This window comes from Capricornis sumatraensis, chromosome 5 (genome assembly GCF_032405125.1).
Source record: "Capricornis sumatraensis isolate serow.1 chromosome 5, serow.2, whole genome shotgun sequence".
Lineage (NCBI taxonomy): Eukaryota > Metazoa > Chordata > Mammalia > Artiodactyla > Bovidae > Capricornis > Capricornis sumatraensis.
The window spans coordinates 52,172,532-52,316,710 of NC_091073.1; the positions used below are offsets into that span (position 1 = coordinate 52,172,532).

The 144,179-nt window shown below is 39.3% G+C and overlaps 1 protein-coding gene across 1 annotated transcript; it reads right to left on the bottom strand.

The window, feature by feature from the left end:
- Window positions 1–46,356: 46,356 nt before the first annotated feature.
- Window positions 46,357–89,010, bottom strand: NAMPT (nicotinamide phosphoribosyltransferase). Its single transcript, XM_068972590.1, has 11 exons — window positions 88,870–89,010; window positions 78,163–78,319; window positions 76,663–76,766; window positions 74,552–74,680; window positions 69,418–69,576; window positions 68,789–68,925; window positions 64,591–64,816; window positions 62,781–62,900; window positions 59,077–59,217; window positions 53,320–53,454; window positions 46,357–49,206 (listed from the first exon to the last, which is right to left on the bottom strand). Exons 1-11 carry the CDS (start codon window positions 88,924–88,926, stop codon window positions 49,096–49,098), a joined length of 1,476 nt encoding a protein of 491 aa, XP_068828691.1. The 5' UTR covers window positions 88,927–89,010; the 3' UTR covers window positions 46,357–49,095.
- Between the last annotated feature and the right edge of the window lie 55,169 nt (window positions 89,011–144,179).

A 144,179-nucleotide genomic window follows, 5' to 3' on the forward strand; every position in this document is an offset into this window, starting at 1 on the left:
TCAAATGCAGAGACATTACTTTGCCGACAAAGGTCCGTCTAGTCAAGGCTATGGTTTTTCCAGTGGTCATGTATGGATGTGAGAGTTGGACTGTGAAGAAAGCTGAGTGCCGAAGAATCGATGCTTTTGAACTGTGGTGTTGGAGAAGACTCTTAAGAGTCCCTTGGACTGTAAGGAGATTTAACCAGTCCATTCTGAAGGAGATCAACCCTGGGATTTCTTTGGAAGGAATGATTCTAAAGCTGAAACTCCAGTACTTTGGCCACCTCATGCGAAGAGTTGATTCATTGGAAAAGACTCTGATGCTGGGAGGGATCGGGGGCAGGAGGAGAAGGGGACGACAGAGGATGAGATGGCTGGATGGTATCACTGACTCGATGGACGTGAGTCTGAGTGAACTCTGGGAGTTGGTGATGGACAGGGAGGCCTGGCGTGCTGCAATTCATGGGGTCGCAAAGAGTCGGACACAACTGAGCAACTGAACTGAACTGAAGTGCCTTACAGAATTTTGTGGTTTTCTGTCATACATCAATAAGAATCAGCCATAGGTACACCCATGTCCCCCACCCCCATCTCCCTCCCTATCCCACTGTTACAGAGCCCCTCTCTGAGTTCCCTGAGTCACACAGCAAATTCCCATTGGCTATCTATTTTACATATCAACCTCATTTTGTTTATTTTTTATCACAAATATTGTGAGTTTCATCTCTGGAAGTTGCCTATTTTAAGAATGACTCCCATGTCACTACTTAACATGTTCAATATTTTCTCCAGCTTTGTGGATAAAAATATAGTTACAATAACTATTTTAATGTCATTTTATGATTATTCTAGCATCTGTGTCCATTATGTTTTGAGTTCAATTGGTTTTTTTTTCTCCTTGTAGTAGATTGTAGTTTTCTGCTTCTTTGCATGTCTAGTTATTTTTGATTGGATGCTAGATATTATAAATTTTACCTTTTCAGGTACTGGATATTTTTATATTTTTATAAAGATTCTTAAGCTTTGTTCTGGGATTCAGTTAATGCATTTATAACAGTAAAAAAATAAATTTTAAAATTAAAAAAGAAAAGTTTAAGCCTTTCAGGGCTTATTTTCAAGATTTGTTAGGCAGAACCAGAATTGTCTTTATTTTAGGATTAATTATTCCTTATTACTGATGCATGATGCTTTTGAGTACCACATATTTGAATTAATAGTGTTTTCCAGTCCAGTTAGCAGGAACAGACACTAATCCTAGGTCTGCATATAATCTAGGTACTGTTTCCTTTAACCCTTTCAGGTAGTTCTCACACACAGTCTCTAATCAGTACTCTGTTAATTATGCAAGGGAATGCTGTACGGATCTCTGGAGTGTGTGCTCTCTCTCACTCTCTCACTCCCTTCCCCAACTCCTCCCATCCCCCAGCAACGTGTGCAGTTCTCGCCTTTGCAGTACTCTGCCCTGCACGGGAAATGTAGCAGGAAGGTCATGAAGACCATGGAAGTTAGACACGATGTAGGTAGTATTATCATGTCCATTACATAGCTGAGGAGCAGGTGGACGGTGTCCTCCAGGCTAAGTCATTGTCTAGAAGGACAGGCATATTTATAAATAATTATAATGCTATAAATGTAATTGGAAGATAAGAATAGTGACACTGTTTATTTCTAATGAATGGAGACCCCTGATTCCAGATGGAAGACCAAATGAGCATGGAAACCCCAACATGGAAATTTTGTTTTCTGTCCTGATAATTATCATAGAACCACAGAATCTTGAACCTGCTGCAGGCATAGCTTGTTTTATTGTGCTTTGCTTCATTGCATTTTTCAGATATTGTGTTTTTTACAAGTTGAAGATTTGTGGCAGGCCTGCATTGAACAAGTTTATCAATACTGTTTTTCCAATAGCATCTGCTCACTTTGTGTTTCTCTGTCACATTTTGGTAATTTTTGCAATGTTTCAAATTTTATCGGTATTATATCTGTTACCATGATGTGTGATCAGAGATGTTTGACGTAACAGTTGTAAAAAGATGATGACTCACTGATGGTTCAGATGATGGTTAGCATTTTTTACCAGTAAAGTATTTTAAAATTAAAGTATGTACATTTTTTTTAGACATAATGCTACTGAACACTTAGTAGACTACAGTATAGTGTGGGCATCCCTTTTATATGCACCAAGAAACCAACAACTCGTGTGACTCACTTTACTGCAATATTTGCCTTATTTGTTTTCCTAGTGGCTCAGACAGTAAAGAATCTGCCTGCAACATAGACATTATATGGGGAAATAAGAGCAGTGTACACAATGTTACTGCTGCTAAGTTGCTTCAGTCATGTCCAACTCTGCGACCCCATAGACGGCAGCCTACCACGCTCCCCCGTCCCTGGGATTCTCCAGGCAAGAACACTGGAGTGGGTTGCCATTTCCTTCTCCAATGTATGAAAGTGAAGAGTGAAGGTGAAGACAATAGATATGGTAAATAAATTCTAACACAGGTTTCTTTCTTAGAGGATTTTCTCAGAATGTTATGTATGCTAATGTGCTCTGTGAATCTCAGAGGGGGATTGCCTTTGGGGCATTTGCCAAATTTATTCACCCACCCAGCTCTTTTTTTGATAGGCATATATCCACATCCCATTGAAACAGCTGGGGCAGCAAGGCTCTGGGGTCCCTCAGTTAGAATTAGCATGTTCCTCCTCTCCCAGGCCAGCTTTTCAAATATTTGGCATGTGCTCTGAGTACAGTCTTCTCTATACTAAACACCTTTCAGCCTTCTTCATGGTTAGGTTTTCAGATCTTTCTCCTTCTGGTCACTCTTCTCTAGTTTGCCAAGGTCCCTCCTACAGTGTGCGGTTCACAATACGCAAAATAGCCCTGTGGCAGACTTTGGGTTGGTTCCATTGGACACAATTAGAACCCTGGGAGCACTGTCATTCTGTCCTTTTATTTCCGACCTGACCAGGGAGAGGGTGGTTAACTGAGTCTCACCACAGAAATGATGGATGTCAGAGCAAGAGGAGCTTGTGGAATTGGAAGCTGTTCAAGCAACAACTAAAATGATTTTTATTTTTGAAAGTTTGAAATGTCTTAAAGATTTGAAAGTCTATTATGTGCAACACACTATGGAAGGTAGAAGAGATGTAAACCATTAGTCTTTCATGCAAAGAGCTGATTGATAAGCTAGGGAGATGGTTAACAGAAAAGGCCCAGAATACATGATAACATCAGCAAACGCCCCATTATGCAGATTAAGTAGGGTGGTAAGGATTCGAGCAAGGTTCACTGTTAGCTCTTTTTATGTTTCCTCCACGATACCCTGTGTATCCATGAGGATGAGTAAACATTGCTGAGTGCTGCGCTTAGTCACTTAGTCGCGTTTGGCTTCTTGTGACCCTATGAACTGTAGCCCGCCAGGCTGCTCTGTCCATGGGATTCTCCAGGCAAGAATGCTGGAGTGGGTTGCCATTTCCTTTTCCAGGGGATCTTCCCAACCCAGGGATTGAACCCAGGTCTTCTTCATTGCAGGCTGGGCTGAAAGAGGTGGGCCTTGTTTTGAAAAGCCTATAGCTTGATGGTGAAGTGAAACTTTGATCCCTGAATACTTTTTCCCAGTGATGTTTTATAGTATTAGAAATGTGTTTTTTGGAAGAAAGTAATGTTTACTCCAAGTCAAAAATCACGTCTTGAACTGCAGTCAGTTTCTAAAAAAAGTACTATGCGTAAATGCCAAAACAGAGAAGAGGTATTTTAGAGTACAAAGTATTACTCAGAATAAGCTAAGAAGCACAAATATTTTCTTTTCAAGGCAACTCCCACACCCAAGGCAGGACAGTGTGGTGGCTAAGAACACAAACTTTGGAGCCAGACTGCCTGGTTTCCACCCCTGTTCTACTTCCTGAGTGAGTAGCCTTGGCTAAGAACTTCACTTCTCAATGCTTGTTTTCTTTTCCTTCCTCCTTCTTTATTTCTTTCTTTTAATATGAGGGCTTACTAAAAAGTGCTTACCTCACTGCATTCATAGGAGTTTTAATGAGCTTCTTTATGGAAAGCTGTGAGAACACTTAGGGTATCCCTTTTTATTTACTTATTGCTATAAAACATATCACCCCAACACTTAGCTTAAAACGAGAATCATCATTTCCTTCCTTTCATAGTATCTGTGGATCTGGAATTCAGGAGCAGCTTCGTTGGGTGATCCTGGCTCGAGATTTCTCATGAAGTTGCAGCAGAAGTCTGCTGGGGCTAAGGGCATCTAAAGGCCTAACTGGGGCTTGAGAATCCACTTGAACTCATGTGGCTGGCAAATTGGTGCTGGCTTTTGGTAGGAGGTCTCTCTCTGCCTTCATTGGGCCTCTCCAAAGGGTCGCTTGAGCGTCCTCACAGCATGGCTGCCAGCTTCCCCCAGGGTAAGAGCTCTAGGAGACCAGGATGGAGCCGCAAGCCTTTTGTGACTTTATGGTCTAACTTTGGAAGTCACCTACTGTCACTTGTTTATTCTACTCTTATTCAATGGGGAGGGGTCTACAAAACGGCATGATCACTAGGAGGTGAGCATCCGTGGGGACCATCTTGGAGGCTGGCTGCTGCACCCTTCAAGGAAGCATTGTGTCCTATTGTGTGACTGATATTAGGTATAGGATACTTGGGCTTCCCCGGTGGCTCTAGCAGTGAAGAACCTGCCTGCCAGTGCAGGAGACACAAGAGACACGGGTTTGATCCCTGGGTTGGGAAGATCCCCTGGAGGAGGGCATGGCAACCCATTCTAGCTTTCTTGCCTGGAGAATCCCCATGAACAGAGGAGCCTGGGGGGGCTACAGTCCATAGGGTCACCCAGAGTCCAACACAGCTGAAGTGATTTAGCACACATGTGTAGGATACATCACTGACTCAATGGACGTGAGTTAGAACAAGCTCTGGAAGACAGTGAAAGACAGGGAGGCCTGAAGTGCTGCAGTCCATGGGGGTCACAAAGAGTTGGATAGGACTGAGTGACTGAACAACAGCATAGGACACTTAAACACGGAAAATGTTCAGGTCATGTAGTCCATGTAGATACTCAGCATTGTTTTCTCAGAGGAGAGTTTTGTTAACATGACTCCGTTGCTATAACTGTGGCATGCGGGATTAGGGTGAACAGCAGTTAAGGTGGAACAAGCATGAAGGATCGGAGACCATCCTGGGTCCACTTTCCAACTGAACTCATGGCTCAGCTCTGCTGGGTTGGAACTGACCAAACCAAACTTCAGACTGTCTATAATGAAGCAGCAGGTGAGATGTGCTTTAAACAAGTGTCATCACTTTTCATCCAGCACCGTTGTCCCCCACCTCCTTAATATTTTGAAGGAGGGCATATTTTTATGAGTCATTGGAGAAATTAAGAAATATTGTCCAGATAGTTGGAATATCTGATTTGGGAAGAAGGGAAGAGACCTTGAGATTTTTTTCAGAGGTTGGTCTGTGAGTCAACTCCTTCTGAATCCCTTGAGCTCAGCAATATACATTCCTTGCTCTCCCTCCCCACCCTTATCCCTGGATCCCGGAACCAATTGAATTAGACTCTCTGGGGATGGGGCCCAAGAATCAGTATTTTATAAGCATTCCTGGTGATTTTTGTGAACTCTAGACTTTGAGAACCGCAGGTTCAAGACTAATTATGGTGTGACATAACACTCAAGGCCATAGTTAAGCGGACTGTAATTTCTAACACATCATCTCAGCTGACCCATATCTTCTCTCCCAAATTCAGATACCAGCTGCCTCTGACTTTCAACTGTGTCCTTCACATCTTTTCTGGGATGTGTACAGGGCTTCTCAGACCCAACATGTCCACAGCCAAATGCCCGATCACCTATCTGGCCCTCCTAAGAGCCTTCCCCACCGCAGTGAATGGCAACTCCATCCTTTCAGTTTGCTCACACCAGATGCTTCCTGCCTCCTCTCTCTCACGTTTTATATCCATCCAACTAGCTCAGCTTCAATGTATAGTTGACCCTTGAACAGTGTGGAGGTTAGGGGTGCAGGCCCTCTGTGCAGTCAGAAATCCACATTATAACTTTATAGTCAGCTCTCTGTATCTGTGGTTCCATATCCTGGGACCCAACCAGCCGTGAATCCTGTAGGACTGCAGTGTTTACCATTGCATATAATGGACCCAAGCAGTTCAAACACATGTTGTTCAAAGGTCAGCGGTGTAGCCAGGACTGTTGCACTTTTCATCTCTGCTGCTACAGCTCCGTTCTGGTTGCCATAATCACTCAGTTGACTTTATATAAAAGCATTCTAGTGGTTCTTCCTGCTTCTGTCTTTACAGTTGGTCCCTCCTTTTTATCTCTAGGCTGATGCAGTCAGAGTGACTCCATATTCAAAACCACACCATGGATCTCTGTCTCTCAAATCAGAACCAAAGTCTTTGTAGTGGCCTATTCCCCCTGACCTTCTCTTCTACGGCTTTCCTTGTTTCCCCTGCTCCAGCCACTCTTGACACCCCTGTGAAGCTGGAACACATTGAGGATGACTCTGCCCCAGGACCTTTGCACTAGTTATTTTTCCTGCCTGGACCACTCTTCCCTCAGGTATCTGAAGAGCTCCCTCCCTCACCCTCTTTGCTTAAACATTACCTTCTCAGGCAGGTCTACCGGGGCCACTCCATTCAAAGTGGCAACCTTTTATATTCTGGATCTTCTTTACCCATCTCCTCACCCCCTCCCCAGTTTTGTTGAGATATAATTGGCATATATCACTGTAGAAGTTTAAGGTATACAGCTTAATGGTTTGACTTACATATATAGTGAAATGATTACCTCAGTAAGTTTGGATGGCATCATCATCTGATATAGAAAAAGGAGAAAATATCAAAAGAGAAAGCAAAAAAAAAAAGAAAAAAAAATTTTTTTTTCCTTGTGATGAGAGCTCTTAGGGTTTACTCCCGACACCTTTGCTGTATGTCATGCAGCTGTGTTAACTATAGTCATGCTGCACACCCCTGCCCACCCAGAGCTTATCTGTCTTGTAAACTGGAAGCTTGTGCTTTGACCACCTGCTTCCAATTCTCCCTTCCCCTGCCTCCAGAGTCTGGTGGTGACAGACTCTGTATTTTTCTATGAGTCTGAGTTTTTGCTTTTGTTTTTTTATTTTTTAGATTCCACATATAAACGAGATCATATGGTATTTGTCTTTCTCTGCCTGATTTACTTCATTTAGTATAATGCCCTCAAGATCCATCCATATTGTAGCAGAGAGTAGGGTCCCCTCATTTTTAATGGCTGAATAATATTCCATTAAGTGTGTGTATATATCATGTTTTCTTGATCCATTCATATGTCAGTAGGTGTTTCCATGCCTTGACTCTTAAATATTGCTGCTGTGAACATGGTGATGCAGATATCTTTTGAGTTAGTGTTTTCATTTCCTTTGGAAACGGTCCCAGAGGTGGAATTGCTGCATCGTATGGCACTTCTGTGTTTAACTATTTTTGAGGAACCTCTTCATTGTTTCCCATAATGGCTGTAGCAGTTTACATTCCCATCAACAGTGTACAAGAATTTCCAGCATTTATCTCATGTCTTTTTGATGATAGCCACTGTAAACAGCTACCAAATGGCAGAACCAAGATTTGAACTAAAGCTGTGAGTTCAAAGGTCTTGTGTTTCGCCAGTGCATGTTGCTTCATAGTGGAGGTATTCCTGCTGGTTCTTAACCTCTGTCCTATGCCCCTTTAAAAGTCAGTTTACAAGCTTAAAGCTGTGGCTCACGCACTATTTGTTTTTAAAAAGGTTTATTTTGATTTTTACTAATATTACATCACTGTTTATTTAGCTAAAGGTTTCTGTTGGCACTTGCAGCAGTGTGTGCCCTTTATCCTTGTGCATTTCTGAGATTTGAGAATCTATTGATTTCTTGACACTGCAGGTTTTATTTAAGGCTGCTGGAAAGAATCCTTTCTGTAACTTCCTCTTCCTCTCTTCTTCCATTGGACTTTCACGACTCTCTAGGGGTCCCTCTGAAGACAGTCAGCATGGACTGCTTTATAGTATTCTATTTAATTCAAGACCACAGATTTCTTAAGTTTTTCTGCCCTTGGCTCCTAGGGCAGAGAGGATAAAGACATGGTTCTTGCCTCCTCAGGTTCATGGTGGAGCTGGGGAGGATGATGGAAAATGACACAACGATAGAGACAGCATCTCCAGGGCTGGTGGGCAGGGGATACGAGGGGCTGCAGGGGGAGGCAGGTGGGAGTAGGGACAGCTTCCTGGGTGGGAGTGGGGTAGGGTGGGGGATGAAGTGCCGGGTGCAGGTGGGAAGCGAAAAGCAGCAGCAGTTCTGGAAGCAAAGAGGAGAGCTGGAGCTAGGGTGGGCACAGTCACATGGTTTATTTGGGGGGTGCTAGAGAACTCTGTGTGGGCTGGGCATGCTGGGCTTGGATTCCAGCTGTGATGAGCCCAGGAGGAATGAAGAGGGAGGACTCTAACCCTTATGGAAGATTGTGAAGGAGGGGATTCACAACCTGCTTCAGATTATGGTCTGCTGGTTGAAGCGATGGTGGGGGTGTGTGGGGGGCAGTAGGCAGAGTGGGAGGGGGTAGGGGTTGGGGGGAGAGTGGGAGTGGGGGGGTAGGGAGAGGGGTGGGTATAAGGCCCCATGGTTCTGTCTAATCCACCTTTCTGGAAGGAAACCTTTGCAACAGAGCAGACCATGTCTCATTTAGCCTTGTGTGCCTGGCAATGCTCTGCTTAGGGTAGACAATCAGTAAGTACAGAGTGAAAAAAGATCTGTTCACACACACACATAAACCCCAATTTATATTTCTCCCACTTTTTTTCCCTTTTAAGTAGGGCAATTAGGAATAGATGCTGACACCAGGAGGAAGTTCTCTGATCTCACACTGAACTGCAGTTTGGCATGTGACAGGGGCTGCAGGCTTCAGTTTCTTTGTACATTGATACGCTCATTGTGAGATGAAAGCGTTTCCTCTTCTTCCTTTTTCATGGGTTTTATCAACATTTTGACTGCTCTGAGCGTCTTCCTCATCAGAACAAAATGCATTTGGTATGGAACTAATAGTAGGATATTTTGGGGTGGATTAACACTGAGATCTTAATGGTTAGCTATTTGGGTTACCAGTGCTACTGCCTGTGTGGAGGTAAAAGGGAAAAGGTAACAAAGATTCCCTTTCTTGCATCTCAAATCTTCTTTTAATTTTCTTAGGCATATACCAATTCATAAATTCAAATAGAAAAAATGTATTTGCTTTAAAGAAAAATAGAGGGAAAAAAGAAAGATACCTACCATTTTGAGGATTGGAAATAAGGATTTTTTTTCTTGAATTAATTAATATTCATTTTCTAGTAGAAGTGTGAACGCTTACCTACCACGTTCTGTTGGTGTTTGTGGATTTATTTTTAGAGAGTGGGAGAAAAAGAGAGGAAGAGAGACTGAGAGATCGTCAAAGTTTAGCTCATTGTCTACATTAGAGACTGTTGAGACGTAGAATAAAAATTAACATGAAGCAAACATATCCACAAAATGCCTGAAGACTTGGCCTGGCTCTTGGAAGTAAAGCTTAGCTTCTTGATCCATGTGAAAAAAGTACATCTATTTCCTATTCTTTTGGCCCCATTTCCTATAGCACACACATTGATTAACTGATGGTTGTGGTGGAATTCTGTCCTATTCAGCTTCTCCCAAGAGATTCTTAACCATTTAAAGCAGATTAAAACTTAAATCTGCTCTAGTCAATGGAGAAACTGCTTTATAGATCTATATTATGCTCTATTTATTCTAGTAGGTCCTCATTCATCCTGGGAAAATGATGAGGTCTTACATTGCTGCATTGTTTACAAAGCATGTTTCATTCATTACCCTCTGGAGATTTTTCTACTTTAAAAGAGAGACATTTTTATCTGGTTTTACAGTTAAGAAACCTAAGATTGTGATATTTCTTGAGATCACTTGGCTAGCACTTCATGGAGTCATGCCAATACCATTATAATCTGACTCATGTGTCAGGGTTTGCTCAAAAAAAAAAAAAAAAAAAGAAGGAATATAAAGACAAAAAGGACGAACTAGAAAACTATTACCTGTGAATCTTAGTAGGGAAAGCAGTTGTGTTCTGATTTCTAAATTCTTGATTCAAGTGGAAATTGAAATGAAAAGTATAAAGTTTAAAATAATCCACTAACATTTATTGACTACAGTGCTAGGCATTGACAAGTCCATGCGTTATCTCATTTAATTCTCCTGACAACCCTAAGAAGTGGAGAAATATAATCACTTCTGATTTTCTAGGTGAAGAAAGGGTTGAGAGAAAAATAACTAAAATGAATGTTTACTGAGTGTTTTCTCTGTGCAGTCATATTGCTATATGTTTTACATGTAACTTCTCATTTGTTCCTTAAACCTGTGAAGGAGAAACCCATTTCACAGATGGCATGACCAAGGCACAGGGAAGTGTGAAGTATCTTGTCCAGGTTCACATAGCTGTTAAGAGGCAGAGCTGGGATCTGAACCCAAGCAGTACTCTGTCCAGAGTATGGGCACTTCCTACCTAGCTGATGTTGCAGGCCAGTCTTCTCTCCTTGGGTTTTGGTCAAAGCTCGGGAAGATATGTGATCATTTGTGGTCTTCAGGGCTCTTGAGCATGTGGGAACAGCATCATACCTTCTGGTAACGAGCCACCTTTTCCTACAAGAAAAGGAAGAACTTAACAGGAGCGTTTACAAGGACTTTGATGTGAGGAGAGTCTATCTGAAAATACTGCATTATTGGGGCTTGAGCAGTAAATATGCTTACGAGTGTTTTACTGTAAGGCAGGGGTTTGGACAAGTTAGAAGTGTGTTTACTGAGTCTGAAAAGAGAACAAGGTTAGGTTAAGTAGCTATTAATAACAGTTGACGATAAGCAAAAAACAACTCCAGGACTGTGATTGTCACAGTCTGTTAATTAGATCACCAGGCTAATATCTACTACTTGCTTATTTTATATTGCTTGTTACTGGTTTCAAGTGTACAGAATTGTATCAATCATAATCCTGTTTTATAACATATGACGTTGGTCCTTGCAACTTGTTTACACTAATCACTATTTTAGAAGGATAGTTAAGTGAGAACGTATTCTAATATATGCTTCTGTGTACTCTGGACCCAGAGCTACAGCTCTGGCATGTGGTTTATCTATGGAATCTTTTCCCACAATCTGGACATAAAACCTGGGAGGAAATGGCTTAGGAGAATCTGCTCTGAAACCCAGAGCTTGGGGGCAATGACCTTGCTATGGATAAGACGCTTCTCTCCTTCCCACCAGGGGTTAAGTTTTCAGGGTAGGGTCAGCCAGGGGCTTGGTGAGGAAAGAGTATTCATGACATTCTCTCCAAATTCCAAGGAGATAAAACAAACAAGTGGTCATTTTCCAGGAAATTTGAGGCCATGTTTCCTGTGCCCTGAGAATCCTCATACTCACTATTCCTCTGCCAATGAAAAAAGTTGCTGACACCCTCAATCCTTTTCCTTGGGAGAGTCAGTTGGGGTGAGGCCAACACAGCTGCTTCTAGAGGGAAAGTGGGGAAATTGCACCTTGCCTGGGGCCCGGTTGGAAGTCCTTGAACCAGGCATTTACAAGGAACAGTTGAGGTTGCCTGGGAGAGAAAACTCTTCGCATCTAAGAAGACTTTCATTCTTGTCTGTCTTCCTCATCACAACTTCTTTCTGTCTCTATGGAAAATGTATTTGTTCCAACTTTCCTACCCCCAAATGAATTTTAATTGTGATACCAGAGTGGGGCATTTTGTGTTTCTAGGGGTTGGGCTCATTGTAAAGACTCTTCCTCTACCCAGGGCATTGGAGTTTGTTTTCTGTTTTGGTTATTTCTATCTAGTTCAGCAACATGTTGCAGTGACCGAGAGCATGAACTCTGTAGTTGTGTTGACCAGTTCGAAGTTCTAACTCCAACATTTACTGGCACATAAAAAAAAAAAAAAAACCTTTGGAGAAATATTTAAAATTTCTAAATATTGGTCTTTTCCCCCCTGAGATAATGGAAACTGCCTCATAAAGTTGTCATGTGGATTAATTATAGCATCCTTTGTAATTCACTTTGCACAGCTGTCAGAACATAGTAGGTCCTTAGTAAATGCTAGTTGCAAGGGCTTTCCATGAAATACAGGTCTTAATAGACTTAATGCTGTAAAGAGCAATATTGCATAGGAACCTGGAATGTCAGGTCCATGGATCAAGGCAAGTTGGAAGTGGTCAAAAAAGAGATGACAAGAGTGAACGACATTATAGGAATCAGCGAACTAAAATGGACTGGAATGGGTGAATTTAACTCAGATGACCATTATATCTACTACTGCAGGCAGGAATCCCTCAGAAGAAATGCAGTAGCCATCATGGTCAACAAGAGAGTCTGAAATGCAGTACTTGGATGCAATCTCAAAAACGACAGAATGATCTCTGTTTGTTTCTAAGGCAAACCATTCAATATCACAGTAATCCAAATCTATGCCCCAACCAGTAACGCTGAAGAAGCTGAAGTTGAACGGTTTTATGAAGACCTACAAGACTTTTTTGAACTAACACCCAAAAACGATGTCCTTTTCATTATAGGGGACTGGAATGCAAAAGTAGGAAGTCAAGAAACACCTGGAGTACCAGGCAAATTTGGCCTTGGAATGCGGAATGAAGCAGGGCAAAGACTAATAGAGTTTTGCCAAGAAAATGCACTGGTCATAGCAAACACCCTCTTCCAACAACACAAGAGAAGACTCTACACATGGACATCACCAGATGGTCAACACCGAAATCAGACTGATTATATTCTTTGCAGCCAAAGGTGGAGAAGCTCTATACAGTCAACAAAAACAAGACCAGGGGCTGACTGTGGCTCAGATCATGAACTCCTTATTACCAAATTCAGACTCAAATTGAAGAAAGTAGGGAAGACCGCTAGACCATTCAGGTATGACCTAAATCAAATCCCTTATGATTATACAGTGGAATTGAGAAATAGATTTAAGGGCCTAGATCTGATGGATAGAGTGCCTGATGAACTATGGAATGAGGTTCGTGACATTGTCCAGGAGACTGGGATCAAGACCATCCCCATGGAAAAGAAATGCAAAAAAGCAAAATGGCTGTCTGGGGAGGCCTTACAAATAGCTGTGAAAAGAAGAGAAGCAAAAAGCAAAGGAGAAAAGGAAAGATATAAGCATCTGAATGTAGAGTTCCAGAGAATAGCAAGAAGAGATAAGAAAGGCTTCTTCAGCAATCAATGCAAAGAAATAGAGGAAAAGAACAGAATGGGAAAGACTAGAGATCTCTTCAAGAAAATTAGAGATACCAAGGGAACATTTCATGCAAAGATGGGCTCGATAAAGGACAGAAATGGTATGGAACTAATAGAAGCGGAAGATATTAAGAAAAGGTGGCAAGAATACACAGAAGAACTGTACAAAAAAGATCTTCATGACCCGGATAATCATGATAGTGTGATCACTCATCTAGAGCCAGACATCTTGGAATGTGAAGTCAAGTGGGCCTTAGAAAGCATCACTACGAACAAAGCTAGTGGAGGTGATGGAATTTCAGTTGAGCTGTTTCAAATCCTGAAAGATGATGCTGTGAAAGTGCTGGACTCAATATGCCAGCAAATTTGGAAAACTCAGCAGTGGCCACAGGACTGGAAAAGGTCAGTTTTCATTCCAATCCCAAAGAAAGGCAATGCCAAAGAATGCTCAAACTACCTCACAATTGCACTCATCTCACATGCTAGTAAAGTAATGCTCAAAATTCTCCAAGCCAGGCTTCAGCAATATGTGAACTGTGAATGTCCTGATGTTCAAGCTGGTTTTAGAAAAGGCAGAGGAAGCAGAAACATCCGCTGGATCATGGAAAAAGCAAGAGAGTTCCAGAAAAACATCTATTTCTGCTTTATCGACTATGCCAAAGCCTTTGACTCTGTGGATCACAGTAAACTGAGGAAAATTCTGAAAGAGATGGGAATACCAGACCACCTGCCCTACCTCTTGCGAAATCTGTATGCAGGTCAGGAAGCGACAGTTAGAACTGGACATGGAACAACAGATTGGTTCCAAATAGGAAAAGGAGTACGTCAAGGCTGTATCTTGTCACCCTGCTTATTTAACTTATATGCAGAGTACATCATGAGAAACGCTGGACTGGAAGAAACACAAGCTGGAATCAAGATTGCCGGGAGAAATATCAATAACCTCAGATATGCTGATGACATCACCCTTATGGCAGAAAGTGAAGAGGAACTAAAAAGCCTCTTGATGAGAGTGAAAGAGGAGAGTGAAAAAAATTGGCTTAAAGCTCAACATTCAGAAAACTAAGATCATGGCATCCGGTCCCATCACTTCATGGGAAATAGATGGGGAAACAGTGTCAGACTTTATTTTTTGGGCTCCCAAATCACTGAAGATGGTGACTGCAGCCATGAAATTAAAAGACGCTTACTCCTTGGAAGAAAAGTTATGACCAACCTAGACAGCATATTCAAAAGCAGAGACATTACTTTGTCAACTAAGGTCTGTCTAGTCAAGGCTATGGTTTTTCCAGTGGTCATGTATGGATGTGAGAGTTGGACTGTGAAGAAAGCTGAGCGCCGAAGAATCGATGCTTTTGAACTGTGGTGTTGGAGAAGACTCTTGAGGGTCCCTTGGACTGCAAGGAGATCCAACCAGTCCATTCTGAAGGAGATCAGCCCTGGGATTTCTTTGGAAGGAATGATGCTAAGGCTGAAACTCCAGTACTTTGGCCACCTCATGTGAAGAGTTGACTCATTGGAAAAGACTTTGATGCTGGGAGGGATTAGGGGCAGGAGGAGAAGGGGATGACAGAGGATGAGATGGCTGGATGGTATCACTGACTCGATGGATGTGAGTCTGAGTGAACTCCGGGAGTTGGTGATGGACAGGGTGACCTGGCGTGCTGTGATTCACGGGGTCGCAGAGAGTCGGACACGACTGAGCGACTGAACTGAACTGAACTGATTTCTCCTGGCTGGATGCCTCTAAATATCCATTTCAAGAGTATGTGCATTATACATTCTAAATCACAGTGCCTGATTACTATCTAAAAAGTTTGCAGCAATTTATAGTCCTATTATAAGTGAACAGAAATGGCTCTCTTCCCCAAACCTTACCAACATTGGGAAAAGAGGAATCCTCTCAATTTTGGCTAATCTGATGGTTGGAAACAATTTCTGATTATTTGCATTTTCCTGATCTGTAAAGAGACAGTGAATCTATATATAGATTTATTGGCCATTTTCAGATCTCAGTCTGAACAGTCTATGTCTCTTCAGAGACTTTATCTATGAGATTTTACAAATATTTGCTATTTTGAACAAATATTACTAATCTATAAAAAGTCTCCATGAAATAAGGATATTACATATGTTGAAAATATTTCTCTCATCCTTTTGTCTTTGTGATCTTTTGCTACCCTGCTATTTACATATTTTATTGGGAGCGATGTAACTATTTTCCTTTTATGTCTTCTGGGTCTTCTCTTATTTATCAAAGATTTTGAATGTCCTGTATATCGTAGAATCATACTCCTGTTCTCATTTCACTACAGCAATGGCTTTCAATTTTCTTTGGGCATCAGAATTACTTATGAAGTGCTATAAAACTGTGTTTTTTTTGGGGTCGATGATAAGATTTCTAGAGGTGGAGCTTAGATGCATGTTTATGAAAAAGGAGAGTCTTATTTTGAAAAATGAATCCTGCTGAAATAGGTTCTTTTTCCTCCCATCCCCACCCCAAAGGTAGGTACTTAAATTGGCAAAATGTTGATATAGTTTTGAAATTGAATGCTATTATTGGGATCCAGTAGGTGGCCCCCAGGATGTGCCTCAGTGGCATACTAATAGTTTTGAATTAAAGTTATGTAAGAAATGGCCAATGTGAAAGGGATAGTCTGACCTTTTGTCTCCTCCAAAGCAGAAAATCAATCTCTCATGTGAAAGGTGTACTCTCCACACTTGGAAGTAGAAGGACGCCCTTATTGCCAGAGGTGGGGAATTTGGGCCCAGAACTTGTATAAATAAACCTTGTTACTTCTTTTATTTACTACCCCCGCTCAAACTGTTTAGATTCTTCACTAATTGATCACTCCAAACCTGAGTTTCTTTGTGGTGTCAATTCCTCATGAATTTATTGTTTCTTTGTGGTGTCAATTCCTCATGAATTTATTGTTTCTTTGTCTAAAAAGTATAAAAGTTGCCTGCTTTCCCCTTAGGCCCCATTTCTATGAGACCTCTGTGCACATAATTAAAATTAGTTTCTTTTCCCTTAATCTGTCTTGTGCCAATTTTATTAGTCCAGCCACAGGAACTCAAGTGGTGGGAGTAAGTTTCCTTCTCCTAACACTGCAGATGGAATGTTTGTATCTACCCCAAATTCATGCGTTGAAATCTTAACACTGTAAAGGATATTGGGCCTTTGTAAGGTGATTAAGTGATGAGGGTGGAGTCCTCCTGAATGGGCTTAGTGCCCTTAAAAGAAACTACACAGAGCTCTCCAGTCCCTTCCCTTCCCCTGTGTGTGGTTACAGTGAGAAGAATGTCTGTGCACCAGGAAGAGGACTTTCACCTGAACTCAACCATTCCTGCACCTTGACCTTGACCTGTAGCTGTGAGAAATACATCTCTGTTGTTAGTAAGCCACCCAGTCCATGCTCTTCTGTTACAGGAGCACAGGCAGACTAAGACATTAGGTGACAGGCACGTTCGTTATCTGTTCTTATCTTTGAATATGTTTGAAAATTTCTATAAGTGGTAGCTTTAAAAGTTTTGATAGGTGATCCTATTAGAAGATATCACCTGAATATCTAGAGTTCATAGGGCAAAGATTTAAAGGAATAGTAGTGTTATGTGTAGATTTCTATTAATTATAGACTACCAGGGTATCATATTCAAGGTTGAGCAAATATCTAATGCTTTGAATGTACAGTATAACTCAGGAAAAGCACAAAAAAGGCAGTGAATTACTTTTTCCCTTTGATTTTTTAAAAATCAACTTTTTAAAGATATAATTTATATACACAATAAAGTCCACTAATTATAAGTTCATGATTAGATGGGTGAAAAATGCATACACTGGTGCTACCACCAGCAAAATCAGCCTAGAGAACATTTACATCACCTCATTCTTTCATGAACATTTTCAGTTATAATTCTGCTTTCAGCTCTAGTCAACCACTATAACTAATTACTATAGATTAAATTTACCTTTTGTAGAATTCTCTTTAGATGGGACCAGAGAATCCACACTCTTTTGTGTCCAGCTTCTTTTTCTTGGCCTATTTTTGAGAATCATCCATGTGTGAATCAATAGCTTCTTCCTGTTTATTGTTGGGTGGTATTCAATTTTATGGCTATACTGAAATTTGTTAACCTATTCACTAATCAATATTGATGCATATTTGGGTTACTTCAAGTTTACCATTGCAAATAAACCTCCTCTATAATATGCCTATATTAAAAAAAAAGTTTTGATAGCATGTGAAGCTCATCAAGGTTGCTGTCCTAATCAGTTGGCTGAGCAGCAGAGATGGTAAGTTGACTTGCAAGTTCAGCTAGGAAGGGATGTGGACTCATCATGGTGGTCGTGTGCAATAGGGCAGTCTCCCGCGGGGGAGCTGAGCCGGAGCCTGAGCAGCCGGTCAGGGCTGTGCTGGGTCCTTGGACCCTGAACAACATGGCCTCCTCTTCCCAATTGCTTCATGGCTTTGCCCTCAATTCTGTAGGACTCTGTGAAGAGGCAGGAGTAGATATTTCTGTTGGGGAGGCAAGTGAAAAATGGAAATCAGTCTTTAAATCTCTCTCTGGGAAAACAGCAGTAGGTGGCAGGAGTAGAAGTATTCCTATTTCCCATTAGATTTTTAAAAAAGATTTATTTATTTGACTGCACTGGGTCTTAGTGGAGGCGCGTGGAATCTAGTTCCCTGACCAGGGAACCTAGGTCCTTTGCTTTGGGAGTGCAGAGTCTTAACCCCTGGACCACCAGGGAAGTCCCTTCCTATCAGATTGGCCTCTCTCTCCCCCCTTCCATTAAAAATCTTTTGTTAGTCTTCTTACACTCAATCTAAATCTTCCAGTTTCACCTCTCTCTTTTGTATCCCCAGCATGACACTCTTTTCCTAGTAACTTCTTGGTCTTGACTATGATTTGCTTACTTCTGCAAATCTGCAATCAAGTATTAGGAATGGTATTAAAATAGAGGTCCTAGTCCAGTGACCCTCAGAGCCCCATATAGTATCTGTTATTAACAGGATGCACAGTTGAAGGTGGATAAGCATAAAACACTGCAGTCAACCTGAGATGACCTCACCCAAACTTTCCCAGTCACTAGCCCTCACCTCTTTCAATATACTACCACTCAAAACACAGCTCAAGGGAAGCCCAGGGCAAACTGGCTCTCCATCTGTCAACATGTAGGCCTAAAGATAACCAGGTAATTAAAGAGGAACTGTTGGTGCAAAGGAGGAGCTGAACTGTGAACAAGCAGAACAACTTTCCTCTAGGGGAAAAGGAGGTAGTACTGGGGAGGAGAACTTTTGAGATGGTCTCAGTAGAGATTGGAGAGATCCAAGAGGACATTATATCCATACATTGAAAACAAGTTGCCATTTAAAGGAATAATCAGAAAACTAGAATTGTTGACATTGAAATCTTGACAATATGATTCTCAAAATTAATTTCAGGGATTTCCCTGGAGGTCCACTGGTTAAGACTGTGTGCTTCCACCGCAGGGGGTGTGGGTTCCATCTAAGACCCCACAGGGTTTCATGGTGTGGCCAAAAAAAAAAAATAATAATAATTTCAAAATTCCACAGAAGTCTGAAAAAAATAGATGCAGCCAAGGACTGAATTAGAAATTTGGAAAATCAATTTGAAGAAAGAAATCTTTTGAAACTTAGAGACATGATGTCAAAAGAGAGGGGAAAAGTGGTTGCTGCTGCTGCTGCTGCTGCTAAGTCGCTTCAGTCGTGTCTGACTTTGTGTGACCCCATAGACGGTAGCCCACCAGGCTCAGGAAAAGATCTCAGCAGTTCACTTTCAAGGGAAAGAGAATATGGAGACAGAATGTGACTTTTCTCAAAAGAGAGAAATGACTTGGTCTTCAGATTGAAAAGGTACCATCTCAGTACATATTGGTGACATTTTTGCCCTGTAAGAATAAAAGAAATATTCTTAAAGTTTTCAGAAAGAAAACATAAAATTGCCTGACTAAAGTCACACTGGATCAGATAACTCCAAACAGCAAGAGTGGATATTAAAAGATGAAGCACCAAGTTCCAGGTTCTGAGGGAAATGATTTGAACACATAAATATACACCAGCTAGGCTAAGCCTAAAAATACCTGCAGACACAGATAAGGACTCGGCAAGATCATCTTCTCTGTACTTTTTCTGGAAGAGTTACTCAGAGCTGTGCTAGAGCCAAGCAGAAAAAGAACCCAGGAAAGAGAAAAACATGGGCTCCAAGAAACCAGTCTAGGACAGTGACAGTATGTCCTAGGATGAAGACAGTTGCTCTGCAGCCTAGAGTAGTGAGTTCAAATTAGAACAGGAAGTCAGAGGGCTCCATGGAAAACATTTCCAGGAAGAAAGTGGATAACATCTTGCAGATCTTGTGATTAGGATCTAGACATGTCACCACAGCCTGCTATCAGTGAGATGGTGGCATGAGTCTTCCCCCCCTACCCCGCGCAACAAGATAAAGAATGGCCCCTAGATATTCTGGAAAATACAAGAAAACACTCTGCAGGGAAGTCATGGTCTGAATGTGAAACAAGTCAGCTTTGAGCTGTTAGTGGTATATGAGAACTAGTGACAGACCCTCTGAACTAAATACAACCTTTTTGGACTTGTAATGGGTACTTGGTGTATGCATCTGCCTCTGTTGAGTGTGCTTTTTTATTCCTGAAAGTGACTTGTCATTTTTATAGCATATTTTCTTTGCACATTAGCTTTTCTCTAATATTTTTTGGAAGAATCACCTAGAGAGTAAACTTAGGTATAAAATTTTGTTATTCTTTCTCTCTTGCCCTTGTCAAAAAAAAAAAAAAAAAACAACAAAGAAATAGATTTTGTAGTTTTTAACATAGTAATGGTGTCTTTGAATTTTACTTTTTTCCATTCTCATGTCAAACATATTTATTGTCTATCTTTAAAATTTTTACTTTAAATAAATTTTTATTGGTGTATGGTTGATTTATAATGTTGTGTTAGTTTCTGCTGTACATCATGTGTACATATATGTATACACACTCTTTTTTAGATTCTATTACCATATAGGTCGTTACACAGTATTGAATAGAGTTCCCTGCACTATATAGTAGGTAATTATTAGTTATCTATGTTATATATAGTAGTGTGTGTATGTCAGTCCCAATCTCCCAGTTTATCTTCTTCCCATATTCCCCATTGGTAACTATAACTTTGTTTTCCATATCTGTGACTCTATTTCTTTTTTGTAAATAGGTCTATTAATACCATTTAAAAAATTTTTATTTTTACTTTATTTTGCTTTACAATACTATATTGGTTTTGCCATACATTGACATGAATCCGCCACAGTGTACCATTTTTTTAGACTCCCACATATAAGGGATACATTTGTCTTTCTCTGTCTGACTTACTTCACTTAGTATGGCAATCTCTAGATCCATCCATGGCATGGAAAATGGCAGTATTACATTCTTTTTTATGACTAATATTCCATTTTTTTGGTGTGTGTGTCCCACATCTTTTTATCCATCCCTCCATCAGTGGACTTTTAGGTTGCTTCCATGTCCTGGCTGTTGTAAGGAGTGCTGCAGTGAATACTGGGATAAATGTATCTTTTCAAATTATGGTTTTCTCTGGATATATGCCCAGGAGTGGGACTGCTGGATCATATGGTAACTCTATTTTTATTTATTTATTAATTTTTAAAGGAATCTCCATCCTCTTCTCCATAGTGGCTGTAGTCAATTTACATTTTCACCAACAGCTTAGGCGTGCCCCCTCAGTCGTGTCGTCTTTGCGACCCTGTGGACTGTAGCCGGCCAGGCTCCTCTGCCATGGGATTTTTCCAGCAAGAACACTGGAGTGGGTTGCCATTTCCCTCAGGGGAAATTCCTGACCCAGGGATCAAACCTGTGTCTCCTGCATTGGCAGGTGGATTCTTTACCACTGCGCTATCGAGGAGGCCCAACAGGAGGGCTCCCTTTTCTCTACATCCTCTCTAGAATCTTTGGTTTATAGATTTTTTGATGATAACCATTCTGAATGGTGTGAGGTGATACCTCACTATAGATTTGAATTGCATTCCTCTAATAATTAGTGATGTTAGGCATCTTTTCATGTGCCTCTTGGCAATCTTTATGCTTTCTTTAGAGAAGTGGCTGTTTAGATCTTGTACGCATTTCTTGATTGAGTTTATTTTTTGATATTGAACTGAGTGAGCCATTTGTATATTTTGGAGACTAAAATATAACCTTGTCGGTTGCTTGGTTTGCAAATAATTGCTCCCATTCTGAGGGGTGCCTTTTTGTTTTGTTTATGGTTTACTTTGTTGTGCAAAAACTTTTAAGTTTAATTAAACCACATTGTTTATTTTTGTTTTTATTACTCTAGGAGGTGGGTCAAAAAAGATCTTGCTGTGATTTATGCCAGAGAGTGTTCTGCCTATGTTTTCCTCTAAGAGTTTTATAGTATCTGGTCTTACAGTTAAGTCTTTAATCCATTTTGAGTTTATTTTTGTGTATAATGTTAGAGAATGTTCTGATTTCATTCCTTTACTTGTAGCTGTCCAGTTTTCCCAGGACCACTTATTGAAGAAACTGTCTTCACTGTATATTCGTGCCTCCTTTGTCATATATTAGGTGACCATCGGTGTGTGGGTTTATTTCTGGATGTTCTGTCCTGTTACATTGATTTATATTTCTGTTTTTGTGCCAGTGCCATACTGTTTTGATGACTGTAGCTTGACTTTTGATGACTTGTAGTATAGCCTGAAGTCAGGGAGCCTGAAGACTTTGAATTATGATTAGACAGTCATTTAAGCTCAGCATCTGGAAACTTAAACTTATGGCCATTAAGAAGCATAAGCTTAAAAAAAATACCCATTAACTTTAATACCAAAGCCTCATATTTTGTAATCATTCTGAAGAGTTCCTTAGTAACTGATAGGTCTTGTTTTGAGGAAATATATAGATGTGTATAAAGGTCAATCACTCCTCTAGTTTCACTTCACTTTTTTCTTGCTAAATCCAAGTAAAATGAAATGAGATAATTTTTTAGACATTTTGTTTTTTTAATTGCAGTATAATTGACATACAGCATTTCATTAGTTTCAGATATACAACAAAATGATTCCACATCAAAGAAAATTTAAAGCAGTTATCTCTCGGTTGTGGGTTTAGAATGATGTGTGTGTTATGTATGTAGTTTCTTGATGCTCCACTTTCCACTAATCATTGCTTTCCTACTTATAAACTCATCTTTTGAAGGAACTCCCCTATTTACCGATAGCAGGAAGTTTTCACATTGAATGCTCCTGACTACAAGATTTTAGTTTCTCAAGGACCAGGCTTGGCCTCTGCCCTGCTCCTGTTTCTCTGGCCTGGCTCACTCAGCCTCAGTTTGCCCCCAGTAGGTCCTGGAGGGCGCCCTGGGCAGATGAGAGCTCTTGGCCCTGTGCCCCTCGCTCTCTGTACTCTCACAGGCATCCTACATGGGGTGAGGGAAAAGAGAGCGAGGCAGCCAGTCCAGGTAAGCATGGTGACCAGAGCCCATGTTGCAAGAGCTTGGAGCTCTCTGTACCAATCATTAGACTTTCAAAGTGGCATAAAGTATATATCAGAAGCCCAAATACTAATGTCAAATCAGCACAAAACACAAAGTAATCAATAAATAAAATAGTCTGGGCGGAACAGACTAAACTCAGAGGTTCTTCTCATGATTAAGTATTTGTGGGGACAAGACATTTTTGGAGAAGTGAATCAGCTCATGTATTTGTGGAAATTTGAGGAATTGTCACAAGGGCCTGAAAGGATAATGAACTTAGGAAACTCTCAAATGTTGGTATCACCATGGAAAAGCCTTTCATGGAAAGGAGAGAGAAAAGCACAAAATTTGTTTCCTCCCTTTAAACTATAGACTCTTCTCCTTGCCATGCTTTCCTGCAGACAAGGAAGGTCTCTAGGAGAGAGGGTGAGCATAGAAAGAGGAAAAAATGCAGAGAGGATATGGGAGCTTGTCATGAGGATGAAACCCCAAGAGGCAACGAGTACGTCACACTGGACCATGAGTCGCAGAGTGACGCCTAGGTCTGTGGGTCAGTTTCTTCTCTTTGCCCCTAGATCTTGGCATTATCTTGACTTTCATCTCTATGTTTTGCTTGTTGCATTTATACTTCAAAGAGGGAAGGCCATGTTTAACATCTTCATAGCATCTACATGCTTCTTGTTGGAAGGCAAAGTCATTAGGATGCATCTACATCCCAAACCGGGCTTCTCTGGTGGCTCAGATGGTAAAGAATCTGCCTGCAATGCAGGAGACCCTAGTTCCATCCTTGGATTGGAAAGATCCTCTGGAGAAAGGAATGGCTACCCACTCCAGTATTCTTGCCTGGGGAATTCCATGGTCAGAGGAGCCTGGCGAGCTATGGCCCATGGAGTTGCAGAGTCGGACATGGCTAAGCGACTAACACTTTCACCTTTTCACCTTTTTAGTAAATATTTTTGAGAGAATACTGTTGAATCATATGAAATTGCCATTTTTAAAGTCTGCCCCCCCCCCCAACCAAAGTCATACATTAGCAGTTTTATACTGTTCAATCTAATAATTTTGCCTTAGAAATTATTTGGCTGTAAGTGCTGCATTTAATTTACCATTAATTGGAATTCCTTGGTGGTCCAGGGGCTAGGACTTGGAGCTTTCACTGCAGGAGCCTGGGTTCAATCCCTGGTTGGGGAACTAGGATCCTCCAAGCCAAAAAAATGAAAAACACCATAATTTATCATTATCGACATGTTCTCTACAACGACTACGTATAGGCTGGGGATTTACATAAAGTGAGAACTTTTTACCTATGGATTATTACTAGAGGTACTGACACTTGAGGTGCTCATGAATATGAAAGGGAATAATTAATGGAGTTGACTTAATGTGGCATGGGTAAACCATTCTTTAAACATTTATTAACCAAAACCTCCTCGTTGTTGTTTTTATTTTGGTGGGCTCTTGCAGGTAGGCTCATGGGCAGTTTGTGTGCAGGAGGTTTATTAGAGGGGCTATTGGGGAAGGAACCACACTGGGCAGAGGGAGGGTTGGGCTGCAGGGAGTCACAACTGGCCTCAGCAGCCGCGCAGAGAGCTTGGAGCAAGGATGCCTTCATGCTAGTCAGTTTGGGTCTCTGGATGCAGGCTGCCATCTGCCCTAGGAAGGGACTATCCAGAGGGCTGGTAGCTGAGGGCTGTCAGCCAGCACGCCCTGCTGTCCTAACATGGGGATCTGGGAAGAAAAGTCTAGCATTTATGAGACTGCCAATATTTTTAAGGTTTTCTTGTAGCACCCTAGCACTGGGCCTGGGGTGGGCCTGTGTAAGGAGCTGATAGGATTGAGGCTTTTAAACAGACTTTTGGCTTTTAGGCAGAGAAAGGCTTAAACAGACTTCAGAGGGAAAGGAAAGGCATTGGGCAAGACTTGCCAGCAGATGTCAAGGTGGAGAGAGCTCCAGGCAGGGTTAGGAGTCCTGCCTGTCAGAGCCTCAGTGGTCTCACCAGTGAATCAAGGGGGCCAGACTTAACACACATCTGTGAATAGGACAGTTCATTACTAGCAGATCATACAGCAGGTCACAGAAAGAAAAAAGAAAGAAAAGCAGGAAAGGAACCAACAACTAGAAAACCGGTGACTTAGTCACATGCCTGCTGTGTTCACTCGGGCAGCACGTGAAACAAAGCAGAGATGATTTATGTAGTCCCTGTGAGCACACAAACTTGTGAAACATCCCATATATTTTCAGGGGTGATGAAAAAGTTTTGGAGGTGGATATTGGTGAATGGTTGTATAACAATATAAATTCACTTAAAGCCACAGAACTGTGCACTTAAAATGGGGTAAATGGTAAGTTTTAGGTTCTGAGTATTCCTCACAATTTATAAAAAATAAAACAGACATGGCCCTAAGGGATTGCAGGTTGCATAGAGATGTCACAGAGTAAACACTGATGAAATCAATTATAGCCAGAAGAAAAGCAAACTCACAACCTGAATGCCGCCTGTGATGTGCTCACCGCAGTGTAAATATAGAGTAGTGGAAGGAACCAACCTGGACTTCAGCTGGCTTCAAAGCCAAACCCTGCCACTTCCTAGCTGTGTCACCTTGGACAAGACCCCTAACTGCTCTGAGCCTGTTTCTTTTTTATAAAATAAAAATGATGATATTGGACTCACACATCTGTTAAATTGAACAAGACATTGCAGGTCAGGCACTTAGCATAGTAACTGGCTCCTAGCAGGCCTTCTCTAAAGTGTTTCCTTTCTGCAAGTGGAGGGTTGCAAACACAGTATGTAGTGGGACACAGAAATTAACTTGAAAAACAGTAAGGATAAAATAAAAAACCAAAAAATATGGAGAAGTTATTTGGGTAGTAGTCCCAGGTAGAGGCAGACCAAGTGCAGAGCAAGAATGTTCTAAATTGCTAAAAAAGACTTTAAAACTTGTTATTAGTCAGAGTAATAGCCTAGCTGTTGAAACCAAGACCCTCCCCCAATTATAATAGTTTAAACAAGATAGAAGCTTATTTTTCTCAGTGTAATAGTCTGGAGGTGAGCTGTCCATGCTGGCAAGGCAGTTCTGTTTCTCAACACAAGATTTCCATCTCTGAGTCTAAGTGTTTGCTTTAGCTTGTGACATCATCTAGGTAGCAGGAAGGGGGAAGGCCAGGGGCAGAATGCATGTTTCTTTTAGGGGCATAACTCAGAAAGGACACACCTCATTTTTCTGCCCACACCCTATTGACCAAACGCAAGCTCTGAAGGATGCTGGGAGAGTAAACTCCAGCTGGAGTTGCGTTAAGAGGGAAGCTTGGATGTTCCTGACACCTGGCCATCTCAGCCACAGAAGTCACATTATATTTTCTCTAGTTTATAACCACAGACTTTAACACACACACACACACACACACACACACACACACACACACACACACACATATAAAAGAAAGAAACAAAGCTAACACATTTCCCAAGATGGAGGCACAGTTTCTTGCTCATTAATTCATTGATGAATGAATGCAAGAAAGATAAAGATCTGAGGCTGTTGGCAGCCAGCCTCTAATTCACAGCTCTCCTCTGATCATTGTACACACTCTCAGGGTCCTGTCTCCAATCTCAGAGCCTCTTTCTCCCTGCAGTTGCTTCCAGTGTCTTTGGTAGCCCGATGTCCTCTTATGAAAAATGGAATTGGGGAAGGAATTCGGGAGGGAGACAGGTAGCTGAGGAAAATGGACACATCTCCTCTTTGGCTTTCGCTGCCCTTTGCTCTCATTCTCCTAATTGTTCTCCATGTGGTTTCCAGGTCTGGGACCAGCCTGACTCCCTCGTGCAGTGTCCAGTTGGAGAAACAGTGTAACAGTGGGGCGTCAGGATGTAGGGGGAGTTAAGGCTGTAGGCTTTGGAGCCAGACAGCTTCGCTTTGAATTCCCATTTGGTCTACTATTATCTGGATCACCCTAAGTAAAGTATCAATACTCTCCCTCTCTGGTCATCAGTTTTTTATCTGTTAATATTAAATAGGGGTTAGCAATAGTCTGTGACCACAATATAGAAAGCTCTGAAAATAAGGTTTTTAGTAACTCACTAGAGGGCAAAACCTGGCCTGATCTGATCTGCTTGGCAGGAAACTAACATTGATATAAACTATTATTTTGATTTAACCCACTTAAAAAAATCATTGTGCATTTTGCTACAGAAATGTTCATGTGTTTGATTAGGGGTCATGCTTTTTATAACCTTAAAAATTCTGAATTTGTAAAACTCTGGGCCCCAAGAATTTCCAATAAGGGGACTGTGCCCCAAGGGCTTTCCTAGAGGCTCAGATGGTAAAGAATCCACCTGCAGTGCAGGAGACCTGGGTTCCATCCCTGGGTCAGAAAGATCCCCTGGAAAGGAAATGGCAACCCACTCCAGTATTCTTGCCTGGAGAAGTCCATGAACAGAGGAGCCTGGTGAGCTACAGTCCCTGGGGTTGCAAACAGTTGGACCTGACTGAGCAACTAACACACAGTGTGACCCATTACTCTCCTTCTTAGAGTGTGTCATCTAGAAGGAACGCAAGACTTTGGCTGTGGTTAGTTTGCCAGCTCAAAGTATAATATGGGGTGAGGGGAGTATCTGGATAATATCAGGTCAATGTCAACTCAAATTCATCTTCATCCATGAGGTGGCAAAATATGGCTTCAAAGGTATTGCTAGGTGGATTTGCAAGGCCCCTGGGAGGTGCTCAGGAGAGTCCCACAGTGCTCTGGCCTCAGCCATTCCCCAGCCAGTGGTTTCGTAGATGATTTCTGATAAATGAGTTCTTGAGGCTGTAAGCAACAGAAGGCTACATGAGCTAGCTTAAAGGAAAATATTCTCAGGGAACACGAGGTCATGAGGCAGCTGGACCTTAGGGATGTTCTGGAACTAGGGGTCAAAGCCCCATGGAAACTTAGGGATTTCCTTTCTGTCTCTTTTTCCTGCTTGTCTGCAAGTCTGCTCTATCTATCTCTCTCTTTGCAGGGGAGTTTTCTCTACTTTCTAATCCTCTTGGTAGAAATGGCCATTACCAACAGCTTCTGCATCATATTTCCTCCATTTATGAACACAACCTGATTGGGGTTGAATTTGAGTCCAGATTCCCCAGGAGGGAGACACTGGCTGGTCCAATGGCGAAGGAGGTGTGGTGGTAAAGAGGGACAGGGGTACCTCCTCAGGCCCCGAGTGCCCAAGCTGGGCCTGGTTTCCTTCCACAGGCCTGCATCTGAGCGTCTGAACACAGGACTTCCCTGGTGCCCTACAATGGTCCATGACCGTTTCTTGGCCATCCACTCCTTGGAGCTCCAAGCCACTTTCATCATAGCTCTTCCTCATTCCTTCTGCTGAGAGAGAAAATCTAGAGAAGCCCAGTCCCAGAAAGTCAATAGCAGCAGGAATCCCTCACCTTCTCTTGACTTGGGAGACAAAGCCATGCCTTACCAGGGTTTCATTAATTGCCGCCCCTTTAAACTTGTCATTACCTAGTACTTGGCATGTTTACTGAGTGGGGCAGAAACCAAAGGTCTACTCTAGCCCATTCCATGAAGTATTTTCTTCTTGCACTTTTGGGGGACTTTTGGGGAGGGGACCAAGCCTTCTGACTTGGGAGGACAAGACACTTAAAAACTCCATGCCACCACTCTCAATCTGCGTGACTGAAGGTAAATAGCCCAGGACTAGTTTTTTCATATAAAGACAGAGGAGAAGAAAGAAATGCCTCCATCCTTGAGCATTTACTTGGGGATCAGAAAGTTTATTCTGAACTGAATTCCATAAGATCCTGTGCAAACATGTGTTGCAGTCGCTGGTTCTTTCTTGGCATCTGAGCTAATGTAGAATTCTTTCCAGCCTCCCAGTTCTGTGGATTGACCATCTGGGGAAGGACCAGCGATGCAGTGTACCTGCAGAGAGCAGATGCTTCTAGGCCTCCCAGCAGTGGCCTCCCTGGTCAGTTTGGTCAGTTTCCCCAGGGAGTAAAATGGGCCCACTCTCCCGATTGCCATGCCAGTAAGACATAGCCATCTCCAGCTTAAGGTGTCATGATTCAGGGGCATGCAACCAGTATTCAACAACGGTCTTTGCAGTTTTGGTGCAACCAGGTCTGGGTGGAAAGAGGTGTGGTCTTGAAGTCAGGGTGTCTGGGCTTCCGTCATGGCTCTGCCATTGTGAAAACATGGGCAAGCTGCTCACCCTTCCTGTATTTTGGTTTTCTTGTTGTGAAACAAGAGTTGTACTCAGTGAGTTCCTGCTCTAACTTGCTTTTGAGTGTCAAAATTCACAGCATTCCATGCCTTTATCAAAAAGTGTGCCTTCTGGAAAGGCGAAACTCAGAAGAGCCAGTTCTGTTAGTGTGCTAGGGAGGCCATAACAGAGTGCCACAGACTGGGCTGCTTACTGCTACCACTGCTACTACTAAGTCGCTTCAGTGTCCGACTCTGTGCGACCCCATAGACAGCAGCCCATTGAGCTCCGCCATCCCTAGGATTCTCCAGGCAAGAACACTGGAGTGGGTTGCCATTTCCTTCTCCAATGCATGGAAGTGAAAAGTGAAAGGGAAGTCACTCAATTGTGCCCAACTCTTAGCGACCCCATGGACTGCAGCCTACCAGACTCCTCCATCCGTGGGATTTTCCAGGCAAGAGTCCTGGAGTGGGTTGCCATTGCCTTCTCTGACCCTTGACCTGAGTTATAGCTAAAAAACTGGAATTTCTAGGCTCTGCTCTCTTCCTGTCTAGCTTCACTTTTCCAAATCTATCTTTTAATCCAGAGTGAAGATCATAGCACTTACCTCCCCTCACAGGATTGTTACAAAATCAAAGGTGATAGTATTTGTCATTATTATTATTATTATTATTATTATTTTTGCTAATAACTACTGCTGCTACTACTAAGGGCCTGGCAGGAGTTCTTTTTCTAGACAGGATCAACACCGGAAATAAATGAAAACCTTCTTGGTTGCAAGATAGGATGTGTGGGAAGGAATTATTCAAAGAATTACTACCAACCTGTGGCCCAAGATCTGATTGTTGGGCAGCTTGTTGAGATGCCTGGGAAATGGCCAAGTTGAGTTTTTAGAAGATCAAACCAGGGAGAAGTGCATTCACTGTTTTGGAACAGATGAAGCACAACACAGGATGATTGACATCCTTTTGCTCCACCCCTCCATCCATATCAAGAGCTAGCTCTCTCTGATTTCAGAGACTTGAAGAGAAAAGGTACAGAAAAGAGTTATTTTATATATTAAAAAATATATATATAAATAAAATATATTAAAAAATATATATTTTTTGTAGCGATTTGTTTCTTCCTGGCTGGCCCTCACACATCTCTCTTCTCTGGCATGAAGGACAAGAGCTCTGTGGACAGATTGCAGTGCACTTACCAGTAGACCTGGAGGGGTCCTCCATCGTGGACTTGACCCAGAGGCTCCACTCGGTAGCACTGATGGTTCCATGGAACTGCTGAGTGTTGTTTCATCCTTGGGGTTTGCAGGTGAGTTTGTAGTCATCCTGGGCTTCTTGTTGCCACTCTCGTGTCTAAGAGTGCATTTAGTGGTCTTCTCAGCCACTCTAATGAAGGCTGAAGAGCGGTTGCTTTCAAGAGCCCGAGGGCTTGGCATCTGTCATGCTTACACATAAATGATTTTAGTATCCAGAGAATCGTATCAGAAACTAATTAAAGCCAAGCCTAAATTATTTATCTGGGTCAGATTTTTGTTCACTCTCTTATTCAAGATAAAGAGACTATTGCTCTGCTAGTATCATAAATCTTCTTTATGAGTCTGTGATTGTAAGAAAGCTCTGTGGCTTTCTGATACCCTAGTGATTGTTAATTTTTGTTTGGGATCTGACCTTGGTATTAAAAAAAATCTAACACATTTACCCAAATCTTTATTACTGCTATGTGTGATCAACTGAAAACTTGTTATGTAGCATCGCTGAAACTGCCTGGAAGTGATATGACTGTATGTTTAGAGATGACAGAAATAAATCTGAACCTTTATCATTTAGAAAAGCCCTAAGGTCAGCAAAATATAAAATACACATGATTCTTAAAACATTAGGGTGACTATATTAGAGCAGTCATTCTCAAACTTTTCTGTGTATCTGTGTTACCACAGTAGGTCTTTGCTATAGCCTTTCAAAATTTTTTTTTTAAAGAAAACAAAAACTCCACTGATGATTCTGATAAGCTCCATTTCACAAAATAGTCTTTTACATTTTTAAACTCTGTCAGCCCTGGACCTTGTGATGTTAGTTGTTCTCACTAACCCAATTACTTCCCTTCATTTTAGTTATAAACCGTAAGCATACTTTTAAAGCATTGAGGCTAATTTATAAACTCTTAGCTAAGGAATTCTACTGTTGCCAAAGCAATTTTTTCTCTTTCATCCATTGGTAAGCTCTTATGACTTTTGTCTTTAATCCTCTTCTTAGCTAAAAACAACAAACAAAAACCTCAGGAAAAATAGAGTAGGGAGTAATTTGAGAAAAATCCTTTAAATAGCCATGTATTAATACATGTGTCTTCATGTATACAACTGTGTTAGTCTGCGACTTTTTAGGTTGCAATATCAGAATCTACCTCAAATGAGCTCGAGCAGAAAAGTGAATTTATTGGCTCATGAAACTGGAAAGTCCAGACATGCAGCTGTGTCAGCTTGATTTAGAGGGTCTGTTAGCCACCCTGGCTTCCTTCACAATCCGAGCCTCCTTTTCTCTCATTGGACACAGGCTTCCTCTATGTGGCTAACAGCAATGCCCACAGGCAGCCTGAGAGTCACGAACCTATAGGCAAATGCCCTAATAGAGCACATCCTTGGCTAAGCACCCTGATAGAAAGATCTCTCTTCTAATGTCTGCATTTACCTCTAGGGAATAATCCATATATTACCACCTGCTCAGGTCCCATCTCATTGCTGTGATGGTGTACCGTGATTGACAGCATCACCTCCGTTATAGAGAATATGAAGCATCACCTTGATTATAGAGAAATGAAGGAATCCTCCAGAGAAGAAGCTGCCCTAGAGAAGAGGTTGGCAAATTGTTTTCTAAAGTAAATATATTAGGCTTTATGTGTTACATGAATCACTGCTGCATGTTTTTTTTTCTTCTGCTAAGCCTTCTTAGTACTACCATGAGGAAAAAGGCATGGAAGTAGGATCAAAACGGAGCAGAAAAAGGAAAATAGGGACAAAGGAAGGAGGGAATGCGGAAAAATGAGGGAGGGCAAATTGGAACATGTTTTAGAAAGTATCAAGGCCATATGTTTGTTATTATGAAACAGAATGAACTCTAGAGACAGGAGGTGAAAAAAATGATTGGCATCTACCCTTTGCAAAAATGAAAAGAAAATTCATTTTACTTAAGTAGAGCAACAGGAAAAGATTGTGGTTCATGTTCGTACACAGTTCTTATAAGAAAAAATAGAAAGAGAAGAATAACATTCCTTCCAGTGAGGGAAGCACACAAGGACATGCTCACAAACAAGATGAAAGCCATAACCTAAATTTAAAACAAGCTAAAATGGAATAAGAAACTGATACAAGCTATGGAAGAACAATGTAAATCAAAGGGAGAAATGAAAGGTAGAGAAACTCACAAATGAAGTATTTAGAAAAATATTGCAGAATGCTGTTCTCTTTCACACAGCATTCTGAAAACAGAGAAAGGCTGAGAAACCAGTTCTTTTTAGTCTACCTAAATCAAGAGGAAAACACCAGTTCAAATGATTCAAAAAGGCCTGATTTGCTCTTTTGGGCTGGAGTTCATTGAGCAAATGTGTCCATTCATAAGGAACTGAAAGGTAGTTTTTCTCTCAAGTGCTTATTATCACTCCTAATGTGGGTCTCTTAGAGTAAAAGTGTCAAGTATAATCTCTCTCCTTCTGAATATTCTACACGTTCACATATATATTCCACATGTCTCTGTATACCTATCCTCTCTGTGTATTCTTAAAGCAGGAGATCTAGAAAGTTTTTCAAAGTGATATTGGATCAGGATGTGTGCTGAATTGTCACCTGGGCGGGTAGATGGCTTTGAGTATTCCAGTCTGAAGAAGGACATGTTCCAACCAAAGGAGTCAGTCTGTGTCTAGCAGACTGAGGCCCCTTTACCGGGGTGTGAACTCGGGATACTTCTCCAAGCACATAGTCCAGGCAGGTCGTTCCCAGTTTCCCATGGTACCACGTACACTGGAAAACATTTGAGTAAAGCTCAAGGAGGTGGTCAGGGTAGAGAGCCCACCTCTGGCTCTTTCCATGGTTTTTTTTATCTTGGGGGTTGGCTAGTTGTAGGTTTGTTAGGGTACCCCCACCTCCTCCTCCTTTATGGTCTTTGCTCTCTTGTGGCCCACAGCCTGAGCTGGCTCGGTGGCAGTCTGGACTGCTGGTGGACATCCTGGATTGCCTGCTCTTTCCTTCCCCACTTGGAAAGCTCTGCACATAGGATTTATTTTCACCCTGTGTCCCAGCGCTGCAGGTAGTCAGCTGCCTGAGAAGTTGTTTTGATGAGGCTGATACAGCCCTTCCCAGCTCCAGCCGGCTCCTCAGTGAATAGCCTAGGTCAGCGTCAGAAGAGCTAAAAATAGCTGGAATTCTCTAGCTCGTCATTCTCAAGTAGCTGGGTCAGATGAGGCACCAGAAAAAGAGAACCGTGGAGCCTGATGTCCAGCTCTGAGGCCTGCAGTTGCCTCTTTGCAGAAAGCCTGTGTGTGGTTTTGACAGCAGAAGAGCAATAGACACACACACATCCACACACACCCATACTCCACACACTGCACACACAATGACCAGGTACTGTAGAACCTTGTGGAAAATAAAATGCCTGTTGTATATCTAGAGTTTGGCAAACAGTGGCGTCCTTGGCGGAAGTGACAGAAGGCTAGATCTGGAGTGAGAATGCTGCATTGTGGACAGGCACAGGGGTAAGGAAAAGAAGGAAAGACTTTTTCTTACGGCTGATGCAGTGCAGCCGGGAAGATGAGCATGGTAGCCTGTGGAGTCGCACAGCCCTGGCTGGAAGTCTGACTCTGTTCCTCACTAGCTTGTTACTTTCTATTTGTTTTCATCAGCTGTTTTCGGCTCCAAAGTGGGGATGATGCCTGCCAAAGAGAGCTGTTGAGGGGATTAAGGAAGGCCATTCACGCAAAGTACGTAGCATGCCTAGCACAGAGTTAGCAAGCATAATTGTTCATTTTTTAATTTATGTGGGAAGTGGCACAGTGAGAATGTCTGTTTACTCACCACATTCCTGAAGCTTATCTGGTTACGGTTGGAGTGTGAACCATACGCTATTCCTGAGTGTGGCTCGGGAGCGACATGATGTGGGCTTCCTGGAGAGCTATGGTCTTGTGAATTTAAGACCAGGGTGGGTGATGCTATTCTGGGTCAATTTAGGCCAGTGGTTTCTAACTGCAGATCATGACCACTAGTGGTTCAAGACATCCAATTTTGTGGCCTAGAACCAGCATTCCCAAAACAGTAGACTAGAATAGACTCAAACAACAGATGCAGCAGGGTAAGAAGACTGCACCAAGTAAGGGTTTTGGTAACATATGTATGTAGTGTGTGAAATGTGTTTCTTACTAAAGATTGTGGTCAAAATGTAGAAACGAACAAGTAGAAATGATGGTCTGGAGAATCAGATATTTTGTTTAGGGAGTTCTGAGTACCCTGGGAGTTCAGGCCTTCTGACCTGTGAATTCCTGAGGAGGTCTTTGTATTGCTTGTAGTAGTTTGGAGTTCTGTTGGAGAACAGTCTAATTTGACCATTTTTTGCCTAAAGCAGGTGGAAGTTCTAGTCTGGAGTTCTCCCACAAGAAGCAGGTGAATGAGGGCTACTTGAATGGTTGACCAGTTGAAAAGCACCAGTATTTGGCTCCAGGTAACAAGGACCTGGGGGCAGGGAAAGAAGAGGCAGGTGGAGGATGAGATAATGTAGGATGGTGAGGGATGGTGGGAGGGAGAAGTGAGCATTGTAAATAGGATTAGGAAGTGCCATTTACTCAGCAGGTACCTGGGGAATGTCTTTCAGGGGCGAGGCCCCAGCTTAGGCCTGAGGCCTGTGCAGCTAAAAGGTCAGGCCTTGTTCTAGCCCTCACAGAGCATAGCATTCATGCAGAAACAGATGAAAGCCCACCAAAGTAATAGTTTTATCCAATGAGTTCTATTTTTAATATGTTCCATTAAATTTAATGTGTCCCTGAACATAACATGGGATTGAGATAGCTTTTCAACTGTTCAGTTCAGTTGCTCAGTCATGTCTGACTCTTTGCGACCCCATGAACCGCAGCATGCCAGGCCTCCCTGTCCATCACCAACTCCCGAAGTCCACCCAAACCCATGTCCATTGAGTCAGTGATGCCATCCAACCATCTCATCCTCTGTTGTCCCCTTCTCCTCCTGCCCTCAATCTTTCCCAGCATCAGGGTCTTTTCAAATGAGTCAGCTCTTTGCATGAGGTGGCCAAAGTATTGGAGTTTCAGCTTCAGCATCAGTCCTTCCAATGAATATTCAGGACTGATTTCCTTTAGGATGGACTGGTTGGATCTCCCTGGAGTCCAAGGGACTCTCAAGAGTCTCCACCAACACCACAGTTCAAAAGCATCAATTCTTCGGCGCTCAGCTTTCTTTATAGTCCAGCTCTCACATCCATACATGATCACTAGAAAAACCATAGCCTTGACTAGATGGACCTCTGTTGACAAAGTAATGTCTCTGCTTTTTAATATGCTGTCTAGGTTGGTAGTATATATATTATTTTGTTTTCTGTTCCTAGTTACAAAACTAGCTGAGAGGGAGGGGAATGACATCTGTGCACACACACACACACACACACACACACACAAGCACACACACATATACATATGTACACAATGCTAAATTAAATTGCTTTTGAGTTTTGTGAGCCTCAGTTTTTTCAATGGGCTAGTGACCCATGATAGCAGAAAGCTCGTCTCACCCTCCTCCATCATTTGGGAAAACTCATTTCCAGAAGAGTCCTGGGCACCCCATGGTCTTGGCTGATGAGGTCAGCACTTGTAATTCTGTTTATTAAAAATGCTTGTTGTTATTTCTTTATAACAACAATAATACTTGCCCCTGATGAAGATCATAGATAACACAGAAACTACAATATAGACTCAGAACTCTTTTTTGGACATGGAAATTGTTGTTAGAAGGCTCCTTCAAGGTTTATTTTTTTTCCCCAGGTTATCACATGTGACAAGAAGAGGAAAGAAAATTTTTTAAAAATTTGGAGTATAGTTAATGTACACTGTTGTTAGTTTCAGGTGTACAACAAAGTGATTGTTTTATATATAGGTATCTATCCTTTTCCAGATTCTTTTCTGGTGTGGTTTATTACAAGGTACTGAGTATAGCTCCTGGTGCTATACAGCAGGATCTTGTTTGTCTGTTTTATATATAGTAGTTCATATCTGCTAATCCCAAGCTCCTAATTTTTCCCTCCCCTACCCTCTTTATCCTTTGGTAACAATACATTTGCTTTCTGTGTCTGTGAGTCTGCTTCTGTTCTGTAAATTAGTTCACTTGTATCATATTTTTAGGTTCCACATATAAGTGATATCATATGGTATTTCTCTTTCTTGGTCTGATTTATTTTACTTAGTATGGTCATCTCTAGGTCTCTCCATGTTACCACAAATGGCTTTCTTTCAGGCTTTTTTATAACTGAGTAATGCCCACTGTGTGTACATATGTATGTATTTATATATACACACACGAACATCATCTTCTTCATTCATCTGTTGATGGACATTTAGGTTGCTTCCATGTCTTGGCTGTTGTAAATAGTGCAGCTATGAACACTAGGGTGCATGTATCTTTTTGAATTAGAGTTTTGTCCAGATATATGCTCAGGAGTGGGATTGCTGGATCATATGGTAACTCTCTTTTTACTTTCTTAAAGAACCTCCATACTGTTTTGCACTGTAGCTTCATCAACTTACCTTGTAACCAGCAGTGTAGCAGGGTTCTCTTTTCTCCACATCCTCTCCAGCATTTTATTATTTTTAGACTTTTTAACGATGGCTCTTCAGACTGGTGTGAGGGGGGTACCTCATTGTCTTTTTTATTTGACAACATGCAACTTGAAGGATCTTTGTTCTCCAACCAGGTATCAAACCTGTGATCCCTGCAGTGGAATCTCAGAGTCCTAACCACGGGACCACCAGGGAAGCCCTCATTGTTGTTTTGTTTCACTTGCCTAATAATTAACAACGTCGAGCATATTTTCATGTGTCTATCGACCATCTGTATGTCTTCTTTGGAGAAATGTCTACTTAGGTCTTCTGTCCATTGTCTGATTGGGTTGTTTGGTTTTTTGTTGTTGAGCTGTATGAGCTGTTTGCATATTTTTGGAAATTAAGCCCTTTTTGGTCACATCATGTGAAAATATTTTCTCCCTTTCCATAGGCTTTTTGTTTTGTTTATTGTTTCCATTGCTGTGCAAAGGCTTGTAAGTTTGATTAGGTTCCATTTGTTTGTGAAAGGACATGTTTTGACATGTTACTAGATTTGCAGAACCTGGAAATAGTTTGAAATGTGTCCTTTTCCCAGAGCTAAGTCATTCCCCTCATTCTTCCCTGTAGGAAAAATACTGTGACCTTTCTTTCCTCAGGCAGGCTAGGTGGTGACAAGTTGTATAAACCTCATGGAACCATTCTTGGCCATCTTTCACGGTGCCTTGTTCTCTAAGCAGAAGGGAGGGTGCTGCTGGTGAAGTTTTAGGATGGAGGTGATAAGGTTTATAAAGCATTTAGGAGGAAAATCCCTTATCAGTATTTGAGTAGTGATTTATACAGAACAGTAATTCTCTACCAGAGATGATAAGTGTTTATGAATTCTCTAGTGGTCTATCCCAACTACACAGACCCCTTTTGCTGTCATATCTAAGGATGTATCATATTTTCAGGAATAAATGTATCAATATGTTTTAGAAAAGCCCCACAGGTAATTCTCACTCTATCCCTTTCCTACTCCACCTACTAATACAAAAGGGAATGCATGTAAACCCTGCTTAAAGATATAGAATGTGGAGGTAAAAAGTACAAGAACTGGAAGCTAAAAGTTTCAGGAAAAAAAAAGAACAGGAGGCACTGTTTCTCAGATGCATCTTTTCCTACAGTTAAGTGTCCCCTGACAATCCTAAATGTGGCTTCTTGGGCATCACCATTATCTGAGGGGAGATGGCTGTTTGCCAGAGGCACATACTGTCCCGCAAGCTTAGTAAAGCAAGCTCTGAGCCTAGAGCTGGAAGCTCTGTTCCTTGTGAGTGCCGCACTTCGTTGGCACCCCTTGGGAACCAGTGATGCAGTGTGTAGTTTCAGCCTGCTTTGTTCAGAAATCCCCAGCAAACAAGTCCTCTGATTTAAAGGAAAATAGCAGCAATTATTGTCAGTAAATTGTTCATTTAAAAAATATTTTCATCCATTTGGCATATTTTAGACATGTCTCTTCTAAGTAGCAAATAGTTGGATTAAAAAATTCTTTTCACTGTATGTGTGTGTAGAATATTTATGTACATTCACGTTACATATACTGAATGTATGTTACATACATATGTTACATATATTGAATGTATGTAGCATACGTTCCATTATTTTTCTGTTTGCCCTACCTGTTTTTGTTTCCTTTTCTCTCATTTGTGGCCAACTTTTGAAAAATTTTGATCTTTTCTTGTTTGAAAGTAACATTCCTTGTTCCTATTCCTATTAATTCAACATACATATTTAACCAAAGTCTAAAAACTGTCAATAAGTTTAATCTCATTCTGATAATTCAAGTGCCTTAGAACACTGAATCCCATTTACCTTGCTCCTGAGTTAGGCTATACCTGTAGACTTTAAATATTGTTCAATTTAAGTTTGTTAGACAAATTTAAAACAATTATCATTGTTTTTTCATATAATCAGTTTTGTTTAGTTGCCCCATATGTATTTACTACTTCTATTGCTCTTCATTCTTTCATCTCCTAGAATTTTCTTTGAGGGTATGCTAGTGGCAATCTTTCAGTGGTAGGTGGTCTGAATATGTCTTTATTTTCAGTCTCAAAAAAATATCTTTTTGTGGGAGTAGGGCGCCAGGTTGGCAATTATTTCCTTTTAGGTCATTGTGTTGTCTCTTGGCTTCCACTGCTCAGAGTCCAGTTGGTCTCTGTCCTTAGAATGCATTTTTTTGTTTTTGGCCATGCAGCTTGGCTTGCCGGGATCTTAGTTCCCTGACCAGGAATTCAACCTGGGCCCTTGGCAGCGGGAGCACAGAGTTGTAACCACTAGATCACCGGGGAATTCACATAACCTTTTTTTCTCTGGCCGCTTTTTTTTTTTTTTTTTTTTTGCTTTTTAAGACACTTTCTGTGCTATTTGCAGTTTCACTATAACATGTCTGTGTGTGGCTTTTTAAAATTCCTCTTGCCTACGATTCATTGAGCTTCTTTAACCTTTCACTTGTTGCTTATCAGTGTAGGTAAATCCTGAACCCTAATTTCTTGAAATATAGCTTCTACCCCATTTTTTTTTCTTTTATAGCTCTGATTAGACATGTTAGGCCCTTTCCCTCTTTCATGTTGCTTCTTTCTGATTTTGTCTATTTCTTTTGTGCTGCATTCTGAATAACTCCTTCTGTCTTCCCTTTGGTTCCCTCTGCGGTTGTCTAATTTGATAATCTCAGGTTCTGTATTTTTTATTTAAACAAATCTGTTAATCTCTTTTTCAAGTTTGTCATTAAAAAACTTTACTATTCCATGCAGGTATTTTCAAGCAATTTCATTAAAGAAAACATGCATGTTTTATAATAGCTCATAATTTCCATATCTGAAACTTCTGGGTTCTTTTTCTGTAGCTCTCACTCATGGTGTCCTGTTTCCTTGTGTAATTTCTTTGTGCGTTGCTCATTTTCCTTAGGGGGCTTAGGACATTATTTTGGGAATTCTTTGAGGCTTAGGATGAAATTGGACCCTTTCAGAAGATAATTTGCATTGTCAGACATTTATAGAGAATTCTACCAGTCTAGTTTAATCTAAATTTACAGCTTGAAGTTTCTGTAACATGTAGGGGTATGAATTTAGATTGCAACTAGGTGCATGGGCTAGCTTGCAGTGACACCTTCTTAGAGGTTTTTTTAAACTCGGACTGCCTAGAGCTAAAGCAGTTTTCCTTGCAGGGCCCTCTTGGTGTGGGGGTTGGTTTACTGCCAGTTCTTCATCCTGAAGTAGCTCTTTGCAGGGCCTGCTTTGTAGAGTGTCTTTGATTTCTATTCACATGTCCTGTCAGGCCCTACAAACTGAAGCTCACAGTCCACAGGCTTGATAGATACCCAAGGACAAAGGTACCTTCAGGGCTTGACTCTCTATTCCGGGTCTCCTTTTCGCTTAGATTTTGACCTAGTAATTTCTTATTGTCCTGTTAATTCAATACCAAAAAAAAAAAAAAAAAAAGTTACCTGTTCATTTTTTTTGTTTTCAGTGGGAAGGTGGTCATTACCTAGTCTGTTTACATGTCTGGAAACAGAATTGTCTAGTTATAAAAATACCGAGAGCATTTGTCAAAATTTTGGTGTCGTTGGTTTACACAGAAGATTCTGTTTCTCCATCTGTAAAAAAGGCATTTAAAATAGCCACCAATTTTGGGATCTGCATCAATGAAGTCTGTAGAACCATTGATAGCTGAATTAAAATTGTATTTAATTACTCTGCCTTGATCTAAGAACAATTTACGGTGATTAAAATCTTAAAATTTTTAAGAGTACCACTAGAAGCTCAAATAAAGAAGGAAGGGCATTTGGTAGAGTGCACCCTTAATCTCTGCCCTGCAGTTACTGGTGGCCTCATTTTATTGCACTTGCTTTTTATTTTGTTTGTTACAAATTAAAGGTTTGTGGCAACCCTGCATGGTTGATGATGCTTAGAATTTATTAAAAATAAAATGTTTTAAAATTAAAGTATGTACATTGTCTTTTTAGACATGTATTGCATACTTAATTGATGATAGTATAGTGTGAACCTGACTTTTATAGGCACTGGGAAAGCCAAAACTTCATGTGACTCACTTTATTGTGATGTTTATTTTGAGGTGGTCTAGGATGGAACCTGCAGTGTCTTTGAGGTCTGCTTGTAACTAGGAGTCAGTGCAGAGTGTGTAGCAACCCCCTTTTAAGTTATATGTAGATAGTTTTATTTGCAAATAAGAGTTTTTCTCTGAAGAAGGTCCATAGCTCTGAGTACATTCTCAGGGGTCCAAGATCCAAGGAAGGTTATGAACTACTTAAGTACATACAAGGAAATCTTAGGCCAATAATTTATCCTCTTTACATGTTAAGTTTTTTAACCCATACTTTGATGAAACATTTTACTTCATGAATTCACTGTTAAGGATTTTCCAAAAAAGACATTAATATACGAGCATACTTTGAAAAAGTTATCCATCTTTAGAGCTGTTTTTGAAATACACTCAGTACCTATGGAAGCCAGAGGGAGGACACATGGCATCAGGTGAGAATGGCAGATGACAGAATTGTTGCCTGATGCTTGGGGGGCATTATCACCTAGCACCTGAAATGAGCAAGCCAGAGGCAGCATAAGCAAGGAGAGAAGCAGGGAAATGGTGTGATGTGTGGCAACACTGAAAAGGTAAATATGTGAAGAGCCCCTGAGAGAGAAGGAACCCAAGGTGTTACAACATACAAGATGAAGCAGTTTCAAGGAATGAATTATTAACAGTGGCAAATACAGGGGAGAGCCCCTGATAAGATGACCAAGAATATTTGTTTGACAATCAAGAGGCCTCTGTTTTAATGAGGGATGGGAACCAGATGAGAGATGAACAGGAAGTGAGGTGGTAAATGGAGAGGAAATGTACACAGAGTCTGGATGTGAATGGGAGAGGGAGACAGGTGCTGCTGTTATTAAGGGAGTTCCTTTTTTTTTCTGAAAGGATGGGAGAAACAGGAACATGTTTATTTATTGGCCGAGGAGAAAGGAATAGAAAGGGAGAGGTTGAAGATAAGCGTTGTTTTTCCCCCAGGTTCAGAGATCTGGTAGAAATCGTCAGGCTATTCAGGAAGACCTAAATGAATTAAACTTGTAGTCAGTCCCTCAGGACAGCACCTCAGTACAATAGCTGATCCATGTGGATAAAAACTACAGAACATCTTCTTGAGTTTAACTCATAGAAGTAACAGCTCAGAAGATCATTACAGAATTAAAAAAAAAAAAAAGCAAGTCAGGATAACGGTGGTGGTGGTAGTTTAGTCGTTAAAATGTGTCTGACTCTTGTGACCCCACAGACTGCAGCCTGCCAGGATCCTCTGTCCATGGGATTCTCCAGGCAAGAATACTGGAATGGGTTGCCATTTCCTTCTCCAGGGGATCTTCCCAACCCAGGAATCGAGCCTGGGTCTCTTGCACTGCAGATTTCTTTACCAACTGAGCTGAGGGAAGCCCTCAGGATAACAGTATGTTTAATTATATTTTGTTGTCAACTAAAGAAAGATGCTTCTTTTTTCTGGGGTGAACATGTATCAGTGTAAACCAAAATTATATTTTTCTGCAGAGATTATGCTATAAACTGGTAGAAAAGTCAATTGGCAGCTTACTCTACTCACCAGGAGAGCATGAGCCCTGAAGAGTGGTAAAAGCCTCAGGTCCCTTGTTAATACACCCATTAAGTCACCAAAAATTCTATATACCAGTGAGGTGAGGGGTCAACCAGCCCATGTGAGAGCATGCAAGGAAAATTCCTAATTACCAAGAACTCATTTTCATGTTAGTTTAAAATTTAAAATTTTGGTAAAGTTGTTAATTCAAATGATTATAAAATTCAAGAATGTATTTCTCATTACTGGAAGAACAAATAAGTATTTTAATACAATTTAATGGAATGAAGAATTGTGAACCAATTAAGATAGAGTTGTCTCTGGGGGGAATAAATTAGAGAAACTTCCAAATTAAATTAAAATGAGGTGGGAAGAACCTGAGTAAGAGGTGACTGATTTTCACCGGTGCAGAAAGCTTGAGATGGTTTCTTTAAACATGTAAATCTTAAAACATTAAAAACAACAAAAAAATCAAGAAATGTATTTAAAGGCTGGAACACTTGGGGATCAGTTCAGTTCAGTTCAGTCGCTCAGTCATGTCCGACTCTTTGCAACCCCATGAATTGCAGCACGCCAGGCCTCCCTGTCCATCACCAACTCCCGGAGTTCACTCAAACTCACGTCCATCGAGTCAGCGATGCCATCCAGCCATCTCATCCTCTGTCGTCTTCTCCTCCTCCTGCCCCCAATCCCTCCCAGCATCAGAGTCTTTTCCAATGAGTCAACTCTTCGCATGAGGTGGCCAGAGTACTGGAGTTTCAGCTTTAGCATCATTCCTTCCGAAGAACACCCAGAACTGATCTCCTTTAGAATGGATTGGTTGGATCTCCTTACAGTCCAAGGGACTCTCAAGAGTCTTCTCCAACACCACAGTTCAAAAGCATCAATTCTTCTGTGCTCAGCTTTCTTCACAGTCCAACTCTCACACCCATACATTACTCCTGGAAAAACCATAGCCTTGACTAGATAGACCTTTGTTGGCAAAGTAATGTGTCTGCTTTTGAATGTGCTATCTAGGTTTATCATAACTTTCCTTCCAAGGAGTAAGCATCTTTTAATTTCATGGCTGCAGTCACCATCTGCAGTGATTTTGGAGCCCAAAAAAATAAAGTCTGACAGTTTCCACTGTTTCCCCATCTATTTCCATGAAGTGATGGGACCGGACGCCATGATCTTCATTTTCTGAATGCTGAGCTTTAAGCCAACTTTTTCACTCTCCTCTTTCACTTTCATCAAGAGGCTTTTTAGTTCCTCTTCACTTTCTGCCATAAGGGTGGTGTCATTTCCATATGAGGTTATTGATATTTCTCCCAGCAATCTTGATTCCAGCTTGTGCTTCTTCCAGCCCAGTGTTTCTCATGATGTACTCTGCATAGAAGTTAAATAAGCAGGGTGACAATATACAGCCTTGATGGACTCCTTTTCCTATTTGGAACCAGTCTGTTGTTCCATGTCCAATTCTAACTGTTGCTTCCTGTCCTGCATATAGGTTTCTCAAGAGGCAGGTCAGGTGGTCTGGTATTCCCATCTCTCTCAGAATTTTCCACAGTTTATTGTGATCCACACAGTCAAAGGCTTTCGCAAAGTCAATAAAGCAGAAATAGATGTTTTTCTGGAACTCTTTTGTTTTTTCCATGATCCAGCGGATGTTGGCAATTTGATGTCTGGTTCCTCTGCCTTTTCTAAAACCAGCTTGAACATCTGGAAGTTCACAGTTCATGTATTGCTGAAGCCTGGCTTAGAGATTTTGAGCATTACTTTACTAGCATGTGAGATGAGTGCAATTGTGCGGTAGTTTGAGCTTTCTTTTGCTCTGCCTTTCTTTGGGATTGGAACTAGTGGCAGTGGAAGGGATGTTGTGGCAAGCTACTGAAACCAAGAAATTCAAAATCTAGATTATTTCTTCCTTCTGTCCATTCATTAACTCAAATATTGCTTGAGCACCTGGTGAAGGACATTGACTCTGGCAACAAACAGAGCACTTCTTAATCAACTTTTCACTTGTCCACACCTGTCTGAACCCTTCCAAGTGGCTGAGCTCCTCCTCTTGCAGGCTTGCCTGGGTCAGTGGTCTCTACTGCCTGATCCTTTGAGGTTCACACCCCTCCTTATTGCTGCCTCCTGGTCCCTTCTCTTCATTCTGTGAGCACGTTGGCACCTGACTTAGTTTTCTTCTCCACTACAACTCTGGATAATTAAAATGTCCACCCATCAAACCCACGTATCTTTAGGTTTTGTGACCTTGCTTTTGTCTCCAGTGATCTTTCTCTCACTTAGCCACTGCAAGATCATTCCTTAGACTGTACCACAGCATAAACTTGCTCCTCTCAGATCAGGTGAGGGTTTTTTGTCCTTCTTGACTTACTTAACAACTCCCAGTAGATCAGAGCTGCCATCAGACTCTGCTGTCTTCATGACACTGTAGGTTGCTTTCACATCCTTAATGTATTCCATTTAGATTCCACAGGACCATTTTTCAACAACTCAATTTTAGTAATTATTCAATTATTGTCCTTTGTTCTATCAGACTTACCTGGAAAAATCCCACGTATATCTGTTTTCTCTGTACCTAGGCACCAGGGTGTTACTAGGGAGAGAACAAAAATAAAACCACAAGAGGCAGATTTCACTGTAAGTTCTGTCACCATTCTATAGCTCTCCAGTACCTCTGGCCACTTGACTCTCCACAAGAATTGTTTTAAAATATCCATTTTAATCTGCTCTGGTCTCAAATTTCAGAGAAAACCAAAGCCTGCATACAGTCTGGCTTCTTCTCCTTTATCTTCTAGATTACAAACACTCCTAGACATCTAGTCAATCTTTTCACTTGTGCTTTGGACTCCATGGTCCTCCACCTTTTTTGGAACCCAATACCATACTGATCTCTAACTCTTTGGTCTTCAACTTCTTCTGTTTTCCCACATCCTTCTCAGAGACAAAGTAGTTGCTACAACAAAGGGAAAGGGAGACCCTGTTGCCTCACTTGCTCCTCCTCTGTACATCCAGCACTCAGGAGGTGTGTAAGGTAGCTTCTTTCTGACCTGCACCTCCTCTACTACTGAGAGAGAATGTCTCTAAGCTGCCTATTGCTACCAAGAGGTCAAATCCAATAGCTGCTTTTACATCCCTCACTGAACTTGATCTCTCAGTAGTATTCAACACCTGTGCAGGAAAATGCCTCTCCCCTGGGCTTTCATGATTCTCCTCCTGGCTTTAACCTCTTTAGCTACTGCTTGTCAGTCTCCTTTGCTGGCTCATCTGCCACGTAACTTTTGAAAATACTTATGTTTTTGCCCTTTTTTCTTTATAGCAGAGATTCATGCATTTTTGTTTAAAGGGCCATATAATAAATTATTTTAGGCTTTGCAGGCCATAAAGTCTGTCACAACTAATCAACTCTGCCACTGTGGCATGAAAACAGCCATGAACAATAATTAATCGATGTGGTTGTGTTCCAACAAAACTTTATTTAGAAAACAGATGGTGGGCTGGATTTGGCCTATAGCCTGTGGTTTGTTTATGCCATACTCTACACCCTGCCGAGAGACATATCTTCTTATGTCTCCACTGACCATCTATACATCAAATTCATGTCCAAATCTCTGTCGTCTCCAACTACCTAAAACTCACATTTAAATGTCTGAGAGGGCACCTCAAATCTTATCTGACGAATTGTGCTCTCTGCCCCCCAATCTGATCTCCCTCCAGTGTCTTTACTAAAAGGCACTGCCATATGCTACACAAGGTAGAAAGTAAGAGTCATCCTAGAAATCTCTCCCTCTTTCATTCTCTTAATTCTTTGAACTGGAAGAATACCTAAAAAAGATAACTCTGGAAATGCCATTATTTGAAGCACACAGTCAAATTTAACATTTCACTAATAGAGCTAAACTTTATTTCCATGTTTATTACATGTTTATCTTTGATGCTGAATACATATTAGATTGATTTAACATACAACTAGGGAGAAAAGCTGACATTCTCCACTGAATGGGTTAAAAAGGAATGTAAAACTACAAAATACTTGTTTAAGTTTGAATTCTAAATTATGGCAAACAGAACAATAATTACCTTGCTGTTTTCTCTTTCTAGTTTTCCAAGATGGATTTCCTTATAAAATTTTCATAACAATTTATTTCAAGAAAAGAAATAAGGGATAATCATTAAAACCATTTTACTTTATAGAGTACAAATAAAGAGTCTTAATGCAGAACTCCTATCTTCTATTTAAAATACAAATATTTCATATTATGAATTGAGGGGGATTAATTGCTAACTGCAAATCTAATGATTTAGAGCAAACTCATACATGCCATTTGCTTTTATCTGAAAGATTAAGCTGATTTACGGGTGACACAATAGAGCTCTATTTGGTATCCATGTTAACCAGTTGCTTCTCAGAATGGAGATGGCCAAAATACTAAGTGCTTACGTGATGGAGATTTGGGATTTATCAATTCCAAGTGGCTGAAAGCTAACACAGTTAATCATTCCATCCCCCCAATCACTGGCCATGTACAAATGTATAGATTTTAGCATTCAGTGAAAAGTATTAAAATAAAACCCTTCTAGATACTCCGCAATTGCTGAAATTCAGTGTACAAAGACTGTCGTCTATAGTGTAATTCCAATGTTTAATAAAATCAAAATTAGGAGTGGTTATCAAAGTTGTTATCGGTAAATTTCGTCCCCTTTGCTGTAAGCCCCTTAGCACATTTTATGAAGAAACTATGTGTTCTTCTTACTATTACTCTTCACTTGGATACATTTAAAAAACAGTAATCACTTTAAAATTATTTTTTACCAGGGATGGGAATACAGGATGAAAACTTTTCCTAGGAGTATGGCTGATGGCTACTGTTCTTATTAGACAAGTGATTAGATCATCTGCAAAACTCCATCTTCTTAATAATGCTTATAAAAGATGCTTAATAAAGATAACATCTCTAATTAGATTACTCTAGTGATAAAATACCTTCTCATGTAACTGTTTAGGACAAATAATATATGGCTTTTCAATTTGTAAAATTTCACTTTAACGTCACATTGTTAAAGCTTTTCTAAATAGTCTTCTAATATCAGACTCTTAAATGAAAAAAGAGAAGACAAAAGAGAAAAACTCTACATATCAAGGCACACTCTTTTTCTTACCACAGGGGTTAACATACTTTTCTATAAAGGGCCGGATAATAAACATTTCAGGCGTTGTGGGTTGTAGGATCACTATTGCAATGATTCAACTTCTACTGTTGTTGTGAGAAAGCAGTCATAGACAATATGTATTTACAAAAAAATAGTCTGAATTTGGCCTGCTGGCCACGGCCTTAGAACAGAAAGGAATCTACAAAACCCTGGTCTCTAGTCAGGTGTGATGACTGACTCAGAATCTAGCAGTTAATCGCTCTAGAACATGTCAGTGTTGAACACTTCGGATTCAGCCAAATTACCACTGTGGGATCAGATTCTTCTTTTCAAACTCATGTCATTTTATTTTTCATTTGGGATAATTTATCTTCATTTAAGTAAGTACTTGCTTGAGCATTATTTATTGAGGGATTCAGTTTAAAATTAGTAAGTGATGTCCATAAAATCGAATATCCAATTTAATTTTTGAAAAACTTAATAATGAAAAATATAACAATCAAAACATCTAAAATAAGTACACTCACTACCCATTCCACTAATTCATTTCAGTCATAGCAACTATAGAATAGGAAAAATAAATTCAGAAGTGTAATTACTTTAAAATAATTACTTCCATATTTGTCAATATTTTACATTTATGTATATATTCTATAGTGTAAGCAGAAATTCTCTCTAAAAATCTCCTTAAAATCTTGAGGTGCAGAGCCACAGGCATATCTGACATATAAAACTGCAGTACAGGCCTGTCAATTTGGCATTTCACTGGTACAATACAATGACCGACTTGTATAATCACTGTACAGTGCCTAGACATTCCAGTAAGAACCATTATTTTCTTTAATGTAGAATGATTAATACATAGTTTACAAGGGGCAGTGAGGTTTAGTAATTCTGTTGGGTATGTCCTGACATAATTTCAAATTGTACAATAACACAAACAACTTTGTTAAGGCCATGTTTTATTTGCTGATTAATGGACAAAAGGCAATGTATTTTCAAGTATTTTCTTGAAAGTCTGTGCTCATAAAAATCATGAAAAGTTGGAAAGACTGTTAAATCACTGAAACTTTAAATATATCTTACACAATCTGTTTGTACAAAAATACAAGTTAAATATAAACATAAAGCAATCATGATAATTTTATGCAAATCTGTTTTTATGTGATCTTCAGTTATATATAAAAGTTTCTTGGTTGTTTGTGAAAAGATCAATACCAGATTGAATTACTATCTATTGGCAAAGGGCCCTAAAAAGCTTACTTTAGCAATTATCTTTTACATGGTTAAGAGCATTTCCTAATTTGAGATCACCTAAACACTGGAAAAAAGAAAAAATGAAAAGGGCAGTATGTCCATAAACCAACAAATAATTTGGCTGTAATGTATCATAAAACACAAAGAACCCCCGCACATCTGTACAATAAACATTATGTATTACATACTCACACACACAGGGGTACACGTGTGTGCATGCACGTAAACACACACACACGCATACGCAGGCGCACACACACACACACCCAGTCATAAAACAGCCTAATGAGGTGCTGCTTCCAGTTCGATATTCAGCTGTGCATTTTTTCTTACTTCATCGAAAGAATAGCTTTTTGTCACCTTCCCATTCTTGAAGACAGTGTGAAGAAGATCCTGCACAAATATAACAATATTGAAATTTAATGGTTATATTAGGCTATCAAACAAAAATTTTCAGTAATGCTTAGATGAATTAGACTCAATAGTCAAATACAGAGATGCTGATAATGTTCACATTATGAAATGATTTATAGAAAGGATGCTGATGGAGCAGGCAGACGAGGCAAGACCCAGATCTAAAATGGAATGTAGACATGTTTAACTTTCTGAAAAGGAATGATTCAAGTATTACATTCTTAAAACAGTTTTCCTTAAAGGCAAAACAAATCTAGTAGATGCTTACTGCTTTGGCTGCCCAGAAGCACTATGGCTGTCGCTAATAATCCTGACGGACAGATCAGCAAGGAAAGCCTGCCAGACCATCTCTGTTCCTAGCCAAGAGACTTGACACCGATTAAACTTATCAACCTGGAATTTACTAAACTTACTAATCATAAGCTTTTGCCTTAAACAAACAAAAGTCAACCCTAAAAATAAGAAACCAAACCCAAACAGAAACATTAATAGATACTGATTTCTTGACTAATACATAGTCACTGATTTTAAAGACTATGTATATTCCAGAAGTCACTGACACATGTAATCCATTTGATCCATACAAAAATAGCAAAGACAAATTAAGAGAATTAGGACTAAATTCCCTTTTGAGTCTGGCAAAGCATTCCTGTTTTAGTAAGGAATTATCTGCCTCTAGTTTTTCTTGAAAAATCCATAGAAGTAATCTATTGTCCCAAAGTTTTTCATTTCATCTGAAGGTGAGCATATAACATTATCTAATATTTCTGTCACTATGTTGTTTCCTTTTTATCCTTTTTCATTGAAATATAGTTGATTTACAATATTAGTTTCAGGTGTACAATGTAATGATTTAGTAGATTATAAACCACTTAAAATTATAAAATATTGGCTATATTCCCTGGGCTGTACAGTATGTCTTTGTACCTTACTTATTTTATACATAGAAGTTTGTACCTCCTATTCCCCTACCTTACCCCTCCCTGCTTCCCTCTCCCCACTGGTAAACACTAATTTGTTGTCTGTATCTGTGACACTACTTCTGTTTCATTATATTCATTTATTTTTTAGATTCCTTTTACAAGTAATAACATTCAGTATCTTTCTCTGACTTATTTCACATGGCATAATACCCTCCAGGTCCACTGATGTTGTTTCAAGTGACAAGATTTCACTTTTAACAGCTGAGTAATATTTCACCATGTGTTGCATGCACCACATTTTCTTTACCCATTCATTTGTTGATGGACACTTAGGTTGCTTCCATATCTTGGATTACTGTAAATAATGGTGCTATTATTTCATGTATGGGTTTATTATTTCATGAACACGTTTCAAATCAGTGCTTTCATTTTCTTTGGATATATACCCAGAAATGCAATTGCTAAATCATATCATAGTTCTATTTTTAGTTTCTGGAGGAATCTCCATAGTGGCTGTACCTGTTAACATTCCCACCAACAGTGTATGAGGGTTCTCTTTTCTCCAAATTCAACAGTTGTTATTTGTAGACTTTTGGAAGACAGCTGTTATTCTGACAGGTGTGAGGTGATACTTTTTTGTGGTTCTGGTGTGCATTTTTCTAACAGTCAGCGATGTTGAACATCTTTTCACATAGCTGTTAGCCATCTGTATGACTTCTTTGGAAAAAAGCTCTATTCAGTTCTTCTGCCCATTTTTTGACTGGATTTTTTTTTGATATTAAGTTACATGAGGTTCTTGGGTATTTTGGATATTAACCCCTTACTGGTCATATTTGCAAATACTTTCCCATTCTGTAGGTTGTCTTTTTGTTTTGGTAGGTTTCCTTTGCTGTACAAAAGCTTTTGATTAGATTCCACTTGTTCATTTCTGCTTTTATTGATTTTGCCTTGGGAGACTGATCTAAGAAAACATTTCTATGATTTACATTGGGGAGTGTTCTTTTCTAGGAATTTCATGGAATCATGTCTTCCATTTAGGTTCATTACTGCTTTTGACATATTTTACATCTCATTTTGTGTATCACTGAACTGCTATTGCAGATGTAGATGATTTTACTGTCTTTTAAACTTCCTTAGTGGACACTTGATTTGCTACCTTTACTATACATTTGCCTTTACTGACAAGGTTTTTCCTTTTGTAATTATTATGTTTCTAGTTACAGCATTTTTCTCCCCTGCTTAGATTACTCCTATTAACATTTCTTGTAAAGCTGGTTTGGTGATACTGAACTTCAGCTCATCTTTTGATCTCTTCATCAAATCTAAATGAAAGTCTTCTCAGGTAGAATATCCTTGGTTGTAGGTTTTACTCTGTCATCACTTTAAATATATTGTGCCATCCCTCTCACCAGCAGAATTTCTGCTGAAAAGTCAAATTACAACCTTATGAGAGTTCCCGTGTGTGTAAGTTGTTCCTTTTCCCTTGCTGCTTTTAATATTCTCTTTAATTTTTGCCATTTTAATTACTGTGTGTCTTGGCGTGGTCCTCTTTGAATCTGATTCTTTTGGGGCTCTCTGGGATGCAAGGCTCCCCAGGCTGGGGAGGTTGAGGTGGGGTTCAGACCCCTTGTTTCTTTGGAAGAACCTCTGTAATTATTCTCCTATGGGTTGCCCACTTGTGGATACGGGTCTTGACTACATGGTGATTCTGCCCCTCCTGTCTTGTCATAGTTCCTTCTTAGTTGTAGATCTTTTCCTGGTAGATTCTGCTCTTTCTCATCAATATTTGTCCTGTAAATAATTATAATTTTGGCATGCCCATAAGAGGAGTTGAGTTCATGGTCTTCTGTGTGTTGCTTCCAATCACACTGCTCTTGCTGTGGCATTTTCTTTATGAATTTAACTATGAAAATTTAAATATAATCTATTGAGGAAGGGTGGTTCCTGTTAAATCAAAATGTCTAGATGATCATAAATGGCTTACTGACTCAAATGTTCTAGAGTATAATCCACATACTCTTAAAACCAATGTCTTGTTTTAGTTACAGTTATGACCATGTCTAAAGTAACTTTTGTCCATCTGAGGTAAACTAATACAGCAAAGTCTCAGTAGTAGAAGAGTTAAATGAAGGCTGCATAACAGGCTATATATAAACAAATCTAATTCTAAAAGTTTTAGGAACTTGTACATATTTCTCATTAAAGATAACAGAAAAATCTTACTGTGATGATTATGGCTTAAAATCTTAAAAGAATATAATAAAAGTAACATAAGCAGAATTATGTAGTATAAAGAATCAAAAGTTAAAATAGAATCAATTTTATTATATAATGAATAAAAATAAATTTTTTATAATTTTTATCAATTATGAGTAATTCCCTTCTAAAAAGGAGTATTTTCTTGTTTAATCCAGTGGCTTATTAATAAAAACTAGAAGTTGAATATAAGTGTAATTTTCTATGTCAATGAGCATACAGACTACTTTAAGCATACTATAAATATTTCTAGCTTGGTTGACTTAAATCAGAAAACTTGGTTCATTTATTAGTTATAATCTGAAGCAAGGCTGTTTTTATATCTTACACTATTAAGATGACATAATTTGCCTTTTTAGCCCATAGATATTGCAGTGAGAATTAAACTAAAGAAAACCATCTGAACTGGATTCTATTGTTTTGAAAAAATGGAATCATCTTTAACAACATCTTGGAATTTGGAAAGCCCTTCTTTCATCTACTAAAATTACCACGGTTTTACTGTAACATAGACAGCTATGAATAGTCTAAGACCAGCATCCTTTAAGTATTCCTAACTATTCCTGTTCAGAATTGATGCACTGCTAATTGGCAATAGGAGTAAGATCAAATACACACACTTATTGAAGCTCAATCACTCTCTTCTGGTAAGTATATGGAACACCATTTTTTTTTCCTTATAAAATATTTCACCCAATGTAAAGGTCTCATATTTAAATCTAGCCATTTCTTATTTTTCATCTTATTTTGGTAGGCTAGGTCAGCAATTGTAAACATTTTATAATAACACTCTTGTCCTCCAAGAAAAGACTTTTCTGAAAATAATTTTAAACACAAAAGCCTTTCTTAATTTGAAAAGTGAACTTATTACTGTTTAAAAAACAAAACAAACCCCAATCAGCATAATACATACATGACCATATTCTTCAAGGTCTCCTTTTCCTTCCTCAAGCGTAACAAAATTTCCTGCTGGTGTCCTATGTAAAGATAATCGGCCCTTTTTGGACCTTTTGTTGGGATCAGCAACTGGATCCTTGAAGACGTTAATCTGGAATCCAAATTAAAGTTAGAAAAATAGAAGATTAATCATCAGAAATGTTCACTCAACTCGCATTAAAAAAAGTATATATAAAATTTATATAAATTTTAAGGTACTTTGCAGGTATAACTAAACCAATCTACATTTAGCTCTTAGAGATATAACTCTAGCCTGTTGTGGAGGAGAGAGTCCTCTGTCAGGAAAAAAGGTATGAACCAAATCCAAATCTTTGAAATCCTTTCATACTAGTGCAGAATACTAATAACTCCATCTGCGGTAAGTCTTGAGGTCAACAATGTGACCCTAAAAGTATCCCCTTTTCTATTATGCATCGCCCTTAAACTGATCTAAGTAGAGAACATGCATGTTACTGAAAAATAAATCCATGTCAACTCTATAATCTGTGGCAAGGGTACTAGGATTTTACTACAGTAAAGGCTTGCCCACTTCATAACTTTTTCCCTTTTATTACTTTTTATTCTATTAGTGATATCTTGTTACCATGAGAAGTAAAGACAACCTTGAGAACCTAGAGACCTAGAGCACAGTGTTTTAGGATCAGAAAGGTAGAAGGCAACTGGAGGAGCAGAAGAAGGAAATCTAGACCTCGCCAAAGAATGATGGAGGTAAACTAAGGTAGAGAAATGAACCCAAGTGTCTTTAGGGTCCCTTACACGTATCATCCAGTGGAGAAGGGAATGGCAAGCCACTTCAGTTTTCTTGCCTTGAGAACCCCATGAACAGTATGTAAAGGCAAAATGATAGAACATTGAAAGAGGAACTCCCCAGGTCAGTGGGTGCCCAATATGCTACTGGAGATCAGTGGAGAAATAACTCCAGAAAGAATGAAGGGATGAAGCCAAAGCAAAAACAATACCCAGCTGTGGATGTGACTGGTAATAGAAGCAAGGTATGATGCTGTAAAGAGCAATATTGCATAAGAACCTGGAATGTCAGGTCCATGAATCAAGGCAAACTGGAGGTGGTCAAACAAGAGATAGCAAGAGTGAACATCGACATTCTAGGAATCAGCGAACTAAAATGGACTGGAACGGGTGAATTTAACTCAGATGACCATTATATCATCTACTGCAGGCAGGAATCCCTCAGAAGAAATGGAGTAGCCATCATGGTCAACAAAAGAGTCCGAAACGCAGTACTTGGATGCAATCTCAAAAACGACAGAATGATTTCTGTTCATCCCCAAGGCAAACCATTCAATATCATGGTAATCCAAATCTATGCCCCAGCCAGTAACGCTGAATAAGCTGAAGCTGAACGGTTTTATGAAGACCTACAAGACCTTTTTGAACTAACACCCAAAAACGATGTCCTTTTCATTACAGGGGACTGGAATGCAAAAGTAGGAAGTCAGGAAACACCTGGAGTACCAGGCAAATTTGGGCTTGGAATGCGGAATGAAGCAGGGCAAAGACTAATAGAGTTTTGCCAAGAAAATGCACTGGTCATAGCAAACACCCTCTTCCAACAACACAAGAGAAGACTCTACACATGGACATCACCAGATGGTCAACACCGAAATCAGACTGATTATATTCTTTGCAGCCAAAGGTGGAGAAGCTCTATTCAGTCAACAAAAACAAGACCAGGGGCTGACTGTGGCTCAGATCATGAACTCCTTATTACCAAATTCAGACTCATATTGAAGAAAGTAGGGAAGACTGCTAGACCATTCAGGTATGACCTAAATCAAATCCCTTATGATTATACAGTGGAAGTGAGAAGTAGATTTTAGGGCCTAGATCTGATGGATAGAGTGCCTGATGAACTATGGAATGAGGTTTGTGACACTGTACAGGAGACAGGGATCAAGTCCATCCCCATGGAAAAGAAATGCACAAAAGCAAAATGGCTGTCTGGGCAGGCCTTACAAATAGCTGTGAAAAGAAGAGAAGTGAAAAGCAAAGGAGAAAAGGAAAGATATAAGCATCTGAATGCAGGGTTCCAGAGAATAGCAAGAAGAGATAAGAAAGCCTTCCTCAGCGATCAATGCAAAGAAATAGAGGAAAACAACAGAATGGGAAAGACTAGAGATCTCTTCAAGAAAATTAGAGATACCAAGGGAACATTTCATGCAAAGATGGGCCCGGTAAAGGACATAAATGGTCTGGACCTAACAGAAGCAGAAGATATTAAGAAGAGGTGGCAAGAATACACAGAAGAACTGTACAAAACATCTTCACGACCCAGATAATCATGATGGTGTGATCACTCATGCAGAGCCAGACATCCTGGAATGTGAAGTCAAGTGGGCCTTGGAAAGCATTGCTACGAACAAAACTAGCGGAGGTGATGGAATTCCAGTGGAGCTGTTTCAAATCCTGAAAGATGATGCTATGAAAGTGCTGCACTCAATATGCCAGCACATTTGGAAAACTCCGCAGTGGCCACAGGACTGGAAAAGGTCAGTTTTCATTCCAATCCCAAAGACAGGCAATGCCAAAGAATGCTCAAACTACTGCACAATTGCACTCATCTCACTTGCTAGTAAAGTAATGCTCAAAATTCTCCAAGCCAGGCTTCAGCAATACATGAACCGTGAACTTCCACATGTTCAAGCTGGTTTTACAAAAGGCAGAGGAACCAGAGATCAAATTGCCAACATCTCCTGGATCATGGAAAAAGCTAGAGAGTTCCAGAAAAACACCTATTTCTGCTTTATTGACTATGCCAAAGGCTTTGACTGTGTGGATCACAATAAACCATGGAAAATTCTGAAAGAGATAGGAATACCAGACCACCTGACCTACCTCTTGAGAAATCTGTATGCAGGTCAGGAAGCAGCAGTTAGAACTGGACATAAACAACAGACTGGTTCCAAATAGGAAAAGGAGTACATGAGGGCTGTATATTGTCACCCTGCTTATTTAACTTCTATGCAGAGTACATCATGAGAAATGCTGGACTGGAAGAAACACAAGCTGGAATCAAGACTGCCGGGAGAAATATCAATAACCTCAGATATGCAGATGACACCACCCTTGTGGCAGAAAGTGAAGAGGAACTAAAAAGCCTCTTGATGAAAGTGAAAGTGGAGAATGAAAAAGTTGGCCTAAACCTCAACATTCAGAAAATGAAGATCATGGCATCCGGTCCCATCACTTCATGGGAAAGAGATGGGGAAACAGTGTCAGACTTTATTTTCGGGGGGCTCCAAAATCACTGCAGATGGTGACTGCAGCCATGAAATTAAAAGACGCTTACTCCTTGGAAGAAAAGTTATGACCAATCTAGATAGTATATTGAAAAGCAGAGACATTACTTTGCTGACTAAGGTCCGTCTAGTCAAGGCTATGGTTTTTCCTGTGGTCATGTATGGATGTGAGAGTTGGACTGTGAAGAAGGCTGAGTGCCGAAGAATTGATGCTTTTGAACTGTGGTGTTGGAGACGACTCTTGAGAGTCCCCTGGACTGCAAGGAGATCCAACCAGTCCATTCTGAAGGAGATCAGCCCTGGGATTTCTTTGGAAGGAATGATGCTAAAGCCGAAACTCCAGTACTTTGGCCACCTTATGCGAAGAGTTGACTCAATGGAAAAGACTCTGATGCTGGGAGGGATTGGGGGCAGGAGGAGAAGGGGAGGACAGAGGATGAGATGGCTGGATGGCATCACTGACTTGGTGGACGTGAGTCTGAGTGAACTCTGGGAGTTGGTGATGGACAGGGAGGCCTGGCGTGCTGCGATTCATGTGGTCGCCAAGAATCGGAGACGACTGGGTGACAGAACTGAACTGACACACATCATCGAAATAGTTAGAGAGTTCCAGAAAAACATCTGCTTTATTGACTATGCCAAAGCTGTTGTGTGGATCACAACAATCTGTGGAAAATTCTTCAAGAGATGGGAACACCAGGCCACTTTCCCTGCCTCCTGAGAAACCTGTATGCAGGTCAAGAAGCAACAGTTAGAACTGGACATGGAACAACAGACTGGTTCCAAATTGGGAAAGGAGTACGTCAAGGCTGCATACTGTCAGGCTGCTTATTTAACTTATATGCAGAGTAAATCATGAGAAATACTGGACTGGATGAAGCACAAACTGGAATCAAGACTGCTGGGAGAAATATCAATAACCTCAGATATGCAGATGACACCACCCTTATGGCCGAAAGTGAAGAAGAACTGGAGAGCCTCTTGATGAAAGTCAAAGCGCAGAGTGAAAAGCTGGCTTAAAGCTCAACATTCAGAAAACAAAGATCATAGCATCTTGTCCCATCAGTTCATGGCAAATAGATGGGGAAACAATGGAAAGAGTAAGAGACTTTATTTCTGGGGGCTCCAAAATCACTGCAGATGGTGACTATAGCCATGAAATTAAGATACTTGCTCCCTGGAAGAAAAGTTGACAAATCTAGACAGGATATTAAAAAGCAGAGAGACTACTTTGCCCACAAAGGTCTGCCTAGTCAAAGCTATGGTTTTTCCAGTAGTCATGTATGGATGTGAGAGCTGAAGTATAAAGAAAGCTGAACACCAATAAACTGATGCTTTTGAACTGTGGTGTTGGAGAAGACTCTTGAGAGTCCCTTGGACAGCACGGAGATCCAACCAGTCCATCCTAGAGGAAATCAGTCCTGAATATTCATTGGAAGGACTGATGTTGAAGCTGAAACTCCAAAACTTTGGCCACCCTGATGTGAAGAACTGACTCATTTGAAAAGATGCTGGGAAAGATTGAAGGCGGGAGAGAAGGGGACGACAGAGGATGAGATGGCATCACCGACTCGATGGGACATGAGTTTGAGTAAGCTCCGGGAGTTGGTGATGGACAGGGAGGCCTGGTATACTGAAGTCCATGGGGTCGCAAAGAGTCACACACGACTTAGCGACAGAACTGAACACACACCCTTTGATACAGACTCCTAAGTGCGTGTGAAGAGCTACTACAGAGTTGGTTGTTCATCTGACTGCAGCTTGGGTTTCCCCTTCTAAGACTACCAGGAAATAATTCTAGTGTCACAACTCAAACCTCACAGTTCACCTTCCTAAAACATTGACAGTGTTTACATATTTGCTTATCTTTAATGCATGATGGGTAGCTGACATGATTGTATGTGCGTGCTAAGCCGCTTCAGTCGTGTCCAACTCTTTGTGACCCCATGGACTGTAGTCTGCCAGGCTCCTCTGTCCACAGGGATTCTCCAGGCAAGAATCCTGGAGTGGGTTGCCATGCCCTCCTCCAGGGGATCTTCCTGACCCAGGGATCCAACCCGAGTCTCTTGTATCTTCTGTATTGGCAGGCAGGTTCTTTACCACTAGCGCCACCTGGGAAGCCCAGGTGAGCTGACATTCTCATTCAAATTTGCTCAACTTCTTGATTCAAAGGTATATACTGAAGGAGAAGAAATTAATTGACCTGCATCATCTCTCTTAAATTATCTCTCACTTTTCCTCTTTTTTCTAAGTCTTTCTTTGTTTCTGAAGTCAAGTTATCACGTGCTATCTCTTACTTTTCCCATTTCTGAGTATTGTCAGGGATACAACACAGTAATAGTTTAGGACCATATTATCCTTCGACGATTGCATTCAATATATGTATTCTAGGCATATTCTAGGGTTACACATAAAGAAGATGGTAACTACACAAGAGTAGAAGTTTAAGGACATACCCCAAGGCCATTGGTTACAACATAACTACATTTGAAGGAACAATTCAAGAGATCTCTTGTTAACTTCTGTAGCAAGGCTCCACCAGAACCGAAGGAAACATTTTCAATACTCCATTTTTTTTGCTTCATGCCTTCCACAATCTAGATTAAAGAAGAAAAATTTAAAAAGTCAGGTAATTTGGAAGTAGAAAGAAGTTATTTTTCCATGGGCTGTACTGATGAATAAACCATCTAAAGCTGTCTATAAGACAGTAAATAAAGAGCTACGAATAAAGCCTACATGAAGTTACATCCCACTTTTTTTCTTTTAAAAGACCCACTCACCTCAAAAAGGGAAGCCCAAGGAATAAGTGTAGAAGGAGGGGATTTCATTCAAAGTTCCTGAATTTGTACTGTTATCAGTGATTGTGGTTTAGGTTGGGGGAATAAAGGGAATGAGAGGTAGAAAAAAATGGCTATCAATACACAAGGTTACTTGAGTAAACTCTCATCTACCTCTTCAATTTACTGCCCAGATGCCAGTAGCACAAGCAATGCGGCCCAGATATTTGCCCCAAATTAGTAGATTCTGTGACTCTACTCATCATTAATAAATTTGTTGTCACATGTCACAGTGCAAGTCATGTAATGGGGGTGCTTAAAATCATCAGATATTAGTGATTTTAAAAAAAGTGTAAAATACTCCCTCTAATTTAAGAGTTGAGGCACTGGCAGTCGTCTGACCCGGGCTGGTACCCTAGTGCCATAAACAAAACTATGAACTGATTGGGAGTTAAGATTTATCACTGGATCATTTTTGGGGGAAATGATTATCTAAAAAGCCAGAAAGAGAGACCTATATAAACACAGACTGCTAACAACTAGACTATTTCTTTCAAGGGACACATAATTTAAAATTTACATTAATTTATTACTTTATTATCAATCTCATTTGCATTTCTTTTTCCCAGGCAGGACTTAGTTAACTAGTGTCTGTCTTCTTATGTAACATACTCAATCACTTTTATGGTAGAAGGTAGCAGATAAAGTTTAATAACCATTCTTTTAATTTCATACTAGTCAAAAGGAAGTAATTATAAAGTATGGGGTTTTTAAATTTAAACAGATCTTTCAGAAGTGAGTAGAAAATAAAAATCAAGTTTAATAGGTTTATGTAAATTATTCATACAGATTTGTCATATACTTCCCAATACCAAGAGTCTCAAATGACCTCTTATCTAAATGAGGAATAGTTGCTGTTGTTTATTCACTAAGTCATACCTGACTTTTGCAACACCCATGAACAGTAAGTAGCCCAACAGGTTTCTCTGTCCATGGGATTTACCAGGCAAGAATAGTGGAGTAGGTTGCCATTTCCTTCTCCAGGGGATCTTCCTGATCCAGGGCTTGAACCCATGTCTCCTGCATTGGCAGGCAGATTCTTTACCACTGAGCCACTAGGAAAGTCTCATTTTCAACATTATAAGATACAAATGTATAAACTCCAAGGACCTACATCTTTTAACAAATCCACATTTAGAAATGCAACTTTCTTTTTAAATCTCAGTCTAACGCTCCTGTTGTATGTCAGGAATCAAGATGGAGACATATGCAATTTATTTTAAAGTAATTCTCATGTCTTTTTATTATTACACTTGAACTCAAAATACTCAAGGGCCCTGAATTTTTTTCACTGAACTGTAAACCAAGTATAACTAAAACAATAATGAAGACCTTATAAAACAATGTGAAATTAAAGTTCTAATAAGTGAATTTCAACATAGAAGAAACACAAGGAGTAGAACAGAAAAATGGAGTAAAAGAAACGGAGACCGACCGACGGAGGGTAAGGAGATCTGGGTAAAATACAGAGAAAACAGTTTCAGACCTGTCACCTGATGTTAGGTACACCTCAGAAGCACAAGAATGAGGAATTCACAAGAAAAAATAGTACCACCTAATGTCTTATTCTGTCTTTTAGGACCAATTTCTTTAAGGTGTTCTTCCCATACAGCTTCACCATCACAAGCTGCGAAATTTAGACAATTTAAAGTTTATGTGAATTTTTCTATTAATGTTACTGGATGTTACAGAATTAGAGGAAATATTACTTTAAAAAAATTTTATACAAATTAAAAGGAAACCTGACTAGACAAAAAGTCTATATAAATTCCTTTCCTTGCTTCTAAAAACTTATTTTGACCCACCTCCAATATGAAGCGAGAGCAGGTATTATCCTTTAAGGAATGAGTGCATGTATTAACACAAACTACTCATTCTCTGACCATTCTGTTTAAGGTTTTACCAATGCCAGAGACTATGTGTCTTGGGATTTAACTTTTTGTTTATGGAGTCATTTTTTAAAAAAAGGTTCAAGTTCTGAACTGATTCTCAACTTTAAAGAAAAAGAAAAGCCAAAGAGCTTCAGTTTTTAAAGAGAAGTTCAAATACCTGATGGAATAACCGAACTTAAAGAGCTGCCCCTAAACAAGGAAGGACAGGGATAAGCCATGGGAAGAGCACTGGGCTAGCAGATATTCTTTTATACAGTACCTGGCCCAGGTTTCTTCATCTGAAAGGGACCTGTTAAAACGGAGGCTGGGTACTAGTTCTTAACTGACACCAAGTCAGAAACCTTCAATTCAGCTGAGCTAGAAGACAACAGCAATTAAATATGCCAACTGAGATTTCTATATTCAGGTCCTCCTCTTTGCTGCAGACTTTTCTTCTATTTCTTCCTTTGTACATCAAAGCCCCTAATGCCCCAACACCAAATGTCTTAAAAGAGCTGGGGAAGTTTCCACTTATCTTAGGCAAGGCGGTTTGGAAGAGCTGGTGGAAGAAACCTCATTTCTGTTATTTTAAGAGATCTATTTCAGACCTCATTTGGAACTCTAAATACATGTCACCACAGAAGTACTGAGAGTTAAATGTAATAGTTCTTTCTTTTAAACGAATCTTGAGAAAACAAACTGTTCATAACTGGAGTACTGACCTTCCTCTAACCACACCAACCCTTTCAAACAGAAAATTCTTTTGGTAACTTGTGTTATATAAGTGGATATCATCTGAAACTAGTATACATTAAAATGTCAGTGCTTTATCACAGCTGACAATCTATATCATGGTATCAGTGATAGTCTTAATTGTTATGGAGTGCTTTAAGTATTAAAATTATAGTTCTTTAGAAACTTATTTGAGAAACAAAAGAGGAAAACGGTTTAAGATAATATAAAACTTACACTGTTTGGCTAACTCTAACAATAATAGTGATAACAGTCAATGCTAAATTTAGAGGAGGTAACAAACCATTCTATAAATCTGAAAAAGGACAGTATCAAAAAGACTAGTATCATTCAGGTTTCACATTATTAGAGTATGTGAAGTTCCATTCTATTGAAACTGAGACCTATTTGTAAAGTGTTAAGAAACAAAAAGTTAAGGCTTTTTGTTTTACATATAAAGAGTACTCCTCGGCATTTTCTTGATTCCTAGTGACACTTCTTTGGGCTCATCATCCATGGTGGCCAATGAGGACTGGGAGTATGGTTTGGCTGGTACATCTATATTTTAAGTTACTATTATCCATAAAATTTAAGCATTTAACAGAAAAGACATACACTGTCTTACTAAAAGAGTAACAACTGTACTTATTGTTACCAAATTAGTAAACAGTTTAATTATAAGAATTACCTTATTGAAACTTTTTAATATAAAATACATACCTCTTGTAAGGTATTAATATCTACTCCATCTCCTTGAATAACTCTAAGATAAGGTGGTAGCAACTTGTAGCCCTTCGAGTTCTCAGTAACAGGAAACTTCTTACCTAAAATATCCAAAACCTGTTTGGAAAAATATACATCCAACACAAAATAAGACTGAAAAAAAGTGTAAAAACTTTCCAAAGTTAAACAGACTTTGCTAACAATCTTGAATATAAAAATTTAATTACTTAAATTTTATATTACCATGTATAAGCCTTCTAAAATTTCATCTCAATTCCATTTGATTTTTAGAACAGGCATGCAATATTCTATCAAGTCAATTTATGCTGTGAAGTGGCTCAAAACGTACGTATTTTTCCCTCACATTTTTCTAATTAGATTCAGGGAAGAAATCCTTTAACATTAGAAATTTACAATGGTAAATATAATATTTTTAAAAGGTATATAAAATATCATTTAAAAAACTCATGATGATACTTTTGACTTGGATTTTTTTCTGCTTGTGCCAATAATTCAATTTGTCTGATGTAACTCAAACATGAATCCAGCTGAATTTTCTGAAGTCCTTCTCACTTAACAATGACACCAATTTTTTTTAAGCCAAATTGCTTAATATACAAGTTGTGCAACTCATTCACTAACTATTGAAAGTTTGGTAGCGGCTGAAATACTTCAACACTGACTGAAAATTTATCAGAAAGCTTCCTCAGAGATTCAAAGGTTCTACCCAACAATCACTCCCTTTTTCTAAATAAACTGGTTTAATATTCTAACAATGACAAAATTCTATATGGTAACTCAGTTGATTCTTGAAACTAGATTTGTATATTTTTATTAGGTAACAGAAAAAACACGAAACCTGTTCAGTTTGCTAAACCCAAATCAGTTCATATTTCAGGCTAAGATAAAACCATCAGTCTGGTCTATTACTTAACAGGATAGGAAAGACCTCCTTGATTCTACACCCCACTGTTTTAAAGGGTAATGTATCACCTAATCATCAGCTGGGACACAGTGTGGTAAAGAGAGACGGTGATAGTCATAAAGACCTATGGTGGCTACTTGGCTTATTTTATTACATGTTGTCTGACCTTGAGCAAGTGAATTTTAACCTAAGCTGGTTTCTTTGTCTATAAAAAACAGAGTTGTAATACGGATCATAAGGTTTTCGGAGATTCAACGACACAATTAAGCAAAGCATGTAGCACACTATTTTTCTAGTAGTAAGCATCAATAACCTGTTTCTGTTAGTGCTTTTCAAAGAAGGTAAACCAAGTCCTAAAGACTTAAAGGAAAAAAAAAAAAGACAACAAGGCTACATTGAGGACCAGTAGTATCACTAAAGAATCTCTACTTGAAAAGTATTTTTGAATTATTTTTGTTCCACATTACCTTGCACATACTTCTTTTGCATTAAAACCTTCAAAGGTACAGCAATAACTTGTGATAAAGGCAGAGAAAGAAACCACAAACTTGGTAACCAAATCACAGGACTGGTTAAAATGGTAATCGGATTTATTAATCTTCAAGGTAAGTAGAAAAGAAAATATCTATTCAACAGTCAAGAGTACTTAATTGTCTATTTGACAGTTACATATTAATAACCCTTTACTCTGGAAATACTTTCTCTAGTTATTAATGTGTGACCTTGGGCAAATCTATTAACTCTCTCTGAGGTACAACTCTAAAATAAGGGGATTGGTCCAGATAGTTCTGAAAAGCTGTGTGTATGAATGAAATTAAAAGTAGTGTTGATGCAGCTGGTCTATTGACACCTTTAATAATCAAGTTATGTATTAAAATTTACCTTTAATACAGTGTCAAGAGGATTTCCAGAATCAGGTCTGATTATTAGTGGTGCCTCTGTACTTCTTGATACTATTAAATGTCTTAGATCTTCACCCCATGTTTTCTCACACGCATTATAAATGTCGTAGCTATCGCTGACCACAGATACAGGCACTGATGAAAATTGTGTTACTATATGTTCAAAAGCATCTTTTTCATGGTCCTTCCCCCAAGCTGTTATGGTACTAGAAAACAAAATGAAAATACAGATTTACTTAGGCAGACACATTATCTGTTCCTGAATTATATCTCATGTTTACTATACTACACCATCAACAGTGCAGAGAAGGTGAGTGATTTAGTTTAAAAAGTTGAATATTTGAGCCAAACCAAACCACCCTTTCGCCAATTTTTAAGACTACAAGTAATCTCTCCAATAGTTATTCAAACTCTTAAGTCATATTCAACCACAGGATAAACTCTGTTATTTCCTTTTTTAGTACTCCTGAACCTAACTCATTTAAAATGAGTGAGCTAAAAAAGCACCTGTTAAATACTCTATACTGAGATGTCAGAAAGAATGAACACATACTCCCATTATTTCACTAAGCAATGCAGTTCCCTTTTGTGAATTTCCAAAACCATATACCAATAATAATAAGGACATATATTTTATCATCTTTCTTACTCTCCAAACCTTACACTTAAAAGACAATTACTTAGGCAATTAGTTATACTGTATCATGCATATATAGTCAACTAACTCTTTACCTGTTGTATCCTTAATTGGCCTGTAATAGGCATTTATTTTTCTTATGATTATCTACTAACTAACATATGCCCAGGAAGTAAGAATTACAATATTTAGTTTGAGCTAAACATAATTAAGATGGGAAATAGTGTAAGAGTTTCTATTAGGCAAGAATGGTAACAGTGATTTTTACACTGTCCTCAATAATGGTGGTTCTTTTTGAACAGATTAATGACATTTAACTAAAGTACTTGCTGGTTAACTAATATATAATATAAATAACAAATTCTTAATGAGAACCTAATAATGAATTTTAGAATTGTTATGATTTTCTCATGCCCTGTAATTTTACTTTCTCCCTAATTTATTAGTTTTTGCCTCTACTTCATTTTCCAAAGTAAAATAAAGGAAAGTGAAACAACCCATTCATTTAATCCCATACAGATATGTTATCTCCAAACTATTTTAAAGAGTCATACTATTTTTGAAACTGTTTTCTTTTTCCCTTTGAAGGACTAAAGTAAATAACTTCTCGCATGCTGTCAATGATAGGCTGAGGACAAGAGGATGTGTACTTCAGGGATATAGACTTCACTATCCAGAACTACTGAAATGGAGACAGAGCATATTTATATAAAATTTATTTTATAGTGAACAAAGTAGCTATGATGCCTACTCTCCACTGCATGCAAGCATCTGCACGTTGAAAGGAAAATGAAGACATGGATAAAGAAAGCCTTTTCTTCAAATCAAGAATTGTTATGGTCTCCTCTGTAAGGGAGAGAATTAAGCTCAAAGAATACTAGCACTGGAGAGCTTTGCAACATAAGAACCAACTCTTAAGAGGTTATTTCAATACGGTCATCTAACTCTGTGTATCACTTCTACCAAACTTCATAGTTTCGTCTTTACCTTACTTGCTTTCTCTTTGGCATTTGAACTTTCCTGAAGCTTTATTTCCCAATGGCTTCACTGACGCATCTCATGTTTTGATTTTCCCCGTTTCTTTGGGTCCTCTTCTGTTTCCCCTAGATGCTGTGCTCGCCTTCCTCAGTATGACCTGGGCACTAGTCTCTTCTCTATACCTCCCTATGTGAAAAGCACTCAAAGCTTTAAAAAAATACCCTTATAGTGAGTTTCCAAAATCTGTACCTTAGCCCAGGTTTCCCCACCTCCACACTGGCCCCCGCCGACTCCAGATTCATTTTGTTGGGGAGGAAAATGAGTATCTTCATCTCATCTCATCATCCCATAGACATTTCCTAGAGCACCCTCCACATAATGCAATCGTAACACCTATTTTATTTGGTATATAGAGATCATAAATATTTGGTCAGTGACTTCTACTTATACTACCGCTCCAATTTTTAGCATCATATTTGATATATTTCCAAAGTTTGAGGAAGAGGTATATAATTAATTGAATCTTTCTAAGTCAGATTCATATATTCTTTAAGAAAATATTTATAACAATAATGGCAATGTCTAAATTTTAGCATTTTCTTATTTTAAAGTTATCTTAGAGGTTAGTTCATTTTTCCTCAATGACCTTCTGATGTTGGAAATGCAAAAATTTTGTTCCTCCTTTTGTTGGCTTGGATGGAGGAAATGAAGAACAGAGAGATAAATGACTTGCCCAAGGCCACCCAGTATGTCAGCTGTAAGGTCACTCCTATTTCCCAACTTTCAGTCTAGAGCTCTTTTCACTATACTACGCTATTGTTTAAAAAGACTTATGTATTTAAGAACAGCTGATATATTAAGGAGTCAGATTTGTAGATGTAATAAATATTATGAGGCTATAAAAACACAGCAGATTTTCACCCTGTATTAACATGAAAATCCTAAAGAAAATATCTTTATTCTCAGATTTATAGTATCACACTCATGATGTTATTACTTTGAAACAAAAGCATTAGTAAGTTTTTAAAAGGTATGCATGTATCTAAGACCAAAAATTAAAATACTGCAACCCTTAAATCTTGATCTGTTAACGTCACTCTTATCTTCCTAGTTTCACTAGTCTTGAAACTTACATGTGAAAATATTCAAGTCTCTACTAAGAGAGCAATGCTAGTAAATGTTAGCTGAAGCCACTTTCTATTGAGCCCCAGTTCAAGTCATCATTTCAGCAATTTCATCTCCCAAGGCTCTGCTCATGTTTATCCCTTCTTTTATTTAGCCACTTGGCTCTGAATCTCATCATCTCTTAAAATTACTGCAACAGTTTCCTATATATCCTAACTTCTCATTTTTCTCTATTTTTCAATTCATAAGATAGCCCACTATCAAAGTGATCTTTCTACAACATTTTACTTCTTTGCTCAAAAACTTCAATGCCCACCCTTATTTGAAAATGGAATTAGAATAACCCAGCACATTCAATGTGAAAATACACTTGAGGGCTTTTACTTATTAACCTGTCTTTCCAGCCCACCTGACGTTCCCTACAAAATCTCTGTACAAAATACATTTCAGTCCTTATTCCTTAAGCACATCCATATTTGCCTCTTTCATGACAATGCTTAACACACGGTAGGTATGTAATATATATTTATTCAGAGAATAAAGAATCCCCTAATGTCTGCCATTAAATTTTACCAAACATTCAAGAAGTCAATATTTACATACTATCTCTATAAAGCCTTTCTTCATCCTACCAGTGGAATATGACCCTACTTTTCCTTCCTCTGCACTGCTGCAGTACTTTACCTGTATTAAGAGCACTTTAACAGAGCAGCATGTTGCTAGTGTACTATTTTTTTATCCAAACGATAGGATTAATTCTTTGTATCTTTCCAACCCTTGAAGCATCCAGTAGATTGCTGGGATCAAAGCTCAGCTTTACTCATTGCTGGTTTTAGCACCGAGTTTTTGTTGTATGAATCAGAAATAAGGATTGGCATACATTTAAAAAACTCCACGAACTTTCAGTAAAATTAACTCTAGAACCAGAGCAGCTATAGCCTGGACTATAACTGTTTTCTAGTTTAACTTGAATGGAGGAAACGTAAGAATCTGAACACTCTTCCTTTCATCAAAAGGGCTAACTCGCTCATCTACAATTCAGGGTACTGGGTTCAGAAGATAATTTCCAAAACAAAGATAAGTGAAGTTATGTAGAAGAGCAGGGAAAGAGAGAACACTGACCAGGTTTCACAATCAGTGCTTCTAGACTTCAAGTATACGACTTACCTGCATACGGCACTAGAGAAGCTAACATTTTTTAAACAATAAAACTTACAGAGCAATATAAAAGTTAGAAAATGAACTCCTAAATTGTTTCTATTAGGACAGTTAAAAGTTTTGTCTACCTCCCTGATACCAGTTTTTATACACAATATAAAGATTTAGTGTAGTACCTATCTGTGTAGTTAAACAAAACATGACTCAGTTACAAAAATGAAGACGCTTTTTTATGGAAAACCAATGTGAGATAACAGAAGGATGAAAACAGAAACTTTACCTGTGTTCTGCTGCTGGAACAGAATAGCCTGGAACAGGGTCTTTTGTTCCATAGTATTTTTTAATTAAAGCAATTCCTGCTACTGTATCTGTTCCTTTGAAGTTAACCAAATGAGCAGATGCTCCTATGCCAGCAGTCTGCAAAATAAACCATAAACCAACATCCAAAAAAAGAAAAAGACCTATACTTGAAGTACACAGCATAGCCCCCAAAGGAGTTACTGTCTTCAGTTATTTTTAAAGAGAAGTCAACTGTTACCTCCTCAAAGAGACCTACTTAATTAATAGTGATCTCCCTGCACTTCCCATCATCCTCTTTCCCACTACTCTGTCTTGTGCTTCTCAGTAGTATTACCTGACATCTGCCATGTTTATTACACATATTTAGTCATCTGTCCATCCATCCATCAAATATATAAAGGAGAGAGATGTTTACTGAAGACTATTATTTCAGGTCTCTTTAACAGAGGCTGACAAATATTAGGTATTTAGTATCGTTAACTGAATTTCTGGAATTTCAAAATGTGACTTACTTCCCAAATAACTTCCTAGTAACTTCCTAAAACTTTATACTGGTAACCTAACCAACAATCTATATTTTATTAATTGAGGTTCCCTTCAGTTTCTTACCTCTTGGGAAGAGACTCCTCTGTAGCCAAAATCATGTAACTTGTATTCCAGACCATCTAAGTTGCCAGACGTTTCTAATAAGTATTTGGCCAATATTTTCTTCTGCTCTCTAGAATTTGTGGCCACTGTGATTGGATACCAGGACTGAACAAGAATAGTCTGTAGTAATAAAATTAACCACAAGCATTAATACATAAAAAATTGGATTCTTTCTGAGGAAAATCCTAGCTTTCTCTGGAGGTATGTCCTGGACTTCCATACTAGTAGAAATACCAACTGGACATTTCAGCTGTATGGTGGGAAGCCTACCACATGTATTTCAGATACAGTGCCGAGCTCAGCTCTCAAATCCGCAATACGAAGGATAAACAAACTAGGCCGCAAACAGCAGAGAATGTTGAATTACCTATTTTTCCATCCAAAGCTCCAAAGAAGCAAATATTTATGAAGACTATCTGTGATGAAGGACCGATGTATTTCTTTATTTTCAATCTATCATGGATCAATAGTTTTATAAAATATATTCACACTTGGATGCTAAGGCAATTGTCATGAAAGTTCCTAAATGCTTATCCTTGATTTTTCTATTTCATGCAGGCTTGCACTGAAGAGTTCATGGACCAGACTGGTCCATGGACTGCACCTTCAGTAGTATACAACTAGAGAAGTTATTTTTTCACTCCTCTAGGTAGTACTGGGTCTAAACTTTCCTTGGATCTAATATGACTACTGGTAGGTTATGTGTGTGAGATACTTTTGTTTAGTACTAGACAATCCCATTCACTGAGTTATGTTTTATGTCCTTGGCATTTATCTAAAGTCATTATAAAAGAGCCACATGAAACATTTCTGCATATGCTGTTTACTTCTGAGGTCCCTATTTTGTAATTCAGTTCCTATTATATAGTTTTCTAAATGAGGAAATGAAAGAATTGCTACCTTCTAATACTAAGACTTGCTACTTCCTGATAAGAACTGTCTCTTGGTTTTCTCCCCTTTTCCTTGGCTTCCAGGCAACTCCAAAAAATGTCTAATCACAGCAACTCTATTAATTATTATGACTTAGGAATTCACTCCTCCATTCTAGGATCATAATTTCCTATTCTTTTTGTAAACCAGATAGCCTGCTATTACAGCAGCTTCAAATTTAAGAAAGAGCTGCTAAGATGACAACAAGTCTGTGCTCACTCAAAAAGCTACTTACTTTCTAAATTTTACAAAACAAGCTTTTACTGAATACCAGCTAAGTAACCAATAAATAAAATAAGTAAAAATAAAAAGATTATTTATTCTTGGACTTCCCAACTCAGTCCCCTAAAAAGAAAAACTGCATTAGACTCCTGCGATTAACTACGGCTCCAAGTTCTTTGTGGTTCCTTCCATCAAGAGGTGAAATCTCTCTCTTCATTCCTGATTCTGGGATGTTCCTATGATTTGCTTTTGACCAACGGAATATAGCAGAAGCCGTATTTATAACTTCCAAGCTTCTGTTTCAAGGTTTTATAATCTACTCTCATTTTCTTAGAACCTTGAGACTGCCCTGTTGTAAAGAAGCCTAAGTCAAGGAAAGATGTCTTGCAGTCCCAGTTACCTAAGCTGAGGTCCAGACATGGGAGTGAGGCCATTTTAGACCGTCCTTTATCTGAGCTGAATCCCTACCTGAATGCAGACACGTAAGTCCAAGCAAGACCAACAGAGAACCATTCAGTCAACCGCAGAATCATGAGAAATAACAGCCTTTTATTGAGGGGGCAGGGGGCAGTTTGTTATATAACAGTAGAAAACTGATCCAACTCCTTACTGGAACTCTATGACAAATCACCTCTTACCTAAGCATTCTGCTTCTGAAATTCTTCTTTCGTAATTTCAGTGATTCCACTGACCCAGCCTATGAGTATCCTACTTCTAACTAATCTTTAGCTTCTCTTCCTCTTTATACTGCCGCTGGTTACCCTTCTAAAGCAGAGTTTTATTCAGGTTATGTCATTCCTTAAAATCCTTTAATGGCTATCTATTCCACAGAAGAAGAAGGCCAATTCATGGTGAAATCTGAGGCCTCCTGCAATCTTGCCTCATTTACCATCTAAAGGTTTATCCTTTATGATATATTCTACTTTTTTTGCCCAAGTCTCCCTTGGGCTACTTGCCATCCAAAGAATACCTCAACTCTTCATTCTTTCATGAAGAATACCTTCATGAAATGGAAAAGGTTTCTTTTCCCCCATACACAGAATTCACTACTTCTGCTACCAATTTAGCATTCTTTCTTGTATTAGTGCTTAGTTAAGAATAAATTGCTCCTCCTCCAAAGGCTAAGTAACACATACCTTACTCTAATATCTGTGCCCAGCACTTCTGTGGTATATAACTAGTAATCAATATTCATTTGCTGATTTAATTCAATCAACTCATAATTTTAATTTAACTTAGAATGATATTATCTAGGAGTATGAGAAAGAAAGAAAAAACATAACGTGATAAACTCTAGTTGAGTTATAAAGGTAGAAGATTGACCTTACCCCTCGAAAAATGCCAGGGAAGGAGAGAAATAACTATGAGACACAGTGATCCTTCACATCACCATTTCCTTTCCATAGTCCAACAAAATCAGCTTAAATTATACTCTTAATAAAATCACTCCCCTTTAAAAAAGATCACTGTAGATGTAAGCAAGGGAAAAAAAGGCAAGTTAGTTTGGGTTAATCCAAGGTCTAATAAAATAGGCCTTGTTGGAAACTTCTCCAAAACAGCAATTTGCCCACACAAATCAAGATAAAATTTTTAGCTGAAAACTAAGACTAAAGTAAAAGAACCTGCAAGTTTTACTTAAGAAGTGTTCATTATATCATTACTGTGCAGAATAAAGAATTTCAAAGAATGAGAAACAGTGTGGTATAGTAGAAAGGGGACTGGACCTACTCTGTTAACTAGTCCCTTTGCCCTTCAGGGCTCAATTTCCTCATCTGTGAAATGGGGGCATTTGATTAGTGTAATAGTTTATAAAAAGTCACCTTTGATTTTTAACAGAAAAAAGGTTTTGTTTCTTTGGTTGGAAGAAACTGTTAAGTTTAGCCCAACATGCTCATTCTTCAGCCCCTCTTAAGTCTGAGATACCTCTGAAGAACTCTTAAGCTGTCCTAAATACATTTTGAAATCTGATTTGAGGACTAAGATTTCTTCTAGCACTGATATTAAAATTGATAAAGTAATTCAGTAATTTTAGTGGGTTTTAAAATTCAGTGTATGGTGAATAAAAGAATGTTATTAATAACTCTGCACAAGGAATTCCCTGGTGGTCCAGTGGTTAGGACTTGGCACTTTGACTGCTCTGGTTCAACTCCTGGTTGGGGAACTAAGATCCTGCAAACTGTGCAATGAGGCCAAAACATAAACACCACAGAAAAACAAACTTTGTGCATACTGGGAGGGTGAAATGGAAAGAATACTACTAAGCACTATTATTTTAAATGTTTTAAATTTAGGGTTTCCTGAAGAAAATCTCGAGTTTTTAAATAACAAGCTTTTTGGATTTGGTAACAGACTGGATTTACAAGGTAGTAAACTTGGGTGGGAGATGGCTAGGAGAAAGATGAACCTCCTCTATCCTCTAACCCACGGAAGAGGCAAAGTCATTCTGAGAAAGTGTTTTCTGGAGACATGGTATTTAAACACAATTAAAAAAAAAAAACCACAGGATCTATCAGAAAGGGATTGTTTCAGAACATGTATTTTTGTGCCTTAGATAAAAATACATACCAAGGACTGAAATTATTTAAATAATATATATTAGAAGAGAAGGTAAACTTGATAAGAGATGAAAATAGGGAATTTTTTCCCTTCAAAATCTAAATCTCATATTGGATTTTATATTTAATAATCTTTAAAAACATTTTTATATTTGCTAACAAACTACTACTAAGATGTCCTGGCGTGCTGCGATTCATGGGGTCGCAAAGAGTCAGAGACAACTGAGCGAATGAACTGAACTGAAGATGTCCATAATTTATAAAAACAGCAACTTTTCTTTTTTTTTTTTAGTGAAATATATCTAAATAATGATAATTAAAACAGGTACTTAAAATTTTTTTCAAGGCTAGTATTTTTCACTTTCTAAAGAAAAACATACATGAAAAGCAAGGTAGGCTTGGAACTAGTTCTGTGTCATAAATATCTGCTTTATGAGACTCCAATTCAACACGGGGGAAGAGTACCTATTGACTAAATCCTCAACCAGAAAACCAGAAAGAAAAAAAGTGGAAAAAGGTGATTCATAAATGATGCTTTTAAAAGTAAGATTTATCTGTTTGGGATCTTTTGGTACTGAAGGTAAAAGATACACTAGATGATGTGGTTCTTTAAGAACTCTTCCACTCTTTTTTATAATTCCATCCCCTCAAAATAAAGTATCTGTCAGTAAAGGAGCATGAGAAGCGTTAATATGTTTCCTTTTACTCTGAGTGCACAGTTCAGAGTTTTAACACATAACAGTAAACTATTTTCAATCTTTATTTTAGTTAATTGTTCATTGTTTCAGAGCCTGTTAGGGTACTAAAAGTTTTTCTAAACTGTTTCTAGTCTTTATGAAGTCTTTTTTGAATCCCAAATGTATTATTTTATAATACAACAACAAATTAGTTTTACCAATAAACTAGTGAGATAAAGCATACAAAGCACCAAGTAAACACCTCTCAGATAATAGGGTGAAATTTCTATAGTGAATCTTGAATGTATTTAGATGAGAAATATCAGGTGGTAGAGTCTAGGCTCTAAACTGATTAGATAAGAATAAAGAAAACAATTACTAAAATGTCTTAAGTTACTAAAGATGTATCTGTGCTGTTTTTATAATCTTTCTCGATGGCGGTGTATATTTAGGACTGCAACAAATAAGATGGAGGCTAGCTGAGTTTTAACTGTTAATGACTTTTAACAATTTAAGATTAGATTTTACTGGAAGGTAATTTAGTCCAACTGTCATTTTATAGGTGAGGAAACTGAGGCCTGAAAGGTTTAGGAAGTGGTAGGAGGTTACATAACTTTATTAATAGCAATTTTTAAACTAGAATTCCAGTTGAATGGTTTTTACACCTACAATTAATGTTAAGAATGAAAAACAAAACAAAAAACAATTCACCTCAACCCAGTTTGTAAGCCAGTAACACTCCGGATCTGTGTTTTCCACTGTGAAGAGAACATTTCCTCTAGGAATGACAGAGCCCTCAGGAACAGCTTTTACTTCTATTGGAAGATGTCCATCATATTTCTGGTAAAAGACAATAATGAAATTATTCATTCAACAGATGGTACACCATTACCTGTTTAAATAAGGTTCTTTATATTTACAGAAGCTAAACTTACTGTCAGAGAAATTACAGTTGTAGATCTTACTATATTGCTAGTAATAGGGTCAGAATATGCTTATCCTCCTGAAATAAAATTAGCTATTTGATTAACAGTTTAGTATTACTAATTTTTAAAATTTTATGCTGTCAAAGTACTTTTGCTAAGAAAATTTGTCACTTGAACATAATTTCAAAACAAAGTTGTTTTCCTCTTCTTTCCCCTTCAAAGAGTTTATTCCAACATATTCTAAGAGCACTATCTTCTAAGTAGTCTTCTTTTCCATAAAAGAAAGGCTAATGACTGGAAGATAAAATAATGAACTGCTATTAGAGAGCAAAATAAAATGAACAAACTAAAAAAGAAAAGAACTCTCTGCCAGTAGAAGAATCTTCAATAGGTTTTTCTCTATACTGGTAGTAGACTTCACACTGTTTTGGTAGTAGACAGACTAACTGTAAGTATAGTTTCTAGAACTTTCACAATCAACATCCAAGTGCAACAACTCTCTCCCAGATTAGGCTGAGGATATAGTGGTTACACAACATGTTACTACATACTTAATTAAAAGTATATTTAATTTAAAAGCTGGTGAACTTTTGGCTAGTAAGGTAGGTTGTTTCAGAAGTCCTAGCAGTTTATGTGATTTGGGACAAGATAACTAGATAAAAAAAAAATTCACGATTCCCGAGGTCTCAGATTCTATGCTTGTAAAATTGGATTACACAAGATTATTTCTAGAGAATCTATGATTCCCTAAGATTCTCTGAATATAAAATGAAAAGATTTACCACCTTGATGACTGAGAATTATATTACTAAGTACAGCATCTAACTTAACCATACTGTTATCCTCAAAACAAATCAAATGAGTTAAATGCGGTAGTTACTCAAGATACGGAAAACTAGCAGAGTGCTTCTCCAACTTCTTCATGGAGCCAAAATTACCAAATAGTAAAATTCAGTATTACAATATAGGCATGAAAGTTAAAGCATTTCTTATCACTTTGTGTTTGGTAGTTTACAATGAAAAAGACATTCATTTTAGAGATAATTAACATGGAAAGATGTCAGTAGATCCCATTCTCCACCTATGTATTTAATAAAGAAAACAGCCAGGGGACAATTCAACTTGTAACTCAATTTCCATGTCTTTGGATGCCCAAAAGTTTAAGCAAGGAATCCAAATGTGTTAGATAGGATATCACAGTACAATAAAGAATGAAAATTCATTTCACAGATCTGTATCAAACCATTCTAACTATTCAGTAAAGGAAACGTCCTAGAATTGTGTAGTGACAGATTCATACCATCTATTTTCTTAGGTATTCTATAGTCCAGAAAATAGGCTTAAACTTTCAAGTTGCCCCATGCCCTTTCTTAATCATAATGTATTTTCAGATAAAGGATTAAAGCACCTTTCTGATTTGCTAGTTATTTAAACTATAATACATATTGTATCAAATTGCTTAGACATGCTATAGATTCTTGATACTAATCATCAGGAAAAACAATTAAACATACTTTTAACTTCTCACAAGAATATCTAAATAGATATTAGTTACAGGTTCCCATAGAGACAATAGTTGTAATTACCCTGATCCTTGAATGATGTGGGGGTTAGAGGCACCCCCTGCCAACAGTCAAAAATCCAGGTATTACTTATAGTCAGCCTCTGTAACCGCAGTTCTCTCTATCTGTGGTTCTGCATCTGCAGATTAAACCAACTGCAGGCTTGTGGTACTGCAGTATTTACTACTGAAAGAAACTCCATGTAGAAGTGGACACGTGCAACTTGAACCTGGTTTTCAAAGATCAACTGTATAGCCTAATCGTCTATTCAAATTCCATGGCAAGAAATTTTGAACTAAAAGTAAAACCAAAATACAAAATACACATTGTTTACCTCAAGAATGTAGTTCCATCCCTTTTCATTAAAGACATCATCTTGGAAATGCTCTCTGTATACCTCTTTGGCTTCTTGGATCTTCTCTTTGGTCACTACTTTACCTAAAAAAATAAACATCTCCTGTTTACATTTCTGAAGGCATGCTGTGAATTGCTGAGTTGCCATAGGATTAATGTCTCTAGCTATTTCACACATTCTATGGATTAAAAAACAAGAACTGAGAGGTTAAATGATTTACCCGGAGTCAACAGCAGAGTCAGAAAAGGAATCTGCACTTCCAACGACTCATAAGCAGAAACATAAAAGTCAATTTATTATGTGAAAAACAAATTTGCAGTAGAAGAGATTTTTATATGTGTGTATGTATATATATTTAAAATTACAGTAACAAATTCACTTCTAGGGAGATTTTTTAAAAACCTGTGTTAATTTATACAGTCTTCAGATTTGAGACTAAGCCTTTGATATATGGTTTCCAGGTTAACCTGTTTACTTTATTCATAAAGTATATCTTTGGAGGCTGACAATCCAATAATTTTCACAGTTCCTAAGTTGTTGCCACCCGCCCCCATACACCTTCAGCTAACTTTGTCTATAAAATGAGGATACTACCTACTTATAGCCTGGTTATGAGAACTAAATGAGTTATGACATCTGAATAAAAGTTCTTAGAATGCTGGCCTATAACAAACCATATATTTTAGCTGTAATTAATAATAAATAACACTTTATAAAGCTTTTAAGCTGAAGGAAATTGAAGTGTAACATTAGTCTTTGGTAACTCTCTAAATAAGATCACTAGTAAACTTATTTAAAATATCTTGGGTAATTGTGTTGCAATGAAGTACTTCTGATATCCAAGTATATTTTCAATAGCATAACATATCTTAACTATCTAATCTTAAAACTGCCAATGTTACAGAAAAAATTATCTGCATAAAATTCAACTTAATCTGTATTCAATTCTGAGATTACTTTTATTTGAAAAGGTAAAAATGAAGTTTTCCAAAATGTATAGAAAACTTTGGAACTATTTCCCCACCCTCCAAATGGACTTCCAAATAATAAAGTACAGAAATTATTTTGGGGATTCTGCTTCTTTAAAATGCATTTAAGACTAAGTCTACAGTTACAGGTAATTTTGAAAAACAGGCCTTTAAGGTAAAACTGACTAACATAAACATATTCTAATTATAACTGCTATCACAACTCAAAATGAGTTTCCAGGTCAGTAACAAATCCTTTATTTTGAATTAGTGACTAAAGTCTGCCAACAAACCAGATGACTCTCAGAAAGTTATTCACTTCTCTAAATTTATTCCCAAGCTTATTAGTTTCAGAAAATCTCTCTCATAACTAGAACACCAAGTACATACAAATTATACAATTTAATGCTTTCAAATTAACAGATTTCTAAAAATTTCAAAAGAACCCCTAATGTAATTAATATCAAAATTAGACTCTTCAAAAAGTTACACATATTAGGAAAAGCAATACCTTTTAAATACTTATGAAGAATGTACTGCAATCCATAAAATACTGTTTCCTCATATTTCACCTTCCTTATTTTCGAGTTTTCGGTCTTTTTTTCACGGCATTCAAAGTAGGAATAAACTTTGCTTGTGTTGGGTGGGTACTGTTTATAGTGAGTAACCTATATGAAAGAGAAATACTTGAATTAGAAAATACCAGGAGAACAGATTGTAAATTGCAACAAAAAGAACTTGAAATTATGTAAAAACTAGATAAAATATACAGATTTGCTATTGATGAGCTTCTTTTCTGGCGATAAAGAATATAAAGTAAGTATCGTGCTTATTGTTTAGTTGTTAAGTCATGTCCGACTCTTTTGCAACCCTATGGACTGTAGCCTGCCAGGCTCCTCTGTCCATGGGGTTTCCCAGGCAAGAATACTGGAGTGGGTTGCCATTTCCTAGAGGATCTTCTCCATCCAGGGACTGAATCCATGTCTCCTGCACTGGCAGATGAATCCTTTAGCACCAAGCCACCAAGGGAGCCCCATTATGATTAAGATACTTTTAATACTTCGGTATCTTAAATTCAAAATCACAGGCGAGTATAAATTTTTATAAACATACTGGATTTAAGGAAGTACATAGCCTCTGTAGAACCAGACACTTGGGGAGAATAAAAAAAGGTTTACTCTTGGTGAACAGTCTTCATTTGGGAAAGAGAAGCAGCTGCCTGGGGGGAGATACAACATAAAACAATGAACTGAAAGCAGAATGTGGTACTGTTACTATATAAGTGTGGAACGCTCATCAGGTCAATAGTCAATGACTTCTTAAGGCTCTCCATCTGCATAAGGCACTGGCTACGATCTCTTCTAGTCTTCAAAGTGACACTGTGAAAACCTGGATGAAAGCAACAGCAGCAGCAGTGGAAAAAAATACCCTGTTCTGTAATCTTTTCTCAAACCACCTCTGAATTGCAAAATGTATGTCTATACAATTGCAACATTAAATCCTTGTGGATTTAAAGATACGAAGAAGTATTATCACAAATTTCTTTTCCATGACATTTTAATATGGTTACAATATTTTACCAATAAAAAACAACTGGAAGAATAGTGTGTATTTTCCCATTTGCAGAAACAGGAATAATGCCTTAAAGCTTACGGATAGGGTGATGAGTCAGGGTAATGGTGGAATAAATCTTTGCAGATGAGTTTCATGGATGACTGCTGTGGACATAAACCATTTTCCCTGTTTACTTCTGATCTCAAGTTTAAAAAAAAACTAATGTTTTCCCTGTTTGGCTGTACAATCTCAATCCAAGTAAAACTTGGCTTTAACCTAAAGAATCTTTGTGGCTTAACACAAAAACTCTAAAATGAATATAGAAAGAAAAAAAAGTCACAAATGTTTAAAATATGTTTCCTTTCTTATTGAAGCAACTAACAACTCTAATAGTCCCCTGATGCTGCTTACAGGTAACCTTGGAGGTGAATCTTTATTGTTAATATGTGGTCTGTTGCCTAAGTCAGGTAAGAGCTGGAACTTTCTGTTTTGCTCATCTATGTATCCCAGGTGATGCAGTGGTATAAAGAAACCCCTTGCTAATGCAGGAGCTGCAAGAGACGCAGGTTAGATCCCCGGATCAGGAAGATCCCCTGGAGACGGAAATGGCAACCCCCTCTAGTATTCCTACCTGGAAAATTCATTGGGTAGAGAAGCCTGGCAGGCTATAGTCCATGGTGTCTCAAAGAGTTGGACTGAACACACACAGGCAGTTATCTATATATTACAAGGTATATGAGGCTTCATCAAAACCTAGCATAGGGACTTCCCTGGCAGTCCAGTGGTTAAGACTCTGTGCTTCCACCACAGGGGTCATGGGTTTGATCCCTGATCAGGGAACTAAGGTCCCTCATGCTGCATGTGTGTTAGTCACTCAGTCATGTCTGACTCTCTGTGATCCTATGGACCCTAGCCTGCCAGGCTCCTCTGTCCATGGACTTCTCCAGGCAACAATACTGGAGTATGGTGCCATTTCCTTCTCCAGGGATCTTCTCAAACCAGGGATTGAACCTGGGTCTCCTGCACTGCAGGCAGATTCTTTACTGTTTGGGCCATCACGAAAGCCCACATGCTGCATGGCAAGGCCAAAACAAAAACAAAAAAAAACCTAGAAGCAGTGAGGTGGGAGAAAAGTCAGCTCTGATGAAGTAAAATTTGAACAAAGATTCACAGCTGTGACTCAGTACTTATTGGACCTTCTTCCCAGTTCGCATACTTAATGGTGCACCTTTAATAGTTTACTTTCTCTACATCAGATTTAAAAGTATTAGAAGGCAAATGAATTACTTTCTTCTTCTGAGTAGACCAAGCAGTCAAAAGCTAAATGGAAATGTACTTAAGCTATTTAATTCCACCTTGGTCTAAAAGTGTACTAAAGATTCCATCCTACAAATACAGTTCCTGTTATGGACAATAATGAAATATGTTTATGTAATTTTAAAGCTTTACTTCAGTTGTGTTCTTTAATTATGGTACTTAAAACCTTTGTGTAAGTATTCAGAATGTCTCTCTGAAAACAAACATTAAAAATACAAAGTTGTCTAGGCTTAGTTAGAAATGAAGTATGACTTCTAAAATCTTTGGAGAAACTTAAGAGAACTGTTTTAGATTTCAGCTAAACAATCAGCAAACTCTCTAGCAATTAACTATGGAACAATTTACTATCAACTACTTAATAACACCCAATATATTTGAAGAAGAATAAAATACAATAGTATATTCAGATCTGTTTATATACTGGCATATACATTGTTTAAATGGGGAAGAAATTTTTAAACAGAGCTTCTCGGTAAATATTTTCTAAAATAGCTAATTTTAGTTGTGCTAAGTTTACTGTCCTCTTCATTTTACTAAACTTCATTTCTGCTAAACTTGTCACCCTGAGTCCCTTGGAACCTTTATCAGATAATGAGATGATATAGCAGAAATTCAAATCAATAAATTTTTATTTTATAAACAGTTCATTCATTCACAAATATATGCTCTACCTGCTGTGTAATCAGGCACTGGTTCAGATGCTAAGGATGGGGAAGTAAAACAGACTGACATAGTCCCTAGTCCCACTGGGCTAGTGAGGGCTGAGAAGTCATAAAATCAGTTCAGAGCTAGATGGATGTTATGAAAAATTAAAATGATGGCCTAGAAGAGGCGTGGGAGACTAAATAGGAGGCCAGGAAGGCTTATCCTGAGATAGCGACATGTGAACAAGATCTAAGTGACAAGGAAATAGGAAATATTTTGACTTCAGGGTCAGAACAGAAATGAAGACCACTGTGGTTGGTGCTTAGAGAATGAGGAGGAGGAGGTACATGAAGTCAGAAAGAGATGCAGGGACGAGATCACGTAAGACTCACAGGCTACCTCAAGTGGGGAAGCCACTAGTATGCTTTAGGCTAGAGTGACTATGATCTGATTCACATTTGACAAGGATCAGCCTGGCAGAGGTGGAGAGTAGATTACAGGGTGACCTGAGTGGATGCAGGAATATCAGTTAAGAGGCTATTGCCAAAACTCAAATTAGGTGAGAGATGACTCATTATCTTTGAAGAAGTAGGCTGATAGATTAGATTTGGGAATAAAGAGGCGGAGAATTTTATGATGTTGCCTAGATTTTTGGCTTGAGCAACTGAGTGAATAATGGTGCCGTTTGCTGAGACGAGGAAAGGCATGGAAGGACTGGGTTGGGAAATCAAGAACTTAGTTTAAAGTATGGTAAGTAAACACTAACAAAAAGCTCCATAATATTCAAAATTAAGTGACCTGCCAAAAGAGCGCTCTTAAATAATATTGTTTTTCAGCACTGCTTTGAACTTCCACCACTTGAGGAAATGGCTGTACAATAAATTTAAAATTATTTATGAGAAAATAATAAATTTCTCTTAATATCCTCCACAAAGACTACCCCTAAAAATGTTTCTTAAACTGACATAGCCTTCCTGCAACTAACAGAATCCCGCCAGCACATAAATATATGTGTGATGAAGAACAGACACACAAGGGAAAATGTAGCTCTTCTAATAAATCTGAATTTCAGTTATGTGGTTGATTTTACTTCATGAAAAAATAAGCTTCTAAAAACTGCACTCCCAGTGTCAATTAACCATGTATAACAGTTCAAGAGAAATATGAGAAGTATTTCAGTTGCATAGTGTTTCTGTGACAGCGAAGTATACTTTTCTCCTGAGCTTCTCTAGCTTTCCTATAAGGTTGACATAATATATTTCCAAGAGCTTTCCTCCCACATTGGTATCACACGACCAAAGGTAACTACTACTAACCTACTTTCACAGTTATAATCACTAAGAAATAATCACAAGCCAACATTTCAACACCACCATGTGTACATAAGAGCATATGGAGTAACAGACTCAAAGTCACAAACTAAGCTATGTTACCTGTGTAATATCTAAGGGTACTCATAAGAGGCACTTATTAAGACTCTCTACCTTTTCAAAGGCAATGAGCCAGAAACAGCAAAAATTATAATGGATTTTTTTTCTTCAATATTCAGGATTTCTCAAGCCCTGTCCTTCCATTGCTCCAGAAAATGATTCATTGCTATTTGGCTTATGAAGCACTACTAACATCGAAATACAACTTAAGGACTTGGGGATTATATTATTTTAGTGAAGGGGAGAAATTGTAAAACCGGCCAATATCATTATGCTGCCTCTTCCCTTGACACTGGTAGAATTCCTAGCAACTTGCACCTTTTCTTGGCACACCCTGAAGAGAGATTTCATAAACTGACAAAAGGGCTATCAGCTTCTGGTATTTTTGTTTTGCAAGATACTCTACAATTATTAATGGCTTCATCCAGTCTATGAAGTATATTCATGATTTACATATAGGATTTTATTTCTATTGCCTAGGTTTTTCCTGTAATTCGTAATATAAAACTTCCTGGGGAAACTCTATCCTAAGAATGCACAGGTGCTCTCTGACATACAAACTGCAGGAGGACCACACTTCTCACAGGGTTTAGGCTGCCACTGGAGATGTTTTAACCATACTTAAGTGTCCAGAATTGGTGAAGAAGCAACTTTGAAAACAGGAAACAGCACAGAGGAAGACACTGCGTAGCTCAAGTCTGAGGCAGGACTAACGTACCCATAAGAATGATTGTCATCTAGCCCCAAATCTTTAACCCCAAAATGCCCAAATAAGATTTGTTATTCTGCCACTAAAGAGGAAGCAAGCTGTTTTACAAAAAGCTATCTTGGGTGCTTAATCACCATACATAAATCATACAGTCTTTTCTAACTTTCCTAACATCAACTTTAACCCATCTTAGATTGTAATGGACATCTTTTGTCCTTTATAATACCTCAGTTCAGTTCAGTTGCTTAGTCGTGTCCGACTCTTTGCAACCCCATGAACTGCAGCACGCCAGGCCTCCCTGTCCATCACCAACTCCTGGAGTTCACCCAGACTCACGTCCATCGAGTCAGTGATGCCATCCAGCCATCTCATCCTCTGTCGTCCCCTTCTCCTCCTGCCCCCAATCCCTCCCAGCATCAGAGTTTTTTCCAATAAGTCAACTCTTCGCATGAGGTGGCCAAAGTACTGGAGCTTCAGCTTCAGCATCATTCCCTGCAAAGAAATCCCAGGGCTGACCTCCTTCAGAATGGACTGGTTGGATCTCCTTGCAGGCCAAGGGACTCTCAAGAGTCTTCTCCAACACCACAGTTCAAAAGCATCAGTTCTTCGGTGCTCAGTTTTCTTCACAGTCCAACTCTCACATCCATACATGACCAATGGAAAAACCATAGCCTTGACTAGATGGACCTTTGTTGGCAAAGTAATGTCTCTGCTTTTCAATATGCTATCTAAGTTGGTCATACCTTTTCTTCCAAGGAGTAAGAGTCTTTTAATTTCATGGCTGCAGTCACCATCTGCAGTGATTTTGGAGCCCCCAAAAATTAAGTCTGACACTGTTTCCACTGTTTCCCCATCTATTTCCCATGAAGTGATAGGAGCAGATGCCATGATCTTCGTTTTCTGAATGTTGAGCTTTAAGCCAACTTTTTCACTCTCCTCTTTCACTTTCATCAAGAGGCTTTTTAGTTTCTCTTCACTTTCTGCCATAAGGGTGGTGTCATCTGCATATCTGAGGTTATTGATATTTCTCCCGGCAATCTAGATTCCAGCTTGTGCTTCTTCCAGCCCAGCGTTTCTCATGATGTACTCTGCATAGAAGTTAAATAAACAGGGTGACAATATACAGCCTTGACGTACTCCTTTTCCTATTTGGAACCAGTCTGTTGTTCCATGTCCAGTTCTAACTGTTGCTTCCTGACCTGCATACAGGTTTCTCAACAGGCAGGTCAGGTGGTCTGGTATTCCCATCTCTTTCAGAATTTTCCGCAGTTTATTGTGATCCACACAGTCAAAGCCTTTGGCATAGTCAATGAAGCAGAAATAGACGTTTTTCTGGAACTCTCTTGCTTTTTTGATGATCCAGCAGATGTTGGCAATTTGATCTCTGGTTCCTCTGCCTGTTCTAAAACCAGCTTGAACATCTGGAAGTTCACGGTTCACGTGTTGCTGAAGCCTGGCTTGGAGAATTTTGAGCATTACTTTACTAGCGTGTGAGATGAGTGCAATTGTGTGGTAGTTTGAGCATTCTTTGGCATTGCCTGTCTTTGGGATTGGAATGAAAACTGACCTTTTCCAGTCCTGTGGCCACTGCTGAGTTTTTCAAATTTGCTGGCATATTGAGTGCAGCACTTTCACAGCATCATCTTTCAGGATTTGAAATAGCTCAACTGGAATTCCATCACCTTCACTAGCTTTGTTCGTAGTGATATTTTCTAAGGCCCACTTGACTTCACATTCCAGGATGTCTGGCTCTAGATGAGTGATCACACCATTGTGATTATCTTGGTCGTGAAGATCTTTTTTGTATAGTTCTTCTGCTCAGTCCTGTCCAACTCTTTGCGACTCCATGGACTGCAGCACGCTAGGCCCGCCTGTCCATCACTAACTCCCAGAGCTTACTCAAACTCACGTCCATTGAATCTGTGATGCCATCCAACCATCTCATCCTCTGTCGTCCCCTTTTCCTCCTGCCTTCAATCTTTGCCAGGATCAGGGTCTTTTCAAATGAGTCAGTTCTTCACATCAGGTGGCCAAAGTATTAGTTTCAGCTTCAGCATCAGTCCTTTCAATGAATATTCAGGACTATTTCCTTTAGGATGGACTGGTTGGACCTCATTTTAGTCCAAGGGACTCTCAAGAGTCTTCTCCAACACCACAGTTCAAAAGCATCAATTCTTTGGTGCTCAGCTTTCTTTACAGTCTAACTCTCACATCCATACATATGACTACTGGAAAAACCATAGCTTTGACTAGACAGACATTTGTTGGCAAAGTAATGTGTCTGCTTATTTAATATGCTGTCTAGGTTGGTCATAACTTTTCTTCCAAGGAGCAAGTGTCTTTTAATTTCATGGCTGCAGTCACCATCTGCAGTGATTTTGGAGCCCCCCAAAATAAAGTCTGTCACTGTTGCATTGTTTCCCCATCTATTTGCCATGAAGTGATGGGACCCATTATAATATCTAATGGATCTCTAATATTTATTAATTAATGGATGAAAATATGCTGAGTTCAAGATAAGCAATTTAAAATGACCTTTTGAGAAGCAACCCACACTGGACAGCACATTTCATAACTTATGTGGCTTAAACTGTAAATTGCTTAGAGATTTCTTTCTTGTGCTGCATGTTATTTATTTTTTCCAAGTAAGTCTGAATTGACAACATCTTCCATTTCAACCTGCTAACAGGTAGAATGTTCAGAAATGATAAAACTACCCTCTGCTGTAGTTTGTTACAGACATTATCTATATAGAAGGGGAAGAAGAATGGAATAGAAATGAATCTTTTATTGATTCATTTAGTTGGAAACTGATCAATGTCTATCCCAGAAATAAGTGGGGAAAAAAATGACTTATTTCCTTTACAAAAAAAAGTTCCAATTATCTTGTTAGCACCGCAATGGCTAAGGCCAGCCCCAATGCACCTTTCCATAGCTGGCTTATTAGCACAATGTAAATATAACCCAGTAGATAATTTTCTTTAAACCATTTTGAAAATATAAGTGGTTAACACTTAAGATTAAATGTCCTTCTCATTTGTAACAAGAACCCAGGATGAAAACAGAACAACCACATTCATCTATTTCCTTCGGTCATCATTATGTATAATGAAGCAAGAGATTACAGAAATGAATATATATTTTAAATGCCCCTTTAGTCCAAACTGTCCTGAGCTGTCTGGAAAGGATACAAAAAAAAAAACAAAATTTCTACATGTTGTCATGTGCTTGGACATTATTCTATCTACTTGCAAAATACCTTTCTAGAGTGCCTAGACAGCCAATTATCCTTACTTCAGTTCTACACCCCCCGCAAAAAAAACCAAATCAACAATTTAGTTTGTTTTGTTCTGTTCCACCAATACAACCAAAGCTGCTAGCTCCCTACTTTAACTGGCCAACAGTATGTAAGTACTAATAAGGATGTGTATATAATCTTCTCAGGTAATTTCCAAATAGAAGTGTAATTTCACTGCTTCTAGACTCAAGAGTACCATTGCTGTCTCCTCTTCATCCAAGAAGATTAAAAAAAAAAAAAGATAAACAGGCTATAAGTATCACCAAAAATGTAGGGAAAATGAAACTTAAAAACTAAACTGCAAGTGTAAAATACACAATTTATTTTACTGACTGCTGCAAACCACTGGTATAATAAAACATTAACCTGACTAATCCTCTTGAGGGTTTTCTTGGGAGGGAGGGTGGGAAATGAAATATGTTAGTTACTAGGATGATAATCTTAAAAGGTTTTATATTAGGAAGGGAATTAATACACCAACCAGTCTGACTTGAAATGGACAGGAATAAACCACTCTTAAATAGGTACAGATTCTAATAGTGCTGTTAGTATGCCTAGCTAGCAGATTAGAAAACTTTAGGGTAACCACTCTTACCTTTCATCCCAGGAAACTGATGTTAAAGCAATTTTACATTCCTTATATATAATAGCTATAGGAGCCACAAACTAAAGAAGCTCGCACACTGTTTTGTTTTTAAAAGTTAAAACTTACCTTTCTTTCTATTAATATATTAAAAAACTTGAAAATTATTTTAAAGATTTGGTTAAGGGGATAAAGTTTTAGAAAACTGTGAATGAGACCATTCTAAAATCACTATTAAAAACACTCAAAATACCATGAACTAAGTAACCACAAGAGAAGCACAAGTAAACCCATCCTTGATAGTGCTATGCTCTCCTTGCAACTGTGCAGATTTCCATTTTAAAGTTCCATTTAAAAGACCACTCCTTAAAGAAACTTGGCTCTACTTTAAATAACAGCCCATCATAATTATCAAAAGTAGAATCTTAAACCAGTTAGGAAAAAAAGTTCAACAGAGAACTTAAGTAAAATGGGATTCTCCAAAACACTTTACTGGAATATTTAAGAGAAAAAACTAAAAGCAACAACAACAAAAAATCTGAAAACATTATGCTTTAATCGCTATACTTCAAACTACCATGCTGCTCAAGTAAAAACTGAAACTTATTTTGTGAAAGTGGAGTTTTCAGTCTGACATGTCATTTTTTAGGTGTCCTGGATAACAAAGCTTGTTAGCAAAGTATAATCCAGTTTACTTCATATAACCTGGAAACTGAGGGAGGTGATATTTCCCAAATTTCCCTTTAATCACTCTTCCCTTTATTAATGTATGAGTTTCAAATAAAATGATCGGGACACTTAGACGTGCAAGCGTCCAATAGCCATAGTAACAGAACGCTGCGTCCTCTCAACAAGTTCTCTAGGTTAACTACAGTTTTTTTTTAAACTTGTGTTTCACTTTCCTTTTCACAGAAATCACAAAGTGGTTCTAAGGGAATAAAGGCAGATCGGCCTTTGCAACAGGGGATGAGGTGTGTGAGTGATCACCAGAGGCAAAGGAGTTTGAAATCTAGCCTAATGGAGCGAGACGGGGGAATCGAGCAGGGCTCCCCGGAACAGACAGATAAGGGTCCTCCGCACCCGGGCCACCGGCAGAGGAACGTGGCTGGCTGCTCCGGCAGCCCTACTAGACCTCGCCCACCCCTTCCTCGAGGAGGGACACATCTACCGACTAAGGGGTGAGCTTGCTTGACTCAGCTCCACGGGGGAAACCCTTTTCAAACCTGACTCCCTCTTTCCACGGCGGAATCCCAGGGGCCGTTACCTAACTGACCTGCTCTCCTCAGGCAAGCCCTAACCAAGGCCGGCCCTGCCGGGCCCAGGGCCAAAAGGCCGCACTCCTGGGGAAGGCGTGAGCTCACCCAGTGACGCCCCGGCCGTCGGCCCGCTGAGCTGCCCGGAGCCCCGGGCGGCGAGTGCGGGGAACCGGTTCGGGCCCGTCTCAACCCCTCGCCGCACCGCCCCACCACGCACCCCCCCAGGCCCCGCCTCCTGCCGTCCATCCCTCCATCCCTGCTCCATCAGCCTCCTCCCCAACTGCGGCTCCAGTCTCACCTGCCCCATCCCGCCCGCCGCCGCGCCTTCCCTCGGACTTCCCCAGCGCCACGACCCCAGCCCGGCCGCCCCCGCCCCGCAGCCTCGCGCTGATCCCCGACGCACCCTCTTCTTCCCTGAGCCTTTACCTTGTATGAGTCGGTGGCCAGGAGGATATTGAACTCGGCTTCTGCCGCAGCATTCATCTCGGGCGGGAGTGTGGGGGCCGCGCGCCGCGGACTGCCCGGCGCGGCTGCGAGGAAGGAGAAAAATGGGCTTCACCGCGCTCCGTTGCTTAAGTCACCGATCGGTCGGAGGGGGAGGGTAAGAGGAGGGAGAAAGGGAGCGAGTAGGAGGGGCCAGAGGAGGGCGGTCCCGGGAGCCGTGACGCGGCGAGGGAAGCGGCGGCGGTGGAGCGGCGGCGGAGGCGGAGCGCGCTGGCAATCTAGGGACTCCCGGCGGCCTCCTCACCCCGGCTGCCCGCCCCCGTCCCATCGCTCCGCTGAGGACGCGAGCGGCGGGGTGAGGCCGCGCGTGCGCAGATTGCAGGGGGCGGGGTGGGAAGGACGTGAGGCACGCGCCTTTCTCGGAGACGCCTACCCCGGGAAACCGGAGGCTAAGGGGCCGCCCCGGCCCGTGACCCATGCGCCCGCTTGGCTTTCATTTCCCGGCCCTATGCTGCGGGGTGGGGTGGGGGCGGAGCCGGGAGGGGGGCGTTCCCAGCCTCGCCACTCCTGCGATTAGCCTGCTCGCCCGCCCCGCTGGCACCTTCTTATCTTTACCCAGTCCTGGCCCATTTTCTGAGTCCTCCTGAAGTCACGCCACTGGCTGGGGGCTGAGGAGCCTCCCTCTGGCCGTCTCCCCGTCTCCCTCGCGCAGTTCCTCACCTTTGTCTCTGGCTCAGATTCAGGATCGAGCCTTTTGCCTTCATCCCTCGTGTCTTTCCTGGTCCTCCTAACCGTCTTTAAAATCTGAAAAGCTGCGCTGAGGAATAAAGGCTGAGGGGTTTGCTTAACCAGACTCATCGACTCCACTTTCCTCCACCTCTGTGACTGAGCTCTTTGATCCTTTGAGGATGTTTTGACTTTTCCTGAGAAAATAGCCTGCGCCCAAATTCAGGTGTTGAATTCAGTCCTGACAGATAATCAGAGGACAAGACCCAGTTGAATCTAGTTTGCCGAGGAGTAATTGGCAACGGGCCACAGTCTTTGACAGGGTGCGAGACTGACTTGTGTCATCGCTGTAATCGCTCAATCTTGGGAAATGGGTTGGCAACTTGGAAATACAAAAGCAAATGAAACGACGTCGGATGACTTCAGCCAAACGTGGACCATCCACTTACTTAGTTCTCATACGTGGTTGCATTTTTACGTAAAACTGATTTCCTTTGTCCCTATGATAAATAGTTGTTTTTAAGATTTAGGTTTTACAAGACACAAGTTACCAGGGGAAAACCAACTTAATGAAAACTGGTACATGAACTTCGCAATTGTCATTCAAGTTAGTGGAAGTCTTATTTTATGGACGGTAGGGGTGGAGGCTGTGAATTGAGAGAGATTCGTCGTCTGAACACTGCTGCTGCTGCTAAGTCGCTTCAGTCGTGTCCGACTCTGTGCGACCCCATAGACGTCAGCCCACCAGGCTCCACCGTCCATGGGATTTTCCAGGCAAGAGTTCTGGAGTGGGGTTGTCATTGCCTTCTCCGGTCCGAACACTGAGGCCTCTTCAATTAAAAGCAACTTCAGTCCAGGCTATGTCTCGGAGTTAGTACAGATTGCTGACAATCGCCTCCATCTGTAGGGGATTCAGTAAAGGCAAAGATTACAGACGTGGTGAGATATCCCTAGGCACTCACCAAGGTAATGAATAATACTAATGCATTTAGAATTATTTCAACAACAAGGTTTAAAACAAACGAGGCTCTTTTTGGTTGACCTAACTTATGTTTACTAGGGAAAATTACTTTCAAAACTAAATTAATATTACATTAAAATACTAAAAATTGTATTTGGGGAGATTATGTTATTAATATATTAAAGAGTACGATTCAAAGAAGAAAAATGATCCATTTTGCTCTTAATTTGGACCTTTCTTCCTTCATTCACTTAAAATTTCTATAACCTATTTTACTTAAATGACAAATGCTTTTTGCTTAGCTTCCTGGAATCCATGGATGTATAACTGACCATTGTTCTGTGTGTGTGTGTGTCGGGGGTGGGTGGGGGGTGGGGCGGGAGGGGGGAATAGATTTCTGATTACAAAGTGGGCTTTGTTTATGGTAGCATAAAATTTAAGCTTCAGTCTTTGAATTGAATTTACAGTCTTAAGGTGAAAAGGCTTAATATCAGTGCAAGTATATATGCTATTAACATTGCTTGTTAAATGAAGAAACAGTCATAAGGCCTGCACTCATAGCAGCAACTTGAACACAGAGCAGTCTCCAAAGGATAAGAGGAAAATGATTTCATGTTACCAATAGAAAAGTCTCCATTTGTCTAAGGTAGAATTAGGCATCAGCGGTATCAGACTGCTAATGCAGGAAATGTGGGTTCAGTCCCTGGGTCGGAAAGATCCCTTGGAGAAGAAAACGGCAACCCAGTCCATATTCTTGCCTGGGAAATCCCATGGAGAGAAGAATCTGGTGGACTACAGTCCCTGGGGTCACAAAGAGTCGGACACAACTTAGTGACTAAACAACAACAAATATGTAACTACATGGTTAAGTAGGACCAATTTTTAGTTAATTAGGATTTAGAACTATGAAATTATCACCAAATACAAAGTAGAGATTTCAAGTGGCCCTCCATGAAAGACAATTTAATAGCTAGCATTTAGTATATTTATCAAGTAGCATCAGTCAGTCAGTCAGTTCAGTCGCTCAGTTGTGTCTGACTCTTTGCGACCCCATGAACCGCAGCACACCAGGCCTTCCTGTCCATCACCAACTCCCGGAGTCCACCCAAACCCATGTCCATTGTGTCAGTGATGCCATCCAACCTCTGTCATCCCCTTCTCCTGCCCTCAATTTTTCCCAGAATCGGGGTCTTTTCCAGTGTCAGCTCTCCACATCAGGTGGCCAAAGTATTGGAGCTTCAGCTTCAACAACAGTCCTTCCAATGGACACCCAGTACTGATCTCCTTTAGAATGGACTGGCTGGATCTCCTTACAGTCCAAGGGACTCTCAAGAGTCTTCTCCAACACCACAGTCCGAAAGCATCAATTCTTTGGCTCTCAGCTTTCTTTATAATCCAACTTTCCATACATGACTACTGGAAAAACCATAGCCTTGACTAGACGGACCTTTGTTGGCAAAGTAATGTCTCTGCTTTTCAATATGCTGTCTAGGTTGGTCATAACTTTCCTTCCAAGGAGTAAGCGTCTTTTAATTTCATGGCTGCAGTCACCATCTGCAGTGATTTTGGAGCCCAGAAAAATAAAATCTGCCACTGTTTCCACTGTTTCCCCATCTATTTGCCATGAAGTGATGGGACCAGATGCCATGATCTTCGTTTTCTGAATGCTAAGCTTTAAGCCAACTTTTTCACTCTCCTCTTTCACTTTCATCAAGAGGCTGTTTAGTTCTTCACTTTCTGCCATAAGGGTGGTGTCATCTGCATATCTGAGGTTATTGATATTTCTCCCGGCAGTCTTGATTCCAGCTTGTGCTTCCTCCAGCCCAGTGTTTCTCATGATGTTCTCTGCATATAAGTTAAATAAGCAGGGTGACAAGATACAGCCTTGCCATACTCCTTTTCCTGTTTGGATTCAGTCTGTTGTTCCCTGTCCAGTTCTAACTGTTGCTTCCTGACCTGCATACAGGTTTCTCAAGAGGCAGGTCAGGTGCTCTGGTATTCCCATCTGTTTCATCTCCAGATGGTCAACACTGAAATCAGATTGATTATATCCCTTGCAGCCAAAGATGGAGAAGCTCTATACTGTCAGCAAAAACATGACCGGGAGCTGACTGTGGCTCCGATCATAAACTCCTTATTGCCAAATTCAGACTTAAATTGAAGAAAGTGGGGAAAACCACTAGACCATTCAGGTGTGACCTAAATCAAATCAAGTAGTATCAGTTCAGTTCAGTTCAGTCGCTCAGTCGTGCCCGACTCTTTGCCACCCCATGAATTGCAGCACGCCAGGACTCCTTGTCCATCACCAACTCCCGGAGTTCACTCAGACTCACGTCCATCGAGTCCGTGATGCCATCCAGCCATCTCATCCTCTGTCGTCCCTTTCTCCTCCTGTCCCCAATCCCTCCCAGCATCAGATTCTTTTCCAATGGGTCAACTCTTTGCATGAGGTGGCCAAAGTATTGGAGCTTCAGCTTTAGCATCAGTCCTTCCAAAGAAATCCCAGGGCTGACCTCCTTCAGAATGGACTGGTTGGATCTCCTTACAGTCCAAGGGACTCTCAAGAGTCTTCTCCAACACCACAGTTCAAAAGCATCAATTCTTCGGCACTCAGCTTTCTTCACAGTCCAACTCTCACATCCATACATGACCACTGGAAAAATCATAGCCTTGACTAGACAGACCTTTGTTGGCAACGTAATGTCTCTTGCTTTTTAATGTGCTATTTCGGTTGGTCATAACTTTGGAGATCTGAAAAACTGTTTCTCATAGGTCTCCACAACATGACAAATAATGATAAAAACAAAGACGCAAATGGGCCTCCGACTTTGTTCAAAACCCAGGATTAATCTACTACTTCTACCAAATAGCTAGTCGAAGCAGGGTAAATTGGGCATCCAGCTCCTTGTTTATTTCCTTCTGAATGTTATAAAAGGCCTGCAACTCATCCATTTGATCAAGGTGGTTATTCCTTCACCACTCCTATTTCCACACACCCCTCCATTCAGCCTTGGCACACTTTTGTATTTCAAAGTTGCCTCAGGTATTCTAATCAGACCTGAGTTCACCTCAGTAACACTGGAGAGGTAGGTGTGGGACGCACCCACCTGGAACTCCTGACAATGGTTATCCATTACGCTTCATAACTTTCTCCAGCCTTATAAGCCACAGAAATTGTTAAAGATGAAATTTTAAATTAAACTTGGACCTTTTCTTATTTCTGTAGCCCTTTGGGACACCTCAGAGTTCTAATTTCATAAGGAAAATGCATTATCTACAGAAACACATGGTTTTTCATGAATCTGATTATCAGTGCTCTTAAATCCTAAAGCACTCTTTAATGGCTCAGTTTGCTGGATCTGCTACAATCACATAAAGACACACACAAAGCTGCTGAGTCTTAGTCTACAAGAATAGAAATGATAACAGTAAGTGTAACATGTACAAGAAAAATTAACACACATACATGGATTGTTCATAGACCTTCCGTTACAAATTGTTCTGGTATACGTTCTATTGTATGCTTGTGATGACTATACTACGCTCTCATAACCAAATATTTGCCTGGACAAAGTAAGGAAATGTGTACATGTTATAATACTATGAGTGTGAATTTGGATATCATAACTAATTATAAATTTTCCTGATGGTCACTTTCAGACTCAATGGCCAAAATCAGTGACTGAGAGAATAAGACTGTTAGAATTAGACTGTTGAGATCTTTCCATGAAGCACTTTCCTAAGAAAGGTTTATCACTGATGGTAATATCAGGTGCATATTAGTGGTAATCAGATATGCATTTTTATGTCAATTATTATATATTTATTTTTAATGAGTTTTAGCAAAATATAACTAGTACATAGTAATAGTACTAGTATAACTCAGTTTGTTTCTTGGAAATTATTACTTAGGATGAGGCTAAAGTCAATGGACACTTGGACTGGTGAAATTTGTTATTTTGTTATTTTTCTTGCCTTTCTTAACCTATCAGCTGTTTTCATCTATAAGGTTTTCTTGAAGTTAAATGTGAAAGGCTACATACTATATGATTTCATTTATATAAAACTCTAGGAAAGGCAAAACTAGTGTGAAAGAAAGCAGATCAGTTCTTGTCAGAGCCTGAGGCTAAAGGAAGTCAACTGCAAAGGGGCATGAGGAAACTTTTTGGGGTGAAGGAAATGACATGTGTGGTAATAATTATATAACTGTTTACATATGTCAGAATTAATTGAATTCTGTAATGAATTAATTGAATTAATCATAAAAGTGATGAATTTTATTGTATATAAATTGTACCTCAAGAAAACTAAAGACAGATTTTCTTGAAGTCATTTAAAATATTTCCTCTCTCTTTTTCCCATTTTGTTTTCTTATGTTTCTATTTCCATGTTCCCATTTTACTTTATAGGATTGGGAGATAAGCACCCTTTTGCTCTCCTTAGAGACAGGATAGTTTTTAGGACAAAAAAAGTCAGACTTTGTATGGAAACACAAAAGACCCCAAATAGCCAAAGCAATCTTGAAAAGAAAAACAGAGTGGGAGGAATCAGGTATCCTGATTTCAGACTATATTACAAAGCTATAGTAATCAAAACATTATGGTACTGGCACAAAAACAGAAACATAGATCAGTGTAACAGGAGAGAAAGTCAGAGATAAACCCATGCACCTATGGTCAACTAATCTATGACAAAGGAAGTGAGAATATACAATGGAGAAAAAAACAGTCTCTTCAATAAGTGGTGCTGAGGAAACTGGACAGCTACATGTAGAAGAATGAAAGTAGAACATTCTCTAACACCATAGACAAAAATAAACACAAAATGGATTAAAGACCTAAATGTAAGACTGGACACTATAAAACTCCTAGAGGAAAAAAATAGAATACTCTCTGATGTAAATTGCAACAATATCATTTTTGATCCACCTCCTAGAATAATAAAAATAAAACCAAAAATAAACAAATGGAACCTAATTAAACTTGAAAAGTTTTGTATAGTGAAGGAAACCATAAAATAAAAAGACAACCCACAGAATGGGAGAAAATATTTACAAATGAAGTGACAGAAGATTAATCTCCAAAATATACAAACATCTTATGCAGCTCAATATAAAAAACAAACAACCCAATCAAAAAATGGGCAGAAGACCTAAGTAGATGTTTCTCCAAAGAAGGCATACAGATGGCCAAAAAGCCCATGAAAGCTAAAAAAAAAAAAAAAAAAAAGGCCAAAAAGCTCAGCACCACTAATCATTAGAGAAATGCAAATCAAAATTACAATAAAGTACCACCTTATACCAGTCAGAATGGCCATCATCAAAAATATCTATGAACAATAAATGCTGGAGAGGATGAAGAAAAGGGAACTCTCCTACAGTGTTGGTGGGAATGTAAATTGGTACAATCACTGAGGAGAACAGTATGAATATTCCTTAAAAAACTACATAAAGAACTGCCATATAACAGTCTCAATCTTGGGCATATACCTGGAGAAATCCATAATTTGAAAGGATACATGTACCTCAATATTCATTGCAGCACTATTTATAATAGCCAAGACATGGAAGCAACCTAAATGTCCATGGACAGAGGAATGGATAAAGAAGATGTGGTCATACACACAATCAAATATTACTCAGTCATAAAAAAGAATGAAATAATGCCACTTGCAGCAACATGGATGGACCTAGATGTTATCATACTGAGTGACGGAAGTCAAACACAAATAACATATGATATCACTTATATGTGGTTTCTTAAAAAAAGTTGTACAAAGAAATTTACAAAACAGCAATAGAGTCACAGACGTAGAAAATAAACTTATGGTAACTGGGGAAAAAGGAGGGAGGGAGGGATAAATTGGGAGTTTGGACATAGTCATACTACTATTATATAAAATAGATAACTAATAAAGGCCTACTGTGTAACACAGGGAACTCTAGTGAAAACTCTGTAATGACCTATATGGGGAAAGAATCTAAAAAAGAGTGAATATATATATACGTATAACTGATTCACTTTGCTGTACACCTGAAGCTAACACAACATCGTAAATCAGTTATACTCAATAAAATTTTTTTTTAAAAAAAGGATAGTTGCTGAATTTGCTGAACATTTATAGAAGCTTGATGTCAAAAGAAGTTTTTTGCTATTGAGTAGGAAGCTGGAAAAGGAATCAGTTCCAATATGATTAAGTTAAATAAGAATATAAAAACACTAGGCTTCCCTGGTGGCTCAATTGGTTAGGAATCGGCCTGCAATGCTGGAGACCTGGGTTTGATCCCTGGATTGGGAAGATCCCCTGGAGGAGGGCATGGCAACCCACTCCAGCATTCTTGCCTGGAGAATCCCCATGGACAGATGAGCCTGGCAGGCTACAGTCCATGGGGTCACAAAGAGTCAGACACGACTGAGCGACTAAGCACAGCATGTATACATAGTTATCTATGGAGAAGTATGAAGACTTCAAAAGGAAATGTCACATTTTCCTTTGTTCTTTTCCAAAGCAGCTATGAAATGACTGGGTTCTGGAGTAGGGGGAAATAAAACGATATAGGTAGTGAATTCATTATCCCCAGTATATTAAACTTTGGATTGTTACATCAAGATAAAACTGCATATGGATATGACTCTTAAGTGCAGGAACAATTTCTGGGGAACAATGAAGGCCTGGATAAAGATCAACCAGCCCCATAGCTGAGTCACTTTGCTGAACAGCAGAAACTAACACAACATTGTAGAGCAACTATACTCCAATTTAAAAAAAAAAAAAAAAAAGGCCCATTTAGCCATCACACTAAAATGTAAAAAAAAAAAAATCAATTGGCCCCAACCCAATGTCCACACCCTGGACTTTTTCTGTACCAAGAACTGTTCCACCTGTGAAACCTTAAGTTGCAGCCTTGTTTCCTCTGGTCAGTATATCTTGCCTTTCTAGTTCACTCACTTCTCCTCCTCCTAGGGCTTTGTTGCCTAGCATTTACCCAAAAGGACTTCACTTTCCTTCTTATCTAGACCTAGGCCCATTCCTTCTACTGTCAACATCATCTCCAGCTCCCTTATTTCCTAGCTGGCCCCCAGAACCTTACTGTTTTTTCCCTTAGAGTATTCAGGCTGCTGAGCACCAGTAGGAAACATCACACCACCATGAGTCTATCATCCAGAACATGACAATGCGATGCTGCCTGACAATACTTTTATTCCCCCCATTCAGCATTCTTTCCCATTTTGCTCAGCATTTTTGGAAGTGTTTACCTCTCTCCTCAAACTCCTTAACGCCAAACAACTCTCTCCCTCTTAGCAGATGATAGAGTCCCCTGTGTAAGAAAAACCAAGCCGTCAGTGGGAACTCCCTATGCTATAATAGCTTTTAAGAGAAGTCTGTTTTATTTTAGAGGTCTACCCTCAGAGCCACGTGTAGTGCTAGGCACATAGCAGGGATTTAATAAATAGTTATTGACTGAATGGAGCTATTGCTATCACAAACAAAAGCAGGATGGATGGGGTGGTAGATTATATCGCTTGCCCATGTTCAAAGCCCCTTGTTGTTGCACTGTTCACCCTTATTTAAAGTCCCTCTTCTTTGTTCTCATCCTATTAAACTCAGTTATGACCAAAGGAGTTTTTAGCCATGAAATGTGGACTGAGCTGATGTGCACCACTTCCCTGCAGAAGCTTTAAGAACTCAGATCTGGTTGCCATTCTCTTTTCTTTCTGCCACGAATACTGCAGGATTCCAGACAGGCACTGAGCCACAAGCCTAAATCCTGAAATGTGAGTGACGCGGAACCAAATTAGAGTGAACAGGCTGTGGATGTGTAGTGGGAGTGAGAAGTCATTTTCTCTTTGTAAACCCGAGATGATTTTGGAGGCTGTTACTGAAGCATAACTAGGTTGATCCTGACAGATATAATCTTCCACACATCTTTTCTTTTTTCTCCAGGCTCAAGGAAAGAGGTGTCTCTCCTACCCCAGGTTAATCTCCCTAACCTGTGCTCTGGACCCAACCCCTTCACCCACGACAACCCTGCCCCAGCCCCCCCATCTCCTTAGGTCCCATTCCTGTTAGTCATCACCCTTTCTCTCTTCTAAACTTTCAAATGCTTCCTTTCTGCTGACTTTTTAGCATGCAAACCTAATTCAGTACCTTCCATTTTAAAACTAAACCAAAAAGACCAACTTCCTTTTCCAGAAAAAGAGATCTACACCTCCCTTTTCTACTTTGTTTAGTCTATGTGGCACTGACACCTCGGCCAGATACACTGTAAGACCTAATGGTTATATTTCACAAATGTTGGCTAGTAACACCAGTAAAAACAGATTTAGTTTCTTTTCTTCATTTAACCATCATCCCTCTTGTTTTTCCCCATGACACCAGAGTGAGAGTGCTTTCTCCAAAGAAAGTCCGAATCTATTATTTCACAGTTCCATCTGCCTTGGAACAGGAAGAAACCACCTGTTATCTACCTTAAAGTTTATCTGAGTCTGGACTAGTTATCTCCTTCTTTCCCACTGGTGAATTTTCCATTCACCTACAGCACCAGTTAATCAGAGGCTAGGAAACATTTTGGACTCCATCTTTGTCCAGGATGTTTAGTTCACTTCAGTTGCTCAGTTGTGTCTGACTCTTTATGACCCCGTGGACTGCAGCACACCAGGCTTCCCTGTCCATCACCAACTCCCAGAGCTTGCTCAAGTTCGTGTCCATCGAGTTGGTGATGCCATCCAACCATCTCATCCTCTGTTGTTCCCTTCTCCTCCAGCCTTCAATCTTTCCAGCATCATGGTCTTTTCCAATGAGTTAGTTTTTTGCATCAGGTGGCCAAAGTATTGGAATTTCAGCTTCAGCATCAGTCCTTCCAATGAATATTCAAGACCGATTTCCTTTAGGATTGACTGATTTGATCTCCTTGCAGTCCAAGTGACTCTCAAGTTTTCTTCAACACCACAGTTCAAAAGCATCAGTTCTTTGGCACTCAGCTTTCTTTAGGGTCCAACTCTCACATCTGTACTTGACTACTGGAAAACCCATAGCTTTGACTAGATGGACCTTTATTGACAAAGTAATATCTCTGGTTTTTAATACACCATCTAGGTTTGTCATACCTTTTCTTCCGAGCAGCAAATGTCTTTTAATTTCATGGCTGCAGTCATCATCTGCAGTATTTCGGAGCCCAAGAAAATAAAGTCTGTCATTCTTTCCACTGTTTCCCCATCTATTTGCCATGAAGTGATGGGACTGGATGCCATGATTTTAGTTTTTTTAATGTTGAATTTTAAGCCAGTTTTTTCACTCTGTTTCACTTTCATCAAGAGGCTCTTTGAACTAAAGAACTAAACGAACTGTCCAGGATGTTAATCCTGGGGCAAATATCAGTCCCAAAGAGTCTGTCCCCAATTTTCATTGAGATCTGCTCTAAAACCTAAAATTCTGAATTGGGTGTATGGACTGAATTCCCCACAGATATTTCATACTCTCAGTTGCATAAAAGGAAATTGATCCGCTCTTCAAATTCATCTAGACTCAGTAAGAATGAACAGGGGTGCTACTCTGAAAACTGAGCAGCATGTCTCTATATGTTATTTAATTAAAGTAATCCAATTTAATTAAAGCCCATGGCTCTTGCCAGGACTTTAAAATGTTCTGTTCTGCTGAACCACACCTATGATACAATGGACACTTGTATAAGAAGTCATTGTTCTAAATTTCCTTTTGTTTTTCCAAGTCACACCAAACTTGTGGGATAATCAACAACTTAAGAAACAAACAAAATGGTTTAGCATTTACAGACTTCTCTTCCCCTTCCAAATTATCCTAGCTCCTCCCTTCCCAAGGTTTCTAAGAGACTCATTTCAGTGCGCTGATCACTCTTGGATTTGGGGGTCATTCTCTCTACTCTTTGCTCTGGTGAATAGTGGCCTCTTCCAGCCTGCTTGTTGTCCTTCTGCAGCCACATGTCCTGCAGTTGTGCTCATGTGATGGCTTTGTACCTCCATAAAGGGTAGTATGGGGTTAGGCTATTGTCCACTAATGATTACAACTTGTAATATGCCTTTAAAAAGAATTCTGGCTTTCATCATCCTCTCATCTTAGATACTTGGAACAACTTTCCAAGGGTTTACCTAAAAGATGCTGGCATGGTACCATCCTGTTTTAATAAAAATACCTCCCCTCACTTTTCTCAGATATGGTACTTTCGGTTGCAGGAGTGACACAATTGCTTTAAAGGTGGCTTAAGAAATAGGGGTTTAATTTCATCTGCAACAGAAAGTCTTGGGGTAGGTTTCTTTTTTAGAGTGGGTGTAGTAACTCAAAAATATAGAGATTCTTAGCTTTTTCTCCCCCTCCCTGTTCTCCTCAATGTAATTAAAGAAGTGTTTGTGTCACACAAGTCACGTGATGATTGCCACAGCTCTAAGAATCATGACCTCACCCAAAAACATGCAGAAGGAAGAAGAGAAAGTGGGGTTTTGTTTCATGTGCACCTCTCTCTTATTAGATGAGAAAACCTTTCTCAGAAACCTCCAAAAGACTTTTCGTGGGCCCCACTGGCCAGAGTTATATATATCCCCAGGCTCTAGCTGCAAGGGAGAATACAAAGGTAAGAATGTTGGCATATTCAGTTTCTGGAATAGGAAGAAAGCTCCACCATCAAAGAAGAAGGGGGTTAGAAATGGAACTATCATATGAGCCAGCAGTCCCACTCCTGGGCATATATCTGGAGAAAGTTCAGTTCAATCACTCAGTTGTGTCCGACTTTTGCGACCCCGTGGATTGCAGCACGCCAGGCCTCCCTGTCCATTGCCAACTGCTGGAGTTTACTCAAACTCATGTCCATTGAGTCGGTGATGCCATCCAACCATCTCATCCTCTGTCATCCCCTTCTCCTCCTGCCTTCAATCTTTCCCATCATCAGGGTCTTTTCCAATGAGTCAGTTCTTTGCATGAGGTGGCCAAAGTATTGGCGTTTCAGCTTCAACATCAGTCCTTCCAATGAACACCCAGTACCGATCTCCTTCAGAATGGACTGGTTGGATCTCCTTGCAGTCCAAGCGACTCTCAAGAGTCTTCTCCGACACCACAGTCCAAAAGCATCAGTTCTTTGGCTCTCAGGCTTTCTTTATAACCCAACTCTCACATCCATACATGACTACTGGAAAAACCATAGCCTTGACTAGATGGACCTTTGTTGGCAAAGTAATGTCTCTGCTTTTGATATGCTGTCTAGGTTGGTCATAACTTTCCTTCCAAGGAGTAAGCATCTTTTAATTTCATGGCTGCAGTCACCATCTGCAGTGATTTTGGAGCCCAGAAAAATAAAATCTGCCACTGTTTCCACTGTTTCCCCATCTATTTGCCATGAAGTGATGGGACCGGATGTCATGATCTTCGTTTTCTGAATGTTGAGCCTTAAGCCAACTCTTTCTCTCCTCTTTCACTTTCATCAAGAGACTCTTTAGTTCTTCACTTTCTGCCATAAGTGTGGTGTCATCTGTGTATGATATTATTGATATTATCTGAGGTTATTGATATTTCTCCTGGCAATCTTTATTCCAGCTTGTGCTTCATCCAGCCCAGCATTTCTCATGAGGTAATCTGCATATGAGTTAAATAAGCAGGGTGACAATATACAGCCTTGATGTACTCCTTTTCCTGTTTGGAACTAGTGTGTTGTTCCATGTCCTGTTCTAATCGTTGCTTTCTGGAGAAAACCATAATAGAAAAGATATGTGCACCCCAATGTTCATTATAGCACTGTTCACAATAGCCCAGAAAGGGAAGCAACGTAACTGTCCATCAACAGATGACTGAAGAAGATGTGGTACACATATACAGTAGTATATTACTCAGCCATAATAAGAAAGAAATAATGCCATTTGTAGCAAATGGATGGACCTGGAGATTATCATACTAAGTGAAATGAGTCAGAAAGAGAAAGACAAATATCACATGATATCACTCATATGTGAAATCTAATTTTAAAAATGGTACAAATGAACTTATTTACAAAGCAGAAACAGATTTACAGGTATCAAAAACAAACTCATAGTTACCAAAGGGGAAATGTAGTGGGGGAGGAATAAATCAGGAGCTTGGGGTTAACAGACACACACTACTGTGTATAAGATAAGCAACAAGGCTCCATAACACAGGAACCCCTACTCAATACTCTGGGATAACCTATATGAGAAAAGAATTAAAAACAGAATGGATACATGTATTTATATGTATAACTGAATCACTCTGCTGTACACCTGAACCTAACACAACATCATATATCAACTACATCCCAATACATTTTTTAAAAAAAATGACCGTTGCATGGGTGAAGATGATAATCTTCGTATCAGGTACCTCAGGGGCCTCCTGTATCAGAGAGAATTCATTCTCTGTCTACATGAAGGAATTTGTATCTAGACTTGGCCTCTTCTGTCTCTTTTCTTACTAAGGGGTAATAATGTCACCATTCCAGGGAGTTCTATCATTCCCAAAGTTCTCTTCATAATTTCTTCCAATAGCTCGAGGCGATCTTAAGTAAAAAGAATTCCTAGTTGCGTTCCTGGTACTCAGAATCAACCTGATCAGGATATGCAGGTTAAAGTCCTGTTTCTGCCACCCTTCCTCCCATCCTTCCCCCACCTTCCCTAACTTTGCTACTTTAAAGCAAAAAAAGTCCGTGTTTACTTCCTTTGCAGTCTCATAAAAATTGTGGGGTAGCAAAAGTGGCACAGTGGTAAAGAATCCATCTGCTAATGTAGGAGGCTTAAGAGATGCAGGTTTGATCTCTGGTTCAGGAAGATCCCTGGAGTAGGAAATGGCAACCCACTCTAGTATTCTTGCCTGGAGAATTCCATGGACAGAGGAGCCTGGCAGAGGCTACAGTCCATGGGGTTGGAGAGAGTGGGACAAAACCGAGCAGAGCACAGCAAAAATGTTTATACTCTTTTCCATGCTAATAAGCTGCTAAGTCACTTTAGTCGTGTCTGACTCTGTGCGATCCGATAGACAGCAGCCCATCAGGCTCCCCTGTCCCTGGGATTCTCCAGGCAAAAACAGTGGAGTAGGTTGCCATTTCCTTCTCCAATGCATGGAAGTGAAAAGTGAAAGTGAAGTTGCTCAGTCATGTCTGACTCTTAGCGACCCCATGGACTGCAGCCTACCAGCTCTTCAGTCCATGGGATCTGCCAGGCAAGAATCCTGGAGTGGGGTGCCATTGCCTTCTCCAACTCTTTTCCATAGTGATCATTAATATCTGTGAGGAGTAATCACTACACAATGACTTCTCTCATCTACATTTATTCATCTACTCTCCAATTATAATCTTACCTTATCTGCTCACTGTATCATTATTTGTAATCTAACACAGTATTGACTCTTATATTGTCAATAATAGTTTTCAGGTACCGTCTAGATGCTTTTTAGTGCATTAAAGCCCAGACTTTAAAAAATTAAGAGCTTCTGCTCAATAAATTGTTAGTGCTATCATTCCAAAACATTTATTAAGCACTGCATTTCTTGTAGTACTATTCTAGCTGCTATATAAAAAGATCAATACCTTTTGCCTAGAGTTTTAATATTAAATATAGGAATTATAATTGAGTTAAATACTCATAATTTTCACTGCCAAAGAGGGAGGCCAAGCTCAGCCTGGGCTCAAAGGTTTGTCTGCATCTTAGAAAGGCTTTTAGTCAATTTCATTAACATTTCTTGAGCGTACATTTAACATTTCATAACTGTACTCAAGATCTTGTTGGGCTTACAGAGAATTATATGATAGAATATCTGCCTACTAGGGGAAAAAAATGTTAGGGGGAAATCCAAGAACTATTTTTCCCTCCTTCTGAAGTATATTTCATGTCCCTTCAGAAACTGTACTTTGGCCTTTCTCTTCTAACATCTCACCGTGAATCACTGCTTACCTGCTGTTCTTAGAACCCAGGTTACATAGGCTACAGTCTTCTGTGGGCTGATGGTACCCCATCTACAGAGGCCACCATGGAAGAGAGAGAAACACTGGGCAGACATGACCTCTCTTAAAACCGTGTCCTATGTTCAAGTACATTATTTCACATAAAATTTGTATTAGGATGCAGTCAGCTTAGTTAACTATAACAAGAAGCAAACAAACAAAAATACAATGGCCTAAATAATATTTAAGTTTACTTCTTTCTTTGAGAATAAGGTAATTAGGTAATGGTTCAGGAATTCACACTCTGTCTATTTGCTTTGTCATCCTTGACATGAGGCTTTGATCCTATGGTCTCAATTGGCTTTTTTAACTCCGCTCATCAACTTGGCATTGAATGGTTGCTGTATGCAGAATAGACTGTAAGGGGTAAGAAGTAAGTGGGGAACCCAGCAAAACAACTACTGTGGTCCATGTGAGAGGTGGGAGTATTAATAGCTTGGACTAAGATGACAGGAGTGGAAAGAGAAAGAAATGGGCAGATCAGAGATATCTGGAAATAGTTAGCAGGCCTTGTCGAGACATAAGATGTGTGTGCAAGAGAGGAGGAGATTCTTAAGGGTTATATGGAGAAGAGTAGGATCAGTGATGATTCTTAGACTTTGGCTTTCACTGTTGGGTGGTTCCATTAATGAATTGTGGACAACTTCAGAAAAAGAGTTTTGGGGTATCAAATGAGTTCAATTTGGGCAGTTTAAGCTTGAGATTAGACAATTATGGGGCTTCCCTGGTAGCTCAGATGGTAAAGAATCTGTCTGCAATGCAGGAGATCTGGGTTTGATCCCTGGGTCAGGAAGATCCCCTGGAGAAGGGAATGGCAACCCATTCCAGTATTCTTGTCTGGAAAATCCCATGGACAGAGGAGTCTGGTGGGCTATAGTCCATAGGGTTGCAAAGAGTTGGACACAACTGAGCGACTAGCACACACAGACAATTATGAGATGACCTTCTTGATACTGAATTTTGACTAGTATCTGGATTTCTCCTTCCTGTGTCCTGATGCCTACAAGGATACCTGGTCCCCAAATGCTTCCATAATCAGAAAAAAATTGTGTTGCTATCCACTCTTCAGTTTTGTTTCTGAGATTTCCTGGCCAGTTGTTTCAGACTAGTCTTTGTAGCTTTCAGTTTCCCTAGCTTCATCCTGTCTGGTTTCCTGTCCTCAGAGTGAGTTCTGATCCTCTGTTTCTACAGTCACAGGATAACTTGGGATGAAATCTACACAAATCAAACCGTTGGGAAGAGACAAATAATTTTTTCAAATGGAAAAATTTCTTTCCATTCTTACAAAGCTGTCTTTTATAATTTTTTCCTTTTGGTGTTGTCCATTTATTGGGATACACAAAGAAATAAAATGCATTTTGAGAAAATGGCCAAACACTAAATAAATATTCAGTTCAGTTCAGTTGCTCAGTTGTGTCTAACTCTTTGCAACCCCATGGACTGTAGCATGCCAGGCCTCCCTGTTCATTACCAACTCCTGGAGTTGACTCAAACTCATGTCCACTGAGTCAGTGATGCCATCCAACCATCTCACCCTCTATCATCCCCTTCTCCTTCTGCCTTCAATCTTTCCCAGCATCAGGGTCTTTTCCAATGAGTCAGTTCTTTGCATTAGGTGGCCAAAGTATTGGCGTTTCAGCTTCAACATCAGTCCTTCCAATGAACACCCAGTACCGATCTCTTTCAGAATGGACTGGTTGGATCTCCTTGCAGTCCAAGGTACTCTCAAGAGTCTTCTCCGACACCACAGTTCAAAATCATCAATTCTTTGGTGCTCAGCTTTCTTTATAGTCCAACTCTCGATCCATACATGACCACTGGAAAAACCGTAGCCTTGACTAGATGGACCTTTGTTGGCAAAGTAATGTCTCTGCTTTTGGGTATACTGTCTAGGTTGGTCATAACTTTTCTTCCAAGAAGTAAGCGTCTTTTAATTTCATGGCTGCAGTCACCATCTGCAGTGATTTTGGAGCCCAGAAAAATAAAGTCTGCCACTATTTCCACCGTTTCCCCATCTATTTGCCATGAAGTGATGGGACCGGATGCCATGATCTTAGTTTTCTGAATGTTGAGCTTTAAGCCAACTTTTTCACCCTCCTCTTTCACGTTCATCAAGAGGCTCTTTAGTTCTTCACTTTCTGCCGTAAGGGTGGTGTCATCTGCATATCTGAGGTTATTGATATTTCTCCCAGCAATCTTGATTCTAGGTTGTGCTTCCCCTAGTCCACTGTTTCTCATGATATACTCTGCATATAAGTTAAATACACAGGGTGACGATATATAGCCTTGCTGCTGCTGCTGCTAAGTCACTTCAGTCGTGTCTGACTCTATGTGACCCCATAGATGTCAGCCCACTAGGCTCCCCCGTCCCTGGGATTCTCCAGGCAAGAACACTGGAGTGGGTTGCCACTTCCTTCTCCAATGCATGAAAGTGAAAAGTGAAAGTGAAGTCGCTCCGTCGTGTCCAACTCTCAGCGACCCCATGGACTGTAGCCCACCAGGCTCCTCCATCCATGGGATTTTCCAGGCAAGAGTACTGGAGTGGGGTGCCATTGCCTTCTCCATACAGCCTTGACGTACTCCTTTTCCTATTTGGAACCAGTCTGTTGTTCCATGCCCAGTTCTAACTGTTGCTTCCTGACCTGCATACAGATTTCTCAAGAGGCAGGTCAGGTGGTCTGGTATTCCCATCTCTTTCAGAATTTTTCAGTTTATTGTGATCTATACACTCAAATATTATCGATTTTTTAATTTTGAGAATATATATCTATTGCAAATTAGAAAAGAGGCAAAAGAGAAGCTACTATTTTCTTCATGTGAGAAATAGCTTACAGGTATCTCCATGGTGTTAACACCAGAGCTGGTCCAGAAATAGTACCATCAGGCTGCTCAAAGATGATCAACCTACATAGGACTGTGAAACACTAACTAAACTGACAAACAATAGCTTGGTCTCCTCAAGGGAAAATTTAATAAAGTGCCATATGAAATAAATCTGACTTGACAATGGGATCCTGTTATCTGCACAGTAGGTTCCCTCTGAAAACCAGTTTACATATTTATAATATTGATACAGAATAGGACACAGAGTGTTAGAAGCTCTCAAAAGATGTCTCCATTAAATCATCTAAGTTTGGGTCAGTAGCTTTCTTTATTCTGTGGATATTTTTTATCCAGATTAGAGCATTTGGTTTTCTAGAATCAACACAGTCTCCTTTTGGAGAGAATCAGAAAACAGTGACAAATTCCACAGGTACCATTTCAATGTGCCAGGCAAGCTACAATGCAGTTGGAGAGAAGGAACAGTTTCATTTTACATTAGTGGCATTTGAACCATGTCTTCCTGACACAGAGACTGGTCATTTTCCAATTCTACCAACAGCACATTTGTAAGCTGTCTCTTCAGCTATTGTGCTGTAGTAACATTCTATTTTCACTTTGAGAAGATGACTTTTTCCATATTCTACTTCCACATTCTGGTTATTGAAGTGTAGTCCTTCATGTGCCAACAACATTTCAGTTTTAAGATTGACTTTAAAGCTGTGTGCCAGAACCATTACATTTACTACTAAGAATTCACAAGGTTCTTCTCAATGAAATCATTCAAACTAATTAATGATGTGTGTGAATCTACTGAAATATGACGACTTACATAATCTGGGAGGGCATACACGTCCCATGGTCCTTGAATTCCAATTAGTATATGGATGTGTGTTAAAAATAAAATAGGAAATAAATTTATGCAGATCATACTTACTTATCTAATTGAAGTTCATATTATTTTTGGTCTTGCAACAGAGGTTATGTTGCTAGAAATATAAAAGTGGAGAGCTGGAAAATTATGTCGTAAATTTGATCATGCAACTTTTGTACATGACAAACTTTTAAAAATCAAACAAGTATTGCACACATAAGTTATCTTAAACATTTATAGAATTCAGAAGTATCTAGGGTAAAAAGTGTAAGTTGATTTTTATGTTCTGGTTTGCTATAAACTTTTTTTTTTTAACATGAATGAGCATTGACTTTTCTAAAATATTATTTTCTCCTTTAATCTTTCAGTGCTATAAATTATACAGAGTGATTTCTCAATGTTGAACTGACCATGTTTACCTAGAATAAACCCTACCTTGCTCATGCTGCATTATTCGTTAATACATTGCCATATTCAATTTGCTACTCTTATACGTGTCTGTTCTTTCACTATACGTGACTTTCACCTGTATGTTCAGGAATGGTATTAGCCTAGAGTTTTCTTTTTTAATACTATATCCTTGTCTGCTTCTTATATTAGAGTTATATTTGTCTCCAAGAAGGAGTTCAGAAGCTTTGCATCTTTTCTGATGTTCTAGAAAATTTATAAAACATGATAGTTTCTTGTTAGAATTCTTCTGTGAAAGGACTTGGCCTGGTGCATTTTCATTGTTGGTTTTTTTAAAAACAACTTTTGTATTATGGGGAAATTCAAACATAAAAAAGTAGAGAGGATGACATAATGAAACGATGCTCCCATCACCCAGGTTTAACAATTGTCAACTGAGGGTCAATCTTGTTAAATCTAGTATAGCATACTTCAGGGATACTGTAGGTTCCATTCCAGACCACAGCAATAAGGTAAGTCACATGAATATTTTGGTTTTCCAATACATATAAAAGTTACATTCACACTATATAGTAGTTCCTCAAGTGTGCAGTAGCATTCTACATAAAAAAAGATATGTACCTTAATTTAAAAATACGTAATTGCTAATCATTTAACAACACAGAGTTGTCACAAATCTTCGATTTGTAAAAGGTTTTGTGAATTTCAATAAAGCAGAGGGCAAAAAATGAAGTATGTTTGAATTTTAAATATTATTTCAAAGTAAATTCTAGATGCTACATGATTTTGTGTATAAATATTCCAATATGAATTGCTAAGAGATTAAAAATTCTTTATGAAAACATACCACAGTACCTTAATCAAACAAAATATAACAATAATTCTTTGAATATATTCTCTGAATATTCCAAGGAACATTATTTTTTGAATAACAATGCCTTGACATTTGAATACATTCCTTAATTAAATCAGTGCTCATATTTCCAATTGTCTCATATCACATTTTACAGTTTGTCTGTTTTAATCACAGCAAAGGTCCACATCTATACTACAAAACTGCAGTCATCAAAACAGTATACTACTGGCACAAAAAAGAAATACAGATTAATGGAGCAGGATACAAAAACAAGAAATAAACCCACCCAACTATGGTCAGTTAATCTACAACAATCCTTTGATAAGACTAAATGGAGAAAAGACAGTCTCTTCAATAAATGATGCTGGGAAAACTGGACAGCTATACGTAAAAGAACGAGATTAGAACATTCTTTAACACCATGCTGCTGCTGCTGCTGCTAAGTAGCATCAGTCGTGTCTGACTCTGTGCGACCCCACAGACAGGGGCCACCAGGCTCCCCCGTCCCTGGGATTCTCCAGGCAAGAACACAAGTGGGTTGCCATTTCCTTCTCCAATGCACAAAAGTGAAAAGTGAAAGAAAAGTCACTCAGTTGTGTCTGACTCTTAGCGACCCCATGAACTGCAGCCTAACAGGCTCCTCTGACCATAGGATTTTCAAGGCAAAAGAGTACTGGAGTGGGGTGCCATTGCCTTCTCCCCTTTCACACCATACATAAAGATAAACTCAAACTAGTTTAAAGACTTGAATGTAAAATCTGAACTGTAAAACTCATAGAGGAAAACATATGAAGAACACTCTTTGAAATATTGCAACAATATCTTTATTGATCTGTCTCCTAGAGTAATGAAAATAAAAACAAAAATAAACAAATAGGATCTAATTAAACTCAACATTTTTATTTGCACAGCACAGGAAACCAAAAACAAAATGAAAAGACAATCCACAGAATGGGAGAAAATATTCTCAAACAAGGTGATCAACAGGGATTTGTCTCTGAAATCTACAAACAGCTCAAACAGCTCAGTATCAAAATAATAAACAACCCAATCAAAAAACGGGCAGAAGACCTAAATAGACATTTCTCCAAAATATAAAGGGCCAAAGGCACCTGAAATGATGCTCAACATTGCTAATTTTTAGAGAAATGCAAATCAAAACTATAATGAAATATCACCTCACACCACCTAGAATGGCCATCATCAAAAAGTCTACAGATACTGAATGCAGGAGAGGGAGCGGAGAAAGGGGAACCCTCCTACACTGATTGTGGGAATGTAAATTAGTACAACTGCTATGGAGAACAGTATGGAGGTTCTTTAAAAGAGAGCTACCATACAATTCAGCAATCCCACTTCTGGGCATATATCCAGAGAAAATGATGGTTTGGAAGGATACATGTACTTCTGTATTCATTGAAGCGCTGTTTACAATAGTCAAGACAGGGCTTCCCTGGTTGTCCAGTGGTTAAGAATCCACGTGGCAATGCAGGAGACATGGGTTTGATCCCTGGTCTGGGAAGGTCCCACATGCTGGGAGGCAACTAAGCCAGTGCACCACAGTTACTGAAGCTTGTGCTCCTGTGAGCCCATGCTCTACAACAAGAGAAGCCACCATAATAAGACCATGCACCACAACTAGAGAAGGCCCAAACACAGCAAAGAAGACCCAGCACAGTAAAAAACAAGCAAACAAAACACAATAGTCAACACATAGAAGCAACCTAAGTGTCCATTGATAGATGAATGGATAAAGAAGACGTAGTACATATGTATATACGTCATATACAATAAAATACTACTCAGCCATTAAAAAGAACAAAATAATGCCATTTGCAGCAACATATGGATGGACATGGAGATCATCATACTAAGTGAAGTAAGTCAGACAAAGACAAATATCATGTGATATTGCAGACTGATGATTCACAGACTTGGAAAACAAGCTTATGGTTCCCAAAGGAAAAGGAGGCAGAGAAGAGATAAACTGGGAGTTTGGGACTGACATTTCTATATTTAAAATAGATAATCAACAAGAACCTACTGTAGAGCACAGGGAACTCTGCTCAATATTCTGTAATAACCTAAATGGGGGAAGAATTTGAAAAAGAACACATGCATAACTCAATTACTTTGCTGTACACCTGAAACTAAGACAATATTGTTAATCAACTATACTCCAACAAAAAATTAAAAATAAAAGTAACAAATAAAATCCACATGTTGCAATTGTCTGATATATTTTCAGTCTGTTTTAATCTTGTTTTACTTTTACATCTTTTTTCCCTTCAACTTGCTTGTTGAGGAAATTAGATTGTCATATAGTTTCCTGTGGTCTGAATGGGTAAAGAAGATATAGTACATATATACAATAAAATACTACTCAGTCATTAAAAAGAATGAAATAATGCCATTTGCAGCAACATGGATGGATCTGGAGATCATCATACTAAGTGAAGTAAGTCAGGCAAAGATAAATATCATATGGTATTGCAGACTTATGATTCACAGAAATAAATCATAACAGAAATAAACAGAATAATAAACAGAATATTTATATCCAACAGAAATAAAATGAGATTCACAAATGTAACTTGTAATTTTCCAGAAGCCACAATAAGAAATATAAAAAGAGGTAAAATATTTTAAAATAAAAGATTTTATTTCATCTAATAGATCCAAAATATTATCATTTCAACATGTAATCAATATTAAATTATTAATTATTTTACATTCTTACTTGGGACACAAATTCAGTGTTGTATTTTAGACTTACGTCATTTCTTAATTTGCACTTTATTGCTCAAGTGTCACGTGTGACTTATAGCAACAGCACTGGACATCACAGGTCTGGCTTTTGCAGAATGTATTCCTGTGACGTAGGTTACTGTCTTTCTCCAGTCTCTGTATTTCCTGTCAGTTGGTTGTCCCTTTAAATCTTAGGTGTTTTATTTAGTCTCTTGGCAAGATTACCTCATAGCTGGCATGTTATTCCATGAGGAGGCACATATGTCTCACTGTCACTCCTTTTGTGAGGCTGATAGTTATTGAAGCTTAATGTTTACATTGACTAATTCCTTTGGGGGTCATTCATTGTATTAATTCATTCAGTCACTATTTTGCATCTCTTAGAAATATGTCTATAGAGGGAAACTGCCTATCATAAACTATTTGGGTATCTGGATATATAGTTCATATAAGAAAAACAGAATAAGTGCTTCATTCTTTTTTATTTACTAGTTTTCAAAATAATGAGTTGATTTTCTAATATCCTCCAACTTAGATCAATATTAAGTTGATTATCTGTTCTAGTTATCCTATTGTTGCATTGAAAAGGTCAGTCTTGAGCTTTAAAAAATGTTCTCTGTTTCTGTGGGTCAGGAATTCCGGAAGGACTTAGGCTGTGTGCTCTTGGCTTAGGGTCTCAGATGGAGGCTGGAGCAAATCGGTGAGGGGCTGGAGCAGCTGAGGATGACTGGGCATTTCTTGCTTTTCTGTATCAAAGGCCTTTTCATGTGGTCCCTCTGCATGCACTAGGTTGGCAGCTTTCATGTGTCAGCCTTAAGGCAGACTGCCTACATGGTGGCTGAAGCTTCTGGAGTATTTTAGTGAGTGAGGTAACGGCTGCATTGCCTTTTAAGACCTATCCTTGGAAGTCACACACCATCACTTCCACCATCCCCTCCCTTATAAGAGTGATGATTAGTGTTCTGGTTGTGAATTATTTATCTGTTGCATAATGATATTACCACAGGTTTACCAGCTGAAAACAGCATGCCTCTATTAGCTCACAATTTTTTGTGAGTGAGAAAAAAAAATGGACATGGTTTAGCCAGGTCCCCAGCTTCGTGGTCTCTCATGCTGTATTCAAGGAACTGGTCAGGGTTTCAGTCTTACAGGAGGTTCAACTGAGGAAGGATCCACTTTCAAGTTCCTATGCCTGTTGACAGCTGTCCATTTTCATTGACGAACTGAGGGTTTCAGTTTCTGTTTTTTTCCCCAGTTAGGACAATTTTTTAATCAAAATTATTTATTCATGTAGAAAAATTCTTTACACAATATTTTTTGCATGTGAGTTATTCAGTGAGAACCTTTTGTCATGTAAATTCTGCAAAATCAGTTGTTAAATAAACAAATGGTGAAGTTCGAAGTATGAGTTGCTCAGTTGTGGTTATGTCTGTCTCTTTTGTGACCCCATGTGTTGTAACCTGCTAGGCTTCTCTGTCCACCGGATTCCCCAGGCAAGAACACTGGGGTGGGTTGCCATTCCCTTCTCCAGGGGATCTTCCTGACCCAGGGATTGAACCCAGGTCTCCTGTATTGCAGGCAGATTCTTTACCATCTGAGCCACCAGGGAAGCCTAAATGGTGAAATTAGGTTCAAACAGCAGAAATTTAAGAAGATATTTTACAATTATGAAGTATCCTAGTCATACAAATCATATAATTCTTTGGGGGAAAACAATTTGTTTTGATACCCAGATTAGCACCTTAAGCTGTCTACATTGATATAAAAAGTGGTTGTGCTAATTTTAATTCTCCTTTTCACCTTATATTGTTGCAGAGAGAAAAAAAAAGATATCCAAAGTAGTGAGTTCAATTAATTCAAACTATAAAGAATCATGTTTTTAATGCTGAGGTTTTTTTTTTCTATTGAAGTATAACTGACTTAAAGTATTGTGTTACTTTCAGGTGTACAACATATGATTCAGTATTTTTTACACATTATGAGATAACCACGATAAGCCTACTTAGCATCTATCACCATACAGAGGTATTACCAATATTATTTTCTATATTTGTTATGCTGTACATAACATTCCAATGGCTTTATTTTATAAAATTTAAACTATTTATAACAGGAAGTTTGTACCTCTTAATCCAATTCCCCTTTCTCACCACCCCCACAGCTCTCCCCTCTGGTGCCACCAGTTTGATCTCTAGGATTTCAGTGTTTAATTGGCTATTGGCTGCAAGCTACCCTCATTTCCTGTCCCTTATCCAATATGGCTGCTTGCTTCTTCGAAGTCAGCAGGGAGAGAGACTCTCCTACACCAAGATGGTTTGTATAGTAATCTTATGGAATGAAATCAGCACATGTAATCAGGTCCATCTTTGTTACCTTTGCCATGTTTCATTAGTTGGAAGCCAGCGTAGTTCCCACCCACATTTAAGAGATGGGGATCACACAGGGCATTTTGGCTTTCTGTCGGTTCCCAGTATATGCCATGGTCTGTTCTGTCTCAGGGTATTTGTATAAATTATTCCTCTTTCCCAGATGCCTTTTTCTCCTCCCCAAGTTTACCTAGTTAATTTCGACTCCTCCTGCAGATTTCAACTCTATCCTAGTTGCTTTGTTTCTTGGGAGGGATTTAGGGAAATTTAATGCCAGGCTACTACTGTCATCTTCCCCCAGAGCACTTTTTCTTTTGCATAAACTTTTGGATAGCTTCTAACTTTCTTTTGAGTCTTTTCACTTATGTAGTTTTCCCCTTCTGTCTCCCTTTAAAAGTTTTGTTATGTATATTTTCCAACAAGATCATTCATTCACAGAGATATTGGTTTTTAGTAACCTCCAAAAGTTAAAACAAATCTCCTCCATCTCTAAAGTTGCCTCTCTTCCTTATGTGGTTTATTTGGGGTTTCTCTTTTGTTGTCATACTTGACAAAGATCCGTTTCATTGCTCTTTCAAGGAAATAACTTGTAATTATATTGAACAAGTTGTATTGTTTCATATTTTTTACATTCAGTCAGTTCAGTTCAGTCTCTCAGTCTTGTCTGACTCTTTGCAACCCCATGGACTGCAGCGCACCAGGTTTCCCTGTCCATCACCAACTCCTGGAGCTTGCTCAAACTCACTAATGTTAAAAAACCCACAAAGCTTATTTTTTACATTAGTGCTTTATTAATCACTTGCTTTTATTTTCGAGTTATTTTTTCATTTTCTAGTGTTTTTAGTTAATTTATTTTTAATCATTCTGATTTTTTAATATGTTATTTAAGTTAATACATTATACCCTGAGTATTACTTTGGGTCTATTACTTAAGTTTTAGATAATTTTTTCTCACTTTTAGTTTATTTAAAAGTAGTTTGTAATTTTAGTTTTCATTTCCTATTTAAGAGGAAACACTATATGTGTTTTTGTCATCTAATTTTTTTCCACTGATATCAGAATCAAGATTATGATTTCTGTTTTCAAGAGTTTCTTAGATTTGGGAAATTTCTCTTTGACTGGGCTTATGTTCAATTTTTGTAGCTATTTCACTGGTGTTTGAAAACAAGGTGCATGCTTTTTTTCTGAGGGGAGTTAAATGTATTTTTGATTGTTAATTATATTATGCAAATTCTTTTCATTCTTTCATAAGGTCTGTTTTCTTGATCTATCAATTCCTGATACATTTAATGAGTTTCCCACTGTGTTTATTTGTCAATTTCATTTAGTATTAATATTTTTATTTTATGCTTTCAAAGTTATGTCAGGTAAAATTTCTGACTTCTGTTCTTGTAGCTTCTTATTTTCATCAATATAAAATATTCCTCTTTTTCCAAATTAAAACTTTTTCATCTGGAAATTTATGCATGTGAAATTAATATCACTATATTGGCTTCCTTTTTATTAGCATACCTTGGATATATTTTTTCTTAAAACTTTATTTCAGGTATTTGGGGTCATTTTGTTTCAGCTATGTCTCTTATGAAAAAGCATATGACTGGATTTTTTAAAAACATTAATACATTCATATTATTGGATCCTATCCTGATATTTATGCTTCCAATACACTATTCTTTCTTGTGGATTTTTCTTTTCCATATGAAGCTCAAGAGAAAATCCAAGATGTTCCCAGAGAAAAAAGAGATGTTATTGACAAAAAAAAAATACGAAGCAGAATATCAGAGAAAAATTTTTCCAGCATCAATATAAGATGCTGAAAGACAACAGAACAGTGTCTCTAGTTCTGAGGGAAAATTATTTTTAAACCAGAATTCTGCAGTCAACCAAATGCGACTGCATTTAAATTTAAGAGAAAACAAAAAAGACAGTTTGGAACATGTCATGAATTCTATGACTAGAGAAATGCCACTGCTGCCCACTGCTCAGTGTGGAATGGGGAAAACCACGCTGAAAGGTTTTCCCTGGTCCAGCTATTTTTATTGTGATCTTTTGTATTCTCGCCCAATTGTGTTCCTTGTATTTGTGGGTCCTGAGGTTGGGGCAGGGGTCAGCAAACTGGTCCTCAGGCCAAACCCACCCTGTCACCAGTTCTTATCAATAAAGTTTTATTGGAACATAATCATGTTTATTTGTTCACATACCTGTGGCTGCTTTCACTCTGCAATGGCAGACATGAGAAACTGTTAGAGAGACTACATGACTCACAAAGCATATAATCAGGGCTGGGACTAAGGTGAGGAAAGAGAGGTGCCTTGGGTGCAGTATTAAGGCGGTGCCCTTTTTTAAGACTGAGCCTGCACCTGCATGACCCTGAGCACTAATGTCTTAAGTTTTGCTCACTCACCACTTCTCCAGTCTCACTCCATTCCCAACCCTGCCTATAACATTTACTATGTGGTCCTTAACTGCAATTGTTCTCCTGGCTTAGAGTATCTCTGAAATTGTTTGTTTTCCTGGAAGAGTCATCTCTTGCACATGATATGGACCTGCTTTTCTACTTTCTACTCTCTCCATCAATCTGACCGTACATGCTTCTTATTCAGTGATTCATTACTTTAAAAAATATATTATTTTAGGTATTTGGAGTAGTACAGGAGGGGAGGTAGATCTATTTTACATAGAACTCTAATGGCAATTCAGTTGAAACTACAAAATTGTAATATAAACTGTTATTCTCTCATTCTATTTTTAAAGAAGTTTTCTTTTAGAATATGTTATTGGGAGGTTTATCTCTTCAGATTAAATCTGACAGCACTGCAGAGGTCATGGCATAGAGTTATATATCCTTTCCCCAAAGGTTCATCAATATGTCACTTGAAATTTTACTCATATTGATTTTTTCCTCCTGAGTCCTTTTATATTTATTACATGAGGCGTAGAAATTAATATCTTTATCTCTTACCAGTATGGACTTGTTTATTCAGCCTCTGCTTTGTGCCGACTGCTGTGCTAGGTGCTGCAGCTACAATGGTGATGGGAAAACCAAAGCTGTTTCTGCTTTTATATAGTTTACAGTGTAGTTGGAGAGACAGAAATTGATCAAATACTGAATTGAATACTGAATCTTGGTAAGTTGTGTGAAAGAAAGAAACAAGAGACTGTAATAATGTCTAAAAGATGGTCCTGACCCAGGCTTCTAGTGTTGGGAATGTTTTCCTAAGACAGTGATAACTGAGTTGAAATATGTAGTGGTAGGAATTAACTAGGTCAATTTTGGGAGAAGAAAAAAGTTGAGGAGAAAGAACACTTTCTGTGAATGCCTTGAGGCAGGAGTGAGGATGGTACATTCCAGGAATTGGAAGAAGGCCAAAGTGATCAAAGGTCTGAGAGTCATAACATGAGGGAGACTAATGAAAAATGAGGCTGGAAAAGAAGAGTGTGGTCACATTATATATAGAAGAATTTTGGTCCCAATCATGACAGCAATTGATATCTTTTAACCTGGGAAATGATATGGTCATATTTAGGTTAAATTAAACAATGAGTGTGTCACAAGAATATAAAACTGGATGGAGGCTTTGAGGTGACCAGTTAAGAGGTTGTTATAATGGTCCAGGTGAGAGTTGTTATAGTGGTCCAGGGGGGTGGATTGGACTATGGTGGTAAGACAGAAGATAAAAAGAAACTGATTGACTCAAGGGATATTCAGAACATAACATGAGCAACTCTTTGTGATAATCTGAATATGGGGGATGACTAAGTGGTGGATGACAAGGACAATTCCTAAGCTTCTGGCTTGCTCACTTGAATGAATTTTGTTGTCATTTACTGATAAAAACACCATAGATGAACTAAGCTGTGTGGATAGATCACGTGTTCAATTTGGAACTCTAGACTTCCTGAATCTGGGTGTCTATTTTCTTTCCCCAGGTTAGGGGAGTTTTCAGTTATTATTTCTTCAAAATGTTTTCCTCTTCTTTCTCTCTCTCTTCTCCTTCTGGGACTCCTGTAATCTGAAGTTTAGTCCACTTACTGTTTTTCCATAAGCCCCTTAAGCTATTTTCACTTGTTTCATTAATTTTTCTGTTTTAAATTTCTGCTGTTTGGATTGGGTGAGGTCCTCTTCCCTGTCCTCATGTTCACTGACCCTTTCTTTATTTCATCTAGTCTACTGTTGAATGCTTCTAGTATATTTTTGAGTTGAATTATTGTGTTTCTTTTCACACTGTTCACGGGGTTCTCAAGGCAAGAATACCTCGAGGTTCTCAAGGCAAGGAAACCAAAGTGGTTTGCCAGTCCCTTCTCCAGTTGACCACATTTTGTCACTCTAGCTCCTTGGAAGAAAAGCGATAACCAACGTAGACAGCATATTAAAAGGCAGAGACATCACTTTGCTAACAAAGGTCTGTATAGTCAAAGCTACGGTATTTCCAGTAGTCATGAATGGATGTGAGAGTTTAACCATAAAGAAGGCTGAGTCCTGAAGAACTGATGCTTTTGAATTGTGGTGCTGGAGAAGATTCTTCAGAGTCCCGTGGACAGCAAAGAGATTAAACCAGTCAATCCTAAAGGAAATCAACCCTGAATATGCATTGGAAGGACTGATGCTGAAGCTGAAGCTCCAATATTTTGGCCACCTGATGCAAAGAACTGACTCACTGGAAAAGACCCTGATGCTAGGAAAGATTGAGGACAAGAGGAAAAGGGGACAACAGATGATGAGATGGTTGGATGACATCACTGACTCAATGCACACAAGTTTGAACAAACTCTGGGAGATAGTGAAGAACAGGGAAGCCTATCATGCTGCAGCTCATGGGGTCGCAAAGAGTCAGACATGACTTAGTGACTGAACAACAAACTATGTTTCTTTAGCTCTGTGACTTCTGTTTGATGCTTTCTTTTATTTTTCATTTGCTTGTTGAAGTTCTTACTGTGTTCATCCATTCTTGTGAGTTCAGCAAGCACCTTTATGACAATTTCTTGAACTTTTCATCAGGTAAACTACTTATCTCCATTTCATTAAGGTTTATTTTCTGAGGTTTTATCTTTCATTTGGAACATATCCCTCTGTTTCTTCATTTTGCATGACTCTCTGTATTGGTTTCTATGCATTAGGTGGAGAAGTCACCCCTCCCAGTCTTGAAGGGTTGGCCTTGTGTAGCAGATGAAACTTACCATTCAACCATGCCCTAGCTTTTGGTTCTTTAAAACCTTTTGTGGTTGTTCAAGCAGACTATTTTATTTTCAACAACTCAGTAGTTGAAGGTGTGCCAAGACCAGTCTGTATCCCAAAGAGGATAATCTCAATCAGTGCCTAGATTAAGGCTTATTGGAAGCCAGACCCTCAAGCAGTAACTTTTAAAGAATGCAAATAGATGCAATCTTATGGGACCACCAAGCACAAGCCCCACTGTCCACCAGAGCTAGGTAATCTAGAAATGTCCCCTGGGCAGCAGTCAGAAAAATTGTGGTTCTAGACAAGCAAATAAGCTCCTTTCTGAGAGATACAGGTGAGCTATAGTTAGAGGGACAGCATAAAGATGGTGTCCCCAGCCTATGTTCCCTGAGGGCAGCTCTGTAGCCTCTCAATGCATGCTAAACCTGAAGCCTTACCCTAAAGCCAAAGCTCCAAGACAAGCAAAGAAAGCAATCCACCCTCAGATCCAGGTGGTCAAGGAGTGTTCCCTGGGTTGCACCCCAAAACTGGGTCACCAGGTATAAAGACTAGGGCACCATATGTTTGTAGAAGATGGCTCCCACTGACTGAAGTGAGGCAGAGGGGGAGTGCAAAGATGGCACCTGCCAGAAAAAGAAAAGAAATAAAAGAAGAAAATGAAAAGGAATAAAAAGAAAACAAGATGGTGACTGCCAGGTTTAGCAGGGCATAGGGAGAGCAGGAAGAGGGCACCCAATAGCCCCCATCCCCAGAGAGTGCCCAGCAGGCCCCCATTCCTCAGACCAACACTTTAAACTTAGCAAATGAGTCTCCTTCACATAAAATCTGGGCGCTTCTCAAAGAGCTGCTTCTGTGCTGAGTGCTGGGGTGGGTGAGCCTCTCTCTCTGTGGGAGCCCATTTGGAGCTGTTTCTCACTGCCACAGCCTCAAGGGTCTTGTGGGTATGCGCCCCACTGATTTCAAAGCTAGATGTTTTGGGGCCTCATATCTCAGATGCTGTCTTAAAAGTTAAAGTCCCTTATGTATGATTAAACCCTTCATTTATCAGGTAGAATCTCTGTGTTTTGAGTTCCCTCTTGACTGTGGGTCACTGTCCCAGGGGTGGGGTTTACAGTGAGATTATATCTCAGCCTCTCCTACATACTTCAATGTGATTTCCTTTTTGTCTGTCCAATGTGAAGGGGTTTCTCTACCAGTTTTCAGCTTTTTTCTAGAGGAAGTTGTTTCATATACAGTTAAAGATTGAATGTGTCCATGGGAGAAGGTTGGTTCAGGATCTTCTTACATTACCATCTTGAAAAACACTTCCATGTGTTCAGTTTGGGGTTATGCGAGTGAGAAGTGTCTCTCTGAGACATGTGATCAAATATTTCACACAGCTGTCTTGGTCCAGAGCTCAAAAGAAAGGTCCAAAATAGATGTGCATTTAAGATATCTGGTATTTAAGCTTCGGGTGTGTTTGAGATTGCCTAAGGAAGTTGATTGGAGCTTCCCAGATGGTGCTAGTGGTAAAGAACCCACATGCCAATGCAGGACACACAAGAGATGAGGGTTTGATCCTTGGGTCAAGAAGATCTCCTGAAGGAAGGCATGGAAACCCATTCCAGTATTGTTGCTTGGAGAATCCCCATTGACAGAGGAACCTGGCGGGCTATAATCCACAGAGTCAGGCACAACTGAAGCCACTTAGCAGACACACATGGATAAGGAAGTTGACTGGAGAGCCTATAACTGAACTTTGAGGAACTAAGAGCTAGCATGAAAGAGGATGAGCCAAAAAAAGAAAAAAAAGAGGATGAAGAAGTAGCAGTCACAAGTGCAAAGAGAAAACCAGAAGAGCATGTCATCATGGAAGCCAAAGGATAAGAGTGCCTACAGAAGAAGTGTCTTCAGTGTGGCTACTGAATGAAGATGAGGACCAAAATAGTGATCAAATCTAGTGACAATAAAATTATTAATGTTAGTGATCTTTACCAAAATAGTTTCATATTTTGGTAAGAGAAGAATTCACACGGGAATATGTTGAGAAATTGGTGGAAAAAAAATGGAAATTGGTGGGAAGTTGGAGGTAAGGAAATGATGTCAGCAAATGTAAGCAATCTCTTTGATGAGTTTGGTGGTGAAGGGGAATCTTTTTGGAGAAGTGAATTAAAAACAGTTTATTTTTCCTCTCTTCTCTCTCTTTTTTTTTTTCTTTTCCTGCCTTTATTCTTTATTTTTAGTGCAAGAAAATGGAGTCTGTTTAAAAGGGATAGAAGAATGCAGCAGTTAAAAATTCTGGAGAAAATAGAATTAATAAGGTCCCTAAGAACAGATGGCAGAGTGTGGGATCCAGAATACAATGAACCTTGGAGGCCTTGAGACATCTTTAACCTCTCAGTCTCATGTCTTCTCAATGCTTAGAACTCTTATGTCTTTGCTTTTGTTGATTGTTTTTGGCTCAGTGAATGATAATGAAACGGAGCAGGACCATTTAGGTCATTTTCTCTTGACATCATTATTCTTATGTACACAGCCATTTTCCTTCTAAAATACATTTGTGGCATGTGCTTTTTAGAGGGTGAGGTCCTTCACATCAAGGACTCTTTGCCAATGTTGTTTTAAATCCCTCTCAGTTCTCTTTGGCTTCCCTGGTGGCTCAGAGGGTAAAGCATCTGCCTGCAGTGCAGGAGACCTGGGTTCGATCCCTGGGTCAGGAAGATCCCCTGGAGAAGGAAATGGCAACCCACTCCAGTACTCTTACCTGGAAAATCCCATGGACAGAGAAGCCTGGTAGACTACAGTCCATGGGATCACAAAGAGTCGGACACGACTGAGCGACTTCACTTTCTCACTTTCACAGTTCTCTTTGGGAGAAGGCAATGGCACCCTGCCCCAGTACTCTTGCCTGGAAAATCCCATGGATGGAGGAGCCTGGTGGGCTACAGTCCATGGGGTCGCGCAAGTCAGACACGACTGAAGCAACTTAGCAGCAGTAGCAGCAGCAGCAGCAACAGTTCTCTTTGAGGGCTTCAATGTTTTGCCTAAAGTCTGGTTCAAATCACAGATAAATGGTGAAGACAAGCTACAGATAGTTTTCACTTTTCATCATTGGTGCTGGGTCACCTGGCACTCCCCATACTCATGTCTCTCTGCTATCCTGCAGGCAGTGGTTTCTGCAAATGTCCAAGTGGTGTGATACCATCAGCATATGAGTAGTTGGAGAAATACACATGACAGCCAAGAGTTCATCTTATCTCAAGATGATAAAAAGACTTGGTTTTCAGGTTATATTACATCTCAAGATGATCTCACCTGTAGCTGAAGGTTGGTATTTCATCAATTATCACCCAGCAAGAAATATAAAAGCCCATTCCACATGAACCAGATAAGCCATTCTAGAATTAAGTAGATAGAAAATTAAAAAATAAACAAATGGAATCTAATGAAACTTACAAGCTTTTACACAGCAACGGAAACCATAATAAATGAAAAGACAACCTATGGAATAGGAGAAAATATTTACAAATGATGTGACAGACAAGGACTTAGTCTCCAAAATATACAAACAGCTCAGACAACTCAACAACAGAAAATCAAACACCCTAACTGAAAGATGGGTAGAAGGCCTTAATAGATATTTCTCCAAAGTCTACACAGATGGCCAGTAGGCACATGAAAAGATGCTCAACATCACTAATTATTAGAGAAGCACAAATCAAAACTACAATGAGGTACCACCTCACACCGATCAGAATAGCCATCATTAAGAAGTCTACAAATAACAAATACTGGAGAGGGTGTGGAGAAAAGAGAATGCTTCTGCACTGTTGGTGGGAATATAAGTTGGTACAGCCACTCTGGAGAACAGTGTGGAGGTTCCTCAGAAAATTACAAATAGAATTATCGTATGATCCAGCAATCCCACTCCTGGGCATATACCGAGATAAAACTATAATTCAAAAAGGTACATTCACCCTTATGTTCACTGTGGCAGTCTTCATAGGAACCAAGACATGGAACAACCTAAATGTCCTCTGACAGAGGAATGCGTGAAGGAGATGTGATATATACAGACAATGGACTACTACTCAGACAGAGAAAGGATGAAATGATGCCATCTGCAGCAACATGGATACAACCAGGGATTATCATGCTAAGTGAAGCAAGTTAGAGAGAGAAAGACAAACACCACTTGAGACCACTTACGTGTGGAATCTAAACTATGACACAAATGAACCTATCTACAAAACAGAAACAGACTCTCAGACACAGAGGACAGACTTGCGGTTGCCAAAGAGAAGGGAGTGGGGCAGGGGAGCACTGGGAGTTTGAGACCAACAGTTGTAAACTATTATACATAGGATGGATAAACAGCAAGGCTCTTTGGTATAGCACAGGGAAATTTTTTTGATACCCTGTGATAAACCATAAAGAAAAAGAATATAAAAAAAGAATGTGGATAGGTGTATAACTGAGTCACTTTGCTGTACAGCAGGGATTAGCACAACATTTTAAATCAACTATACTTCAGTCAAAAAATAAAAAAAAATTAGAAGTAGAAAAATTTAGCATTTACAAAAAGATGTCACTCTTTTATTTATTTATTTATTTTGCCTCTTACTAAATGATATTATTACCCATTCCAGTATTCTTGCCTAGAGAATTCCGTGGACAGAGGAGCCTGGCAGACTATATACAGTCCACAGAGTCTCAGAGAGTTGGACATAACTGAAGTGACTTATGTTGCATGCACACAAGTGATATTATTCATCTCAACAAGGTCGAAAACTAGGGAAAAACAATGTGGGATAAAAGAAAAGATACATTAACCCAGTAATTCAATTACACTTCTTATAATCAATTTTTATAGGTAAGTCTCAGAATAACATTTCTTCAGCAGGCTTAGAAATTAATAATCCAAATTAAATGGGAGAGTCAGTGTTCGTTAAGAAGAATAAAAATGAAATGACTTCCATGTAATAGTTAGCATGAGGAAGAAGCTGGGGGGCTTCCCTGGTGGTCCAGTGGCTAAGACTCCACGTTCCCAATGCAGGGGGCCTGGGTTTAATCCCTGGTCAGGGAGCAAGATCACGCATGCTACAGGAGAAATCAAAGATCTGGTGTGCTGCAACTAAGGCCTGGCCCAGCCAAATAAATAAACATTAAAAAAAGAAGAATCTGGAATCCATTCATAACATAATCTGAATTCCATTCATGGAATAAGGGAATTCTTTTCTATAAGAGCAATTAAAAACAATCAGAAATAATAGAAAAACAAAAAACTTTACAAGTCAGAATCCAAATATGCACTATAAAATGCGTAAAGCTTTTCGAAAATTGGAGGGAAGGAAGAAGAAAGAAGAATCCATTTGCCCTTGACTCTAGAACATTCTTCTTTGGGTGGTACAGGTGTTATGATGCTGGTACTATTAGAAAGAAAGGCACTACGATTGTGACTGAGCTTCTTTTCTACAAAAGGTCACTGACCCTGAAGGGCCATCTCTGGAAATTCCGATACCTACTCCTTCCCTTGTTACTCCTGACTTAGAGGTTGCCAACCATGGGGAATCACCATCCATTACTGGTTTCCCTGAACTCTGCCCACATTTTTGTAAAAGATTACTTCATTAAACTCTCTCTGATCACCTCTTTTTAGAGTTTCTGCTTAAACCCTGACATCAAGAGAAAGAGAGTTAGACAATACTTCAAATTCCATTTAGGTTCCACCCAGAGATGAGTGGGAGGCCCATGAGGTGAGTGTGAGATGAAACGAGAGACACAAATCTCCCCTTCCTTCTGTCAAGTTCAGTCCCATGTCCAAAGCCTCTCACACTGTGCTCATCTTATGCCACATACGATTCTAGTGTTTGACTGTTAATTTGTTTTGGGGCCAAATGGCCCCTATACACAAACATACTACCTCGGGTTTAGGTGAATAAACTAGATCAATTCCCATAGTCAGTATTAACTCACTTAGAATGACTGTACAAGTTACAGAAAAGCTCCTTTTCTGCATCCTGGTGAAACGAACAGGCTCACTGGAGGGAGTACTCTCCCACTCACCCCTCTGGAGACCTTGTGAGGGCAAGGGACAGCCTCCGCCCCACATTCGGTGGCCCTGCTTATCCATCTGCCAGAGGAAAGACTGGTTATGTTGGACCTACTGAGACACCATTCAGTCTAGAGCTCTACAGCCTGTTAAAATAAAATACTGAACTTTAAATAGCCTCCAAACCACAGTATAATCAACCAAATCAACCTGGGCTTCTCATGTGGGTCATGAGAAGAGACTTAGATGTTTCCACATGATACCAACACATCTTAACAAAAGCCCAAATATAGGCATGAAGCTTATTCACTAACGGTTAAATCTGTTTTTCATAGACACACCTCTCCCGATGTTCAAGACAGCCCAGTGGTAAGAAGCATTGCCTCCCCTCCCCCTCCCTCCCCCACTCAATCCACTTCCATTTTGGCTTCCTTTCTCTCACTTGCCCAGTGCCAGGACCCTTCCATGTCTGCCCAGAGGCAGCTACTGTGTTTGTCCACACTGTGCTTCCAAATGCCCCTGTGAACTGTGATTTAGCTGTGAAATAGCTTCACAGCTATTTGACTTCAAATCTCCCCATTTGGGGTTCTTCCCAACCCAGGGATCGAACGCAGGTCTCCCGCATTGCAGGCGGATTCTTTACCAGGTGAGCCACAAGGAAAGCCCAAGAATACTGGAGTGGGTTGCCTTTGAGGTAGTGATTATTTTAGAACAGAGAGATGAGATGCTTTGTCCTAAATAACACATCCAGTATAAGGTTTGAACCTGGAATCACCTCATGCTAGCTCCCCAGTGCCACAGTGGACCAATCAACCAATGATAAGAAGGTTCACTGAACTTTAATAAAAAATAAAATGATGTTATGAGAAACCAAACGTGCTATGAAAATCACTTTCTGGTGGATAACTGCATAACAGAACACTTGTGGTACTGGAAAAGAAAAATTTAAAGTATTGCAAATAGTACCTGTTGAGAAAATTGGAAACACAGCACTCATGATTTTATCTGAGTTGAAAGTACACAAAGTACACACAAAAATTCAGCAGTGCCTTTGGTTTGATTGTATTCCTTTCATGATCTGTCACTTCCTTCAGGCAAATATTAACAAAAATCTCCTACAGCATCTCCTTAAAAAGTGGTTTACCCAGTAGATTCTTGAAATTCTATGTAAGATCACTGGAGGCTAATCAACTGTTTGCTTGACTTATTAAACTCTTAATTCTCCCTGCTAGGCACAGTTCTGATGTTTATAAATCTTAATTTGTTCAGTCTTCACCAAATATAGGCTGGCCTCATGTACTTGGAATTGTATGCAAAGTTGCTTCAGTTGCGTCTGACTCTTTGTGACCCTATAGACGGTAACAACCTGCCAGGCTCCTCTGTCCATGGGATTCTCTAGACCTGAGTTGGGTTGCCATGCCCTCCACCAGGGGACCTAACCAACCCAAGGATCGAAGTTATCTCTTACGTCATCTGCATTGGCAGGCAGATTCTTTACCACTAGTGCCACCTGGGAAGCCCTTGGAAACAGGATGTCTTAAACTGAATGGGCCTCTGATTCTGTACATTTTATGCTATTCTTTTATTTTGATTTCTCTTTTCTCTTAAAAAGTTCCTTAAATTTGCTACTTAATTCTTCCTTTTTTTTTTTTTTTGATTCTTCTCAAATCCTTGTTCACTTCCTCAAAAATAAAATTAGAGCCATTCCCCAAGGGTTCTTGCCTGATTCTTTGTCTGTAATTCAATTTTAAATAAGCAGTCTCTTGTGTAAATTCTCATATCCTGACTCCCTAGAACAAGCTACTCTCTCTTCTCTGTCTGTATCATTCTTATTTTGCAAGTCACCCATTGTTTTCTGATACATGTTCATTTATCTTTTTCTAATTGTTTGCTCCATTCTTATAATCCTTTCATTGCTTCTGCCCCTTTGGTTAGCAGGACTATGTAGCCCAACTGCCATATGACCTAGCAATTCCACTCCTAGGTATATATCTGAAAGAACCTCGAAACTGATTTAAGAAGATTACATGCACCCCAATGTTCGCAGCAGCATCACTTACACTTGCCAAGATATGGAAGAAACCTAAGAGTCCACCAACAGATGGATAAAGAACATGTGGAACATATACACAGTAAATACCACCCAGCCAAAAAGCAGAATGCAATTCTGCCATTTGCAGCAACATGGATGGACTTGGAGGGCACTGAACTAAGTGAGATAAGTCAGGCAGAGAAGGACAAATACTGTATGATACCACTTACATGTACAATCTAAAAAAATCTGATACACTAGTGAACAAAACATAAAAGCAGCAGACTCAGAGAACAAACTAGCAGTTACCAGGGGAAAGAGCAGGGGCGCTACACGGGGGTCGGGAGGCGGGACATACAAACTACTGGGTATGAGAGAGACTACAACGATGTGTTGTACAACATGGGGAATGTAGCCAGTATTGTGTAATAAATGTAAAAGGAATGTAACCTTTAAAAATTGTATAAAAATAAAAAATAAAGAAGCTCTTAAAAAAGACTGAGTAGCCCATTTCTGCTTCTCATTTTCTAAGTGAGATCAGTTTAAATATGATCAAAATTAAAGAAAAGTACTGATTTTAAGCCCAGTCCCCTTTTCCTTTTTCTTCTACCCCCAGGGTTGGAGACTTGGCTCCTGTTGACTTATGAAACCTTTGTTTCTTTCTGGCTGTTCATGAGTTACGTATTTTAATAATAAAGCAATGATCTACTAAGTTATAATGTTTTTCAGAGTTCTGTGAGTCCCTTGAGCAAGTTAACTGAATTTGAGGAGGAGGAGGAGAAGAAAAAGGTTGGGAACTTCTACAGTCAGCCAGTCAGCAATACAAGTAATAACCTGGGCTTATAACTGGCATCTGAGGTAGGTCAGTGTGGCAGTCTTACAGGATTGAACCCTCAGCCTATGGAATATGATGCTATCTCTGGGTAAACTGCCAGAATTGAGTTGAATTCTTGGGTACATGCTGGTGTCTGGGAATTGTTTGCTGGCACTAGGGATCATGCCCTGCCATCTGGTACACATGTTGGAACTGGGTCCAGGACCCCATTTTAAACACTTAAATGTGAGAGCCTAGAACTATAAAATTCGTAGAAGAAAATGCAGGCACACATCTTTGTGGATCTGGATTAGGCAATGCTTTCTTATATGAGAACAAAAGCGCAAGAAAAAATACAAAAGAAAAATAGTATATTGGAGTTCATCAAAGATTCAAACTTTTGTATTTCAAAGGACACCATCAAGAAAGTAAAAAGGCAACTCACAGAATGGGAGAAAATATTTGTAAATCAAACATCTGATAAAGGACTTGGATCTAGAATACATAAAGAACTCTTACAAGTTAGTAATAAAAGGCAAATAATCTAATTAAAAATGGACAAAGAATAAACAGATACTTTTCAAAGGAAGATAGACAAAAGACATAGACAAATGAGATAGACAAATGAAGATAGGCACATGAAAAGATGCTTGACATCATTAGCCACCAGAGAAATGCAAATAAAAACCACAGGGAGATAGCACTTCACACCAACTAGGATAGCTATAACCAAAGTGTCAGACAGTAACAAGTGTTAGCAAGGATGGATAGAAATTGGAACCCTCATAACCTGCTGGTGGGAAAATGATGCAATCACTTTGGAAAACAGTCTGGCAGATCCTCAAATGGTTAATTTGAGGATCTTATGATTCAGGAAGTCTAATCTTAGATATACATCTAAGAAAAATGAAAACATATGTTCACACAAAAACTTGTACATGGATGTTCACAGAAGCATTGCAAAAGTGAAAAGAGCTCAAGTATTCATCAACTGATAAGTTGATACGTAAAATGTGGTATATCCATATAGCAGAATATTACTTGGCAATAAAATACTACTTGGCAAAAAAATAAAAATACATGCTACAACAAAAAGACATTATGCTAAATGAACAAAGCCAGTCAGAAGGACTGCATTATTGTATGATTCCACTAATACGAAGTATCCAAAATAAGGAAAATTGTGGACGAGTGAGGTAGGGGAAGGGAATGGTAAGTAGCTGCTAGTTGGTACCAGATTTCTTTTTATGGTGATAAAAATGTTCTAAAGTGGATTGCGGTGATGGTTGCATAGTTTTGTTTATATAACAAACCAATGAATTGGGTTAACTGTATCACATATGAATTCTGTCTTAATATAACTATTAAAAAAAGAAAAAAATGAATAAATTAAAAAAAACATTAATTATTTGAAAACAAGTTCTTAAATTCTTTAAAAACAAGTTCTGAAGACATTTCTTTGCATTGAATCTCAAGCCAGTGTGAAGTACCGCTTCATGTTACACTAGAAAGCTGGAGGAAGCTTAAGGAAAAAGGTAAACAAATATAATTGAAAACTACCTCTCACATGACAAAATATTCTTATTCTCAACAGCAAGATTTTCTTTCTCATTTTTCTTACTCAAGCTTGTGAAGTTTAAGAAATCAGAAGAAAAGACAGGGTTGTAGAAATGCTATTTCATCACGGTTTGGGGCAAAAAACTTTTTATATCAGGCAGACCTGTGTTTAAATCTGGACTCAGCTCATGTGGGGCAACAAATGACAAAGTTGTTCATCTGACTGGAGAGTTATAGCTGAGGAACACTGCTGAAATCCCTTTTCTCATACATAGTCCCAAAATAATAACTGGGTAATTGTTTCTTAGCTAGCTAGTATTTATTGACTTTATTTATTTATTTATTTTTGAGACCAGTATCCAGAGATTTCTTTGGGAAAAATAGCCTTCTCAATTCCTGTACTTTCAGGAATTTGAATGAATTTCTGATTTTCCTTATATGTGCCTGTAGCATGGCTAATCAGCACATTCCATGGTTTGGGGATGGGGACATGTCAAATATAGCCACTGGAATTAAGCTTATGATCTCTGTTTGGACTGTTAAAGCAGAGCTCTCTTTGCTGCTGCTTAACTGAATCTGACAGTGTAAATATTTGGAACTGCTCAACCTTTATTGCACATTCACAGCCTGAAAGTGTGCAGAACATGGAGACAAGTAGAGTGGAGAGATGAAGGGCTGGGTCTTGGGGACACCATATATATGCTCTTGTTAAAAGCATATCAACAACAGTCCCAGACATTTCAGTTACATAAGATGATCATTTGTTGTTAAGCTTAGGTTCAGTTCAATTCAGTCGCTCAGTCATGTCCGACTCTTTGCGACCCCATGAACTGCAGCATGCCAGGCCTCCCTGTCCATCACCAACTCCCGGAGTTCACTCAAATTCATGTCCATCGAGTCGCTGATGTCATCCAGCCATCTCATCCTCTGTTGTCCCCTTTTCCTCCTGTTCCCAATCCATCCCAGCATCAGAGTCTTTTCCAATGAGTCAACTCTTCACATGAGGTGGCCAAAGTACTGGAGTTTCAACTTTAGCATCATTCCTTCCAAAGAAATCCCAGGGCTGATCTCCTTCAAAATGGACTGGTTGGATCTCCTTGCAGTCCAAGAAACTCTCAAGAGTCTTCTCCAACACCACAGTTCAAAAGCATCAGTTCTTTGCTGCTCAGCTTTCTTCACAGTCCAACTCTCACATCCATACATGACCACTGGAAAAACCATAGCCCTGACTAGATGGACCTTTGTTGGCAAAGTAATGTCTCTGCTTTTCAATATGCTGTCTAGGTTGGTCATAATTTCCTTCCAAGGAGTTAAGTGTCTTTTAATTTCATGGCTGCAGTCACCATCTGCAGTGATTTTGGAGCCCCCCAAAATAGTCTGATACTGTTTCCACTATTTCCCCATCTATTTCCCACGAAGTGATGGGTCAGATGCCATGATCTTTGTTTTGTGAATGTTGAGCTTTAAGCCAACCTTTTCACTCTCCTCTTTCACTTTCATCAAGAGGCTTTTTAGTTCCTCTTCACTTTTTGCCATAAGGGTGGTGTTATCTGCATATCTGAGGTTATTGATATTTCTCCCAGTGATCTTGATTCCAGCTTGTGCTTCTTCCAGCCTAGCATTTCTCATGATGTACTCTGCATAGAAGTTAAATAAGCAGGATGAAAAGATACAGCCTTGATGTACTCCTTTTCCTATTTGGAACCAGTCTGTTGTCCCATGTCCAGTTCTAACTGTTGCTTCCTGACCTGCATATAGGTTTCTCAAGAGGCAGGTCAGGTGGTCTGGGATTCCCATCTCTTTCAGAATTTTCCTCAGTTGATTGTGATCCACACAGTCAAAGGCTTTGGCATAGTCAATGAAGCAGAAATAGATGTTTTTCTGGAACTCTCTTGCTTTTCCCATGATCCAGCGGATGTTGGCAATTTGATCTCTGCTTCCTCTGCCTTTTCTAAAACCAGCTTGAACATCAGGAAGTTCACAGTTCACATATTGCTGAAGCCTGGCTTAGAGAATTTTGAGCATTACTTTACTAGCATGTGAGATGAGTGCAATTGTACGGTAGTATGAGCATTCTTTGGCATTACCTTTCTTTGGGATTGGAATGAAAACTGACCTTTTCCGTTGTTAAGCTTAAACAAGTATAAATTGACTTTTTGGTTACCTACACCCAAATGAATCTTACAAGTAGCATTATCTCCTGGCTAGTTACTCTGGCTGTGTAAGAAATGACCCCCAAACCAGTGCTTTAAAATGAGAAAATTTCATGGTTTAAAAGAATAAAACATTTATTTTGCCACAGTCTGGGCAAGGATTAGAGGGAGTAGGTTATTGCTTCTCTATTTGATATCAACTGTGGTGGTTTGAACACTAAAGGTTGGAATCATTTAAAGGCTTGTCCACTTATATGTCAGGTGCCTGGCTGGGAAGACTCAGATGGGACTAGAAAAGTTGGGGTTCCTTTCTCTAATTATTCTCCCTCTTTCTCTTGGGAATTCTCTCTTCCTCCCTCCCTTTCTTCATGTGATCTCTGCATGGTAGCTTCAGGATGGCAAAGTTCTTCCATGTCAGCAGAAGGCTTTCAAGGGAGAAAAATCTGGGAGAAGTTCTAGCATTTTTTATGACTTAGCCTCAGAAGTCATGCAGAGTCACGTCCACCACAGTCCAAGGCCCACCCAGATCCAAGAGGAGCAAACACAGATGGAGAAATGTCAACATCGCAGTGTAGAACACATGGTTGGGATACATTGGTATGGCCATCTTTGAAAATAACTTTGGCCATACTATGTGGGATATTTGTAAAGATTAAATGACAAATTTTTCAGAAGACCATATTACAAAGATGTACTATAGAACCAAAAACCTGAATAGGCTGAGGGACCCTAAGGAGACCACTGTGAACTAGAAATAATTCTGTGGCCTAAGACAGGAAAATGCTAGAGAGAAGAGATAGAAGAGGACAATGAGTGGAAAATGTAATTACCCAAGTTTCACCATGTTGAAACTTTAAGGGCAATGTACACAGAAACTTGGAAAAGGAAATGTGAAAATGACATTTACATCATAAATCTATTGTTGTTTATACATATGCTAGTATTTCTGATGAAAATTGTCTATTTGCTTATATTAACAGTCATGCTTGAGTAACAAGAGAGGGTGGCAAATAGTGCTAGCTTCTTCTCTTAGTTTGAAATTCCAATGACTGAAGTTTTACTCTATTAATCCCACAACTGGAACCAACTTTAATGTTCCAAAAATATATCTTCAATGCTTTTTTAGAAGTCAAAAAAGTATTTTGGAAGTTAAGACCATAAAATTAAAGTTACAGTGTGTAAGCCAATGTCCCATAAAATATGAATCAGACTATTGATCACGATGAGAACAGAAGCATAAAATGGAAAAAGCCATGGCAAACATAAATTTACTGATGAGGCAATTGCAACTAAATTGATTAATAAGTCATAGTGATGAAAAGAGTCCCTTTTAGATTCAAAGTTTAAAATATTCCAAAGGGGGATGTCCCTGGTGGTCTAGTGGCTAAGACTCCATGCTCCCAATGCAGGGGGCCAGTGTTTGATCCTTGGTCAGAAAACTATATCCCACATGCTGCAACTGAAAAAAGACCCTACATGCCTCAACAAAGACTGAAGAAACCAAGTTCCACAACTAGGACCAGGCACAGCCAAATAAATGCGAATATTAAAAAAAATAAAATATTCCAAAGGAATTAGCCTTCCAAATTGGTAAGTTATTTTTCCTCCTGTAAATGTCAATTTTTTTCATGGAGAAAATGAGGGGATTGGATTAGAGATTCTTGATTTTTGTGGGGAGGTTGCCAGAATCCTTTCATAATCAGGTTAAAGTTCTGGACCCTCTTCTCACAGAAAATGCACAGACACAAACATTTTCCATATAATATCAAGGATACAGCTTCTGAGTCCAGGTTTAAAACTCTTGGACCCCTTGGTTTCTCTGTCTTCTAAATTCTGTGATTGAGGAGAGCTGATTTTGTGAAACTTTGATACTTGCAGCTTTGTAAGGACTCCAAGGCCTCGAGTTCATCGTCAATTTTCGGACCCAGAACCAGATTCTTGAGGTGTTACCTGAGCAGTCACATGTGACCCTGTGCTCAGAAGAGCCTCATACTTAGTTTAACACTCTACTGTTGCCATCTTGATGTTCTTAATAATTTCTGGACGGGGAGTCCTATATTTTCATTTTGTACTGGGCCCCACAAATGATGTAATCTTCCTACTTTGGCCACCCTCTGAGTCTCAACCCTTCCTTTTCATGTTCCTGAGTGGTGATCATCCAGTCTCTGTGTGAACTCATAGAGCAAGGAGGAACTCCATAGTTTTCGAGGTAGACAGGCAGATCAGACATTTGTTTTTATGTTGTGCAGAGATCTACCTCTCTATAACTGTATCCACTGATCTCAGTTTTCTGCATCTTGAGTGACATGGTTTTTTCAACTTGAGAATATCTTACAAATTTTAAGGCAGGGAGCATTCCCTACCACCTTAGAAGAACTCTAATAAATTAAGGAAATGAATCTTGCCTTCTTTGATTATCCATGGGGAAAAAAAAGGCTATAGAAAGCTATTTGAGGGTCTTCCCTGGTGGTCCAGTGGCTAAGATTCCACAGTCCCAACGCAGGGGGCCCAGGTCTGATCCTTAGTCAGGGAACTAGATGCCACAACTAAGAGTTTACATGTTGGAGCAAAAAATCCCACATGCCACAACTAAAGATCTTGCATGCTGCAACGAAGACTGAAGATCATGCCTGCTGCAACTAAAAGCTGATACAGCCAAATAAATAAATTATTTTTTAAAAAAGAAAGCTCACATAATACGAAAGGTCACCAGAAAGGGCCACATATGGAAAGGAAATTAAATGATTACAGGATTGGCATTGTAGGTTGAAAATTCAGGAGAAAAAGAAACATGAACAGCAGAGCTTGTGCTTCTGAAATGAAAACAAGCCAGAGTTTTTTCTTTTTGGGGGGGCATCATAAAAAACCCCCAAAGAATGAACTAAGCTAATATAATGTGTTTCACTTTGAAACTGGTAGTATTAAGAAACAGATCTCTTTCCTGGTAAGGAAATGACACAGTTTGGGTTATTTCCAGGGTTCTTGTTTTTAAATAAATATCTTAAATAACATGGATAAATGGGTTTTAGCATCACTGTATCCAAATATGGGTATTTGCTATGTGTCCTGACAGAGTATGACCTTCCCAGGGAGAAACTTACATTTTATTTCCCTGTGTTTTGTTCATATGTGCTCTGGTATATAGTATAGTACTTGGCACATAGAAAGCTGTCTGTAAATCTCTGATTCTGTAGTGTATGTTTCTGGGTCTGTGGCATAGGTGGTCAAAGATGATTCTCCATGTTGGGGGACGGGCCTCCATCAAGAGTCCTGTCTTGACCATCACACAGCTAATGACTCCCTTCACTGGGCATCAGTTCTGACCACATAGGAGGCAAGCAGAGTGCAGGTGCTCAAGGGAGGTGCTGGAGATGACATTTTCCTTTTCACATGGTCTTTATTACAAAGAGAAAGGCAGGATCTATGTTTTTTTCCCCCATATAAAGGCATAGCTTTATCACTATAGACACAAAGGTGATCTGCTGCTGCTGCTGCTAAGTCACTTCAGTCGTGTCCGACTCTGTGCCACCCCATAGATGGCAGCCCACCAGGCTCCCCCATCCCTGGATTCTCCAGGCAAGAACACTGGAGTGAGTTGCCATTTTCTTCTCCAATGCGTGAGAGTGAAAAGTGAAAGTGAAGTCGCTCAGTCGTGTCCGACTAGTAGTGACCCCATGGACTGCAGCCTACCAAGCTCCTCAGTCCATGAGATTTTCTAGGCAAGAGTATTGGAGTGGCTTGCCATTGCCTTCTCCCAACTAAACTCAGAAAACTAGCATCCAAAGGACAGTTGACAGCAACTCTACAAAGCAAAATGGGCTGGCCTAAATAACTCCATCTGACAAGCCAACTCATTCGATTGTCAGGAGGTAAAACGCACAACTCACCGTTTCTGCGGCCCCAACCAGGAGACCAGCTTGTACAAAACCACATGTTTGGCAGAAGTCGTGTTCTTTTGTGGTACAGGTGATTGGCAACACTTGCCCTGAAATATTCCAGGTCAAAACTGTTCTGTAGGACTCTCAGATGTCAGCAGTACACTTGTCCAGACCTAGAGAATTCAATTAGTGAATTGTCAACACATGAGGAAAGAAGTCTTGGGTATTACTAATCAGCTATTGCTAAGCTGTTACAATACCAAGCAGTCCCTCAGTAGTTTCAGATGTTTCAACAACATAGGTTTCCTTCTTGCTTGTGCTGCTTGTCTTCGTGGGTCAGCTGCTTCTCTGATTCTTACTTTATCCATTCCAGGCCCTCCCCCTCATGGGGAAGATATGGACCCTCTCTGGACATACTGATCTTGTCACAGAAGTAAAAGAACATTGATTGAACCTTGCAGGGTTCTTGAAAGACTTTGCTGGATACAGGTGCACTTCATTTCCCTTGACAAAGAACTGACAACATGCCTCTCGAAAGTGTTCCTGGAGAGAGACTTTGAACTACAAACTAATTTGCACCATCTTCAAATTTATGCATTTCAAAATAACTTCTTAAAACTTGAAGCATAGTTGATTTACAATATCAACTATTAGCTTCAGGTGTACAGCTCGATGATTCAGTTATATATATATATATATATATATATTCTTTCCCCTTGAAGGAAAATAATCTCTATTTTGTTATAAAACTTCCCATTTTAAAACTTATACATTAAGTCTGGCCAGAAACTTGTTCCCCCTTTACTCTGGTTTCCAGCTACTTATTAATGATTTTACCATTTAACATGTTTTAATGCATTTTATTTTTTATTAGCTATCATATGGGTAAAAATATAAGAGTATGCAATGTAGTCTCCTTCTCCCCATGGTAGCCTGGCCATCCAATTTCCCTACAGGCAACTAGCATTATTAAGTTTCTTTTCTATTCTTTTTCAATCTTTTGCATAAGCATGAACAATGAAATCTCAAGTCATTTCCATTTTCCTAAGAATGAGGTTATTAGTAACGTTGCTTTGTGAGTGTTTGTGAGAGGAGGCATGTAGCCCTGTTTTCCCTTCTATGACTTTCTGCTTTGATCTCCCATCTTCTGACTCAGACAATTAGCCCTGAGCTGTCAGTGATCCATTACCATTGCATTTTTCATCCCTCTGTCCCAAGAGAGCATAGCTCACAATGTTACAGTCTTTTCATGAAGCCACAATAAAGCAAATATTACTGTATTGGGGCAGGACCTCTCCAAGTTATTTTCCATCCCTTCCTCAAATACCATTAATCTTCAAAGTCACCATGGCAAAAGGTTTTTCTGGGAAGATATCAAGAGATAAAAACTTTAGCCTGTCCCTTACTCAAGTTGGTGGGATCTGTCTCTTCCTCTCTCCTCTACTATGGGAAATAACATTGTTCTTTAAAAAGTTCACTACCAAACAATGATTCAGATCTCTAAACTTTCTCATGAAGAGCACTTTCTGCTTTTCATTTCTCCCCACAGTTGTCCTTACCAGCGATGGAAGAAAGTTCTTGAGTGGATCTGAGGGCAGATTTGGCTTAGAGAAGAATTTTACCACTGGGTTATTGACTAGATTCCATTATTTTGTGTGCTCAGAACTCACTCACTTCCTTTTCTATTCCTTCTTCCTTCTAGAAACTATCCCATCTTCCTTTTGATTGATTTCAGAGTGGCCACGTTGGTTCAAGTGCGGTGTTTTTTTTTTTTTTTTTTTACAATTTGAACCATTTTGAAAGTCTTTATTGAATTTGTTACAATGTTGCTTCTGCTTCATGTTTTCAATTTTTGGCCACAAGGCAGGTGGGATCTTAGCTTCCGAACCAAGGATTGAGCCCATACCCCTGCACTGGAATGTAGAGTCTTAACCATTGGACAGCCAGGGAAGACCCTCAAATATAGTTCAGACCCTGGCCACAAATAATTGGTTCAGAGGTGTACACCAGATGCAGCTTGGGCTAACAAAATTTTTCCCCAAGGAATTTGGATTTTGATTTGAGACTCACGTCAGCCTCTTTCCAGATCACTGAACCTACCAGTAACATGGAAAATTCTTCAGGTTACTTTTAGTGTTATAGGGATGAAAGAAAGATGTAGATGGTCTGAAGGGAGGGCAAAAAGAAAGAAACAGAGATAAGATGGAGAGCTACTGATAGCATTCCTTTTCCTGGCTGCAGCCGTTTCTGCCCCTGCTTTCTAGGAGACATCTTACTCTTCTTTGGAATAAGCTATCAGTATTTCAGGTTGGCTTTCTGTTACTTTCAGCCAGAATCTAATAAATACTGAGGGGGTGTGGCAGCATCCACCAGCCTTGCTTTCTATTGGGTAAGGCTTTGAGATCTACCTCCAGTTCCCTACATATAGCATTTTATCCCCTCTGCCAGGTAGAGTTTATACTCTTTCAAAAACTTACCTCTTCAGATCATGTTTCTAAACAAAATATTTACCTGAAATAATTTTTCTTTTATAAATGTTGAATTACATTAGACTATCATTGACTTCTTATGAGGCAGGAAAAAATGTTGTTTGGGATTTTTGACTTATATATCTTTTAATCTAAGTATTTCCCCTTCCCCTTTTCAAGCAAAACCTCAGCAGTATTCTGACAAAAGCTATGAGTCTTGCAGATGTAAAAAACTGAGTCCCAAAGGAGGTGATACTAAGTATTTCTTAGGAAATTTATCAAAGCTAAATAGGAATGCTCCACCCTACCCCAAGGGATTCAGAAATAGATGAAAATTTATTTACCAGGCAGAGCCCTTGAGAGATGACACGATCCCAGGAAAAATGTGGAAATGTTGTGTCTGGGCAGAAAGGAAGCCATAGATATCCTTGCTGATATTTGCATGCCCCAGAGAGACAAGGAAAGTACAGAAAGATGCCAAACTCCCACCCATGTCAGGAAGAAGATTAGAAAAGAGCTAGATAAAAAGGGCCTGTGAGGACAGGATGGGGCATCTCAACCCCTACCTGTGGAGATCATTCCCACAACCATAACTGCAGCTGTCTCTGTGGATGTGCTGGCGACAGGGCTGGCAGGCAAGATGCCACCAACGCCACCAGCCCACCCAATGCCTTAGCTTCACTGCAGGCCTCTGGAACCTAAGACGAACCTTGGGAAAGGGGTACTCTAAATTGATAAGAGAAAGTTTCTACCACCCTACAGAATTTAAGGCAGAAAGAGAAATTAAATGGAATGATAGAAAAACAGTGAAGGTATATTTTGTGCTCACTTGAGTTTCTGATCTGAAATTCATACATGGCTGCCTGTTATTATAGTGATTTGCTTTATGTTTAGGGCCAACACATTCCCAGACACAGCTATATTCAGTTAAAATCTGTCGTGAAAATCTGAGACACTTGTTTGTTCTGTTCATAATAACTCTTGAGCACTGGCGTTGTGTCAAGTTGTGCTAAGGACTTTAAATTCATTATTACATTCAACATTAATAATAATTATAAAGCGTAGAAATTCTTACTGTTAGTATTTCATAGACATAGAAAAATGGGTCTTTGAGAGGATAAAACCTAGTTCATTTAGGAATTATAAAGGAGTCTATCCTGTTTGTAGCAATTGCTTCTGTCAAGGGACTATTAGGATGGAATACCTATGCCAGAACAAGAGTTCTCCAGGGATTCCAAAGTAACTACACAGTCTATGAAGCCAAGATCCCCCATTAAATAGTTTTTATAAATTGTTCATTAGCATGGAAGACATTCAGTGAGGGCCAACTTGAAGCAGAAGCTGTGCCAGGAACTTGGGTTAACAATGGCATCCTCCCTTTCAAACAGACCTGGTCTGCTAAAAGGCTTGTCAGGAGACAATTCAGATTCAAGTTCTTGAGTACACTGGCCATTAAGTCAGAAAAACACAGCTTTCAGAACTTGAAAGGACCAACACAAATCACTTCAGCAAGCAGGGCACCACTGTAACACTTCTGCTGGTGGCATAGTCAAGGCCCTGAGTGACCAAGGGGTCTCTCCCCTTTCCTGATCTTTTAATTACATTATCTTTATCTTGTAATATGGAACCCTTTCTGCACCATCATATTATTCCTGGTTTCCTCCAGAAGAGAATTATCTTTTTCACATACACACACACAAAAAAAACTCTCAAGAGGATTCAAATTATGTGAGAAAATAAAAAAGAGAAAATGGAAATTTTTACAATTCTATAACATCTTTAAAGAGCAATATTGCATAGGAACCTGGAATGTCAGGTCCATGAATCAAGGCAAATTGGAAGTGATCAAACAAGAGATGGCAAGGGTGAACGTCGACATTCTAGGAATCAGTGAACTAAAATGGACTGGAATGGGTGAATTTAACTCAGATGACCATTATATCTTCTACTGTGGGCAGGAATCCCTCAGAAGAAATGGAGTAGCCATCATGGTCAACAAAAGAGTCCGAAATGCAGTACTTGGATGCAGTCTCAAAAACGACAGAATGATCTCTGTTCGTCTCCAAAGCAAACCTTTCAATATCACAGTTATCCAAACTATGCCCCAACCAGTAACACTGAAGAAGCTGAAGTTGAATGGTTTTATGAAGACCTACAAGACCTTTTAGAACTAATACCCAAAAAAGATATCCTTTTCATTATAGGGGACTGGAATGCAAAAGTAGGAAGTCAAGAAACACCTGCAGTACCAGGCAAATTTGGCCTTGGAATGTGGAATGAAGCAGGACAAAGACTAATAGAGTTTTGCCAAGAAAACGCACTGGTCATAGCAAACACCCTCTTCCAACAACACAAGAGAAGACTACACATGGACATCACCAGATGGTCAACACCAAAATCAGACTGATTATATTCTTTGCAGCCAAAGGTGGAGGAGCTTTATACAGTCAACAAAACAAGACCAGGGGCTGACTGTGGCTCAGATCATGAACTCCTTATTACCAAATTCAGACTTAAATTGAAGAAAGTAGGGAAAACCACTAGACCATTCAGGTATGACCTAAATCAAATCCCTTATGATTATACAGTGGAAGTGAGAAATAGATTTAAGGGCCTAGATCTGATAGAGTGCCTGATGAACTATGGAATGAGGTTTGTGACATTGTACAGGAGACAGGGATCAAGACCATCCCCATGGAAAAGAAATGCAAAAAAGCAAAATGGCTGTCTGGGGAGGCCTTACAAATAGCTGTGAAAAGAAGCGAGGTGAAAAGCAAAGGAGAAAAGGAAAGATATAAGCCTCTGAATGCAGAGTTCCAGAGAATAGCAAGAAGAGATAAGAAAGCCTTCTTCAGCAATCAGTGCAAAGAAATAGAGGAAAAGAACAGAATGGGAAAGACTAGAGATCTCTTCAAGAAAATTAGAGATACCAAGGGAACATTTCATGCAAGGATGGGCTCGATAAAGGACAGAAATGGTATGGACCTAACAGAAGCAGAAGATATTAAGAAGAGGTGGCAAGAATACACAGAAGAACTGTACAAAAAAGATCTTCATGACCCGGATAATCATGATGATGTGATCACTCACCTAGAGCCAGACATCTTGGAATCTGAAGTCAAGTGGGCCTTAGAAAGCATCACTACAAACAAAGCTAGTGGAGGTGATGGAATTTCAGTTGAGCTGTTTCAAATCCCGAAAGATGATGTGAAAGTGCTGCACTCAATATGCCAGCACATTTGGAAAACCCAGCAGTGGCCACAGGACTGGAAAAGGTCAGTTTTCATTCCAATCCCAAAGAAAAGTAATGCCAAAGAATGCTCAAACTACTGCACAATTGCACTCATCTCATATGCTAGTAAAGTAATGCTCAAAATTCTCCAAGCCAGGCTTCAGCAATATGTGAACCATGAAATTCCTGATGTTCAAGCTGGTTTTAGAAAAGGCAGAGGAAGCAGAGATCAAATTGCCAACATCCGCTGGATCATGGAAAAAGCAAGAGAGTTCCAGAAAAACATCTATTTCTGCTTCATTGACTATGCCAAAGCCTTTGACTGTGTGGATCACAATAAACTGTGGAAAATTCTGAAAGAGATGGGAATACCAGACCACCTAACCTGCCTCTTGAGAAATCTGTATGTAGGTCAGGAAGCAACAGTTAGAACTGGACATGGAACAACAGACTGGTTCCAAATAGGAAAAGGAGTACGTCAAGGCTGTATATTGTCACCCTGTTTATTTAACTTCTATGCAGAGTACATCATGAGAAACACTGGACTGGAAGAAACACAAGTTGGAATCAAGATCACTGGGAGAAATATCAATAATCTCAGATATGCAGATGACACCACCCTTAGGCAGAAAGTGAAGAGGAGCTAAAAAGCCTCTTGATGAAAGTGAAAGAGGAGAGTGAAAAAGTTGGCTTAAAGCTCAACATTCAGAAAACGAAGATCATGGCATCTGGTCCCATCACTTCATGGGAAATAGATGGGGAAACAATGGAAATAGTGTCTGACTTTATTTTTCTGGGCTCCAAAATCACTGAAGATGGTGACTGCAGCCATGAAATTAAAAGACGCTTACTCCTTGGAAGAAAAGTTATGACCAACCTAGATAGTATATTCCAAAGCAGAGACATTACTTTGCCGACTAAGGTCTGTCTAGTCAAGGCTATGGTTTTTCCTGTGGTCATGTATGGATGTGAGATTTGGACTGTGAGGAAGGCTGAGCACTGAAGAATTGATGGTTTTGAACTGTGGTGTTGGAGAAATCTCTTGAGAGTCCCTTGGACTGCAAGGAGATCCAACCAGTCCATTCTGAAGGAGATCAACCCTGGGATTTCTTTGGAAGGAATGATGCTAAAGCTGAAACTCCAGTACTTTGGCCACCTCATGCAAAGAGTTGACTCATTGGAAAAGACTCTGATGCTGGGAGGGATTGGGGGCAGGAGGAGAAGGGGAGGACAGAGGATGAGATGGCTGGATGGCATCACGGACTCGATGAACGTGAGTCTGAGTGAACTCCGGGAGACGGTGATGGACAGGGAGGCCTGGTGTGCTGCGATTCATGGGGTCGCAAAGAGTCGGACACGACTGAGCGACTGAACTGAACTGATAACGTTTTTGGTTCAATTAAAACACGATGCCAGCATATTAGGGCTCTTCAGAGAGACAGGTCCAACAGGAATATATACACAGAAATATATATATACACACACATTTATATTCACATACACATATATGTACACATATACAAACATAGAGAGAGAGAGAGACTCAGATTGGGGTTAAATGGTTGATTTTAAGGAATTAGCTCCCACAGTTGTGGGAGCTGGCAAGTCTGAAATCCACAGGGCAAGCTGGCAGTCTGGAAATTCAGGTAGAAGCTGATACAATTTTAAGTACAGAACATTCAGGGAAGGCCACTCAGGCTGAAATTCAGAGAGGGTTTCAATGGGCAGTCTTGAGGATAAATCTCTTCTTCTGGAAGCTGCAGCCTTTCCTTTACCGCCTGCAACTGATTGCATGAGGTTCACCTGCAGTGTGGGAAAGTAGGCTGCTGTACTCAAAGTCTACACGTTTAAACGTTCATTCCACGTTAAAAAATAACTTTACAGGAACATCCTGGTGTTTGACCAGCCCAACTATAACCACTGACCCATGAAGCTGAAAAGGAGTAAGTTCTGTCAAAGACAGGCTATCTGGGATTTTCAGTATGTATTCCACCCAAAAAGTCCTCATGGTCAACAGTCCTTTGTTTCAACAATTTCAAACATACTTATTTATTGATGAAAGCCTTTATTATGCTCAGTATACTAGGAATTCTTTAAATAGGGGCTGTAGTTTGTGGTGGCCTCTGATTTATGTAATCATAATTTCTTTTTTGTATGAAAGTCATCTACTCTCAACCAGTTTCTTACTTTAATTGACTTACAATATTATATTAGTTT

What these genes read in the sequence shown, in the direction of transcription:
- NAMPT (XM_068972590.1), bottom strand. Translation starts at nt 88,926, where the DNA reads ATGAATGCTGCGGCAGAAGCCGAGTTCAATATCCTCCTGGCCACCGAC. An exon ending in TCTTCATAAGTATTTAAAAG is followed by an intron (nt 76,767 to 78,162) that starts GTATTGCTTTTC and finishes TTATTTTTTTAG; the next exon opens with GTAAAGTAGTGACCAAAGAG. An exon ending in GTTCCAGCAGCAGAACACAG is followed by an intron (nt 64,817 to 68,788) that starts GTAAAGTTTCTG and finishes TTTGTTTTCTAG; the next exon opens with TACCATAACAGCTTGGGGGA.